The following is a 138,701-nucleotide window of genomic DNA, read 5'->3' on the forward strand; positions in this document are numbered from 1 at the left end:
TCAAAATTTTCTGAGTTTATGTATGATATTAATATGCTTTTATACATTCTAATCATCTTATTTTTATTTATAATCTTAAATGTCATAAATATGCACAATCAATAGACACATTCAAATAATCAAAAATAGATACTTTATTAATATCAATATTCATTACATACATATTGTGATTTCTCATGCCTTTCACTTATACATCACCCTTATTTATAACAAAAGTTTCAGACTTAAACTCAAATATGTATCCTTTTTGATCTATTATGGGCACTGATACTAAATTTCTATGAATACTAGGTACATATAATACTTTTTTTTTAATAGAAAGAGGATGGCACCTCAAAAAAAGCACCATTCACTTTAAAATTGAGTTAGCTGATTCAGTCGGTTCAAACCAAGTCTAGGAGAAGAAATCAATGGTCAGGGGCTCGGTCAACGACTTGTTCCTTCTCTCCACTTGCGGCTTGGCTCAAGGCACGGCTTGCAGCTGCAGATGATGGGTCAGCTCGTGGGTTGGTGACTTGGTCTTGAGCTTAAGTCCAGCTCTTTATGAGCCAACGGGCTTCAACAAAATGGGTTGGAGGCTTGGCCCTAATTTGTGCCTTTTGAAGTAAGCCTGCTTTAGATTAAACAGCGTCGTTCGGTTTGGCCAAAACGACGTTGTGTTCATTGCACATAAATGGTCCCTATTTATAGATCATGAGATACTAGTTAGCAAGAACATAACTATTGGTAAGTGACACAACCTTTTAACTAAATCAAAAGGTTGGTTCTCTTAACGCTTCCTCAACCATCACCCCCCATGGGAAACATTATCATGGAGAGTGTGTCATTCCAAGAGGTACACCATTTGGCAATCATATCCCTTAGAATTACATTCTGCTCTAAGGACTACGATAACTAATGCCGGATAAAAGTTAGCTTTCCAAGGGCAAACAAATACAAGAAATCATGCAACAAGCTGATATTTTACAATCATACACCTGTCTAGATTGATATTTACTTACTGTTAAAATAATCGAATTTCAAGTAACTATGACAAACATATTTAGTGTTAAAAAGGAAAGAACAACAAATCAAAGCATTAAACTTTCTTTCCAAATTCCCCCTTCCAAAAAAAGAAAAGAAAAAGAAGAAGAATAAGGCTACCTAATGCAAAAACTTCTCCCTTTAAACTGGAGAAGGTGCTTAATAAGAAAAGCCCAGACCAAGTACTCAGTTACTCTGTGCATCTTCTTTTCCTTTTGACTCTGTATCTGAAACTTGGCTAATTATAGGGACCTGTAGAGGCTCCAAGGAGTCCACTATATCTCGCATTAGAGGCCTTGCCTTTGGATTCTTGTTTAAGCAATGGTAAGCTAGCATGGCTGCCTTGTGAACTCCTTTAATGGGATAATCTCCTTCTAGTCTTGGATCTATGATATTCAGAAATTTTTTCTTCTCTTTAAGCAACGGGAGAGCCCAATCTGTTAGGTTCTGCTCTCGGGCTGGCCGTAACTTGTCTAAGGATTTTCTTCCCGTAAGAAGTTCAAGAAGAACAACACCGAAGCTATAAACATCACTACTAGAACTTAGATGGCCTGCACAAGAGAAAAGATGTTTATGATGTGATCAGTTTTCAGCATTAACTTAAAAGGAATAATGCTTAAACTTTCAAGTGTTAACCAAAAACCTTTTCCATTTCACATGCCGTGTTGAACAACATAAACAAACTCCTAGTGTTCTCCAAAAACCTCCCATGCAGAATGATGCTTACTTTGATGTTGACAAGGAATTCTAGTCAGAACATAGCTTACCTGTCATAATATACTCGGGTGCAGCATACCCATATGTTCCCATTATGCGAGTAGAAACATGAGACTTGTCTCCCTCTGGCCCATCTTTTGCAAGACCAAAATCAGAGAGCTTTGCATTATAGTCCTATTTGTGAAGCATGTATATAAAAACCCAAGTAGTAAGTTAAAAGCTGGTGATTTGATTATAATTTGACATAATAGTACTTTGATTGCACTAGATTAGAATAGATTTGTCTCCATAATATATGTGAGTTTCAAGGAATTTGCAGTGAATTCTTTATCCAAAAAATAAGGTCTAACAGGGTAAAGCGCTGAACTACTTAAAAAATGTTTCACATGGATTCATGTATTCTCCTAATCCAATTGGTAAACTTTTGAGGCGGTATAGTAGGAATTCCCCTTTCCCCTTACCAAATTCCAACTGCAGCCTCATTTTATAGTTAATGCATTTGTATTAAAAGAACAGAGTGATATCATTATAATCTATAATGACACCTCATCTAAGAAATTGAATGGTGTCTTTTTCTATGATACAAAACAAAGGGAAGCCAAATAATTACTTGATTTTATTTCTTTAACAATTATTCAGTTTGTATACTAACCAAGTCTAACAAAATGTTAGACGTCTTAAAATCACGATAGATGACAGGCTTCTCAGCTTCATGGAGAAAGGCAAGTCCTTTCGCAGCTCCAAATGCAATTTTCATTCTAGTGGACCAAGACATAGGTAGCAATACTCCTACAAATACAAAAGACAAATTACGTTATCACTATTGAAACTAAACTATAGCCATGCCCAACTGCCAAGAACAACAGATTCAGAAATTACACAATCTGTCTAAAAACAACTTCCTAATCAATGTTTTTCCTCCAACACTAAGTAAGATGAATAAGAAGACATGGGTGGGTCTTCAAACACCTTAGAGAAAGTTAAACAACAGGCATGCCACACCAATAAGAAAATCTTTAGACAAGTTAGTTATATATATCTAATAACAAGTTTAGGCCCCATAGGTATTTTTTTGTTTTTCAAATAAGCTCCCGCCCTTGTGGTTTTTCCACTCTAGTACACACGAGAAATCTGAATTACGTCCTTTATTAGCTCTCCAACAGTCACTAGGGGCAAATTTTTTCTGCAGGTCACCTCGAAATATGCATAGATATCAACTCTTTAAATTTTAACACCTCCTTTCCTGCAGACAACAGCTGATACAAGGCTGCTAAAGTCATTGTAGCGCCTTTATTAAGTTACTATTCCTCTAATTTCCTTAGATAAAGGTGCATCCCTAACACATGCTAAAACAAACATCATAAGATGGTAATCAGAATCTAAAATCTCGTTACACCAACACTGTCATCTTATAGCTTCAACTTTCAGGAAAGAATGTTGAAAACGAAAAGGTATTGTAAAGGAAGGTGAGAGGCAAGAGGAAATGCATACTTGAAAACAGATTATTTTCCACACTACCCCGCTCCATATACTCATATATAAGTACCCTCTGCTCATCTTCACAGCAATATCCAATCAATTTTACCAAATTTGGATGAGAAAGCTGCCCCAAAAATATGACTTCAGCCTAGAAATCCATAAGGAACTTATTCAATCTGGTATTAAGTTACAGAGTTCTAAAAGAAAAGAATAGGAGATACATATAGCACCATAAGTTTGAAAGTACGGAACAATTAAAGAATGTCAAAGATTACCAGCCATTCTCTGTGACCTTGATAGCTGTTATCACCATCATGAACCTTAACAGCTACAGGAAGTGAAGGAAGCCCTTCCCTTAGATCCTCAGAAATAAACCCTTTATAAACACTTCCAAACCCTCCTCCCCCCAGCACTCGATCTGGCCTAAAATTTCCAGTGATTATCTTCAGCTCATTGAAGGTGAAGGCAATCAATGGATTCGCTGCTGAATCACGCCGCAAATCTTCTACTTCTTTGGGGTTCGATGGTAATTTACTATCATCATTCCTTTGTTTCACCAGTTGGCCCTGGGCTGTTGGAGACTCCAAACGGCAAGAAGAAAGCATTATATCGCATTTCCAGGTTACGAAATCCATTGTTATTCTCTTTTCATGACAAAACCATACCAATATAAAGAAGAAAACATCGAATAACTAAATAAGAGAAGTTGTCACTTCACCATAACAGTATTCTGGGTGAGGTATTTGCAGGTAATTTAAGTTTTTAGGAACTATATTTAATATCCTACATTCAAGGAGATATAACATCAGAACCCGGAGTGAAGAACCCAAAAAACATTTTAGGAAATTAGGACTGATAAAAAAAAACATTTTAGGAGACACTTTCTTCGATAAAATAATTGTAACTCATTAGAATTATAGTGATAATACAAACATTAGAGTAGGTGAGTTACAGTAAATGTATACACTTTTTTTCTTTGGGGTAAGAGAATGTATCCACTTACTACACAAGAAAACTAAAATATATACCTTTTGTTAGGTGGGGAAAACTAGAAGGGAAAAAGTATATCATCATCATCATTTATTTTGTGGCCTTCATTTTAATTGCCAATAGATCACATATATTGATTACTAAATTCCAAAGAACTTACTAACCATGGCACAAGGAAAAAGAGATGACAAACAGAAGCGAAAAGGCGAAAACAGAGCATGAGCAGAAGGTTGTTAGCTATTTTGCCGAAACATAAAACCCTTTAATATATAACCTTCAATCCCAAATTTCAAGAGAGAATACAGATCAGGAAAATAAAAATATACATATATCATTAACCACCGAAAATACTCGGAGACAGAGAACATGAACAAACAGAGGAAACCTCTCTCTAGAGACAACTAGTTTCATTGTATCAAAGAGAAAAACAAAACAAATGAATCCAACCAGTAAAAAGCATAGCTTTGTCGAAAGCCAACCTGACTTCACATTGGCTGAGACCCTGTAAATTGAGGGTTTCCACCTACACCAGCAATTCCCCATCACACACCAAACAGAGAAAGCTCCAGACTCACTTCCTCACCAGCCACCCATCACCAAAAGCGAAGTTATTTCACTTTTCTAGAGAGAAGAATCAGACCGAAACAAGAAAAAAAACACAAAGAAAACAAGTTGAGGAGGCAATGTTTTACGAGGTGGGTTTTCCGCAATTGAGAAACGTTGTAGGTTAGAGTTGTTTGTGGGTACAATTGTTGAAAAAAACTGGAAAGTGCAAAAGAGGAATTCTTGAAGGTAATGATTGTGAGAGTGTCGAGGTGGGGGTTGGTTCTTGGCTATGGCGGAATGGGCCCACAGAGTCGTGTTGTGTTGTAGATTCATAATATGCCTTGGTCCGCTTTCTTCTTAGTGCGCACACAAGGTGTATTCAAATCCCTACAAATCTTTTTCCATCACTCTCCAACATACTCTCCATCTTCTCCTTAGCCTGCGCCCACCTTTATTCTTTGTTTCCATCTTCCTTTTCTTCTTTTATGATCTTCCATTTGCGGGAAACTATGCAACTACTTTACCTACCGATTGGTGTTATTTTTTTAGGGAAAAAAAAATGTGTAAATAGCCACATCTACCATCTGGCTTATAATAGTAGATAATTTTAAACTTTTCTTACTGATTAAACCTTGATATATCAGCAATAGGAAAAAGGTGTCCTCCTTATAAATTTGCAAATATAATTCTTATTTTTATATATTTTCCAACAAACAATATATGTATACATACACACACACACACAACTACTTCTACTTGGCAATAAGAAATGAGTGTATGTGATATTGCCCTCGACAATAGCAAGGCCATTGCGTGGCTGCATTGTAGCACGGTAATTTCTAATTGACTTACTAGTTTGACACATGCATTATGCATAGCATGTAGCATGGGCTTGTTTACTCATATTTTATCGTTCTTTCCTTTCAGTAAATACTGATTAATATCAAAGTATGCTGGGTGGAGGTTGTTGCCGGAAGGTTTGATCCATCTGTAGTTGAAACCGAGGGGCTGCGCATCGCATGCGTGCATGCACTGAATGGTTTAGATCTGGCGGCCGGCTGAGCATTTGTGGCCTCCAAATTATCATCCATGTGCAAGAAATTGTCGAATTAAATATATATGCTTGCTTTAGTGATCAGTGCACTTTCTTGAGTACGATATCATGCCGTCATTTGTTAGTATCCTCATCCAAATCTGTTCTGTTGGAGGTGAAGGTAATTAAGGCTACTGTTTAATTTATTACATATGCTTAATTACAACTTAATTCTTACATTTGGTCTTGCACAGTTGTTGTCCGAAGCATGAGAAAATTGACTAAGCGAGCTAACAGCTTGTAACACCCCGCTCTCCTCGATTAAAAATAAAGCCACTTATAAAAATTTTCGGGACCGGAGTGTTATTATTGAACTTGACCTAAACTATTTCTTCTTAAATAAGCGCTAGATACAAAGATTCCCAAAACTTAAATCATCTTTATTAAAAATACTGAAATCATAAAACAGAGTGCAATGAAGGATTTATTAAAATTTCTCAAAACTTGTGCTATAAAAATCATAATTTAAAATCTTTGTACATGATCTAGATCACTGTCACGTCTCCCTGGATTAAGTCTTGATATGTAGCTCTAACTTCATTAATGTTCTGACCTGTTATGGTTTAAAAACATAAAAAAAATAAAAATCAATGACTCAATAAGACACCTATCATAATATAAACATACTTAATATAAGATTTTTCATAAAATATTTCATGCTGAAAACTTAAAATCATAATCATTCATATGTATGCTCATGTTATGCATGACTTGTTTTTAAATTATTTGACATATCATGCTTATCTTACTAGTCTCCACACTTAACTCTGTATGCAAGGTTGTGCACTGACCCTATATCCTGCGGCTACAAGGAGAGCCGCTAATAGTATTCTAACAAACTATGGTGGATCATGCTTAGATCCATGGCTTGCACGTTCACCATAAATCTCATTAGTATCATGCATCTGAATGATCATTTGATTAATTGTTATGATATTATCTTGCACTTAAACTTAAGATAGCTTACATGTCTTATGCAACATGAGATACATAATACATAGGTAACTATAATATGCATAATGAAAATGATGAATGGCAGGCTTGCAAATATCATAACATACGTGTACATAAACACTGGCTTCCAAATAACTAATTTTAATAATATAATATATAACTAGATAACATATGCTAATTCTAATTTATGATAAAGTTACTTAATGTGTAGTGTTGCTTCCTAAAATTTTCGACATGAAATCGATCATATGAATTAGAATGAGAGAGAAAATGTGAGTGATGTTGTGAGACTAATGAGGTAGTCGGTTATTGCCATGAGACACGATATTGGACTGGGTATCTTGAGTTCAATTGTAGCACTTATCGAGACCTATGGTTTTTTTTTCAAATAATATATGCAAATGAGATATTTATAGAGAGATTTGGGTGAGAGTGCCGATGAGTTTGAGTTGGGCTTGGTTAATACATGTAGTGACACTAATCTACTAAACACTCAATTCTAATCATCTAAGAAGAGAGTTTGAATTTAAAAATATGATCTAGTAGTTCATTCGATATAGGATTGACAGTGATTGAGACTGCGTAAGAGACTTAATATGTGATGATTTTAAACTGAAATAAATTTCTAATAGTCGATTTTTAAATTTTAAAATGAGTCTAACTCCTTCAGTCTAATTATTGAGCCTAATTAAAACTTCTAATCAATTTCAATAATTTATCGCATGTAGGCTAATCTAATATAGCCGATTAAATATAATTTAGGGCCAACAAAATTATCAATATTCCGACTTTAGAATTATTGATCCAGTTTGTTATACAGCTAGCTCCAAGGGTTCATTGCCTTGTGTCAAGTCTTATATATGATATTTAACAATAATTACCCTCCGCACCAAATAAATTGGGGAAGAAAATGAAGAACAAAGAAGGGTACGGCACTAGTTAAACTGATCATTCCACACATTTTAATTTGTAAGATTTTTTTTTATTTTTTATTTACATGTAAACATGTGATTTGTTTTCAAGGGTGGTCATTTCTTAAAATTGGTCAAGTCGAATACAAGCATATGCTTGGACTCTTTTCACATGCTTCGCTACAATCCCGAGAAGATGGGAAGGATCTGGTATTTTTCACAGCTTTTTATAACCGGCAACAAATTAGTATTGTTGTGAAAAAACAATGACACTATAAGTAAAATTAAACAAGAAATAATCAAGTAACCAATCACACGATATAAATTTATGTGATTTAACAATATGCATATATCTAAAAAACTGCAGATAATTTTATTATGTTAAGAATCACAATATATATTTTTTAAATAATTTTTCGCTGTTTAAAACATTCATACCATACAAAATAATTATGTTTATAGGATCATATGACGAAAACTTTAATTTTCACTTTTCTGCAACATTTGCTCTAGCGGTATGTCGAGTGTGTATCGAGCGAACTCTCTTTCTGGTCTTTGCTCGAGTCTACTGTCGAGCGAATTCTTTCCGTAGCCTTTACTCGAGCCCACTGTCAAGCGAGACTTAAGTAAACTCTCTGTCTAATCTTCGCTCAAGTTAGAATTCGAGCGACTATCGAACAAACTTTCTATTTCGGTGCTTCTCCAATAATGATTCATTGTAATTGTAAATGGATTACGTATATTATTAGAATATAATTTTTATTTTAAGATTTGAAAAAATTGAATTATCTTTTGTTATTTATTTGTAATTTTGAAAAAATTATAATAATTAAATGAAAAAATTGAAAAGTTAAAATTGATAAGTATTTGTATTCTAATAGTATTTAAATGTTGAGATGAGATAATCTATAAAACTAAACAAAATCATAACAAAGCATCGTAGAATCGAATCATCAACTCAGGTTGCCGCAACGATAACATGCTATAAAAACCCAACAAGAATCATGTTGCTTTACCCAATCAATCCCATTTTTTTGGGCATACCCAATCGGATATTTCAGACGGATCCGATCCGGAGCCTTTTGCATATGCCTACAAGTATGTTTTGTTAAACTTGAAACTTATGTCAGCAATCGGATCATCTGCAACAAATAAGAAGGGAAATGTTTATCACCTAGAGAGACTCAAAGTCACAGCCTTAATTAATGAGTTATCGGTACTTCCACTATCAGTGAAAACAATGGCCAGGGACACATGGTTCAGTGATGGACGACAATATATAGCATTTCTGACAGTACTACAAAAATGTTACGAATTCAAGATTTTTCTTTTTGATCAAAGCATGCCTTAGCTTGCTAGCCAGAGTAAGGACTATATACATATATATGTTGGTCCACATGTCAGTGACTTGCGTATATGGCTCATATGTACACAAAAGACTAAATTGGAAACATATATAATGGAAAGATTAGCTATTTGTCCCACCTTATGGCCGGGCTCGAGATTGTCATTCTTCTAAAAGGCATGACCAGAGCAAGCCGGGATATATTATTCTAACTTGTAAAGAGAATGGAAATGTTTTAGTGATGAATGGTCCGGTGGGTCCAAACTCAAAGGATATATCGTATATTCTCTCCGCCTTATCTTTGTTTTGACTTTTGAGTACAAAACCCTGGAGGTCATGATCGTGAGCACGTACAGATGAAATGGATGGAAGAAAGCTAGCTGGCCGGCCACATCCACCGTCATGTTAATTTTTTTTTGACAGTAATGACTAATAATTTTTATAAGAGTAATATTATATACAGTCATTTTTATATATTTTATTAATGTAATTAATTGTATTAATTTTTTTTAATATTCAACCAATCATATTAATAGAATACATAAAAAAAATATAAAAAACTAACTGTACATACAATTTTTGTTTCTATAAATACATGATATACCATGCTAGCTATCTAGCTTACATGATGACGTTGGCCAGACCCCGTACATATATATCCTAAAAATTAAGGAAGTTCGTGTAGGATCGATATAATATGTAGAAAGGTAATTGGATGATGTCAAGTTGTGCTTCAACTTGGAATTAGGTAAAGATCACGTGCCTCCCTCCATCTGCAGACAGACTTTAGTCCTTAATTATAAACCTCTCAACAACAAAGATTTGACTCATAACTTGTAGGTTTGCAGCTCATGAGCTGATGATCAGTGTCTTGCCTTTTATGTTGTCCCATTTTCTAACAAATCAACCCATTCATCTTCATTTATTTCAGATTTTTCATAGGTTCAAAATTAACACCATCACCAACTACATTCTTATCTCTAATTTTTTAGCTAGCTCTTTATTAATTTCTAGATTCCCAATCCAGTTTCTTGATTTTTGTTTTTTTTAGAATATATATGTCTTGTTTGCATGTACCATGCAGTGGCATCATCCTTTAGCGAAGAAGATTCTAATGGAAATGACAAAATCGATCCCTTATGCCACAGTCAGTAGCATCTCCGATCTACTACTTTTTAGAATCATAACAGATCGATCTGTGTTGGGAAAGTTTCTGTTCTCCTGCATTTTAATCACAACATTCTGATTTCTTTAATTATCATGTCATAAATGAGTAGTCATTTCAGTAATCTTCCTAACAACCTACGTACGGATTTGTTTTCCTTCAGATACATTTACAAACAAAATATTGTGAACATATTTGCTTCTTCCTTCCTATCTTCTACTACACTCCCCTTTCCTTTGACTTGCACAAGTAGTGCTTCATTACCCAAATGTACCTCAGATCTCGAAGATCATTACAAGGGAGGAGCTAAAGAGTACTGGAGACCAAAGAAGATGGATAAAAATGGTTCAAAGTAAGAAGGTAGAAAACAAAACTGAGAAAGGTACTATTTCTAACGACTTGGAATGCTTCGATGTGTGAATTTGGCGAGGGAGGCAACACCGACGCATGATGAGGGCATGTCATTGACAATATTTCCTACTAAAAATTCCACCTCACACGATGCCCACCCCTAGAATCAAAAGTGGCAGTGTATCATGATGTGTTAGTGAATTGTATGCACCAGTTCCTACAGCTAAGAGCAGATGATGAGTTAGCTTCCTCTTCCATTGTCGCCACTGCCCCTACTCATAATTCAAGCATCTCCAACATATATCAGATAATGGATTTGAAGTTTAAACACTCTAGTAATTGTATACATCAGTTTTAAAAAATTTAAATTTTATATTTTGAACTCTATCATCTTTCCATAATCTTATCATTATATGGGCATCAATGATCAAGGCTGGCATCTACTCATTCCCAAATTTGTTAAACGCTTTCGTGGTACCAACTTCACTATTCTATTAACTAGCAACTACCCACTCTGTGCCATGCAAGCTGCCACGGCTATGCCTTTCCACTACCCTCTTTTAACCAAGCTATAAAGTTTCCTGAATGGTCAGTTGCCGTGGCTGAGGAATTCAAAGCATTGCAAAAGGTTGGTCCTTTTGTCCTCGATCTATGGACATACATGTGATAAAAAAAAAAAAAAAAAAAAAGTGGGATAAAATTCAAATTGCTTCATCGAAAGGTTCAAGGTTAGACTAGTAGCAAAGGGTTTTCAGCAGGAGTACAGCTTGGATTACATAGACACACTCAGTCCAGTCATAAAGTCAACCACAATCTGAGTTATTCTTGCTATAGCAGTCCACTTTGACGTCTCTGGCCAAATGTATTTTTGTGAGGACATCTGAATGAAGAAATGTATATGGATCGGCCAGATGGGTTCATTGATCCTAAATAAGGCCCTCTATGTCCCCAAGCAGACATCCCGGGCATGGTTTCACAGAGATTTGTGATTCACAAGCTTTGGTTCACTTTGAGATTTAACATTCAAGCCTGATTTCTTTGAGTTTCCCATCGATATATATATGAATGAATGAATGTTTACTAAATTTTGTAACAATATTTTGAATGTAGAACATAAAAGCCAGAAGCTTGTCAATTTTAAATGAACCATTGCCAAAAGTTTTAATGTACCCAAATTAAAAAAAGAAGAAAAGAAAATAGGTTGCAAGTTAAAACACTATAATTTTAATAAACCCCTCTAATTCCGTCTTCCGGATGCAAATTCACCTGTTCCGACCGATCTCAAAGCAGAAATCCTCTTTTAAACCCTCCACTGCCATAAACCATTCCCTCATTAACCCCAAATCTTAACCAATCTAGCGAAGATTGGAGACAACTCCTCAACCGGCGTCCAACACCATTAAGCTTCGCGTCACCAACGTCGTCAGTCTCCTCCTACACAAATATGAGAGTTATTAATTCTCCTCATCATCCTTGCATCACACACACTATATATATATAGTAACGAGATAATTTGTGAATAATAATAAAATTATTTAAATAGAAATATTTTATAAAATTTTGAAAAAAGAGAAAAAAAAGTTAATAAAAATATTATGAAGTTAAAATATTGTTAGAATATAATTTTTTAATATTATTTTTATTTTTATATTTGAAAAAATTGAATTTTTTGTTGTGTTTTGTTTGTAAGTTTGGAAAATTGTAATGATTAGGTAATAATTATATAAAAAATTTAAAAAGTTAAAATTGAAAAATATTTATATTTAAATGGTGTTTTGATATTGAGATGAAATAATCTGTAAAACCAAACAAAACCTAAAATACTCTTCAACTTTTTTGACATTGCGATGAAACGATGATCAAGGCAGTCCATAGTAATTTGGTGGTTTATGCTATAATAGAGATAGAAAAGAGTACCGTTATTTGATGATCTTTATACCACAAATTATTCACGTAATATAATTTAATTTGTAAAATTCAAATTTTAATAATGAAAATCTGAAGAAAAGTATCAAGGTAAGTGTTTTAAGTATCGTATCGTATCTACCGGTATATACCGTACCAGCCACTGGTTCAAAATAGGTATTATACTTGTTTCGTATCGGTCTAAATACCAGCTAATATCTAAGCCTGTACTAGCCAATATTTCGGAATTTACTTTTTTTTTTCATTTCTTCAAACTACAAGCTCATTTTTTGACTCTCAATTCAGACCAGACTATTTATAATTTATATATATGTATTTATGTATCATTTATTCATATATAAACTATTATTTTAGAATATAATTTATATATATAATTTATTCATATATCGACTATCTCAAAACAGTACACAAAATTATCCTGATATCGAATATTTCATTTCAGTACTATGACCGTTACGGCATTCAATATAGGATTCAAACCATTGATCAAGGCTGCTATATAATATAAAGGACTTTTAAATACAACTATTTTCACAATTATATTTTAAAGTAAATATTATTTTTTAAGATGATAATAATTTATTTAAAACGATTTTGGGTTTATCAAAAATATTTTGAAATAATAGTAAACTGGATGAGAACAGGTCCCTGCAATTAGGTTTTCAATTTTTCATTTAAGGTTCCAAGGAAAATTAGGTTTTCCAACCTGTGCTCAAAGGGCACGACTCTAGATTGGCAATAAGACTTGAGAAGCGCCCCCCTTGACTTGCACCAAACCATCTAACCGACCAATGAATTTCACTTCCACCGAAAATCAGAAGAACCCTTAGTATATACTCCCAATAAATTCCCGCCACGTGTAAGCCCGGTCGATTGGGAGACAAACTATGATCTCAGAAGCTCACCCGCGGGTAATGCAAGATCTGTGTGAAAAGGGAGCCGTGGTGCTATTTGAATCACCGCTTTTGGATGAACAAAACCCTTTCTCCCAAAACCCAAACCCTTGGCGGCTGTGTGTGAGCGTGTGCAAGACCCGCCCCGTCTCTCTCTCTCTCTACGAGGGTTCCTCCATCTGTCTTCGTTCTCTAAAACCCCCCTAAATACTATTGGGTTTTAGGGTTTTACCCGTCTGAAGAAGATCTATCCACTAATTCCGGTCATGGCTACCGTTGCTCCTCCTGCGGATCGTATCCTTAATCGCTTTCTTTGTCTGGGTCTGCTTTGGTTTCTTGGTTTTCCTTGATCTGCTTATACCTGACTTGAGTTTCGATCCCACGGAGTCTTTGTTGCTGATTTTATTGGTTTCTGTTCGAGCTATATGAATATAGATCCGTGGGAGATGTGTGTTTTTGGCGTTCTATTAGGATCTAGTTTTTATGGTTTTGGTTAGTTTCCATTAGGGTTTTTATTTTATGTGATGTTTTGTCTAGTACGGATATCGAGTGAAGATCTTTGTTTTTTGTGATTTGAGTTTGCGTATTTATAGGTGAAGCTTTCTTTCAATCTGTGCTCAGATTGCCCTTTAGTGATTTATTGGGGTTTGTTGCTTTCTAAGTTTTTGAAAATTGTGTATTTCAATTTGTTGATGTTCTTGCTGAATTGTTGATTGAATCGAAAGTTCCTGAGACGGGTCTGTAGTTTTGGTTATTATGTTGATGAAGGACGTGCATCTTAGATATATGTACTTTGTTTCAATTTATCTGCAAAGATTTGGATTTTCTCAATTCAAATTTGGTTGTTTGGTATGCAATTCTACTTTGAATAGTTTGAGCAAAGATTTGAGATTTCTTACGAAATTATGTGATTGAACGTATGCCATCTGCCATGCTGCGATCATTGATGAACATAAATTAGACTCGTGCCACAGAAACAATTATTTCCGTATGCTTCGTTGATTTGGAATTTTGAAAGATGGATTATATACTGATATTTCATTCAACATTTGTATTTAGTCTCCAGAAATATGCGTTTCCTTCACTTATTTTTTTAACAGAAGCTACAGATTTACTACAGAAATTGTCGCTAGATCCTCAAACCAAGGCCTTGGAAATTCCTGAGCCCACCAAGAAGGTAACTTGCTGTCTGATCTTTGATTGGCTGGTTAAGTGCATCCTATATTCTATTGGTTTGTGCCGATTGGATTGAGTTCCTCATTCTTCTGATAGAAATTAGGCAACCTACTCGTTCAGGAACTACTAAAGAAAATGAAGTATTATGATTTTCAAATGCAAAAATATTTATTGTCTATGAATAACTGAAAATGGGATAGAATCTGTCAAACAACACGGCGAAACATCTATTTTGATTGATTGAGTTTCAATTAAAAATCATTACTAGGTAAATTCCTCTGGTTTTACTGCTATTTGTGTGGCTTAAAATTGATTATTCTTTTATGCAGCCTTCATCCAATCAATATGGGTCTGTTGATTCTGCCAATGCTACAAACGGTCAGATCCCATCATTTGAGCGGTCCGTGACTCCATTACTACCTGATTTCATGGATCCATCCGTGTGTTATGTACCTAATGGTTATCCACCTGCTGCCTATTTCTATGGAAGTAAGTTGATACGGGAACTTGGGATTTTATCTGTTGGAAGATTAAACTTTTTCTGTTTTTCCCCCATTCAAACATTATTGTCTGGATGACATGTCGTCTGCTGCTGGATTTCTTTCCTTAATGTTGGAAGGTTAAAGTCTTGTGTTTACCTGAATTTATTTTTTAGGCTATGATGGGACGGGTAATGAGTGGGATGACTACTCAAGATATCTGAATCCTGATGGAGTTGAGATGACTTCTGTAAGTTTGTGCTTTCACAGCGATGATATTATTTTCTCTCTATAACCTTGGTATTAAGTGAAATTTTTATTTTGTTATTATAAATTCTTGATATGTTTGCATATGCTTTTTAGTCATGTACACAAATGATTCTGATACATTATAAGCTTATGTAATGATGTAACTGTTTCTTTTTTCAGGGAGTTTATGGGGATAACGGGTCTCTGATGTATCACCACGGTTATGGATATGCACCATATGGTCCATATTCACCTGCAGGTTCCCCAGTTCCAACTATGGGTAATGATGGTCAGTTATATGGGCCTCAGCCTCAACACTACCAGTATCCATTCTTCCAGCCACTGAATCCAACCAGTGGGCCTTACACTCCAAGTGCAGCTGCCCCTCAAAATGACATTTCTACCTCTGCAGCTGCTGATCAAAAGCCTTTGCCTGTGGATGCAGCTAATGGGAATTCTAATGGGGTTGTAAATGGCGGTGCTGTCAAGGGAAATTATGTTTCCACTCCCTTAAAGCCAGCTCATCAGAATTCATTTGTTTCTGGTCGTTCATACGGATCTGGTGCTCTTTCAGGTCCTAACTCCAATTATCAGGATGGAAGATTTAGTTTTGATGTGTTAAGGTCTCCCTTCCCATGGTTAGATGGTCCACTACTTTCAGATGGGCATCATCGGCCTGTGACTAGCACTACGATCTCTTCTCCAATTTCAAATGGCAATAATCTTCCATCTTCGAGGAATCAGAACTTTCGTCCAAATAGTAATTATATTGTATGCATGACTCACACATTATTTCATTTGATGCTTAAAGGTTTATATTTTAATTAAACAGGCGTTGTATGGTTTTTTAAAAGACTGGCTGAGACATCAACTAGGTTTCTTGCTGGTTGGTTGAAGCTATGGTCATAGTTGAGACAAAGTATACACTAATAGGATAAAGGAAAATATCTTGTTGGAATTCTTTTGTTGGTTGAGCAGCTCAGCCTTTCGGTTCATTCCAAGCTCCAGCTCTGTTGAAAGTTGAATGAAATAATTGATTAAATAGCGTTTAACTGACTTGTTGAATTTAGTGCTGCTTTTAAAAGGGGTGTCCTACGGTTTTTTATTTTTTTGTAGCTTCCTGTTTGCACCTCATTGAACTTTCTATTGAAGCATTATTTCTTCTGATTCAACAGGGTTTGCACCATCCAAGACCGATGACTGGCATGAATGCAGCTCCTGGGTTTATGGGTAGGGCGTACACGCCAAAGTTATATGGCCAGTATGGAAATCCTGTCAGATCTGGCATGGGATTTGGTACTCATGGATATGATACACGAGCAAATGGACGGCCATGGTTGATGTTTGACGGTAAGCAGAAACCCAGAGGACGTTTTGGTTACGGTAATGAGAACTCTGATGGTTTGAATGAATTGAACAAAGGGCCTAGATTTAAGGTTTCAAAAAACCACAAGACTTTTGCACCCAATGCCTTGGCAACTAAGGTGCTGAATGACCCAATAAATGCTACAATTGATGAGGAGAAGGATAAGATGATTGTAGTTCCAGACCGTGAACAATACAACAGACCAGATTTCCCTGAGGAGTATACTGAGGCAAAATTTTTTGTTATAAAGTCATACAGTGAGGATGATGTCCATAAGAGCATCAAGTATAGTGTTTGGGCCAGCACACAAAATGGCAACAAGAAGCTTCATGCAGCATACCAGGAAGCTCAGGATAAATCTGGTGTTTGCCCTGTTTTTCTTTTCTTCTCGGTGAGAATCTAGCCGCAAGAATTTGCAGATCTAAAATTTATTTTCATGTATTACTTGCTCCTAAATGTTTTTTTTTTTTCTCTATTCTTGTCTAGGTAAATACCAGTGGCCAGTTTGTTGGCCTTGCGGAGATGGTAGGAGCTGTTGATTTTGAGAAGAGCGTGGAGTACTGGCAACAAGACAAGTGGAATGGCTGCTTCCCTGTTAAGTGGCACATTGTGAAGGATGTTCCTAACAGTTTGTTGAAGCACATCACCCTCGAGAACAACGAGAACAAACCTGTCACTAATAGTAGGGACACTCAGGAGGTAATTGTACTTTTGGCTTTTGTATTTTCCTGGTGTTCTTTGTTTTCCCTTTCTTAATTGCTAACACCTGATTTACTTGTCAAAAAAAAAAAATTCTAACACTTGGTTGTGTGTAGGTTAAGTTAGAGCCAGGGCTGAAAATGATTAAAGTATTCAAGGAGCATTCCAGCAAAACATGTATTTTAGATGATTTTGCATTTTATGAGGCCCGCCAGAAGACAATTCAAGAGAAGAAGGCTAAGCAACCGCATTTTCCAAAACAGGCAAGACTGAGCCCTTGCCCCCCATCTTTTTTGCCATATGCTCATTTGTAGGCCTTTTGTAGCATGGATGAATTTCTTTTTCTTACCTTTTATATCAGTTCTCAAATTATTCTTCACAAGATTTTGTAAACTATATATTTGCCATGTGAGCTTAAATATTTTTGTGTACCGTTGATCTTTGTGAATTTCAGGTTTGGGAAGGAAAGCACTCTGATGAGAGGATAGAAAGGGCGAATGGTGAGCTGAATACCCAGAACTTGCTGGAGGCTGCCTCAGATTTGATCAAGGAGCCTATCCTTTCTGATGAGACTAAAGAAGAGGATCCAAAACTGTTGGGGAACGGTTCAGCTGTGGAGACAGGAGATATGACTAACGGTGCTAAGCAGGGTATGGTGCCAGAGAATAGAATTCTAGCAAATGGTGTTGCAAATGGTTGCTAGCCTCTGCCTTGCAGAACGGTGGTCCATGTGCACTGGGATTTCTAACAAGGAATTTTGCCGGAGGTTGTTGATTTTATGTGATGTTGAACTAGCTACTGGCTAATTCTACCTATTTGTTGGACCGCCGTGTTGGATGCTTCTTGCTCGTGCCTGAAAGAGTATCTTCTGTTGAGGGATGGAATGTTATCTTTAGATTTTTCAAGCATGGCAAAGGCAGGGTAGGTTTAATTTAATCGTTGTGAACCCTGGTCTTTCTTTGGGTCTATTCTAAAAGTGGCTAGCTCCTAACAGGTTCTGATTCTCTAGGATTTTGGGCTTAGGGTTTCTTGTTTCAGTGGCTTTTATATCCATATTTTGGTGTTTTATTTTATTTTATTTTTGTGTTTTCTTTTTTTCTTCTTGGGTATTTCCTGTCTTGTAAAATCTAGAGCTACTTGCTGCAGAGCAACTTTGCATTTGCATTTGTAAGAGAGCTAGAATCAAGTGGGAAAATATTACAATATAGTTGGGAGTTCAAGAAGTATTTTCGCTTTTGTTTTTAACTTCCAAAGTTTAGTTGTTGTTGTTGTTGCTCTCTCTCTCTCTCTTTTAAGGAAAAGTCATATTCATCATTTTCACGAACTACGTAATTTTTATTTATTTTTTTCTTATTAAATGTGTAGTATATAGATGATGAATATAAGAATTTTATTAATTTAATACAAATAAAATAAAAAATGATTAAAATAAAAAAAAAATGATATGTAATGTATGGAGATAATGAACAGCAAAACCCTTCTACTCTCTTCTGGACTCTTCGCATAAGGAAAATAATATCTATACTAGTCTGCATAGACTTCAATTAAGGGTATTTTCTTGTTTCCGAAACCCTAAACTAGAAACTAGAAATTCATTATTCATAACTGGTGTACGGTAAACTACAAAGACTTGGGCTTTATATTTAACTATTTTTTCAATAAACAATCTGACGTGGACATATTATCCAGCTAAAAAAATTATTGGGCATTAAAAACTAAACAACCAACCTGGTTGTGTGAATATCTTTTTAGGCCAAATTTAGATTCACTTCAATTTAATTTTAAGTTAAATTTAATATTTAAATACTTGATTTTTAAATTATTATATTTATTTTAATTCAAAACTTTATTATGTATGAGATTTATAATTTTTTTCAACTTAACATATTTTTAAATGTGAGACTCATAATTTTTTTAAACTTCTCATAAATATATTTAAATTCGTCTTAATATCAAAACACATATTAAGTTAACCTTACAAAATTTATATCGCCATTAGAACTCATAACAATTCATAGAAAAAAATCCAAACTTGTTCTAATGTTTCATAATTTTGACTTTTTAAAACATTATTTCACGTCTTTTAAGATGGATGGTGATGCAATGCAACCACCACAAAAGTATACCTACACTTTGTTAATGGTGTTAAATCATTTTTTTTTAATATTTATAAATACAGAAAAATAAAAAATACAACTAAAAAGTAAATAAACATAAATATTAAAATCAAAACAATCAATATAAATGATAGGGACATTTTATGGATGTCCCTGTTAATATTTTAAATTTGAGAAATATTACAAATTTTATGGTATATTAGATTTATTTTATATTAAATATAAATTTATAATCTAACGATGAGTTTATTTTTATAAGATATTTTTATAGTTAAAATATTTTTCTTTTAAATTTTAGATAAAGATTAACACCATCTATCTCTATCATCAACACTAACATTTTAAAGAGTATATGATTGTTTTTAAGATGACATCTTTGTTAGAGGTAATCGGCAAATGCAGTTGGCATGTAGTCAGCTGTACAGAATAAATAAAAAAAATTATAAAAATATTTTTTTTTTCATAGTTGTACAGAATGGATAAAAAAAAATTATAAAAATAATTTTTTTTTTCCATATAAATTTCATATTAATTCATTTTTTTTAAAGCGACTGCACGTCGACTGTATTTACCGATTGCACAAATCATTTCTACATTAACACCATCCCTGCATCTCTATCATTTGAAAAATTTAAGAGTAGAAACAAAGGGGCCTAATTTCCACATTAATCTCTCCGAAGAAATCGGATATTCGCTTTTTCACGTAAACGGAGATAGCTCTCCTGCTCTTTAGACATGGCAGCCACCTTTCTCAGCAGATTTGGAAGGTCCCTTGCTTGTACTTCAAGAAGGGGCTTTTCGACTGCTTGCGATGACAAGCTTCTCCTGCCAACCGGTAAATCCATGAACCTCTACTCTGCGATCAACCAAGCGCTTCACACCGCCTTGGAAACCGATCCTCGGTGAGCTCTCTCTTTCTTTTTCTGGTTTCTTAGGATTCAACTGTCGGTTACGATGAATCTCCGCTTTATTTTTAGCCTGTCAAGGAAGGCAAAAAAAAAAAAAAGATATCTTGTTTCTTATTAAACCTATAGCTGTTGCCGGTATATTATTTTTTTAAGAAAAAGGCTAGGCGATAAATTCACAAAATTCCCAAATTTAAAGTTTGTGTCATCATTCATGCGTTTAGTAACCGAAAACTGAGAGGTTTATTAGCATCCAACGAATCGCAGCAGTGCGGAAGATGGCTCCCTTTTGCCTATTGTGGTGCACTTGTTAGTAAATGAATGTTCGGAATTGTGAAGATGTAGAAGGGACAATGGATGAACTTACTCGCCTCTTCTTAGTACTTTGTTCCTCTGGACACTAGCTATAGGTTCCAATGGACTAAGCTTGTATGATTTTCTTGTATCTACTTCTATTTCTTTTACTCGGATACTTTGGGCTACGCCTAATCTTTATACATACATATATATATATATATATAGAATGAGTTCCTTTCTGCCAATGTCTATAGTATGGTGTTGAAATTCTTAATACTTCACAATTTTTAAGATGTACAGAACGCTATTATTATTCATGAGGAGTAGCTTTAGTTATTGATTAGGGCATGAAGTTTATTAATTACGGGCAATGTCCTAGTAACAACTTCAAAACTATAGCATTTAATTATTTAGCCTAAATGGCATTTTTTTTTTCTTTTATATTATTGTTAGCTAATAATATCTATAAGATCGCCCTATGGTTTCAAAATATTTGTTTACTTCTGTGATCTTCACATCTCAATTCTTATTTCGAAATGATTGAATTAACTTTTCAGTTTTCTTAACTCCACAAACTTCTGTATATTGTCTTTTTGTCTAGTGGCTATTCTACAGAGTGGTAATGTATGAGGAATTGAGTTCTAACTGAACTATCTTTGATGACTTTCCTTCTTCTTGTCACTAGTTGGTGTCAATTTTAATTACTCATTCATGTTAAGGAGGAGATATAAAAGTTTATGGTGGCAATCTGCTAGGCTTGCTTTAGTGGAGGATTTTGACTTTGAAATATTAGTTCATGCTATCTTAAAGTATCTTTACTCAAAGAAATTCTTCCATTTTGAATTGGATTAATTCATTAGCTCTGAAGAACATGGCAGACATTGCTCACTTCTGTGGTTGTCTGAAATCATTTGTTGTAGCTCACTACATTATTTCTTTATGCGAAGATATAAATTCTTTCTGATCATATCTAATTAATGGTTGTTTTTCTTTTTACTAATATAACTTACCTCATTGTGCTTATGTTTTTAAATATAATCATGCATATTTCCCCTCATTAGTTGCATTTCTTTTTAGTGCATTTGTATTTGGAGAAGATGTGAGCTTTGGTGGTGTCTTCCGTTGCACAACAGGTTTAGCTGATCGATTTGGTAAAAGTAGGGTTTTCAATACCCCTCTGTGTGAACAGGTAGTTTTGTTTTCTGACTTTTACTACACTGCCCTTGTTATTCTATCTATACACCTGATGGTGGCATGTGAACAAGAGTTTGTCTTCTTGAGATGAAATTACTGCTTTTTTATATCAAGGCCCTAACAAAATTAGTATTATAGAAAGCTGTACCCGACCATTTGATGATGCATGATACATTTTTTTCATGTTTTTATTCCACTTCTATATTAGGTTCTATTTCTTTTCTTTGTTTAATATATAATTAATATGTTTGAATTAAGGTGCATTTGATGTTGTTATTCTAACACTGCCTTATAATCAGGGCATCGTTGGGTTTGCTATTGGCCTAGCTGTGATGGTAAGTTTGAATTTAGGGTATTTGTTGCTGAGATTAAAAATCAAAACCTCATTACAATTTGCTTTTATTTGGTTGCATCCTCGAGCGGTAACTTTTTGTTTCATCCAACATGATAGGGCAATCGGGCCATAGCAGAAATCCAATTTGCAGACTATATTTTTCCTGCCTTTGATCAGGCATGCCTCCTGCCCACTGAAGTGTTTAATAATTGACTCGCAATTGACTCTTGTGTAACTTAAAGTTTCTTGTAGATTGTCAATGAAGCTGCAAAGTTCAGATACCGGAGTGGGAATCAGTTCAATTGTGGAGGTAATTTCTCGCTATCATTTTCTTTTTCTTCTTCTATTTTTTTTTTTTTTTCCACATATTGAACTTCAGCATTTCTGCCTAGGTTTAACAATAAGAGCCCCTTATGGAGCGGTGGGCCATGGTGGACATTATCACTCGCAGTCCCCTGAAGCTTTCTTCTGTCATATTCCTGGTATCAAAGTATGTTTTTAATTCTTCTTAGCCATCTGGTCTATTTTCAAGGATTTCTTCTTATTTTTCAATTAGCCCTTTTCTAAAAGGATCAGTGGCAGACTTACTAACTGTATGGGATTATTCTGAAGAAACACTTCCATTGTAAGGCTGTCCAATCTGTTAAGAATCGTATGAAATATCCCCCCTGCATGGTATGTACATTTCAGTGATGTGGTCTTTGTGAAAAGGGAGCTCCATTGGTAGACCATATCTAAAGCGAATGTCAACCACACCAACAGTGAAAACTTGTTGATAAAGTGCTTTTATTTTGAAATTTTGTTTCCACTTTTGTCTTTTTCAGTGGAAAAATGAGAAACCATTTATATCCACAGCCATCACATCAGACAATTATGATATTAATGGTAACTTATAGGACTCTTCTATTCAAATTTGGATTGTTGAATATCAAGACATGCATCTTTGTGCTGATGTCCAATGCTCACTTTGAGACTCAGAGCTGTCCTGAATTTAAGTGATGTTCTGTTTTCTGTCAAATAACTAAAAAAATAACCTTTAGAAGTGTTTTACCATCTGTATATTAGCTTGCAAATTTTTAAAGCTTAAACGTTTATTTGTTTACTTATAACAAATATATATTAGCTTGCAAATTAATGCTTAAAACTTGTGCATGTGTGTCTATCTATCATTATAATTACAAAAACAGTTATACATCACCTGCAAGGTCGTTGCTACTACACTGCAAGGTAGCAAGGACCTTATGCAATGATTTCTTTGATAGTGGGTTTGGAATGGGTGATGCCTAGAAGGTTGGTTGACATTCTAGCTAGCTTGAGGAGCTTACAAGACAATCTATAAATTGCTGCATTATGGAAAATGGCTCCCATTTGCCTATTGCGGTGCATTTGGAGGGTAACAAATGGTAGAAATGTTGCAAGATCGGTGTTGCTCTTGTATATGTCCCGTTTACTTGGCTTCGCCTGTATTAATAAATTCTTATTTACTGATAAAAAAAAAAATTTATGATCATGAGCGGGCAATGGACGAACTTAGAGCCTTCGTTTTTAGTATTTTGTTCCTTTGGGAAATTGCAATAGATTTTAATGGACCAAGTGTTCATGATTTTCTTGTATCAGTGATTAATCATGCTTTATTGTGGCTTCTCTATATGTACTGTGTACATGGGCTATGCCTAATGCTTTTATTAATAAAGTTCTTGATTACTTATAAAAAAAAGTATATCGCCTGGTATTGCAGTATTTTTGCTAATTGGTTTCTCTGAAGTCCATTGTCCACTTCAAAATGCACCATTCATATCCAAAATGTGCACATAAAAGAAATGTCTATAGTGTTGCCTCATGGATTGTGAAGCTCCAACGAGATATTTTGTGGATTGGGCTAGGCAAGGAGTTAAAGTTTCATTTAGTTGATTGGCATGACGTGTTTTAATGCCCCAATAGAAGGCCCAAGCCACATGGCTATACTCCAAAAGGACTAGTCAATGATACAATTGGAGCTCAATTGAAACCTTATAAAGAGCAAGAATTTCTCATTCCCAAGCAATGTGGGATCCCATACACCACCTACCATTATCCTTATCATATGTGGTATCACAATCTCCCCCCTTAAATTCCAAAGATCCACATTGGGCTAGTCCATCGTAGGTATCGTAGGAGGTACAGCTCAAGTCCCACATTTCTCATTGGGATGAGCTCTGACACCATTTGTAATACCCAATGGAAGGCTCAAGCCACATAGCCTATACTCTAAAAGGACTAGTCAATGATACAATTGGAGTCCCATTGAAACCTTATAAAGAGTAAGAACTTCTCTTTTCTAAACAGTTTGAGATCCCATACACCCCCTACCTTTATTCTTATCATATAGGGCATCACACATGTACTTTGCAATGAGGGGTGGTGGGTTGAGGGTTCGCAATTTGAGGGTCTTCAACAAGGCTCTCTTAGGGAAATGGATGTGGAGATATAATTATGAGGATGAAGCTTTATGGAAGGTGGTGATCAATACCAAGTATGGGAGTACTAGGGGTGGTTGGTGTTCTAACGAAGTTAGGGGGGGCATATGGAGTGGGGTTACGGAAAAATATCCAGAAAAGTTAGGGGTCCTTCTCTAGACACACTAGACTGATGATGGCAGATGGTAATAGAATTAGTTTTTGGCATGATGTTTGGGTTGGAGAGACAGCTCTTAAGGATGCTTATCCCTCTATTTTCAGAATTGCATGGGAAGAGGATGCTTTGGTGGCTGATTTGAGGGAAATTACTAATGGCTCACAACAGTGGAATGTCAGCTTTAGTTGTTGTCTTTTGCTGAATTTTTTAACTTGCTGGTATTGGTGATACAGTGGTGGATAAGTTTGTTTGGACTCCTAGTAAAGGAAACTTTTCTGAACATTCTTTCTATGAGGTCCTTACTACTCAAGCTAGTAATCACTTTCCTTGGAAGAGTATTTGGAGGAGTAAAGCGCCTCTTAAAGGCTGTTTTTTTTTTTTTTTGTTTGGACTGCATCCTTAAGGAAGATCCTGACCATTGATAACCTAAGGAAACGTGGTTTATCCTTATTGGCTGGTGTTGTATGTGTGCAAAAGTAGTAGCGAAACAGTGGATCATTTACTTCTACATTGTGAGTTTGCTAGGGCCTCATGGAATTACTTTTTCATCAAAGTGGGATTAGCATGGGTTATGCCTGGGAGGGTGTTTGATCTACTAGCTAGTTGGAGGGGGATTCAAGGGATACCCTAGATTGCAACTTTGTGGAAGATGGTTCCCTTTGTCTACTTTGGTTCATTTGGAGGGAAAGGAATGACCCTAATTATGAGGATCGGGAGTCCTCTTTGGAAGAATCTAAGAGTTTTTCCCTGAAGACTTTATTTATGTGGGCCATTGTTATAAATTTTAATCGTCTCAACTTTCATGATTTCCTTGTATCCATTTGTAATTCCCAACTAGGTGTAATCTCTTGTATACTTCCTGTGCACTTGGGCTAATGCCTATTTCAAAATCAATAAAATATCTTCTCTCTTGTGAAAAAAAAAAAAAAAAAAATATTACATTTCTCACAAAGCAAGCTCTTATAAAGGTGGTCATCCCTCGAAGCCCACGGCAAGCAAAAGGGTTGTTGCTGTCCTGCATACGTGATCCAAACCCTGTTGTGTTTTTTGAACCAAAGGTATTGCATATTTCTGGTAACTTAGTTGTATTATTAGACCATCATTATTTACATTTCAATTTTACATTATTCACTGTAAATGTCTTGTGTTTCAGTGGCTTTACCGTTTGGCAGTAGAAGAGGTTCCTGAGCATGATTTTATGTTGCCTCTATCAGAGGCAGAGGTATGTTGCTTCTTAATTCAACATTTCTGAATAATTCTAACATAATACTCAGTATTAATGTATTTTGGGAACTTTGATGGTAAAGAAATTTGAAAATGTGATGCTAAGGTGATTCGAGAAGGCAGTGATATTACGCTTGTTGGGTGGGGATCTCAGTTATCTGTAATGGAACAGGCCTGTCTTGACGCTGAAAAGGCAAGTGATTCTTATTTGTGGAAAACTATTCATCAATGTTTCAAGAAAAAAAGTTCCCTTCACTGTTGAAAAAATAAATTACGTTAAAATATTTACAGAATGACTGGTGCTATTCTCACAAAGGCATTGCTTTTCCATAACTTAAAAGTAAACTTTTCAGGAAATCAATTTTTTTCTAGTCCAGAGATATTCTGAAGTTTAAATGTTTCCTGATTTAGATAAGTACAAAATTGCTAGTATGTAACTAAGTTTGACTTGTTTGTTATAACCTATGGGGTTGTATCGTGAAACATAAACGATTCTGATTATCATCCACCTTACTTTCATAAACTCCATTCAAACCATGCGGCTTTGCAGGAAGGAATTTCTTGTGAACTGATAGATCTGAAAACTCTAATACCTTGGGATAAGGAAACGGTAGAATCCTCTGTCAGAAAAACTGGAAGGCTTCTTGTAAGCATAATTTCTCCATACAAAATATGCTTTATGAGATCTAGTTGGTACCATTATAGATGACCAGTAAAATTTCCTGTGTAGATTAGTCATGAAGCTCCAGTGACAGGAGGCTTTGGGGCTGAAATTTCCGCTTCTATTGTTGAACGTTGTTTCTTAAGGGTAAGCGTATTTTCTCTGTCATCAAATGACTCAAGTTACTGAAAAAAGAAAAATCTCTACTTGTAAGAAGCTTCCGATGGCCCATATTTTTTTTTTTTTTCATTACTTGTGAAGTTTTTACTTGGATTCTTTGTGATAATAATGGGATCCTGAATTGAGTCAAGCTGAAATTACATTAAGTTACAGGGAAAATCATAACTTGACTTAAAAAATATTTTCTTTGATTATATAAAGCATCTGAAATATAGTCATGTGCTTGCTTCCTCAGTCAGCTTGTATCATTGTGGACTTCAGCTGATACCTAGAACTGAGTCGCTGATTAGTTTTCGTCTTTTGCAGTTAGAAGCCCCTGTAGCCAGGGTATGCGGTCTGGACACCCCCTTCCCTCTTGTTTTTGAACCTTTCTACATGCCTACAAAGAGCAAGGTAATTAAGTTGTGTGGATCTTTTTCCTGCATATGACCCTTGTTATAATATTTGGGCATACATCTTGTTGTTGATATGGTATCTGCTCTGCCTTGTTATATGCAGATGTTGGATGCAATCAAGTCAACTGTAAATTACTAGCATTAGCAGCTGTGCTGCTCTATGCTACAGATACATTATTGTGTCATCTTTGTCTTTATCATCATCATCATGCATGTCAATAAGGTAATTCATGCCTCTAGGTTCTCCAATGATGATGATTAGTCTTCATGGTCTCCAATGACGACGAGGACAGCAATAAGAAATTCGAAGGGAGCTCCTCTATCAATGTATTTTATTGTGCAAAACAGATTGATAGTTTGAGTTTTATACTCAGTCATCCTAACCTTGAATAGATGGAAATTTTACAATCCCACATCGACTAAGTATGGGATTGGTTGATGGTTTATAAGCCCCTAGGTACCATTCCCTCATAAGCCGGTTTCAAGGGTGAGTTCTACCTTGTAGGTTTATAACAAACGGTATCAGAGACACCCCACAGTTCCAAGGCCATGTTGCGATGGTTGCAGTCGTGCAGCACAGGGGGTGATGTCGGCATGGTAGTGTGCACCCTTCCCTTATAAGCTGGTTTTCAAGGGTGAGTTCTACCTAGTGAGTTTGTTCTACCTAGTGGGTTTATAACAAATGGTATCAAAGCCACCCCACGGTTCTAAGTCATGTTGCGACAGTTGCAATCATGCAGTATGGGGGGTGATGCCGGCATGGCAGTGTTCGTCTGGAGCTAGGAAAGACCTAGCACACAGCCAGCCCATGTGAGCATGGAGATTGCTGGGGACGTCGGCTGCAGAGCTTAGTGGTTGTTATGATCCCACATTGACTAAGTATATGATTGGTTGGTAGTTTATAAGCCCCTAAGCACCCTTCCCTTGTAAGTCGGTTTTCAAGGGTGAGTTCTATCTAGTGGTTTCATAACAGGAAATGAATGTATGAGGTGATACATTTGGGTGCCCAAATTTGTCCATACCTCAAAGTGATGGTTGGGTTTATCTAAAGGGTGAAGCTCCTAGCTGGTTGGATGTGTAGTGTTTTTTCACACCCGCCAATCAAGAGCTGCCACGTAGATGTCTCAGCAAAATGCATTTTGCACCCTCATGTAGATGATCTCTCTCTCACCCTCTCCCTCCCCCCACCCACGTTTTGCTCCCTCGTCTATCCCCCATCTCTCTCTCTCTCTCTCTCTCTCTCTCTCTCTCTCTCTCTCTCTCTCTCTCTCTCTCTCTCTCTCTCTCTAATGTTGGGCTGTAAAATACACTCTCTACAAGGTTTTCGAGAGATCTATTGCCATTGGCGAGGTACTGTTGTTCTTTCTTCTTCATTCATTTGTTGTACGTGTATGGTGCTGCGAAAATGTGGGAGGGATTTCTTTTTTGCATATAATCATGTCAATTAACTTCCTTTTTTGGTCTCCAACTCTCATTTCTCAAACTTCTGCTACCATTAGACTTCACATTTCATTTCATGGCAAATATAGCATTTGGATCTTGATTGGAGGTGGTCTAGATCATTTAGAAAATTTTACTTTTGCTTATGCTCGGTACAGCTAATGGTCATCAATTTGAATAAAGAATTTTGGTGATACATGTGGGCGAGGGAGGGAGAAGGGAATTGCTTTCGTCGTTTTTCTATGAAGGGAGGGGGAAGAAGAGGAATGCATGGGAGAGAGGGAGGGAGAAGAGGAACTCTGCATACAGGTGTAGATGTTTAGTTCCTACACCTCCTATGTGGCCAACTTGTATTGGTGGGTGTAAAAATAATGACCTCACCCAACCGGCCTTGAGTTTTTCTCTTATCTAAATTATCATTACCTAAAGTTCCCCCATTGTAACAATAGTGAGTGTAAAAGAATCGAAGAGGCCTTGCACCTTCGATTTTGTTTATTTATTGCATTGAGTGGCTATGGTTATGTGGCCACTGCAAAGTCAAAATATATAAATGGGATTGAAAAACTAGACAGACAAAAATATTTGCGGTAGAGAGCAAATATAAAGATGGCTAGAATGAAATCCGTATTGGTTTTCAACTTCAAACTCAGAAGGGTTTGAACATGTCGAGAGTGTTTATACAAGTTCCCAATAGTCTGAATCGAACCATATTTATCTTTGCTTTCTACGACTTCCTAAGCAATCTCTCGAGAAAAACTTGCCAATCTCAATCGAGCCATCTTTGGTTATGTTTGAATATGAAAAATATCTCAGATTATCTATAAATAATAATAAAATAATTTATAAATAATAGGAAAATTGTTAATAAATAGTAGTTAGTTAGTTTGTAAACAGTTATGTTTCAAGCAAAATTTCCTTCTGAGACGTCCATTTAGCCATAATTTCAAATCACTATAGTGGCTATCTTTTGAGTTGCATTCACTGGTAGCATAATTGATTATCCGTAATATGTGCTTATCAATTGCGTACATTCATTAAAATCACCGATTTTACCTTTTGCTTATAGAGACAGAATGAAACAGCTTTTTCATTTGATTTGTCCGAAAGTGCTGCATTTTTATACATAAACAAATGAGTTTAAATTTGGTATGCATGCCCCAAAAGTCAAAAACCGAAAGTCCAACAAAAAGTTGGAAGATTCCCTTTTTTTTTTTTCCCCCCCTCCTTTTTTGCCTTTTTTCACGTTAACTCTGTAAATATAAAAGTTCTCCACTAAATATAAAATGCAGACGTTAAACATATTTTTTTAACTTAACCATTTGAGAACCCAATGCACAATTTGCTTCCATATTTACAACTCAATACAAGCTCGGCAGTTATGGTGCCAGGTTTTCCACCTTAGAAACTTCCCACAGGCTTCTCCGATAAAATCTGCATCGAATCCAATACAACGGAGATGTTCACCTTGTTATCATAACACAAGAAAACATACATGCCAACAATATTCAAAGGCATTGACCTAATCCTGTTGTATTGAGAGAGAGAGAGAGAGAGAGAGAGAGAGAGAGAGAGAGAGAGAGCAGGTTGTTAGAAATGATATGTACTTTTTAAACCCATCACACCAAACAGAGCCTGATAGGAACCTCAACTTGTTTTAGTAAAAAAGTTGAAAATCTGACAGGACCAAAACTATAAAGCAATCCAACCTGCTCCATTTGATAGCCCAGAAATTCGTGGGACAAGAAAAATACTTTTTCTATGAAAGTCATGATGACAACCCCAACCAAACATAATATTCCAAACTTTACTTCATTGCCTTTTTCCTGGCCATCAAACAGCAGACTGAAAAAACAACTCTAACGCCTAACCTATAGGAGCAACAAAAGACCCAGGCAGAAGCCAAGGAATATCAAGAACACTTCATGGTGCATTAAATTGGGGACTCAATCCCATCACCAAAACACTTATAAGGCCAGGCCTTTCCAAACAAACCTAACAAATCCGATTTTAGAAGGTCTTATCGATATAAAATACACTTTGTTGAAAGATTCAGAATCAACTCCATAATAATAATCAAATATGAACAAAAGCAATTATAATCAAGTGTCATACCATTGCTGGTTTTTCCTGAACTCTGTAAGGACAGGATATATGTTCTCAAAGGCTGTATAGGTCTCGTCCCTCACCTGAATGATTGAAAATGAAATAGTGCTCATCAGATCACAAGCCAGAATGGAATACAAAATCTGGAAGGGCAGAACAAAACAAGTCTAGCGATCTCACCTTAGCTCCTGTAAGAACAATCTTTCCTGACACAAAAATAAGCAGCACAATTTTCGGTTGTTTCATCCGATAGATCAACCCTGGGAACAGCTCTGGTTCATACTGACCATTAGAATGAAAAGACAAGTCAATAGGGGCTCACCATACTCTAAATTTTGCATGCTCCAAATGACATTGAAATTTTACCAAAGAAAAATGATACCTACACAAACTCGTTTAGGGATCATTTATTCAATATCAACTGGCCTTTTTTAACTCTTAAGATAATAATTTTCTGAACAGTTTAATTTACATACTATCCATTTTGTCAAGTCAACACGTGAGAAATATCAATTTACATATAAACATATACACACTTGTGTGTATGCTTGTGCATATGTATATTTGTATGAATGCATACATGTTCATATTTATTGACTGCATGTATACACATACAAGATAACAAAATAATTCAAAGAAAGCATTCAATTTCAAAATGGCTTTATAGGACAACCTCGTCTCCAATCACAGACAAGTAACAAAACAAAAATACCAAATAATGGACACGGATGAACATACTCTCATCACTTACACTTGAAAAGGCACCATGGGAATATGCAAGGCCTTCAAGCCTGATGGGGAATTTAACATCACAAGAACCGACAATGTTCTGAATCTTGAAATCCTGCAATAGTGAAAACCATGTGTCAGACAAACAATAAACCTTTGTAGTGTAACAAGCTGCATATGCAAGAATCTCTATTTTTATGTACATAAATATTTATGAGAGAGAGAGAGAGAGAGAGAGAGAGAGAGAGTTGCACCAAAATAAATACCTTGAACTTAGCTGGAAAACCAAGCTTCTGAATAATACGAGCATACTGAAAAGCAGAGATATCATGTAAGAATTGATAAAAAGGCACTTCAATATTATAACAACAGTATTAGCTCCTTCTCAAGCCATAGACTATTTGCATTTTATGGACACAAAATGATGGATGGGCAATTATTATTATTTCTCCTCTCCTAATAAAAGATGGAACTGTAGTCCGGATAAGGTTATGGGATTGCATGGTTCAACATTTATTCCTGTTAAAATTTCAAGTTTTGGATGCTAGTTTAAAGATCTTAGCCATTTGCAAAGGAAACCAGAACTACAAATTTTGAAACAGCTTGCCAGTCATCTACATCTCCTATATCTAAATCCTTATATATACAGCCGGATATAATTTGCAAGGCATCATTACCTTCCGTGCAGCTAACTTTGACTGTTGTTCACTCTTAGCTCCAGTACAAACCTAAACATCATGAAGCATGTCAGTACTCAGTGTAACTATTAAAAATGAAAAAGAAATTAACGAAATAAATGATGTATAAGTTATAAGAAAACAACATGGTAAGGTTTAAAAAAAAAAACCCTGAATTCGCAATTCCAAACGAAGAACAGCTAAAGCAGCAGATTCATTTCACTACAGCAGCAAATCCTCACCCTTCCATTCAATTCTGTGACTAGAATTTTACCTCATTACAAATTTCTATCTGATAAGTAAAGAAATTTTATTAAGGTGCAAAGCGGCAAACCCAATGTAATCAGACATATATCATAGATAATTGGAAAAGCTAGGACTACTAATAAACTCACATCTAGGCATAGTGCTTTTAGCATAATGGCTCTTAGCTCTAGCATCTTCTACTCACAACCCTAAAAGGATCAAGAATTGAGTTCCTTCCAATTACACCACATTAAGGACAAAAGAACTGCCCACCAAGCTTCTGTGCTACACTGGCCAACATTTTTTACCTCTCCAAGAAGTCAAATCTATCACCCACTGTAACATGACCCATGCTACAACAAAAGATGGAAAACCAGGACCCACACATAGAGGTCCATTGGTATGGTATGCGCAAGAAATCTCCCTTTCACAGATTATCCAAAGTTAGATTCTCTCAAACTGCTGCTGTCCGAACGTAGAAAGACACCCTCAAAGAAGATCCTCGTTTCCCCAAATGCCTTTCCAAGAGAAGGGAGGGCAAGAGGGAACTCAAGGTAAGATAGAAGGTTCTCACCTCAAAATTTATTTTGTTGAAAGGGATCCACCAGGTCCTCCCCACACCCCTACCGACAAACCTGAAAGTGTACAAGAGCTGAAAGAATGATGAAATCAACTCCACTTCCCACCACTACACTGATCTTGTAAAGACAATATTTCATTCTCTAGAACCATGAGAAAGCACTTAATTAAAATCTAATAACGCTAGGTGATGTTCTTCCCCCCCCCCCCCCCCCCCCCCCCCCCCCCCAAAAAAAAAAACCACAGTAGCCACGTCCAGCCCTTTACGTCACCCACTGCACAGCAGTGCCATGAGAAGATTGTTGCCATAGGACCACTACAAGGCTCCGCCAGAAGCAACCGAATCGACCAGCTTCAAGCCACTCCCATGGAAACACGCACATGGACAGAGGGAACAACAACCGACATCCTCTGTTTCCACAACAAAAGCAGAGCAGTCTTGAGACTACCTACCTCCCCTTCCAACCGAGGGCCACCGTGTAAGGTCACATCCCACCTCAGCCAACCCCTAGCCATGCACGGGCACCCACTATAGCACCCACTATAGCTTCACCGGCGTACCATGTTGCGGCCACCACAAGCCGCTACAAACCCAAGCGAAGAGCTACTCAGCCAGCTCTAGCCCATGTACGTAGCCACCATTGAAGCGCCCATGGTTGCATCACCATGAACAACCTTCACCCAGCTTTGCTCTCTCTCATGTGTTCTCCCTCTAGCTCACCGATATCCCTCTCTCACAAGCCCATAATTACCATTTGTTAGATAGATATTGAGGGTGGTGTCACGTGTTAGGACATACTTGAGTGTAAACTTGTTCGTTATGGCTTATATGAATTTGTGAGAGATTGGCCCATGAAAGATTGAATTATTTTTGGAAAATGACGAAATGTCAGGAAATTGAAGTTGGGTTACAAACATTAGGTTTTTAAAGTGGATATTGCGAGAAAAACCATTTTAGGGTTTATTATTTTATCGTGCCATGTTTGATGATGAAAATTGAGAGAAATTAGATGTTGTGCTCAGTAGTATTTTTAGAGTTTAATCATATAATTATTAGCAGAAAACATGTGAAAATCAAAGTATTTTGGGGGGAGTTGATATTTTAGGGTCATGAGGATTTTTAGATATTAAGAAAATATAGACTTTTATATCTCAAATTTTAACTACGAAGTATGGGTTCAATTGAAAATTTACACAAGTTGCATGACTATTTTATAGGTGATGATTGATGTTCCCTTAGCACTATTGTGAGGAAATTTAGAGATTAAAAAATCCAAGTAAGCGGGGTTTCTATGCTAGACTTTGCATAAAAAGAAATAGACTAGGGTTGATTTATGAAAAATATGCAATTTTTTATATGAAAGGAAAATTGGAAAGAATCTCGGTCATTTTTTCCTACATCACTCACTGTATTTGAATAAGAAAAGAGATTTTTGGCATGACTAGTATAGACATGAGCAAAATTTTGGCGTTCCATTTTTGAATTGTGCAAAAAGAGCAAATATGAAATCTAAAAATTTGTGCATGTTCTGTGAAGATACTCTGAATATGTTTTGATTATGTGAAAATGATATGAATCTATTCATACTCTATTTTGATATGATGTAGCATCTGAAAAACCTTTGGCATGAGATTCTGATTCTATATCTGATTTTGTTTTTGGTTTTGATCCGATGATTCCGATTCTGTTTCTGTTCTATTATGACCTTACCATGGGTGTAAAATCGTGGCCTCTGTTATATGGCTGGTACCAACATTTCTGTTTTTAAGTGCACTCACTTTTGAAACAAAGTGATCTTTCTACATGGTCTTTCTTGTGTGCACACTCGGGGCTTTGATAATGAATAAGGGGAAGATTCACATTCTGATCCTGCCTAATTTGGCCACCAGGGATAACACAACCCTACTACGGGGGTTAAACATGGTCTATGTTCAGATATAATACTTTGATATGATATGATAAGATGATAATGTTCAGTTATGCTATACCAAAGGATTTTTGAATATGAATATTTTGAATTATCACTCTGATATTCTGATAACATGTTTTTGGATCTGCATTCTGAAGTTAAAATGTTTTATTTTGCTTTCTAACTCTGTGAAAATGCTCATTTTACATACTAGTACATGTTCTCTGCTTACTGAATTGTTAATAACTCACCCTTTACCTCCACAATATTTTCAAATATTTTAGATGTTTCAACTGAGGATCAAGAATAGAAAGCATGGGTATGACTATGTGACTATAGTGGATTAATTGCAAAGATGATACTTTGATTAGTGGAGAACTATATTTAGTAGATTTGTTTGGTTCGGTTGACTTGGGTTATTGGGAGGTTTTGAGACTTTGTGATGTCTTAGATTAATTATACTAGAGTAGATGATGTGAAACAATGAGTATATGTTTGATAGAAAATTGGAGTATATATACTATGTGGTTGGAAGATGATTTTAAGTGACAGGAGCTAACTCCCTAGACCTCCGGGTATGGGATGTACTTCAATTATTGGAGAGTTTATTCAGTAGTTTTACTTTGCTATGTTATCTTGGTATTTTGAAAGGTTGAAATTTATTTTGAGACTTTGTCGTGTTCCTAATTAATTATTTTGGAGTAGTTGGTTTAAAACAAGAAGATCTACGTGTAATTAAGACATTTGAGTTTATTTTATTTATACTGTGAGATATGATTTTAGATGACAGTTAATAACTTTCCGATACATTTGAGACCAGGGCATCACACAAACTTTGGTTATAAAGTTAATTTTTGACCTCGAAACAACTTCAAAGCATAAAAAAAAGTATCACAAATGACAGAACTGATACAAATTAGCCTCACAGAAAATTATGGTATCATCCATAAAGAAAAATGGGACAAAACCAAATCAAAGCTTCTTTGGCATGCTGATAAAAACCCACTCTCTACAGCATTAGCCAGCTATCAAACCTCCATGAGAACAACAAAGAATAACAGCAATGCTAGGTCTATAAAGAGAATAATGAAAGGAAAGCTTACAAACTAACATGACCCGATGGGATATACCATAATTTCTTTACAATAAAAAAAGCAGTATAATCTAGCATTAACCCTATTGGTTAGAAAAATAGTTTTTGCAATTCTTTTTGTGGACAGAATTTCTTAAAAATAAAGGTGATAAAGGGTCCTCCAAACCAAGCCTCAAGAGCTGCTAAAAAAGTCCAATGGTGTACCTTTAATTCAAACAATCAAATCCACTAAAGAGATAACAAATTATCCACCCACGCCATTTCTCCCAAAGCCACATCTTCACACCAAATACAAGAAGAAGCCCCAAGTGACATGATCACACACCTCTAGATGAAATTTGTAGAGCACACATGTAACTCCCAAAGTCTACTATCAAGGCATTCCTTGGCTATAAGCACTATGTCTAGTATGTCTTCCCTTGATGAAAGTATTATGAGTTCTAGCTAATCATTCTCAATTTCTCATCCTGTTAACCAAAACTTTGGATATGATCTTGTACATGCTTCCACCTAAATTAATAGGACGAAAGTCCTCAATCTCCACAATCCCCACTTTCAATGGAATGAGTACAATAAAGGTAGCATTGGAACTCCTTTCAAACTTTCCCAGAGTATAAAACCCATGAAACACATTCATTAAATATACTGTGATAACCTCCTCGCAAGACTAAAAGAATGCCAATGAGAAAACATTGGGGCTCTAAGCCTCATCACCATTTCAATATTTCAGCCTAATTGAGCTCATTGTCCACAAACTCCTTTCCATCCATGTGGCCTCCTAATTACCGATAGCATGTGCAAAAAGTGTGGGGAGTCTGTCAATCACCTTCACTGTGAGATTGCCATGACCCCATGGAACGAATTTTTTGCAAGGGTGGGGAACACCTTGGGTGATGCCAAGAAAGGTGATGGATCTCTTAGCATCCTGGAGAGGCCTACAGGGTAACTCACAGATTGTAGCAATCTGGAAGGGGTTCCATCATGCCTATGGTGGTTTCTTTGGCAAGAGAGGAACAAAAGAAGCTTTGAAGACTGTGAGCAATCAATGCCAGAGCTAGGAACTTTCTTTTTAATACTTTACTCCATTGGTCGATAGTAATTGATTTTAATAGCAAGAACTTTCATGAATTTCTTGAATCATTAGATCATCATGCGTAGGTGATGCTAGTATATGTCTCATGTACTTAGGCTCTTGCCTATTCTGAATATCAATAAAAAAAACTTTGTTTACTGATAAAAAAAAAATAACCAATAAAATCAAAGGTGAGACCATCCAACTTAGCACCAACTAAATTGTTAAGAGAAATGATGCCATTACAATAGCACAACATCCTCTCTAATGTGGGATCTAAATAAACAAAATAATTATCCATTGATTCAATGGTTGTCTTCAATTTGATTTAGCCACTTAGATGCGGTTTCGATAGTGAGATGAGATGAAATAAATTTAGATAGAAGTTGAAAGTTGAATAAAATATTGTTAGAATATTATTTTTTAATATTATTATTATTTTGAGATTTGAAAAGGTTAAATTATTTATTATATTTTATGTGGAAATTTGAAAAAGCTATAATGATGAGATGAGATGAAACACTTTTACTATCCAAATGAGGCCTTAGTGGCAAAACTTGGGATTCCTACCCCTTAGGCAAACAAAGTGCCATTGACTCTTGTCTCCAACTCCCCTTTTCTAAAAGATTGATTAGGCGAACTTTCATAACTATAGGACTAACAAAGCCTCCTCTGAGAAACACATGCAGGCTGAGCTTCCCACACATTAAGAAATGAGAAATCTAAAAGGCCCTATTCAATGATAAAATTCAAAAGCCTTTGAAATAGCAAAGGAAATTGAGTTTCTTGTTCATTCAGAAACTAAATAATATTAAAAATTAAATCTCCCCCGATGTACCATAGTATAGTCCACTTGCTAAACACTCCAACCAATTCATCCAACAACTACCTTCTATCACCATCTAAGTTTGGTTCAAACTCTAGCAAAAGCGCATTGGAAGTTTTCATAAACATTTCTAAAGGTACAAGCCACAGTATAATCCCTCGCTCTCCAATTTTTCTACCACCATATATCCCACATTAATAATACAACATCAATAACCCCTACCATGTTCGAATAGCACCAATCCACATGTTAAAAAGACCATTATTAACTGCGCACACTAGCCCTTGACAGCATCTCAATTTTTTAGTTTCTCGAAGGCAAACAATCTCAGCCTTCTAGTCTAACCCTGATCCATTTATTACACTCATTCAACCCTTTTACATTTCACCAGTAACCTAGGCTTCATCACAAACAAATTAAACCTTTTATTCTTCGAAGTGACCCTTATGCTTAGGGGTGAGCATCGGCCGGTCCGGACCGGCAAAAGCGACCGGACCGGCACTGTTTGGACCGGACCGAATTGGGTCCGGTCCGGTCCGATCCCATTTTTAAGGGACCGAAAAGATTCGGTCCGGTCCGGACCGGACCGGACCGAATAGAAATAAAAATAAATAAATATTATTTATATATATTATTTATATAATAGTATTAGCATATTACTAATATATATAATAGTATACTATATGTATATATATTAAATATATTACAATATAATTACATAAATATTAAAAAAAATGTCATTAAATATTAGCATATTATATAAATATATAGTTATCACTATTACTATTATTACATATAGTTATTAGTTATAGTATAGTTATTATTACATATATTTATTAGTCATAGTATTATTACTAATAGACTAATAGTATTAGCATATTACTAATATATATATAATACTATATGTATATATATTAAATATATTACAATATAATTACATAAATATTAAAAAAAATGTCATTAGATAAAAAAAAAAAAAAAAAAAAGTCAACCTTGGACCGAATGGACCGGTCCTGATGGAGTTCGGTCCGGTCCAGGGTGGGAAAACCCTGGACCGAATAGGTCCGGTCCGGTCCACAAAACCTCCCCGGACCGGACCGGACCGGACCGAACTCACCCCTACTTATGCTGATGACTGAACCTCCCCTTTAGTCTTCTTGAGGAGTCTTTTTTTGGGCATTTCAGCACAAAGTGACTGTAAAACATCGACCATCTTGCAAAGCATACTGCTAAAACCAACACCTCTTTGCCTTCACTTATGACTATGAAGCCTCTCTGACCACCTCCTCGATACTCTATAAGAGCCAAGAATCTACAATGACCATATCTTTGGGCCACATATGCTCCATTTCCAACTACGGGACTTCTCACAAATGCCATCACCCCCACCACCTGCTTAACAATAGCCAACAAACAACCAAAACTAACTTCCCCAATGAGACCAATCGACTAACCCCTCACTTCTTTTAGTATTCCATTAAACCAAGACCCCTTCCTCTACCAAGAACTCAAAACATTTGCTATCTATGTCACCATGAAACATTTTTATTTAAGTAAAAAAGAAAAAATGTGTGAATCTTGGCTGGAGTATATAGCGTCCATCTCTCTTACAAGCTTGGCTGGAGAGATTAGGGTTTCATTTTTTTAATTTGAATCAAAGAATCTTTTTGTGATCAAGCAAATGACATACAAGTTTCATTTACAAGTATCACTCAAGTACAAATCGAGGAACCATACTTGTCAATTTTCATGATAGAGAAAGAGGATAAACAATTGATCATGCCAGCAGTAACAACTAAAGCAAACCAAGATGGCATTCTAAAGCTATAAAAATCAGCATATTTTCAATTAAAAAGCTACCAGATGCTTTGGCAAAACTTACCATCTTTCCAGAAGCAAAAATTAAGGCTGTGGTTTTTGGTTCCCTTATCCTCATAATTACGGCAGCAAACCGCTGCAAGAACAAAACAGAAGCAAATTTAAAAGTTACATATTGCATGAAGCAAGAAACGTGATTGTATATAAAAACTCAACAAGCTTAACCATCTTCATCAAATCATGTCAAATTTCATCGAGAAAAAAGACGGTACAGTGGAAAACGGGTAATCAAGTACATATAAAATCAATGGCTTAAACTGAGCTTTCTAGAGGAGGCAAATTCATTGCATCATTCAGCATATTTACTAAACTGCAAATCAATATGGAACACTAAGCATTGTGATTATTAATTAACCCCCCAAAAAAGAAGGAAAAACTGTATGAAAGATCACAATTTTAGTCAATAACTACTCAATCATTGTATTAACGGATAAGAGAGACAAAGATCCCCACAATCACATACCTTGGGATTGTATTCTGCATTACGAGCTTGAAGTGCAATGGCCTTAAGATCCAACTTGCAATCCAAATTGACTGTTGACACAATATTCCTAAAAAGCAAACCATACCTTGTTAGCTTTTTTTCTTTCTTTTTTTTATTGGCACCGAGTGTCCGAGAACAGTGTCCAGACTAATTCTGGGAGTGCACAAGCTCTTGGCAAGGAATTTCCCGCAAATGCACCTCGAGTAATTCAAGGGAAAAATCTCCCAATCCGATGGCCCCTAGAGATTGTTTGCACCCAGTGGAATTTGAACCTTGAACTTTAGAGGGAGCATACCACCAAGACCAAAACCTTTACCACTTGACTCGCATATCCCTAGTTAGCGACAAATGCTACAAGAACTACCCTAGCAACACATAACTCAAGATCACAACACCACAATGACTCTTGATAAAAACATTTGCGTATGAGCATAGGAAAATCATGGTACCCTGATTATCATGAAAGTGTGACATAGACATGTACTAAAACCAAGAAATGTGGATAACACATCCCGAGTTGTGAGATTCTCATTTTGACACTTACTTCAATTTTTAAGTTCACAACCTAAATATATCAATTAATATGCTCAACTCAGAACCCACTATGCAAAGATGATTCAACCCAACCATGAGAAAATTTAAAAAAAAAAAAAATTAAAAAAAAAGTTCTATTATTAAGAAACAGTCCAAAATCGTATAATGCAAATGATTTATAAGGTAAATGTTTGCCTCTAGTCCAGTGAATCGACGTATTCTTAAAACAAGTTAAACAATAAGGTTATTTCCCACTAACCTAAAACAGCTATTCACAATGAATGCAGGAAAGCTTCCTTTTGTTATAGTAGGTTTCACAAATTATGGTAAGTGATAGCAAGCCAAGGAAACCAATGAAAAAAAATGATCAAGCCAATTAACACACTTAATATGGCAAACTAGGAAGAATAACAGACCCACCTGTGTGCTTTGGAGTGCAGCCTATGCACCTTTTAATGAAATTTTATTACTTAAAAAAATATTATACAGAAAACATTGCACAAAATACTATAACAGGGACATGGCACATAAGACGTCAAACTGTCAACGCAAAGCTCTAGCATATCAAAACCTCAATACAGCTACTGTGAGTTTGTGCAGATGTCTCAGGATCATGATAAAGATATGCTCATCGCACCATTCTCACTGGATGCAAGACGTGATGCTCGAGTTCAGCAGATTGTAAAAGTTTTGCATTGAAATGTCTTAAATGTCACATTGGGAGTGTAATAGTTAGAATAAAGTATATAAGCAATTACAGGAGCCATAATCATGTCAGAGAAACACGTTCTCTCTTTTCGAGGTCCAAAAGTGGAGAATGTAAAACATTTCTCTGCGCAAATAGGATCGAATGTAAAGCAGCAGCTTCTTGGCAGAATTTTGGGCGGCAAGATACTTAAGTAGCTAGTCTTTTTTTATATGTAGACTTTAGTAACTAGTCCTTTTAGATAAATGTAGTTTACGTGTCCCCCGTCGGTTCAAAAGATGTCAATCACAAGAAAATATATCTTCAGACTATACATGGCTGTAAAAAAAAGGTGGCCCACATTAGGACGACATAGCATTTCATCATTCAATACCCTACCAATTACATCACTCAAACGTCCATACATCCACCTGACAAGGTACACTAGCCCATTGTAACATCCTCAAACTCATAGTTCACATCATCGTAAAGACAGCATCATCCTCTTCGGCATCTTACAACAATTGGCGCGAATCTGGATTTTATGTTTTCTTGATTTAACGCTAAGGCTAGCTAAACTAGAAGAGCGGTAGGTATAATTAAAGAGTACAAAGAAAATAGGGACTCACTGGAGGGTAGGGACGATCCCAGAAGGATGCTTCTTAAGATCTACGGGTTGGCTTCCTTCCAAGCCTCCTTGATCCGCCATTCCTTACAGGTTCTTTTGCTCTGTAAAACCAGCAAGAGGAAGAAAACGAAATGAAAATTATTTAGCACTAAAGCCCGTTTCTACCAACACCCAGATAGAGTTAATACATATAATGAATAGGATAGTTACGAAAACCTTATAATCATCCCTAACTAAAATTATATCAGAAAGAATTGAACTTCTATGTCCTCAGATCCGCTTAGACAATACTAAAACACAGACTCTGTATTAATTAACAGAAAAGTTCACAAAAAAGATTTAGAAAGGAAAAAAAAAATAAGTTTCGAGCGTTAATAAATAAAAAATAAAAAATAAACTTAAAAAGTATAGAGGTGAAAGACCCAGTAAGATAAGAAAAAGAAAAAGACAACCTTGCAGGGTCGGGGAACAAAGGAGTCAAGGAAATCTGGTTCAGCTGGGTTTTTCGTTCTTAAAAAAATAATAAAATAAAATAAAATCTTTCGTGGGGAGTGTAATAATGGACTAATCAGGTTTTAAGAGCTAAAAAATAAAGTAAACGGATGAAGTTTGGAAAGGATCTGAGGATCGGCAGCAAAGAGAAGGAGGGAACAAGAAATCGGACCTTTTTCTTGTATTGGTAGGATTAGGGATTCGCGATTTTCAAGAAATGGACTTGAGAATCGGAGATGGATATAGAAAACTGGACGAGGGAGCGGGAAGAATTCGAAAAGAGGGTGATTTTATAGGTTTTTGTTTTCAAGGGGTGGCTTTTATAAGAGATTTTAAGATCTGAGAGAGTCGAAGGGAGAGGTGTTTGTTCTGTTCTGAGAGAGGGGGGCGAGAGGATTTTGAGAGAGGATGTGATGCTGCTGTGGAAGGATCTCGGGGAGCTTCTTGGTATGAAGGGCCAAGATCGCGTTGCGGGTTTATCTTAGCCCCTTATTTCTTACTTCCCTAAATTAGCCTTGTCTCTATTCCCATGGTCTATCGTCATGGTGGGGGTATTCCCGGACTATTAAGAGGAATTGATAGCCTCCAATGCTTGTGGGTTTCAATATATCAAAGCCCAATGGCAGACCGCCACGTTCTTATTCTCCACTAAAGGACGAAATGCAACTGTTTTTCATTTTGAAAAATGCTTGTCTCCTCTCTTCGTGTCTCCTCAGTGATCACTGATCACAAAATTTCTTTTTTTTAATTTTTTTATTTAATAATTAAAAAAGTAATTTTAAATATACTAATATTTTTTATATTTTTTAAAAATATTTAAATATATTAAAAAAATCCAAAAAAAAAAAAAAAGTACGCATACTGTCAAAATGAGCGGTGCACTCACTTTCATTTTTTGAAGCCAAATATCTGCCCACTAGTTACGATAAAATTCTGACTCTGGGCTTATAAATAGCGTTTTGTTTGATGGATTAAATTATTGTTTTGCCCTGATATTTAAGTTCGGGGTGTCGTAGTGTGTTGTCATGTCCAGTTTTGATTATTGGGTGTGCTTATTAGTATAAATTGTATATTTTTATTTTTTTTTATTTTTTTAAATATCTTTAATATTTTTTTAAAAATAAAAAATATTAATATACTAAAAGTCACTTTTTTAACTATTAAATAAAAAAATTAAAATTAAAATATAGAAGCCTACAAAATGAGGGGACAAACTTATAGGATATATTATCATTTTCCTTCAGTCCAATTTGTATGGTAGGTTTTTTTGATCTTGTTTACTTTTACAAAATTTTCATCTCATCTCATTTTAATTATTACAATTTTTTCAAATCCACATACAAAATAAAATAAATAATTCAATTTTTTCAAATTCCAATACAACTTTTTCAAATTCCAATATAAAAATAATGTATTTTAATAATATTTTATTCAACTTATCTCATCTCATCTTATATTTAAAAATAAACGAGCACTATTTTAACCTTGATTATCGTTATCATATAATTCTATGACTTTGTTATAATTACCATTATTTCATAGAGGATTATTGCATTTTATCAATATTTTTCATGTTAGCTTTTCATTTTTTTGTTATCCCATTTTTCCATTTCCTCATCACGTCACTCTCTCCTTGAAAGCTCTCCATTCTCTAAATCTCTCTCTCATTGATCCCTTTCTCTATCTCTCTCTCATCAAGCTCTCTCTCTTCTCGTATTTTCTCTCTCCTCGAGCTCTATCTCACCTAGCCCTCTCTCTCTCTCCTCAAGATTCAAGTCGGACGAGGGGTTGATTGTTCATTGAGAGAGAAGCACGAGCAGAGGAAGGTTGGCATGCAAACCGTGATATGGTGTGGTGTGCGATATAGAAAAACTGGACCAGCTGCTGAATATAATTTCTTTATCTTATGGTATGTACAGACTGTTTCAAAGATTATCCTTTTTTTATTTCTAATTTGAATCTTACATCATATTATTGCATCATTGTCTGACATTTGAACAGCAACTAAGGACATTTTTTGTTTTTTTATGCTTTGAGGAAGAAAAGATTTATTTTCCTAAATTGATTAACAATTTTAATGTGACACCCATCTTTTTGGTGAGATTTTAGAGTGAGTTTTAGGAAAGTTGAGCCAAAGTTGAAGGTCAGAGATGAGGGCTCGCACCCCTTCCGTCAAATGTGGGCATTGGGGCATCTACCTGTATCTTTTAGCCTATCAGGGACAGGGTCAGGCTGGGCCCAAGCCCACTAAAATAATCCCCCGTTCGTCTACTAATATAAATATATATATATATATATATATATATATTTACAATGAAACGACGCATTTTTGGGATTATCCAAAACAATGTCATTTCATTAAGATTAATGTTTTCCCCCCAGTCTCGAGTTTTTCTTCTTTTTGCAATGAATTGGAATATGAAGGATGAGATTGTTCATTGGATTTAAAGGATGAAATTGTGTTTTGTGTGTTGTGAAAGATTGAATTGTGTATGTTGATTTAAATCGTTGATTGGATTTGTGATTGATTACGGTTTTAATTTGAAAACCTAATTTAAGTTAGGGTTTTTTTATTGAAACCCTAAATTAGGTTAGGGGTTTCTATTGAAACCCCTAACCTAATTTTATATGGAGTTTCAATTTTGAAACCTTAAGTAATTTTGGGGTTTCAATTCTTAAACCCAAACTATTTCAGTGTTTTAGAACTGAAAATAATTTTGATTTGTATGATTTTAATTGTTATGTGATTTTTGGATCATGAAAGACATTTGTGAGTTTTTTACTTCATTGATAGTGGGTCAAGTCTGAATACTAGCATTAGTGCTAGCTCCCCTACCCCTACCCCTACTGCTACCCTTATCCCTACATCCATGGGCCCACCAAAGAAGAAACCTACTTCTATTGTGTGGAATCACTTTACCAAGTTAGAAGGCAATGGCCTCAATGACCCACAAGTCAAGTGTAACCATTGTAGTAAGGTGTAATATGGAAGTCACTACAAAAGACATGGCACATCTCAATTAAAATTTCACTTAGATGAACAGTGCAAGAAGAACCTAATTAGATATTCTTTACAAGAAAGTAGTCAATCGAAATTATATATTGGACTTAAAAAAATAGCAGATGGGAGTAGTGGGGGAACGTTGAAAGGGTATACCAAGTATGATCTGAATGGGTGTAGGAGTCACTTAACTCGTATAGTTATAATAGATGAGCTACCTTTTTGGTTTGTAGAGGGTAAAGGGTTTCAAGCATATTCTAAGTTCTTGGAACATAGGTTTTTAATATTCATTTTTACCCCACGATAGTGAAGGATATTATTAAATTATACGATGTGCAGAATAACTTGTTGAGAAACCAATTGAGGGGTTAAAGAGTTTGTCTCATCATTGATACATAAATATCAGTACAAACCTAGAACTATATATGTCTTTGACTTCCCATTTTGTAAATTCTGATTAGCAATTAAACAAAAAAAAATTCCAAGTTTTGTTTAATGCCATTCACAAAGGTCCATTGGAAGGCTTTAGAGGCTACAATAAAGAAGTAAAGTTTGGAGTTAGTTGTTACAGTAACGGTTGACAATGTCTCATTTAACGATATTACACTTGAGTATCTTAAGAATAAGTTTAGAAATGACATAAGGTCAATCATGGGTAGTGAGTATTTGCATGTTTAATGTGCTGCACATGTCCTCAATCTTATTATGCAAACAATTTGAAAAATGTTTATGAGTCAGTTACAAGAGTGCAGTGATGTTTGTGAGATATTCACTAGTTAGACTTGAGAAAATCAAGGTGTTTGTTCGTGTTATGGGTATTGAATACAAGAATGGGTTATGTTTTGATGTTCCTACAAGAATGAACTAAACCTTCTTAATGTTGAAGATGTTCCAATAGTATAGAAAGGCATTTGAGCTCATGAGTGACAAGGATATATAATATGTTAACCACTTTAAAGAAGACGGGAGATTGAAGCAGCCCACCAATGATGAGTGGGATAATGTGCGAGTTTTTGTAGAATTTTTTTATACTTTTTTATGATATGACATGCACTATTTGCAAGTCTTTGTATGTTGCATCCAATAATATTGTCAACAAATTTGTCAAGTGAAAAAATAATTATATTAAATTTGCAAGAGTGTTGATCCTACTTTACGAAATATGGCTAGAAGCATGAGTCTTAAGCATGATAAGTATCAGAAAGATTTGAGTAGAATTAACATTTTCCTATATGTGGCTATGTTATTGACCTATAATACAAAAATTAATGGCATGATGTATGGCTTGGAAAGCACTAACGAAAAGACATGAGTGCATCAAGGGTCAAGAAAACCCTCAGTAGATTTATGATGAGTTTTTTGCATTTAGTGGTGTTAATATTCTAGCACTTATACCTACTGCATCACCTCTTTCCGAAGTCAAGATGGCGAAGAAGCATAGGTGGGTTGAGAGGCATGAGCATGTTTCCAAGCTTTGGAAGACTTCAGATAACCAATCGGAGTTGAATAAATACTTGGCAGCTAAGATGCACCTATTTACGTGATAGTTTGATATCTTAGTTTGGTGGAAGATTAATACTATCAAGTATCTCATACTTGAAGATAGAGTCCACAGTATTTTGGTTATCCCTATTACTATAGTAATCTAAGAGTTTGCCTTTAGTACTAGGGGGTGGGATAGGGGCACACCCCATCTGGGTTGTTTTCTTTAAAACTTCAGTTTTGCTCTTATTTATGCACTAGGTATAAAAGACTCCTTAAATAAAGTCAAAACAAACTTTGAAGATTAAATGAGAGCTTTTGCAGCGACATTCATTAGAAACTAAATTATAAAGTTATATACAAATTAAAAAATGGTGGGCTTCTGTCACTTTTCCTTCGATCATGTTCATCTTATATCTTCGTCTTCACATTATTTTTGTGAGGGATTACGTCATGTGTGTTAAGATTAGCTTTCCTTGTAATCTCAATTTCGCTTGTGGCCATAGATTGGAAATACATTCTATGGGATGACATCACCAAGTACACTACCAATGAGCTTATCCTAGCATTGCAATATGCCCATTTATTGGTACCATAACATTTATCATTCATTCGGCCTACGTGGTGCCTCTACCCCCGCTTGGGATTTGGAGAATAACTATGGTGTCAAGAATGTGTTTCGCAAGGGGCACACCTCTCGCCCTTTTGATGTTGGTGTCTGCTCGTATGCTTGGCATATGGGTGTGAAAGAATACACAACAAAAAGGTTTTTGGTATAATACAAATTGAAACTACTTAATAATAGAGACATTAATAGAGTCATCAAATCATAATCATAAATACCCATAAGTCACAAAGTCTCAAAATTAACCAAAGTCATTACACCTCATCGTGATTTCGTCAAAAGTTTCTTAAAACAAAACAACAAATATATTTACATAATCTTGTCCAAATGAGGACAGTCCACACCTCATTTTGCATGCTGTGAAGGGTCTCCCTACTAATGATCACCTTTGTTGTTTAGATTTGTATCAAAATCTACAGTTTCGAGGAACATAACCATCGTGGGACTATCACAATGAGATTTCATGAAATCTCAATAAGTAAGAACCATACTGATAATTATAAAATGTGAGATGACAATAAATACGCTGAAAGTGATACACAAAGAGCTCCTGAGCAATGAAACCTACCTATCGAGGAAAGGAAACCAAGCAATTAATACTCACATGAGCAATAGGAATAAAAAATAAAAAAAAAATACTTTATGCATACCTATAGGTATAAACATGACGAAGAAATCAAGCAATACTATTCATAACTTTAAAAAATTTAGGAAATCGGAAAATAAAATATTGTATTTAGTCCAATCATAAAAATCCAAGACAATCACAATAATACCACTTTAACTCAATAAATGTCTTCCTAGCATTCCATGCTTAACATAAACCCAAAACTTGTGCATCCAAGAACCTTAGGTTCTCCATTAACTATAAGTTCAATTGAGGATCACAGGCTCTCTCTTATAAACCAAATCACCCGAGGCCCCATATCCTTCATTACCCATCTCTAAAACGTTCATTTTTAACTTATGCACTACTAAAACCCTTGTAATGACCATGTACACACAGTGACTCCCTTTGTCACATCGCGGGTAATGAATACAGTATCTGTCCTTCATTACAAGCAGCGCCTAGCTTTGCATACCCGTCCTTGACCACAATGCTCTAGCCTCCACCGATAAAGAGGTAACGACTACAATACAAGAGTATTACCATTCCGTTCGAGCCTGTGGACGTCCAGCATCAACCTTGGAGATGTCAATCCATCATTATGTGAGCATAAGTGACTAAGGGAGTTCCATTGAGATATGGCCCCATTTCGGTTTAAGGTTGTGAGACACACACACACAAAGTAAAACAGTCAATCATCCCTTTTGTAAAACTAGCCTTAACCCAAGAGATGTCAACCCATCATTATGTGCTCTCAAGTGGCCAGAGAACTCTACTGAGATAATGTTCTATCTCGGCTTGGGGTCATTAGACACACACTCACACACTCCCCCAATGACATAGTTAATCACCTCTTTAATAGAAATTCAAGATATGACACCTTAATATTTTGAGGAAATCTAAGTAAAAAAAACTCTTTCATATACAATAAATAGAATAGATAATGAAAAAAAGTTTGAATACCTTTGCATAAACAATGCATGAGCTAGATAGCAAGCAAAACAGAGGAATGGCATAAGGAAATGCTAGATAATGAGGACTGTTCTTTATAGGTATATAAAACATGCATACTTCATTGTCACTCACTTATGGTAAGATATGCATAAAACACACATACTTCACAACCGCTCTGGACGAGCCATTGGCCCTTCCAATGTTCATGCAACTTTAACCAATTCCATACCTCCAACTTCCACTTTCCCATTCTTCTTTGTAAAATGCTAAACATAACCAGCTAGAGGTAAATGCTGCTCTCGTGGCATAAAGCAAACAATGTTGTTTAGAAAAACTTCATTTCCCCGAAAATCCCCCTTCCCCAAGCACAACATTTCGAAATCTCCTTTTCCTCGTTCTTCATTTGTCTTCCCCCGAAGTCCCCTTTTCCCCATTTCCTTTGATTATGCAATTTTCTCATTTTTCACGTTCGAAACAAAATGTTCCCCCCTCAAATTTGTGTTCGAAGCTGAAGAAGACCTCTGCCTCCCTTTGAAACCCTTTTCTTCAACAGTTTTTTTGTTACTTGAAAAATGGATAGTGGCAATAATTGATCCACAGTCCTATGCTAGAGCTCATAAGATTATGAGATTGCTAATAGTCACCAAGAATAGAGGCCGTGGGCATAGTGAGTGGAAAAGAAACAAAATGCATCAAATTCCAAAGTTTATAGCTTCTCTCTCACACACACAATCTCTCTCTTTTAATGCTGGCATCAGTCGATTACATGGCGGTTGATTTTGCTGGTTGTATCTAGCAAAATTCTATAACATAGTCCATTTACTTAACATATCCAAGAATATAGTAAACACTTAAGACCATGTGTTGGATAATGTGATGAGATGAAAATTATGTAAATAATAATGAAATAATTTGTGAATAATAGTAAAATACTTTGAATTAAGATATTTTATTATTTCTTACAAAATAAAAAAAATATATATTCTAAATTTAAAAAATAATTTGAATATAAATTTTTAATATTATTTTTTAAAAAATTTGAAAACATTATATTATCTTTTATGCTTTTGAAAGTGTGAAAAAATTATATTATGTTTTATGTTTAAAGTAATGATTAGATGAAAAATTTTAAAATTTGAAATAAAAAAATATTTTACATTTGAGTAATATTCTATGAATCAAACAACATTTGAGAGTTACTGTCCAAGACTCCAGACTAGCCCTCAATCATCCTTCGTAACACCTACCTTTCAATTTATTGCAACATATGCCATACGTCCACACCCAACTTTCAATTTATAGCAAATATATGTCATACGTCTACCCTTATCATCAAAGCATACCATTCAAGTTTAATTCTTGTTTAATTACGCCGATGAAATAATATGAAAATAAAATAAAATAAAATATTGTTCATATATAATTTTTTAATATAATATTTGTTTTGATATTTTAAAATATTAAATTATTTCTTAAATAATTTTGTGTGAGTTTTAGAAAATTATAATAATTAATATGAGTTAAAATGATCTGTGTAATGAGACTTGACACTTCAAGCATACATGCCTCAAGGTATTTACTTGTAATAAGAGCGCTAATATTAATTTCTATATATATGCATATTTAAAATTATATCTTTTAAATATTCATTTTACATATTAAGAAAAACTCTTATATTGAATTATATATCTTTAAACAAAATAATAAAAACATATTACTATTTTTTATTTTTTTATATATTGTTCAAAAATACCATATTACTAATTTCATATATCAAAATATCAATTTTATCAATAAATATTAATATGTATTCTACTTAATATAAATTTCATATATCCAAATCATCTTAATACAAATTACACAGTTGCCACCCCATCCATATATTTCCATGATCACAGATTCACATCGCTAACACAACTTGCTTTGTTCAAGGAAAATATAGGGCTTCCCAAGAGAATAGGTAGTCCAATGCTTCTTTGATTTCTACTATGATCTTCCCATTCCTAAATGATAGACTAGAAGCTCAAACAACAAAAACAAAAACCAAAAAAAAAAAAATCAAATCTAAAAGGATCAAAACATCACACTAAATAAGAGAGTTCGAGAGAAAGAGGAGAAGGAAGAAGGCCTCAGAGATCTTGGTGGATAGGAATCATCAGATAAGAGGATTATTTATGTCCCCTATCAAGAGTAGCAAATATCGTTTCTCACATCAACGGCCTCCTACTCAAATCTCTATCCATCACTCGTAACCCTTAAAATGTATTCCAATTTATAAAACTGAAACTCGATTTCTATTTTCATCTAAAAAGAACTGAAGGAACGGAAAATCATATATATGAAGATGTTGTCAGAAGTAGCTGGTTGTGAAATCATATACCAAATATCAGTGGGAATCCGTCTGATTCTTCTCATCATTCAACATCATTCATATTCACACCTTGACCATCCAAATCATCTTTTAAAAAAAACAACACTAAAATAAATAAATGAAATTAAAAAATAAGTTTCAATCGTTAATTAAAAAAATAAACTCAAAAATATAAAGGTGAAAAACCCATTGAGATAAGAAAAAGAAAAAGAACAAAAATATTGCAGGGTGTGGGAACAATGGAGTCGAGGAAATCAGGTTCAGCTGAGTTTTTCATTATTTAAATAATAATATAATAAAATAAAATCGTTTATTAGGAGTATAATAATGGAATAATCGGGTTGGAAGAGCTAAAAATAAAAAGTAAAGAGATGAAGTTTGAGAGAGGTTGTGCTGTGGAAGGACCTCGGGGAGATTCTTGGTATGTAGGGCCAAGATCGCGTTGCGGGTGCATCCCTTCACTCCCTATTTCTTTCCATCCCCATCTGGGAGGCCAGCCGCTTACCTTTATCCATAGAGATCCAGATTTTAAAAAACACAAAAAGCGAAAAGAAAAGATGAAAACACAGCCTTTGACTGAATGCATGGCCGGCCGGCGCGGGATGGGATGGGTGGGAGATCTCAAAACCAACCAAACGCCATTCATTCATCAAAGCACGCCGAACCAGCTTATAGAGACTAGTTTTTATGCTCCTTTTATAGAAGAAAAGAATGAGAAACCCTAGACTACAAATTACAAAGGAACGAGTAACCCTAGCAACATAAGTAGAGGGCTGGCGGCGGCGTGGGGTAACTTTAAAGTTGTGACTACTGGTATGGGTTGTATTTGGGCTTTCTAGACCGAACCGGTTCTGAAAAAGCCTTTTGCCCTATAATTTGATTACTAGTTTAGGTTACAGTTGGGCCTGCCAGGCCCATTTGGATTGATTAGACGATTTACATCTGAAACAACATTTGCAAATTTTTTTTTTTCTTTTGTCAAATGTTTGGTATATAGATAATGAGTAGAAGAATTAAATAAATTAAAAAAATATAAATCTAATTTTTTTAAAAAAAAGAAGAAAAAAAGTGTAGTGTGTAAAATTATGTGTAGCAAAGCCTTAGTGCATTTTTACACTCTTTTTCTATGAATTTATTAGGGAAACTTGGAATTGTCATAGGTTATGCGAGAACCAAATACTTCCTTTTGAAAAAAAGTAAAGTTTATCATTAAAAAATTAATTTTTTTATATGAATTCAATATTTACTCACATTTTTTAAAAGAAATGTGCAACGCTTGTATACTTTATAAATGCAAATATCATTTCTTATTAAAAAACAGATGGGACAGATACCGCTTGTTTTTGTTTAATAGAGATACGAAAAAAATGCAGAGACAAATTGGAAAAAAATACACGAGCATCTATATCCATATATCAAAAATGTATTTTCATGAAAGATCTGAAATCATCTTATACCTTACAAGTTCAATGCTCATACATGATCCTGCCACTCCCTCCCACTCATTCACAACACCCTTAAGCCTCTAAATTTAGAATGTAGTAATAGAATTGAAGAGACAAAACTTACTTTTCCCTTGAGGTTTATAAGCATCTATACAATATAAATCCTGAATGACATTCTTCCCTCCACTATTAATGGTGGCTGTGGCAGTCTTGACACTGCTAAACCACATAGCAGTAATTGAAACTGCTAAAATTCATACATTAACTGATCACCTTCTGTTTATCTTCCAAGGCCTGAGCTAAACCGGTTGCTTCTTCATCCTTCAAAAAGGTCCTCAGACACCCATTGATGATACGTGGTGCCGCTCCATCACAGAACCTTTTAGCAAGATCGACAGCCTTCACAAATACTCATATATGATTCGGCATACACATAGAAATTGGCAGGAAAGTACATCAAAGCAAAGGCAGAGCTCAAAAGGAAATCAAATTGACTATATTACCTCATTAATGACAATCTGGTGCCGTGTCCCTATTACTGTAATTTCGGACATTGCCAAATGAAGGATACACAGCTCCAAAATTCTGCCCGCTGGCTCACTCTGCAGCATATAAGTAAATAAGATGAACAACATTTCTCAGTAAAGTTTAAGAGAAAAAAAAAAAAAGAAAAAGAAAAAAAGGACAACCCTGTAATTTATTTCTTCCCCAGCCAAATTAAAGACAAAAAGAAATATGGGGGGAGAACTCTGTACTCTTATTGAAATGTCAAAACTTAGAAGAACTAAAAGGGAAACCATTAAGGAAATTGCCAACATTTCCAAAATAAAAAATAAAAGTTTATGAAAATGGTCTTAACAAGAAACTAAAAAGTAATTATCTCTTGGGCTCAGCTAGGTCTCTCTCTCTCTCTCTCTCTCTCTCTCTCTCTCACACACACACACACGCACGCACGCACGCACGCACGCACGCACGCACCCAGCTGGCTCTGTGGCTATTATTGCTGCTACCTGCCAGTTCTTTTAGTGATTTTCTTTTTTTGATCAGTGGTTCTTTTAGCTATCCCTTCCAAAGAAAGAATATAACCAGCCTATGCCCCCGCACAAGTACCATAAAAAGTAAAGCGTAAAAAATAAAAATAAAAGGTAAAACTGGCATGAAGAAAAGGCTATGCATGTATCAAAATTTACGTAAGAACCTCAATGCTTTTTTTTATTTTTTCTAAAAAAGAAGTAATTTATAGACAGACATCTTTACCCGGTCCAAGTCATAGAGTTGAACAAAATGCTAAATAAGCACGTGTTCACCTCAGTGATTTGAAAGTGGCCCCAAGAAGTGCATAAAAATTTAGCATGTTAAGGTCAGGAAACAATAGAACTGGAAAATCAACAAAAATTACAAATGATGGTTGGCAAATAATTTTAGGTATGAATTTTACCTAACAAGAAACAACGCCTACAATTGTTAACAAAGAGGACTGCATTAGCAGGAAATTGGAAACCAAGAATATATAACACTAACTGTTTCAACCTTCCAATTAGGAGGGGCAACTTTATCAATAACAAGCACATGACTGTCCCATCTATCCACGACTGCTACCAAAATTTTCCTTGTAAATCTGCAACATATCATGAAGGCATGGTAAGCTCTCTCTCCTCTCTCTCTCTCACACACACACACAAACATATATGCATGCACACATGAAATATTTCAAAAAGACATGCTCCACTTGCTGTAGATAAAAAATGTAGTTCAGAGGGCTTACCGCAAAATCAATTTGCTGTATACCAACTTTGGAGGAGCTGCAAGGACTTCTGCTTCTAAAATACAAAAAAAAAAAAAAAAAAAAGTCATGCCTAAAAGGAAAATGACAAAGGAAAATAGAATCATGAGCAGATATAATAAAACTAAATCTAAATGCTAAGAACAATTGCAAATTCAAAGCCATCGCTTACTCAACATGCACAAAACTATTGAAGTAGATTTGCCTTTCTAGTACCAAAAAAGGTCATTCCAGCACAGAAATAGAGCAACATAGAGGTGTCTTATAACTTCATGAGACATGAGAAGTGATAACTTTTATGTGCAAGCCCTGATAACTTAAAACAAATACAAAATTCTTCAATAACAGCAGTGGAAAATGCATACATTCCAAACCTCCAGAGCTCCCACACACTTTGACTGAAAACCATCACTACACAAGCTTAAGATCAATTCTAATTACAATGGGAATTCGAATTATAGTCTTTGGAACATGGGGATATTTAGCTACAGTCAGTAATGTCTACTTAGAAAGCTTGTATGATGAGCGCATGACTGTACATGTAACTTAACTTGCGTGCAAAGTTACTTGTTGTTTCCAACTTGAATAGAAAGACTTTTGGTAATTTAGAAGCCATCGTACCAGTCCCGAGGACATATGGCCTCTAATTCCAATCTAGAATGATAATGGAACCAACACATCTGAACAATTCAAACTTACACAAAGATACATAACATTATGGGGTGTTTTTGTTTTTTTTTTGTTTTTTTGTTTTGGGGGGGAGGGGGAATTCTCGCTATCTCCAGAACCTCCATCAATTAATCTGGAAGCAAATTAGCCGAGCAGACTCAGAGATACAAACAGTTCTAAAATTCAACAGCAGTCTGAAAGGGAACTCTAAAATTTACGCCTCGGGCCCAAGACGAAGAGATTGCATGGTTTTTTAAACCTTTTAAGCTAGATAGCATGAGAGAAAGACGTACAAATACAGTTGATTCAGTAAATTAGCACTCAAATCCAATATTTTTTCTAGCAAAAATTTAAGCATCAACCAAGGTCGTGAAAAATTAAATTTGTGACATGCTTACCGATTGCAGATTCTTTATCATTGTTGCGTAGAAGTTCGTCTGCTTCTTCAATTGTTTGTACCGTGACGGGTGGGCCTCCAAAGCTCATGTGGTTGTATGCCAACAAGGAAGCGTTGTCGAATTCATATCCGGGTTCTGAGAAAACCATAGAAGATTTTGAAAAGACAAAAAAAACGCTTCTTTTGTATGGGAAAGATTGCTAACATAGTTGGTACCTCGCCGGGCATTCATTCGCTTCTCAAAAAGCCGAACGGGATCTGATCCTTCTAAACATGCTGCATAAACTATTGACCTGAGATTCATTCAACCCCACCAAAATAATATTAAATTTGACTTCATCAATAGAGTTTGGAAATGGAGTAATATCACAAGCATTCTCCCCTGCCGTTCTTATTTTACCGAGAAACAAACACGCGATGACGATAAAAGGGAAGAGGAAATTCAGAAAGGACTTAACAGAGCGAGCTCTCTGGCGGCTCTTGGACTGCAAAACCTGCCACTCTTGTCAATCTTTGGTAACATATCTCTGGAATAAGAAGACGTTGTTGAGGTTGAGAAAGGATCGTTGGGTTTCTCCGGTGCTTCTTGTTCGACGGCGAAAGCAGCTGAATTTCGGAGGATAGAGATTCTTCGGGGGCACGGAAAAACTAGAGCCGTGTTCTTGGCCCACAAATTACATTTGAGAATGGAGGTGAGCAAGGGGTACTTTCCTACAGAAGGAGAAGAAAGCTGGGAACTGAGCCCAAATTGGGGTTTTAGAATTGGATGAAGAGGAGAAGAAGAACAAGAATGGCTAAGAAGAAGGGAGCTTCCTTCCATGGCTGCTTCGGCTAAAATGCCTCTCGTTGGTCGTGGTGTTATTTTTCCAGAGAGCGCTGTGGAGAAGAAATGAAGATAAAACTCTTTTCTCTGGTGTACATTCGTCGCATGTCAGGGTCTTTAAGAGGGTTTTAGGGATATTTTCAGTCTACGCACGTCGTCGTTTCGACCCGATGTCTTTAGGCTGTGTTTGGGTGTTCTCAACACTTTTCAACATTCTCCATTATTATTGATTACTTTATTATTATTTTCTACCTACTTTTTAATACTATTTAATATTTTATTATTACTTTTTACTTATTTTTTTACTATTATTAACAACATATCTCAACAATTTTCAACATTCAAATTCAACTTTAAACGAGATAAACTGCAACAGAAAGACAAAAACATACTAAAAAAGTGGTTATTTAGTACAATTTATAATTCTTTTCCCCCTATTAGAAAGTTATACATGGTAGTGAGAGCGTAGGCATCGAATTTTATATATAGTTGCGTTCTATTGATTGGGCTTGATGTTTAAATCGAAGGAAGTAGAGTGTAAGGTGATAATGCTTGAGTTCTGTTTGTCTGATCGTTTTTGCATCTTTGAGTCCATGCCAGATTGATCGAATGCTCATAGTCTTTGAAGTGGGATTTTACATCGTGGGAGATCATATGTAGAAAGTTTGCAGATGAAAATAGTAATAGAGATGAAAAGGTTGCGGCTCAATATGGAAAAATAAATATCATAGAAGATGCAACAATCAGTATTGATCACTTCTAGGCACAAAATTCTCATATCTCGTTTTAAAACCAAAAACCCTATGCCCCATAACCCTCGCTACAACACACACACCCTAAGCAGGAAGATCAAAATTCAATCCACTTTAGCCAACTCGTGTACTCCAACCCAACCTTTGGATCAAGCTCTTCCTTTAGGTAACTCCCTGATCTCTCCCTTTCTCTTTTATTATAGGTATGTTAACCAAATATGATGAGATCATATGAAGTTAGTAAAACTTGATTTCATAAAGGGCTAGGAAATACACATGCTAGAATTAGGTTTTATGGCATTAGTATGCATGTATATATACACATGGGATTGGCCAAGATCTAGAATACATATTGGATGATTATTTCAAATAAATCATGCATATTTGAGGACTTAGGCCCACAATTTTGATGGTTTAAACATAGGCGGGACAAATTCTACAAAGAAAAATCATGAGCAATTCAAGTGACATGTAGTGTAGGCTTGTACATGGATGGATGCATTAAGGTTTGGATAATATGAATTCACATGACTAAGTCATGTTAATAGCATGCATTTTAACATGACTTAGTCATAGACTTACTATACAAAATTAGTTTGAAGATCTTAAGAGTACATAGGCGTATGAATTGTGATGAAGTATGATGGACTAAGATTAATAAAGTGACATACCAAAAGTTAAGGACTAATTGAATATTTAGGACCTTAATAGGTATTTAGGTACTCCAACTAGAGACATTTTTTTAGTTTTTAAAGTGGTATATACCAGATTATAAATTGATGTGGTTATATATTTATTGAATATCATGTGATCGCAATGCGCTAATTGATGTCTAGAGCTGCAAGGTAAGAAATATATATGATCATGCCCTTTTATTGTCATGCATATTTTTCAAATTATGCTAGTAATATGATCACATCTTTCATTATTACGAATGTTTTCTAAAGTATGTAAGTAATATAACCATACATTTTCTAAATTATGTAAGTAATATAACCATACCCTTACACGTACATATGGTAAACGACATGTTTATTATAAAAGTATTATGTATGCACAACCCATTCATTAGAAGTCTCCTTATACGTACTTAAGTCATGACGGAAGTGATTTTTTACTACTATGATGGATTTATGAATGCCATGATTTTATGCATAAGCTTTATGTTAATTTGCATTGCAAGGCATCACGATATTTATGAAAATTCAAGATTTAATGTTGTTCCCATGCATTGCAATATATTATGAAAAGTCATGATTTTATATGAGGTAATATGCGTCACAAAATTTTATGAAATATTATAATTTCATGTGAAGTCCATGATATGACAAGATATGCAAAACAAAAAGTATGCATGCATGTTTATGATGAGATATGACAATCAAGATACGTAATGACCTATTATATTATGACAATGAAAATGGTACCATGAGATTAAGAGGCATATTACATTGTCATGATGGACACACTAGTAGTGCACCTAGTGTTATTATTCTTATTCCCAACTCATGGACACGGGTGGAATGAGAATTTTCAAGATTCACTTACCCTAACTCATGGGGTCAATGGTGGGTACTAGTGAATACGGAAAAGTGAAATACAAGTTAAGTCATTATGCATAGTTTATGTGCATGTTTAATAATGTATTTATGAGCATGCACGTTTTTCAAATGAATCCTATATTTGTAATGTTTTTACTACATGATGTATTGCTTATTGAGTATTTAGTTCATATTTATATCTTAAATATTTTAACCTCGCCAAGTCATGATCAATGTGAGAATGATGCTGTATGACGGGACTTGATTAAGGGCGACGAAATAGAGACCTAAGTAGTTTGAGATATTTAATTTTATGTTTCAATCATTAAGTTTATTTTATTAAGCACGTGAGACTTAAAATACTTTCAATAAGTGCTTATAAAAACTCTCTTTTAAATTTTAATGAAGTATTATTTTAGATTTTGGAATCTTTTATACTAGGTGCTTCATTTAGAACGAATCTTTTAAGTAGATGCGAGGTCAAGGGCATTTTGGGTCCCCTAGAATATTAAACTTTGCATTAATATTGTATAAATAGACCTATACGCAAAAGAAACGAGAAGCGAAATAAAAATAGAAAAAGAAAAGAAAGCCAATGCTGCATGGCTGGTACGAAGAGAAGAAAAACTAGGAATATTTTATCTCCAGTTTTGCAGCTATATTTACATGTTGGGTATTGTAATTTTTATTTATTTATTTAGTTTCTTTCAAAAACTATTTGATGTTTATTTATGCTCCACATTAATTGAGAGAGACAGAATTCTTGATATCAGTTTAATTATATTTTTATCACGATTTAGAATAACTTTAATAAGCTGAAAACCTAATTCATAATTTTGTTAAAAATAAAATCTTATCTTATATCTTATATCTTATATCTTTTGTAATTTATTTTAACAAATACAAGTGATGATTTGATTTTATATTTTTGAGCGAAGAAGAACATACTTTACACATTTTCTAAACACAAAAGAAGTTTTAACGATGATATTTTTCATGATAATAAGATTGATTTATAGGTTATCATGTAAATTTTCGAGAAGAATTAATTATCATAAATAGATTATTGTGAATTAATGAGGTGAATTCTAAAACCTTAGTTCATTTTCCATTAGTAGTTTATTAATTGTTTAGATTAATTTGCATCTTTATAAATTATATATTTTAGTTCTTTTATTGTGATTAGTTCATTAAATTAATTATTTTTTGCTTTGATTAATTGGTTGTTTAGTTCTTAGTTTCACACTTCATTTTATAACTCATCTTTTTGAATTATATTAGAATTTATTTAGTTTATCTTTTGGTTTCTTACGTTTTTACAAGTCCTTGTAGGTTCGATCTCGTTCTTGCTAAAGTATATTTAAGTATAATTCATGCACATGCGAGTATAATTAAAATTTCACAACAGATATCATTCAAAAACACATCTCTCTAAAATGAAATATGCTGAAACCAACTATTATTGGCCTAATTGATTAGAGACAAGTCCTTAAGCTTCAGTCAGCACTGCACATTTTGAAGGGAGCTATTCAAGAACTTCAACTAGTCTAGAGATTTATTAGGGCTGAGCAGAAATTTGAAAATCCGACCCCGACTCCGTTTCGATTCCGACAAGTCGGAGTTGGAGTCAGAGTTTTTTTCCCAAGGAAAGTCGGAGTCGGAGTTAGAGGTGGAGGTGAACTGACTCCGATCCGCTCCGACTCCGACTCCGATGCCTAGCTCTGACTTCACTCCAATATTGTACATATTTAATAAAAATATATGTAATTTTCTATATATTAATCATATAAATATAATAACATGTAATAATAATGTATAAATACCGATATGCATAATAACATGTAATACCAATGGATAAACACTAATATATAAATAATAAATTTATAATAACATGTAATACTAATATATAATAACTAAAGTATTGATTATGTAGATTTTATATAACTATATCTTATATAGTTAGTTAAACTCAATAATATATATACTAGCATGAGTTAATTATTATTATAAAAATATCTATATTTTTTATACATTAATCATATATATTTTATATAACTATAACTTATATAGTGAGTTAAATACTAGTATGAACAAATGTACCTAAAATAATACACTTTTACTATAATAATATGTAACACTAATGTACCTAATATACCATGTAGTAGTAATGTATAGACTATAGTAATCAATCTATGATTCTATAATAACTTATTGGAATGAAATTTGTTGCAATTTGTATTGGTTTTCCGTTCTTTTGTCGTATGTTGTAACTTGTTGATGGAATTAGAACTTGATGGATGATAAGCCATGAGTTGGTTGGATAATTTGGGAGAATAGATGATGATGGATAATTAGTTTGTAATTTTGGTTATGTATTTTTAATGTGTGTATTATAGTTGGAAAATTTCTTCTTACAAGTTTGAATTTTGTTTTATTTTATAGTGTCCAAGATTTTAATGTCTGTATCAAGTTCTAAGGATCTAAGGATGAATAATCCTTGTATGAATGATTTCTTTTTACAACTTAGAAATTAAAAATTAGAAATTATATTAAAAAAAATTGATATGGAAGCCCAAATCCGATTAGAGTCCAAAATTGTAAAATTAAAATATCAAATAGATTAAAGAAAAAAGTCTAATAAAAAAGCCTAACTTCGACTCCGTTCTGACTCCTCTCCGACAAGTCGGAGTTGGAGTCGGAGCAGAGCCTATAGAAGTCAGAGTCGAAGTCGGAGGTCGGATTTGACCTCCGACAAAGTCAAAGTCGGAGTCGGAGTCAGAAGACGACAATACCGACTCCGAAAAGTCGGTGCTCAGCCCTAAGATTTATCTCCAAATGAGGAATCTCCAATTACACCGGCTTGGATGAAATTCCCCTTTATTGCTGATAAACTATAAACTTTTGGCTGCTAACATGCAGAAAGATCATTAATTGCTTGATACACACGCATTTATATATATATATATATATATTAAAGAGTCTGTTAAGAAAAGGGGAAATGTATAACAAGAATTATTGAGTGGTTCCTATGACCAAAACACCAATCATCGCCATGGTACCAAAAATTGACTATCCAATTGTTGTGTTTGATTTTAGGTTGAAAAGTTTGTGCCAATCATCCTATAAAAAAATATTGGCATTAATGCCTAGAATGGTTTGATTGCAACAAGGTACTTTCACTTAAAGAGAGTATACGTTTAGCACAAAAGCTTACTCATAGTTTAGAAATGAAATATTAAGGGGGGTAGTGTCATGTTGAAGGTGGATATGGCCAGAACTTTTGAGGTTGAAGAATCTATTGAAGTGGTGTGTATTGGTGTCGTGGCCTCAAGTTGATTATGCCTTATATATGCCCATTGATTAGGCCTCGAGTTTTACAGGTGTGTGGCATATAGGAAAACTCAACACAAACGACTTTAAAAGCCTTTGGAGGGGAGGGGGAAGGAGCTGGAACTACTATCTTCCCTTAAATCGACACCTTATGCGGTGGGTTTAGAAAATAGAAAGAAAAGGAACAGATCAATTAATTGCTAAAAAAAAAAAAAAAAGTATAGAAAGAGACCAAATACTTGATTTGAGATAATCGGGCCGAACTCGTATCAATCAGCTATTGGGTTTAGTTGTTAGAAGCAGCCTCTCGTTAAAAGTTACTGGGCGGGCCTGTTTCTGGTCGTTCCCTGCTGTCAGCAGCGTTCGTCTTCAACTCCCCTCAGTCTCTCGCTCTAAAGTGACGAGCAAAGAAAATCGAAGTTCGACGCGGAGTGATATCGGTGCATTGGGTAAAAGATGAAGCCGAACTTCTCTGTTCTCCGTTCTCTTGTGCCCTACCTGTGCCTGTTATTTATGGTCTCTCCGATCGTGATTAGATCAGTGTCGGCAGCTCCTCTCGAAGACCCCTTTCTTGGAATTGCTCCCGAAGGTCCACCCCCTTTTCTTCTTTTATTACTAATCTAGCTATTCCTTCTTTGCTTTTCTCCATTTTCAATTCAAGTACCCTGACTTTGTTGTAATTATATTGATATATCCATCCCGCAGATGAGAAATATTACAAAACCTCGGCGGATTTAATATACTGTAAAGATGGATCCAAGAAATTCACCAAATCTCAACTCAACGATGACTTCTGCGATTGCCCTGATGGCACTGACGAGCCTGGTTCCTCTCTATTCTTTCCTTGCCCATATTTCACACTCAGTCACACTCTATCAATGACTCTCTTAATTTTAACTAAGTGAATATATTTTGACTCGTCTATTTCATTGAAGGGTTTTTTTTTTTTCCTCGAAAAATATTGTAACATTTGAGAAGGTGGTTCATTTTTGCGGTGTTTTTTGATCATAAGTCAGCAAGAAAAAGATCTTTGGTTATCATCATATAACCAAAACAAGGTGGAGACTCCTCTTTTATTTTTTATTTTTTTTAGGGGTATTACATTACCATATCTCTCTGTGTGGGGTTTGCTCGATCGCTTGTTTGTTTATTTGTACCGTACGAACGGTCTGTCGTCATCCTAGATGGAATTAGAGTTCCTCGATAATTTCTTTGATCATTGCACTTGGAATAGGAATCCTTATAGTTTCTTTCAATAGATGATATCTATCTTTTATTTCTGTTAAAATTCTCTTTTGTGGTTTCTAGGTACATCTGCATGCCCTGCTGGAAAATTCTATTGTCGCAATGCAGGACATGTTTCACTTTTCTTATTTTCTTCTAGAGTGAATGATGGTATCTGTGGTGAGTACTTCTCTCTCTCTCTCTCTCCCTCTCTCTCTCTCACTCTCTCTCACACACACACACACACACACACACAATTCATGGCATGCTGCTTCACTTTTTCGGTTTTTACTTCATGGGCTTGCATTTTTTACTTTGATTAGTCTCGAAAACATGGCGCTTTTTTTATTACTAAGTAAAGAAACCTGGATATTATTTTCCCTATTTCCCAAGGCAACACTAGAAGGATGTGATGTATCATAATAAAGGGATAACAGCCGGGACAATTTAGGAGACCAGTAGATACGGAGAATGCACGGTCCTACTTGAAACTAAAATAAATAATCTTGCATTTCAAGGATAATGCTCCCTGCATTATAAAAAGAGAACTAGTTTCCTGTGCTGGTGTTCTACCTCCAATTCTAGGGGCTGCTAACCTAGATTGTTTAAATCTTGCATCAAATGCTGTTTGATGCTAGATCTCTGTGGTACTTTCTCCTGTTTACTTAATTCTCTGTGATCTGAGTTTAATTGTCACCAATCTGTAGATTGTTGCGATGGGAGTGATGAATATGATGGTAAGGTAAAGTGCCCAAATACATGCTGGGAGGCTGGCAAAGTGGCCAGAGATAAGCTGAAGAAAAAAATTGCTACATATCAAGAAGGGGCTGCTTTACGGGAGCATGAAATTGAACAAGCAAAACTAGCTCTGACTAAAGATGAGGCAGAGCTGACAAAGTTGAAGGATGAGGAGAAAATACTGAAAGGGCTTGTTCAACAGCTTAAAGGTATGGTTCTAGCCATGTGATTAGTTGAACCTTCCCCTATCCATGAGCAAGAAATTACTACTGGAAGATGTTCTACTTATCATGCAACTTCAGTAGAGTTACCATATGGAGTGATGCAGTGATGTTACATTCAAGAATAACCATTCCAATTTGGAATGGAGAGGACTAAAAATGAAAATAATGAGCCATGTGATGTTCATCTTGCAATAACATAAAATTTATCCCATTCTCTATGTACCTTGGTCCTCTTTCCCAGTCATGGGTATAGGTACGACACTTATGGTGTACTCTAGGAGGTTGTTTAGTTATAAGAAGTTTACCATCAAATAAGTGTTTTGTGGTTTGACTTATTTGCAGAGCGTAAAGAAGAAATTGAAAAGGCCGAGGAGAAAGAACGTTTACAGAAAGAAAAAGAAGAGAAGGAAAGAAAGGAAGCCGAAGAGAAGCTTAATAAAAAGGAAAACAAAGCTGAGCAGGAAGCTGATCAGGAGATCAGAGAAGATGAGGATAAAACTTACAGTGAAGAGAAACCAACCGAAAGTTTACATTATAATGGAGTTGGACCTTTGGAGGATTCTTCTTTAGTTCAGGTTATTTATGCATGCTTGGCAATCCGTGGTAGAGCTTATTTATAATTTCATTCCGAACCTGGTAACCACAAGCTCAACATGTGGTTGTCAGATCCTATAACCAATGGGCACCTCTTTTGTAGTTCTTGGGTTTTATACCCCATATTTCACAACCACCTATGATGCCATTTCCCTAAATTTCACAAGACCCGCTCACCATTTACTAAAGGGTACATTACTTCTAAAAATGACCTGGGTTATGAAACAATGCCAGCATTCCAAGATTTTATTCTCAAGAACGTTCAAGATTTTAACTAGTTAAGCTGAAAGACAAATAGAGAATGCGTAATACATTTGGAAACTTGCATTTACGAGGATCACTCTTCCATCAACAGCTACATTCAAGATGTCTTCCTTCACTTATTAAACTTTGTCAAATTTGGCATAAACATGGTGTATGTACCTGTTGGTGCCTGTTCCTGCATCCGAGAACAAACAAATGCATATAATATAGTGTATGTATAGCTGAGATTTACCTATGATTGGCCTGTGATCATTGTCATTAATCCCCAATATTGCAAAAAATAAGTTTGTTTCTACTAGCTTCTCATTCACAGCCTTTTAATAGGATGTGGTAGAGGACAATGATGAGTCAGCAGCTGAAGTTGAGAATGGTGATTCTTCAGAGAATGAAGGATCTATGGTTAATGGAGTAGAACAGGTAAATCAAGATTCCTTGCTGTTGTATTTCTTTCCCGAAATGGATAGAAGTAAGGGTAGCTCTTCAAGACTTCATCAAACCTCCATTCTCAGTAATGGACTTAAATTCTTCCTTAGCCAACTCCAATCTCTAATCTATTATGTCCTGATGTTTTTATCTCAAAATAGAATGCAGCGGAAGGAAAGAAAGAGTCTGCAGTTATACCTGATTCTGGAAGCAAGGTGCCTCCTCTTGAAGCCACTATATACTTTAAATTCATTTCTGTGTTTAAATTCAATTATGCTAAATAGGGCTGAGCAAAAATCTGAAAATCTGACTCCGACTCCGACTCCGCTCCGGCTCTGCTCCGACTCCGCTCCGGCTCTGCTCCGACTCCGCTCCGGCTCTGCTCCGACTCCGCTCCGGCTCGGCTCCGACAAGTCGGAGTCGGAGTCGGAGGATTTTTCCGGTGGGAAGTCGGAGTCGGAGTCGGAGTCGGAGTCCAGGCGGATCCGACTCCGACTCCGCTCCGATCCGACTCCGATACTCCGACTCCGACTCTGCTAATTTATATATTTTATAAATAATATATGTGTTTTTCTATATATTAATCATATAAATATAAATATAATAACAAGTAATATTAATGTATAAATACTAAAATGCTTAATAACATGTAACATTATAATACTAATGTATAATATAACATATAACACTAATATATAAGTAATAAATTTATAATAGCATTTAATACTAATGTATAAAAATTAAAATTGATTATATAGATTTTATATAACTATATCTTATATATTAACATCATTAGTTAAATTCAATAATATACTAGTAATTCACACTAGTTATTAGTTATAAACTTATAGTAAATAAGTTAATAAATATTAATAATTTACTATATACTAATAGACTAATAGTATTAGACTATTAGTATATAGTAAATTACTAATATATATAATAGTATACTATTAGTTATATATATATATTAAATTAATATCTTTAAGTTATTATCTGTTAGTACTAGACTACTAGTGTAACTAGTGTTATCACATATTATTAGTTACTAGTTACTAGACTATAGTAAATAAGTTAATAATTATTACTAATTTACTATATATTAATAGACTAATAGTATTAGTATTAGTATTAGTGTATTACTAATATATATTATATATATATAATAGTATAGTATTAGTTAATATATATAAATTATAATAGTATACTATTAGTTAATATATATTAAATTAATATCATTAAGTTATTATCTATTAGTACTAGTGTAACTAGTGTTATTACATATTATTAGTTACTAGTTAGTAGTTATTATATCTAGGCTATCTAGTTATTAGACTATAGTAAATAAGTTAATAAATATTACTAATTTACTAATTTAATAGTATTAGCATTAGTGTATTACTAATATATAATATATATAAAAATTATAATAGTACAGTATTATTTAATATATATTAAATTAATATCTTTAAGTTATTATCTATTAGAACTAGTGTAACTAGTGTTATTACATATTATTAGTTACTAGTTATTACATCTAGTTATTATTAGTTATAGACTATAGTAAATAAGTTAATAAATATTACTATATATTAATAGACTAATAGTATTAGTATTAGTATATTACTAATATAATATATATAATAGTATACTATTAGTTAATATATATTAAATTAATATCACAATATAATTACATAATTATTAAATATATTCCCTTGGATATAAAAACAATAAAAATTTTTTTTCAAATTTCTAATATATAACTAACTCTCTAAGTTAGTAATAATTAATAAAATAATAATTAACTAGTGATTTTTTTAGTGAGTTAATTAAATAACACACATTAAATTGTTACTTAATTTTATTTTCTAATGTATTAATTTTGGTTAGATAAATTAGAAATCTCAAATTATATTTAAAAAAAAATTGATATGGAAGCTCAAATCCGATTAAAGTTGCAAATTGTAAAATTGAAATGTTAATTGGGTCAAAGAAAAAAGTCTAAAAAAAAGCCCAATAAAAAAGCCCAACAAAAAGCCCAACTCCGACTCCGCTCCGACAAGTCGAAGTCGGAGTCGGAGCGGAGTGGGGTCTAAACGGAGTCGGAGGTCGGATTCGGCCTTCGACAAAGTCGGAGTCGGAGTCGGAGGAGGCCAAATCCGACTCTGACTTTGTCGGTGCTCAGCCCTAATGCTAAATATAGTTTTGTTCTTTCCTGCCCTCTCTCCATATCTTACTTACTATGCTTGGTTTGCATTGGTTGCTTGTTTGTTAATAACCAACTGTTGTCTACATTGTTATTTTGTTTCGAACTTAGTAGTGGGTAAAATTGGATATAAATAAACGAAATATTTGAGGACAAGGAAATTTGAAGAAGTGCACCTTGATAAGTGTGGTGATGGATACTTTGGATGAATTTTTTTATAGGTAAAATGCAAATTTTAAACTTTGGTATTACTTATAAAAAAAAAAAAAAAAATTAAACTTTGGATGAAACTTTAAAGAAGGTTCCACATGAGACTTCAGCTAGCAATTAAGGGTATGTTTTGTATATGAGATGAGAAATTTTCAAAACTTCTCACAATTTCCTTCTAAAACATTACTCAAACACAAAACACTTTTCAATTTCAAATCTTCAACTTTTTCATTTAATCATTAAGATTTTTACAAACTTTAAAACAAAACACAAAAATCAATACAACTTTTTCAAACTTCAAAACAAAATAAAATTAAAAAATATTATTCAAAACAATTTTTTTTAACTTTATAATATTTTTATTCAACCTTTTATCTCGATTTTCCCCCAGCCCAATAAAACATCTTAACTCAAACTATTTCACTACTATTCACATAATTATGAGATACTCCAAGTGTCCAAAGGAGCCCTAAAACTATTTTCTGATGGAACATGAATATATTGCATATAAATTTTGTTTATTTATTTGTTCTAACTAATACTCAGCAAATTGATTTTCTTGCATACATACTATATATACACACACATATATTGATAGGTTAGATGAAATTTTTATCAATATGAAAGAAGAGTGTTACCTCAGTACATAGAAAGTATAATAGAGATCCGCTTAGTTTGGAGAAGGGAAATTTGCAAGTAAATCTTGAAAAGGGTACACTTTTTTGGACCACTATCCAATGAAAGAATATTAAGGAATGATGACTTGAGTTCTGGCACTGTCTTAAACATTCCTCAAAATTTTTTTGATAAGTAAAACATTCCTCAAAGTTATGCTCATTTCTTTCATTCCAAACACTCCACAATTATCAAGAATGGAATATTCCGCAATACAGCACATTGATGGATGCCATTTCCAGCATGGTGGAAGATCCACCACTTGAGCAGGCATAACCCACTCAATCCCACATAGGCCAAAAACCATATTCTATAAGGGTTTTTATTTTATTTTTTTATAGGTATAACATAAGGCATTGGTGACCTCACAATGCAATAGAAGATGATCCATAGGTTCCTTGTAGGGGTGGGCAACAGGGCCCCGCACCCTGCTACCCCGCCCCCGTTCGCCCCGCCCCCGCACGACGGGGCGGGGTACACCGCCCCGCATGGGCCGGGGCGGGGGCCCCCGCCCCGCATCTAGTCCCCCTAGCGGGGGCAGGGGGCGGGGAGAGCCCAACCCCGCCCCGCATTTCCCCCGCCCCGCCCTCACCTATATATATATATTATATATATAAACATAAATATTTATATTTACAAAAACATAAATATATGTTTATATATATAAATATATATTTATATTTTACAAATTGTGTATATATAAATATATATATTATAATTTGTTAGACTTGTTCACAAATTATGCATTAGCAAATTTAAAAACTATATAGTTTAAAAACTACTAAACTACAACTTACACAAAATATGCATTAGTAAATTTAAAAATAACATAATTTTTAAATTATAGTCATATTTACAAAATTTAAATTTACAATTTAGATCTAAACATATATTTTTTATCACTTTTAGATCTAGAAATAATTTTTTAAAATAATAAAATATAGTTAATATTTGAAGTGAAAATAAAGCGGGGCGGATTGGGTATCCGCCCCGCACCCCGCCTAGCGGGGTGGGGTACCCCGCCCCGGGGATGCGGGGGCGGGTGGCGGGGAGGAAAACCCCACCCCCGCATGGTGCTGGGCAGGGTGCGGGGAGGGGGCTACCCCGCACCGTATGGTGCGGGTAGCACCCCTAGTTCCTTGTTATTGTGCAGACAGCATTTGTCAATTACAATGATGCCTTGCTTCCTCATGTTGTATAGGGTGAGAATCATTCCTAAAGCCACAGGCCAAGTGAAGAAAATCACTTTAAGGGGCCTTATTCCTCCAAATAAGGTTCCACAAAAAAGTGCCCCTAGCATGGGCACACAATACATTGTAAAATGACTTGACCTTGAAGACTCATTTTGTGGATGGGCCAAACCATCTTTTATCTTCACCGTAGCTTTCCATCCTCCTCGGAATACAACTGGTCAAAGAAAGTTGAAAAGAGATCCACCTTGTCATTAGCCTTCTCGACAAAACCAACACACCACCAAAAAGATTCAGATGATAGTTGATAATGCACCACATAAGCATCCTTAGAGCAAGCAATTCGGAATAACTCCGGGAAAGCATCTTTCAAAGATTGGTCACCACACCAAACTCTCACATGTGTGCGTGTGTAACCATCTCTGAATTAAGGGATGTTATGTCACCACACAAGTTTTCTTTCTTCTGTTGGTTGCCTGGGGGCAGTCGCAAGGCTGAAACTGATACGTAAAACTTCACGTTTGTATTTCCCTCATTCCTGGGTCCTTTGAATTTGAGTTTATTGATGTTTGCCTTTGTGTGGTATACTTAGGGGATTGAAAATACTGAGGGATTATCAAAGGAAGAGTTGGGTCGCCTTGTTGCTTCTCGCTGGACAGGAGAGAATACTGCAAAGCAAGCCGAACAAGTTGATGCTGCAAAAGGTGATGATCATGAAGAGCATGAAGAGATGCCCAGGGGCACACATGATGAGGAAGATGATGGCTATGCTTCAGAAACTGATAATGACAACCAAAAATATGACGATGACAATGATGATATGGAAGACGAAGTAGATGAAGATTTTAGAGTGGATCATGATGACTCTAGTTCTTCGTACAAATCTGACTCAGACACTGAATTAGACTTGTCAGGTTTGCAACAGTTTGTTCTCTGTGAATAAGTTGTTTATCTTTTCTTTTTCCCTTGAATATAAGTTGTTTCAAAACACTCCTTGTTTTAATAACTTAACTGCATTCTAGATATAACAACCCCGAGTAACCCATCTTGGTTGGAGAAGATTCAAAACACAGTACATAACATTCTACGTGCTGTCAATTTATTTCAAACTCCGGTGAACCAGTCAGGTACAAACTGAAGTTTTATGTTATGTAGTGCTTCACAATGGCAATAAATGCAATGAAATGACTTTTATCTGTTCCCTTTTAAATTCTTTAGAGGCTGCTCAGGTGCGCAAGGAATTTGATGAGTCCAGTGCCAAATTGTCCAAAATTCAGTCAAGAATATCAAGTTTGTCGCAGAAGCTGAAACATGATTTTGGTTGGTACATAATGGGCTGTATCATTTTAACACTTTACTGATGTAGTCATTGTGTTGAAGTTGGCTGTTTGCTTGGCTACTGTAAGCTGAACTCAAGTTTTGACATTACAGGGCCTGAGAAGGAGTTCTATTCATTCTATGGTCGCTGCTTTGAGAGCAAGCAGAACAAGTTACAAATTTTACTTTAAACTATTATTGTCTGCATATGATGTTTTGGGGTTTCAAGGAAATTGCAATCACATTCATTTTCATTTTCTTACCTTTTGGTCAATCAAAATCTTGGTTCAGGTATATTTACAAAGTCTGCCCATACAAACAAGCTTCCCAGGAGGAGGGCCATTCTACAACGCGTTTAGGGTACGTGTATATCTGCGATCTTTGGTCCTTTACATCTACTTTCCCATTGAGTTGCATATTCTGAGGTATAATTGTCGGAGACCTTTTTCCAGAGATGTTGCACTTAAGTATCTTAGTTGTCCAACCAATGAACTTGTTTCTAGATTGATGTCCTGGTATCAAGACAAATACTACATTGAATAATGAAATTGAAACAATTGTGCCATCTCTCCAATGGTTAGATCTCCTGGTATGGACTACAAAAAATAATGTTATCACCGTATGCATATGCATCACCTTATCCTGTTGGTTGACCCTCAGTAGAGTCATGGTCAGTTCCTGTAGGTATTCTGATATTCCTTCTTGCAATTTGTTCTGCTCCTCTGGATATATCAAAGGAAGTCTCATTTTTACACAGACACACAATATGGTTTTCCTTGCTTTGAAATTTTTGTCAGAGATTTACATATTTCCTTATGTTCAATCAGCTCATATGGTATTTGCGTACTCCATTTTCCTTCTGGTACACAGGCAATGGGACAAATTTGAGGATTCATACAGACTCATGATGTTTTCAAATGGTGACAAATGTTGGAATGGGCCTGATAGAAGTTTGAAGGTAGTTATTGCCATGCTAATAAGTAGGATCGTGATATTTGTTTTCTTTTAACAAGGATGATGCTCTGTGTCTTTTTTTTTTCCTTTTTGCAAATGATTGAGGCTGCTTGGCAGAGATGGTTTAATTGGTCGCATTTAAATATGCACAAGATTTAAATTATGCACATGAATGGGCCATTTATAAGACTATTTTTTTTAATGCCCCATGGGATAAGGATCTACGATAATAATAATAATAATAATAATAATAATAATAATAATAATAATAATAATAATAATAATAATAATAATAATAATAATAATAATAAATATTTTATTTGAAGGAGTATTTGGTATAAAGGTCATTTTTTGAAAAGGTAGGGCCAAGTCATGAGTTGAGTAGCTGCAGAAGAAGGCAGCCATACTCACTAGAAAAAAGGTTGTTACTAGAAACGACTCACTAGAAAAAGGTTGTTACTAGAAACGACTTAGTAAAAAACTAATTGAGAGTTTAAGGGTATGCTTGGGGAATGAGATAGGATGAGAAATATTTGAATTGTAGTGAAATGGTTTGAATTAAGATGTTCTATTGGGCTTTGGGAAAGGAGAGAGAAAAAATTAAATAAAAATATTATAAAGTTAAAATAGTATTAGAATATAATTTTTTAATATTATTTTTGTTTTGAGATTTTGAATTATTTTTGGTGTTTTGTTTGAAAGTTTGGGAAAGTTGTAATGATTAGGTAATTATTAGATAAAAAAAGTTGAAGATTTTAAATTGAAAAATGTTTGTGTCTGAGTGATGTTTGGTAAGAAAATGAGATAAGAAATTTTGAGATGAAACCATTTCTACTCCCAAACAACCCCGAAAACTAATCGTGATGCTCTATTTGGTACCTTCTACAACTTGCTGTTGTTTGTTTTACAGGTCAAGTTAAGATGTGGGTTGAAAAATGAGGTTGCGGACATAGATGAACCAAGTCGTTGCGAGTAAGAATTGCTTTCTTCTTTTTCCCACCAGCCCTTCTCACTCACTATAGGTCGCTTACTGTTATTTTTTCTCGTGGCAGATACATGGCATTGTTATCTACCCCAGCTCTTTGCCTTGACGAAAAGCTTAAGGTACTTTTATTGGTCCCAAGTAATTTGAAGTTCTGATCGCTTGTATTATGCACTGAATCCTAATGGAAGTGTGAATTGTGATAGGAACTACAACATAAACTAGAATTGATGAATAAAGAACAACCACAGAGTCATGATGAACTTTGAACCGTCTGATTGGCTTTGGCTGCCACTGCTCTTTTGTAAGCTGACTGGTTGAAGTGATCCCTTCTGTTGATGGGAGACTAATCTGCTCAAACTTGATGATAACAGGGATGCATAACGGGGCTTTTGATTGATAGTTTGAAGGAACTAGAAGCAACACCTGAAGTGGTGCCCTGGACTCACCTCTCTCTCTTTCTTTTTTTTCTTTTTTTTTTTTTTTTTTTTAAATTCCTTCCACAATCAAACCCCCACCCCCTCCCCCCCAAGCGGCCACGGCGGGGTTTGGAGCACACTTAAATCTGACGTTTTTTTTTTTTTTTTTTTTTTGGGGGGGGGGGGAGAATACGGACTGAGGCTTGGGAGTCCACATCACACCTTCACCTTTGGCTCATCTAAACTGATTTTGATATTCATCCTCTAAAACATTCTGTTCTCAGAGCAGCGGTTCTCATTCCTACATCTGCGACTGTCAGTTTGCATATATCCCAATAGCATGTCTTTGAAAGCCCTTTCCTTAAAAACTGCTTTGCTTGCCAAAAAATATATATTTAACATTTGCCCGACTGCCAAATGTGGTTTTAATATAGAAAATAACCGGACTATGGACCTTTTTTTTAAAATTTTTTTTATAACAATCTTTCTACGTACAGTCGGGATGTGTAATTGCGGGGAAGCAGGTAGGCTACATCAGTCAAGTAAAAAAAAAATAAACTAGATGAAATAAGAAAGAAAATTGAAATCAGAAGAGGAAAGAAGAAAGCAACATTCGTGGGTGTTGAGCTTCTTCGTTTGTATCTTCCATAGCTCAAAAGAAAATAGAAATCAGAATTGACTGAAAGAGAAAAGAAATGCAGCGGCACATTTGGTAACTTTTTCGTCTTCATCTTCCATAGCTGAAAATAAAGAGAAATGGGTGTCGTGCACACGGGTGTTGCTGAGGGTGAGTTACTTCGTCTTCATCTGTCTTTGTGTATTCATCTTCGTTTGGTTCATCATCAATACCATCCTTGCTTAGATAGTCCTCCATGGCATCAATACCAACCGGTTGCATTCATCATTTTTCTTCTACTTTACTCCCTTATAGATGCGTCTAAAGCACTCCGTCCTTGCTTAGATAGTCCTCCACGGTTCAAGTGTAAAGCTAGTCCGACTCTGCATCAATAACTCCGGAAGTTGATTCAACAAAGGTATGAGTCACTTGCTCTTCTTTAAAAATATAATCTTGGGACCCGTTTTCTTATCCTTCCTCTATGCTTTCTTATCCTTCGTCTCGGGGGAATCTCATCCAATTCCAAGCAAACCCGTTTGTGTTTCACTTGTTTCGCCTATTTCTTTGGTCCCCGCAAGTCAATTAAGAGTTCTCCAAATTTGTGTTATGTAATTTTCAAGATTGGTTCGAGCAATGGTTAGTCAATCCCAGAGCAACTCGCTCCACGACTTAACCGTCAAGGTTAGTTTGTCGGGACATGTTTTCCTTTGTCAATTTCGGGTATGCTTTTCTTGTTTCTTTTAGTTTTCCTTTCGGTGGATTTTAATATGGCCTATGATATTTTGTCGCATGGAACCTGGCAATGTCACATGGAACCAGATCTTGTGAAGATCAGAGGAGAGGAGAAAGAGAAGATAAGAGGAGGGGGTAAGGAGAAGGGTTGAGGCGAAGTGGAGAAGGAGAAGGAGTAGGGGAGAAGAAAACCAGACAAAGGAGAAGGGAAAATGAAAGAATCGTGGGAGAAGAGAAGGGGAACAGTCAAAGGGGAGGGGAGCTGGAGATGTGCAAAACTCACCGCTTCATGCTAAATGAAACATATCGTTTTATTAAGCCACATAGGACACGATTACGCACCGATTCTCCCAACCGGTTGCATTTTTCTTTTTTTAAAGGGAGGTAGTTGGGACATTTTTATCAATCCAAGGCAAAGCCAAAGGTTTACTTGAGTGTATTGGAAAAGCTTTTGTTTTTCTTTTTTAAAAATGGTCAAAATAAGATTTCTTTATTAAGGAACATATACATAAGGGGGTGACAGTCCCAACAAGCACTCAAAAACAATAGATATAGTGAAAAAACTTAAGAGAAAATCTTCAAGGAGGATGTGATGTTAAATTCCAAATAATACTCTCCAATAGGAAGGTAATACATCGTCCTCCCATTTGTCTAAAGAATGGACTGCACAAGGCTTCATACACTCTCCCAAAATTTAACCTCTTCCTGTTGTGATCCTCTCTCCCAAGACCCTTGAAGCCGATGAAATCTCCGTTATCTTGACTCTCTAAGCCGGTCAACACAAGTGTAACCTTTAAACATAACAATGGAAAGGGGACAAGTTCAGGACAAAAAGGTAGACTGATGACATCACTCACCCACTCTCTCTCTCTCTCTCTCTCCTCAAGCTTGGAGCTTTCTCTCCCCTTCAGCTACTAGTAAACTTGAAAAATAAAAAACTACACATAGGAAGCCCAGCCAGAACATGGAATTGAAAAAGACAGCTCCAAGGACAACAGAGACAATGCCTATGGAAGCAATCAATTATACAAAGATGAGATTTACCAATAGCTGCTTTTGGCATTCTTGTCAAGGAGAGATGCATATGGGTGACAGAGATAAATTTGGGTTAGAAAATAGGAATGAGGATCTTGTGAACTATGCTTGGAAAATACCTCCATCGGAATGGTGCCCACGAGAAATCTAATGGCCGTCAACAAAGGAGACCTTATTGGATCTTCTTCTTGTTTATCTACTTCAATGGTGCACTGGTTTGGCCCAATCCTTTGGGAACACAACACCAATTCAAAAAACTTGACAATTTGTGAAATTAGTGTCTGGAAAAGCCAAACCTATTCATAGACAGGGGAGGAGGGAGACGGGAAGACACTATTGTCTGTTGCGATGTTATTACTTGTGATGAGCTCCCAATAATAACTTATGGAATGCTGACATGGGCTCTTTCGATTGGAGGTGTTAAACCCCATTTCACACCACATCCATTCCAAAGCGGAAATGAAAACTTAATTGGGAAACGATACCAAAAAATTGGTTCGATGTTATGGTTGGTTGCCATAAAGATGGTTTTTGGAGCAATTTATTGATTAGATTAACATCGCTTGTCGGAACATTCCATGATGGGCATGAGTGAACTGAATCTATATGTTTTGAAGTGACAGTTGAAGATATCTACTATGATTTTTATTTTTATTTTTTGGCATTCTCAGTTAATGTAGGTGAACAAGAACCACTTTGAATAAAAAAAGAACTTTCTAGCTTTTGAAAAAAAGAAATAACTTCAAACCGGTGCATCCTGTAAGTGTAGACCAATGGAGACCAATGGAGTAGTGCCACGTAGGGAATACATGTTTTGGGTAGTGGGGTGCGTTGCAGAGGAACTGGTCTGAGTTCGAGACCAAACCCCCTCTTCCCACCCTCTCTCTCTCTCTCTCTCTCTCTCTCTCTCTCTCTCTCTCTCTCTCCTTCACTAAGATGTTCGGCTCAAAAGAGACACATATATGTTCATTAACAGAAAATCAGCTACAACACGAAGATGCAACAGCTCGCTTAGCTTTTGATTATACAATATAAGTAAGCACAAAACCCATAAAGAAGATAACCATGGACCGAAGGGGTTCTCAGTGCCACAATTACAAAGAGGTGGTGGGTCACCTTTGAATGTTCAGTAGATGCCTGAAGAGAAGCTTCTCCAAGTGAAACCTCTAGATCAAAGGTTTCCTGTAGCTTTTCCCATTGAGAAATATCTAAAAAATTATTTTTAACAAAAAAAGATGGTTTTTTTGTTGTTGTTTTCTTTCTTTAATCTTCTGTAATCTTTGATGAATGCCAATGTTTTTTGAAGGTTGTATAAGGGGGAAATGTGGTTGGGTGTTTTGGTAGGGTGGGTTCAGGCAAATGGGTTAACTGTCAAGATTCATCCATACTGATTCCTTCATTTGTACATATTTTATTCCCATTTCCAGAAGAAAACTCAGAGGAAGCAATTTCAAAAGGATTTCATGTGAAAAGAGATATCAAAGATCTTGTTGAGAATAAAGGTGCAGACGTTAGGGGTGTTACCTACACCATACGGTGCGGTGTAGCCCCCTCCCCTCACTCTGCAATCCACCCCGCCTCATTTCCACTTCAAATATAGACTAAATTTCACTATGTTTAAAAATTATTTCTAGATCTAAAAGTGATCAAAAATATATTTTTAGATCCAAATTGTAAATTTAAATTTTGTAAATATGACTATAATTTAAAAATTATATAGTTTTTAAATTTACTAGTGCATATTTTGTGAACAAGTCTAACAAATTGTAATAGATATATATTTATATATACACAATTTGTAAAATATAAATATTTATGTTTTTATATAGATAATATATATATATATATATTGGCAGGGGCGGGGCGGGGTTGGGCAGGGCGAACGTGGGTGGGGTAGCAGGGTGTGGGGCCCCGCTGCCCACCCCTAGCAGAGGTGATCGTTGCACTAGTCTGGAGCTCGTGTATCGATATGAAGTCCATATGGTGTGCAGCAATGTGGGTGGATGCAAAGGAAATCCGTTCGTACGTTTTGGGTATTCTGTGGTGTTTCGGTGTAGTCAGCTTTAATAGTGTTTTATGTACTCAGCTGATGTGTCCTCTTCTAAGTGGTCTATGATAAAGTGGGTTTAGAGGATGCACCGGTTAGAAGCATTTCTCTTTGAAAAATGGACAAGGTGCATGTTCCCCATGTGTTGGTTGGTAAAGGTAGCAAAATAGGTGGTTGGGGGTGGCAACAAGGAGGGGAGAAGAGCTTGCAAGCGTGCAGGGAGGGTTGAGGCTTGGAGGGTTTTGTATCTTTTAAGGCTAGTGCATGAGACCAGTGCATGACGCGTGGCTCATGCACACACTAGAAGTCCAGAGTTGAGGTTGTTGAGAAGGTGGAGAAGATGAAACATTCTCAATTATGCGGTATAAGAAGGTGTAGATTTAAGTTGAATGGATATAAAGTGCCAAAAGGAGGCTAACTGACCATATATTGAGACATTTGGCGATGAGAGGGAAGAACAAAGGAGCTAGAGCTCCTACCTTCTCTCTGGAGGTGAGGTGTTGTAATGGGCTTTGTGTCCTGGCTAAACAGTGTGGAAGAAGGGGTTTGTGATCTTGGAGTAGAAGATTGGTCGTCGACCTAGTGGCGGAACCAGCAATTTTTTTTAGGGGGAGCCAACTTTTCTATCGTCTAACACATTTATGTAAAATAAGAATTAAAGGGATTAAAATTAAAAAAAAAATAACAATATATAAAATTAGATCTCGATAATTTACTACATAAATGTAAAAATGAAATTCTAAAAACATAACTTAATAAATTTATTATTTATCCTAAGCTTAGTTTAAATTAATTTTAGTGATACCACATCATTGAAAATAGAAAATATATAAAGATAATACAAAAATTTGGGACTACAGGAAAAATATTAGAGAGAGGCATTTCTAGGTATATTGAAATTTTAGAGAACATATGAGGATTATAAATTTGTTGGAGGGGGGTGGGGGTCATTCTCTATATTTATAGAATTATAAATAAAATTTAGGGATATTTTGAAATTTTAAATTTTTTTTAAAGCCAACGTGGGTCCATCACTGCGTCGACCACTATATAGTTATTCATAATAGTTCTTCTATATACAGTCCTGTCCACCTAGCCCTGCGCATTAATCACTTCAATGATGGGAATGCCCATGCTCCAGCCAATGATGAAAATGCCCATGAATGAATCAATTACAAAAATGCCCCTGACCTCAATAAAGTTATGTTGCAAAATTCATTTCTGCCCAGTAGCCTGCGCTCCTCTTTGCCATTTCTGTGTGCATTTCCGTCCATCGGCATCGACCTGCGCAACTCCACCACCATCGGCCTGTGCAGCTCCACCACTATTGACGTGTTCCAAAGCAAAGATTTGCAACAAATGAGTTCCACCCAGCCCACACCACCCACCAACTAGGTAACACCACCATTGCTCTGCTCTCATTTGTAGATGGTGATTACATGTAGTATTATCAAAAGATTTGTCTTCCAAGATATGCGCATTATCATTGATATGATAAAAAAAAAAAAAAAAAAAATTACTTTTTTCGATGTACGTGTGCATTTCCTTCTAGTAGTAATGTCATATATTTCTCAAGATGTTTGTCAAGATATTTCTCAAAAAATAACCTTTTGATATATGCATTATCCTTAAGTAGTAATGTTATATATTTCTCAAAGTATTTGTCAAGATATTTCTCAGAAAATAACCTTAGAGGAGTAGCATGCATGCATATTGGAGGTAAACTCCATATATCACCACAGTAGCATATATCACTGCAGTAGCATTAGAATTATATATCTTTACCTCCATATATCAACAAGTAGCATATATCACTGCAGTAGCATTAGAATTATATATCTTGACCTTACCACCATTTATTTCGAATTAAATATTAGAATTAAACTCCATATACCATCATTTATTTAGAATTAAATATTAGAATTAAATTCCATATACCACCACTTATTTATAGCTTCATTTAAAATTAAATTCCATATATCACTACAATAGCATGCATGCACGATGGAGCTAAACTTAGTGGCACGATTTTGCTATTTCTATGAGTTCAAGCATCCATGTAACTGTAGATTAGTGATTAATATCTCCATGTATACTTGAAAATGACTCATATGTTAAGCTGACCACTTCAAGAGGGATATATAATATATATATTGTAAACGTAATGTCAATACATTTATTTATTTGTTATCTGACCCTCTGTGTTGTGACTTGTGAATGGTGGACATGTGGCTGATATTGGGACCTTGAAGCATTATTTGCTGGGCTGGTTAATCACGTGATTTACATGTGACTCATAAGCTGCAACAGAAAGACTTCACGCTTGAGTTGCAGGATCTTGACACGTGGTGGCATCTGACTTCTCATATATATGTTGTTATCCGATGCCTTGTAACCCTAATCTTCATTTTGTGCATTCGGGCTGAGGGGAGCTTTGAGCGAGAGTGAGAATAGAGAGGGGAAATCTAGGATTTGCATTAGGGTGCTCACTTGAGGGGAAAATCTCTGCGATTTTCTGGTGTGAGATGAGGGCTTTGTAAATGAAAGGATTTTTGAGGCTTATCTGTGATGGATTTTGATTATCAATAAAGCTCTGAGGCCATTCCTGCTGTGGACGTAGACCATTAGGGTCGAACCACGTATATCCTATGTTGATTCTTTATGTTCTTTTATCTTGTTATTTCTTTCATTATTATTCTTGTTATTGATTCTGTTTTTACTATTTCTTGTTATGTTTTACGATTGGTATTATTCTAATTCTGTTGGATTTGTTTGGTTCGGTCAGCATTTATTTCAATATCATTTCTATGTTACTAAGTTCTGTATATATAGAAGGATTCTCTTGAATAAATCTTTACAAGTGAGTCTTGCATTCTTTTCTGGAACTTGGATAAATTTTTGAGTCTTGTACATTAGAGGGACTCGTGCATATATATATATATATATATATATATAAATGAAAGGAGACAAAATGATGATAGTAAACAGGAAGTGCAAGAGACGGATAATGAAGTAGTAATAAAGGGTAGAAATAATAATGAGTAAAGTAATAACCAACAGGAAGTATAAGAGACGAGAAGTACAAGAGACGTACGTGTAATGAAGTAAAAATAAAGATCATGTAATGTTGGCAAGAAGACGAATGGTTATATAATTATGACCTTTTACATTATACTCATACAATATACTTTATTTGAAAAAATGGTGTGACTTAATAGGAGAATAGAAAATTATATAGTACGTAATAGCTAGTCTTATTATTGTACTTTGATCAATGGGCGATGCACGAGGTGGAATAACTAAAGTGCTATTAGTATTTTAGTCCATCATTAACATGTATATTCCTGCATGGATTAGAACAGTCAATTGCACGTATTCGAGAAGATATTGCAAGTTGAAGGCTATGTGGCTTAAGTGCAACTAAGTACTCAAGGAATTGAAATGACCTGAAAACTGTAATCTCTTTAATTAGTCTTAACATGAATCTCACATTCACCAAATCTTATTTTTAACCTAACCATGGAGTCATCATCCATAATCCATTAGACACCTCTAATAAATTTCCTCGCTTATACTTCACCTATTTCTAAGAAAACAGCTAACGGCTGATTGACATGTAAACATTATTCCCAACATGTTGGCAGTACTTTTTATTGGAATCCATTGAAGTTTCACAGAAAAACAATAAGCTAGTAGGAAATAATCCCAAATTTCATGGTGCTAGAATTCAAACTCATCATGACCTTAAAATTAAAGTGTACGTCTCAGTGTTTTATGAAAAAAAAATGCCACCATGCACGAAACGAGTTAGTGACACCTCCCGTGTATCCTATGAAATTGTTGTTTAATTAATTAATTAATTGCTAAATAACTTGGAAAACATCTGAAGCATTGTCAAAATACTAGCATACCCTCGGCATTAGTCCTTTTTTTTTTTTTTTTAATACTTTACACCTAAACTACTATTACTAACACATTCCACTCATCACAAACTATCAAAATGTTACAATGCATCTTCTTCTAAAATTTTACGTTTAATATTGTATAATAGAACTATAATGTACGCTAGTTGTCACCTTTTGGTAACCGAAAAGTGCAATATCTTAAAATATTAGTAATTCGACAAACGAGTGTAAAACGATTTGAATGGTAACAATTATATTATTGCTTTTCATCACTTGTGACGTTAAATTTTCAGATTTCTCATAGAAGTTACCCATAAAGGATGTTGTAATTGCTTTTGCTCAGACAGCAGTAGACATACTTCTACAGGTGCATGGCATAGCGACTCCAGATCTTTGCTCCCGGAAGTTGCGCTCGTTATTATTTTTGCCTTTTTGAAACATTGGCAGTAGGAAAAGTGGGGATTTGAACGCAATTTGAGAGTGACTTGATTTCCATGATTCTATTTATGTTTTTTACCATTTAATATCACGTTAATATGGCCAAAAATATATATAAAAAACACCATTAGATGCTTACAGTCATCCACTGCATTGCCAGCTTACAGTTCATGATGAATCATGACATTTTATCGGGCTATCAAACCCACCAAAATAAATATATAAATAAATACAATTTAGAAAAAGAGCCACTAGTATCTAAAATGGTTCTCGAATCTGGCCCGGGGAACAAAATGCAATCAACAGGAATTTCAGACTACGGTGATGTTTGCAATGTTAACCTAGACCCACCATGGAACACTGGAGTTCATTGCAAGACAAACTGCACTCTCCAGATGCAGCCGACATAATTATACGATAAATAAGCATGTCTAGGAAAGAAAAGTGAATCCACATGCGTATTTCTCAGAACCAGACCCAAACCCTTAAAGACCTAGCCAGGATGGCTTCCACGGGGTAAAGTCATGGTATGAATCCAAATTCCGCCCTCAAAATCGGAAAACCATTGACATTGTCACACCATTCAGAAAAATAGAGGACACCTGTTCTCCCATTAACATTGATCTGCAGCGCTTTTACCCTGGGAAAAATTGGCTAAAAATTGCAACTGTTTAACACCCACTCCCATAAGCAGTCTGGCCTCGTTGAATAACCAATAGAAACCTCAGAACAATAATTCTGATGAGTGAATGCCTGAGGATTTTTTTTTACAAATAGTCTAGCTCAAACTGTTTGTGGCTCATCCTGCAAGGAATATATCAAGTTAAAATACAGGTAGCAAATTGACTTTCTATGTGAAGAAAAGGAAATTATAAGGGCAGTAATCCAATTGAAAGCAGTGAAATAGCATAACATCGTCTGGATTTTATTAAATATCTTATTGAAAATTGAAACAAGGAATTCAAGCCTGAAAAAAACCGCAATCCCGTACAAAACGCAACTCTTTCTTTTATACTAACTCAACCCAACTCAACTGCAATCACATAATTGACATTAAACATAGAATGCTAAAATGCTGGAATAAATCCTGTAATGAACCATATAACAGATCAGAAGGTTCCCAAGCAGATCATAAAGCAAAACAGACTTGAAGGGATAGTAAAGAGCAGAAAAACAACCACAAAACAACTATCACTGCAGTCATAAAAATTCGAGAAAGAGCAGATAAGGACAAAAGTTGAAAATGAAAAGGTCATTGTTCACCCACTTAGGCACTGGTGGTTATGTGGGTGAACAACGTTTAAGAAAGATGGAAAAAAGTGGGAAAAAAAACCAAAATATAACAACCGATCCAATGTTATTAGGGATTCAATAAGGATAATTTTGAACCTAAATTATGTCTAATGGATCATTAAAAAATAACCCACGAGTAGGGGTGAAACAATTTTTGTCCAAACCAGACCAATGTGTGGGACCGAAGGAGTACGGTGCGGTCCTAGGGTCTATAAGTTTTGAACTGGACAGAATAGAAACCGACTGATTGAAATATTTATTTTTTAAAAATAATTTTTAATAATATAATATATTACTTTTATATAATAATTATATAAGGTAATTATGTAATTTTCATCTAATCTATTATTATTGACTATATAAAATGGTAAATAATATATACTATCAATTAATAATATTGTATCATAAATCATATGATAATATATGTAAATACATATCACATTCATACATACTCTATTATTTACACTTAATTAAAGTGATTAGGAATTTTTTTTTTATAACTAAGTTGCAAGCAAGCATGAATAATCTATGTATAATGAAATTATTTGATATTGATTAACCATATATAAATGTAAGACATTATTAATAATTTTTTTTTGATAGGTAGACATTATTAATAATTATGCATACTAAAGAGTAAATTCTACGTTAGTAAATAGTAACTATCAATATCATAAATATAATTATAGTTAAATATTTTTTTTAATGAGTTAATTACATAATCCACATTAATAATTCACTTAATTTTAATTTTAGTAATTTGAAGAATTTTTTTTATTAATTTATTTGAAAAAAAAAAGATGAAACAAAATAAATAAAATAACTAGGCCAGACCGATTGGATTAATAGCTAACGATCTAGTCCAGTCCACTAGGGGTGATCAATTCGATCTGGTCTGGAAAAATGACGAACATCATCCCCCCCGGACCAGGCCGATTTACACCCCTACCCACGAGCTATTAATTTGTTGAGGTCGGTTAAGAATTTTAATTAGCCCCACAGGCCTAAAAGTTATTTTAAGCCTATTAAGGTTTAGAGGATGATTTTGGATGGTATTAATAGGCCAATATTTTTGGGAAGCCCAATTGAGATTTATCGGGTCAAGCCACAAAAATTGGCCCAACCTGTATTCATATATATATATATATACACCCATCAAACCAGTGTATAAAACCATGCATATACACTCATCATCTCCACCTCCTTCATCACAAAATTAGGGTTGCCGCAAGCCTGCAAGTCCTTCCTTTCCCTTCCACCCAGCTGTTGTCACCAACCATGTTGCAAGGGTACATTGTACTTCCTCCACTGTCGGTTTGTATGTGCTAGCTCCTCCCAAACAGCAACAACCAGGTGTCTCAAGCTTCTACCAGCCATGTCCAACCACAAAGCTCCTAGTCTGCCAACTGTCGACATCACCACCAGCTTCGCCTTGAGTAGCCACAGAAACAGTAGGTGAGCCCTTGTGGTTGTTGAGCTATACATGCATAAAAGAATGAAAAACAAGCCCCTGTTTTTCCACACCCAAAATAGAGCAATGTCGCCCAAATTGAGAGCAAGCCGCACATCTCCTCCCTCTGTCACCATGCATCATCGAGCGACACCGCCATGGACAATCTCCTTTAACCACCATTGAAAGCAACACCAGCCCTTCCTTTTAGAAAGCTGAAACTGAGTGACTTTTCTTGCCCCTCCATCTTGCACCACCTTACACCACCCAGCCACAATAGAAACCACTGCACTTGGTGTCCCCATGAGCTTAGCCCCTCCCATGTCGACAGAAGACATTTACACTACGATAAGAGCCCCGGTGATGTCAAACAGATGAACTACTCAGCCGTAAGCGCACCAACTACCACAAACCACCTCCCTCCACCATCTTCGACACCACCAAGCTCCACCCATGGTCATGGCCAGCCCCTTCTTTCTCTCAGTAAAGCTCTCTCTCTCTCTCCCCCCCCCCCCCCCCCCCCCCTTGGTAAGCCTCTTGTAATCGTCTCCCCCCCTCACGTCAGTTCTTCCTATCTCATGCACAAACGTAGCTCACTTCTCAAGTTCACTAGGCCAGTACATTTGTAGTTTGCCATATGTTATAATGTTATATCTAAGCTTACTGACTATGCATGCATCATGGAAGTAAGGTTGAAGGGCTTAATGGGCCAAGTATGGGTTTGGACATCTGTGCAGGTCATGCAAGTTACACTTCAAATTGACGTTGAAGGACTTCTTCAGAAGTTGACATAAATTACAATGTTTAACACGATTTTAGGGTTTAATGAAGCTTGGATGGATCATTGGGGCAATAAAATTATGGGGATTTTAGGTTTTGAGGAAATATAAGTTATTTAAGTATTTTGAGTTTTTTTTTTTGATAAGTAATAAGAGAATTTTATTCATACGAATGAAGTAAGCATAACCCGTGTACACAGGAAGTATACAAAAGAAACACCAAATTACATTCTAGCTAAAGAAAGAAAATCATGGACATTGTTTCCATCAAGTACAATGGTTGAAAACCACAACATTAAAGTGTGCATAAATAAATTCTGAAGCTCCTCCATTGTACGTTCCCTATCTTCAAAGCATCTCTCATTCCTCTCCGACCATGTACACCACATGATACACAACGGGATCATCTTTCACACTGCCGCCACTTGAGGACAGCCTTGAAGCTCCTTCCAATAGGCCAATAAATCCACCACCCATTAAGACATTACCCAAGCAATATCCATTCTTCTAAAGATCTCATTCCATAGCCCCCTTGTGACCTCACAATGCAATAGTAAGTGATCTACAGATTCTCCCTGTTTTTTACACAGGTAGCACCAATCCATTACTATGATTCCCCTCTTCCTCAGATTATCCGTAGTCAAGATCTTCCTAAAAGCAGCAATCCATACAAAAAAGGCAACCTTAGTAGGCACCCGTGATCTCCAAATCCTCTTCCATGGAAATGAAATATGGCCATAGATTGACAAAATCTTGTAGTAGGTCCTGACTGTACATTTTTTACTACCATTGGCCTTCCATTGCAACCTATCTTCTTGAGCCGTATTATTTCCCATGGAATAGAGCAACCTGAGGAAATCAAACCCAGCCTGCAGTTCCCAATCGTGAATATTTCTATTAAAAAGAATGTTCCACTGATAAGATCCATGGGAGAATACCCACATATCTGCAACAGAGGCCTCTCTGTTAGCTGCAATACTATAGAGTGCTGGAAATGCCCTGTACAGTGCGCACTCTCCACACCAAACATCATGCCAGACCTGATTCTGGAACCATCTCCCACCACGAATCGTAAGTGACTTTCAAAAGCCTGCCAACCCCTCCTAATAAATTTCCATAGGCCCACACCATGTCTCCCCCTTACTTCCTTGGAGCACCAGCCTCCCCACTCGCTCCCATATCTAGAATCAACAATCTCCTTCCATAGCGTGTTCCCCTCTATGTGGTACCTCCATAACCATTTACCCAATAAAGCTTTATTGAACGTTCGCAAATTGCATATCCCCAAGCCTCCATTTGGAATAGGAGAACAAATCTTGTTCCAGTTAACTAGGTGGAATTTTGTTTCCTCCCTCATTCCCCCCCACAAAAAAGCCCGGAATAGTCTCTCAATTCTAGTCGTCACCCCTGCATGCAAAGGAAAGAGTGAAAGGAAAAAAGTGGGAAGATTGGTTAAGGAACTCTTAATTAAAGTAAGTCGCCCCCCTTTCGATAGATACATCTGTTTCCACCCAACAAGCTTCCTCTCAACTTTATCCACCACCCCATCTCAACTGGCTTGAGCCTTAAAGTTAGCGCCCAATGGGAGACCCAAATATTTCATAGGCAAAGAAGACACCTTGCAATCCAATAGCTGCGCCAAGCTGTTAATATTAGGCACCACACCCACCGCAACCATCTCAGATTTGCTAACATTAACCTTGAGCCCCGACACTGCTTCAAAGCATAACAAGAGAGCTCGCAGAGATTGAATCTGACCAGAATCCGCATCACAAAATAAGAGGGTATCATATGCAAATAAGAGATGAAAGAGTGAAGTAGGCCCATTTGTGCCATTACCGACTGAGAAACCAGATACGTAACCTCCGTCAACAGCAGCCTTCACCAACCGACCAAGTGCCTCCATAACAATGACAAACAGGAGAGGTGACAAGGAATCCCCTTGCCTCAGACCACGTGTGCTATTAAAGAACCCAGCAGGAGTGCCATTAACTGACATTGAAAAACGGACGGTAGAAATACAATAGCAGATCCATGAGATCCACCTATCACCAAAACCACACCTACCGAGCAAGTAAAGGAGGAAATCCCAATTCACATGGTCATAAGCCTTTTCCATATCAAGCTTGCAAAGAATACCTGGAACGCCTTCCTGCAACCTATGATCCAAGCACTCATTGGCAATAAGCACCGAATCTAGAATTTGTCTCCCCCTAATGAAGGCATTTTGGGGCTTAGAAATAATATGTTCCATCACTGAGCTAAGCCTATTTGCCAGAACCTTGGAAATTATTTTGTAGACTCCAGTCACAAGGCTTATAGGGCGAAAATCTTCAACTACCTTAGTCCTATGTTTCTTTGGAATAAGAGTAATGAACATCGCATTGAGGCTTTTCTCAAATTTATGGAAAGAGTGGAATTCTGCAAAGACTCGCATGATATCACCTTTCACTACATCCCAACAAACCTGGAAGAATCCCATTGAGAATCCATCGCCCGGTGCCTTGTCCTTTGCCATGCTACGAATAACCTTGAACACCTCATGTTCCTCAAACGCCCTTTCCAAACCATTTGCACTTTGTGAATCAATAGACTCGAAAGACAAGCCATCAAGTTTTGGCCTCAAGCGTACCGGTTCCTAAAGGAGGTTTTCAAAATGCTGCACAATGTGATTTTCCAACTCATCAAAGGATGAAAGCACTTGAGTACCTGAGTGGAGTGTCTCAATAGTGTTACTGCGTCGATGTGAATTCGCCACTTTATGGAATAACTTTGTACATTTATCACCCTCTTTTAGCCAAAGGGCCCTGGATTTTTGTCGCCACGAAATCTCTTCCATCAATAACACCTTCTCTAGCTCAATTACAACCACCATTTTTCTAGCAAGGGCCTCCTCCGAGAGGTCTCCTGTCAATTCCCTAGCCTCAAAATCTTGTAATTCCTCCATAAGGGTATTCTTTTGATTATCAATGCTACCAAACGCTTCCAAATTCCACTTCTTGAGATCTTGCTTCAAAGCTTTGAGCTTGCAAGCTAGAATGAAACTGGGATTGCCTGTAAACATATAAGAGGACCACCAAGAACGTACCTTATCTACAAAACCCTCCGCCACTAACCACATATTTTCAAACTTGAAAGGTCTACGTCTACCAATAATACCTCCACAATCTAACACAATAGGGAAATGGTTGGAACACACATGGGGCAACCGTTTCTGAGAAAGTTCAGGAAAATACGCCTCCCATGATGGGAAGACAAGGAACCGATCCAATTTTGACCATCCCTGACCATTAGACCATGTGAACTCACCACCGAGGAGAGGGATGTCCATAAGATCTAAATCAACTACAAACTCCAAGAACTCCTCCATGGGGAAGCGAACAATATTAAAATCTACCCCCAAGCACCACGGCACCTCCCATAAATAAATAAGACTTGCCAACTCCTCCCGTAGTCGCCTCCTCTCATTATCCAAATTTGGACTATAAGTACCCACAAAGGCCCATTTTGAGTTTTAATTATGAAGTACGTGTTTAATTGGAAATTTTCTAAGATTAGACATTGACACAAGTTATGTGCCCATTTTATTGGTGATCGATTACGTGCCAGAAATATTGGATTAGCACTATGAGGTAAGTAACATGATCATACCCTTCCACATATATACGGTAGACATGTCTTTTATAAAAGAATTATGTATGTATGCCCTATATTGGAAGCCCCTATTTAAGCATCAAGTTATGGTGAAAGTGATTTTTGAATGTCATGTTAATGTGTTACACGCATCATGATGTGTTTTTATTTATAATTTATTACTTATAAAAAAAATGTTTTCATTTATGATTACAATAAGCTATGTCATTATGTGTTCTACATGCATCCTGGTAAGAAAGATAAACAAAGGTTATGAAAGAAGATTTTGGAATGGTTTGGATAGTGAGTTGAAAAAAATATTGCTAGAATATTATTTTTATTTTGGGATTTGAAAAAATTGAATTGTATATTGTATTTTGTTTGAAAATTTGGGAAAGTTAGAATGATTAGATGAGATCAAATCAGATGAGTTGATCTCAACTCATTATTCAAACAAGGCCTTAAGAATGACAATAAGAACTGCATGATACCAATGCAATTGTGGGTGGATGTACAAGCCACGAACTTAAGTGTGGTCCACTATAGTATGTTATGATAAGTAAGTGGTTCCCCTTGTGGCCACAAGCAATTGAAATGGTGCACAACCCTACATAAAGGTTAAGATGTGCAGGCCATTAAAGAAAGGAAAACCCAAGTTTAATGAGTTATGCTCAATAAATGTTATGTTGGTATAGGTATAAAGTACGCCTTTCAAGAAAACCCTATTTTTATTATGTTTACTATATGATGTACTACTTATTGAGTATTTGACTATTTTTTTATGTTTTAACCACCCTAGGTGAGGATATTTATGAGGATAGAGCTGCAGGACGAGACTTGGCCCAAGGAGGCGATGCAGAGGCCTAGATCATTTACATAGCTTTTATGTTATATTTTTAAGTACAAAGGTTAAGCAATTTTAATAAGAGCTTCCGCATACTCTCTTTTATATTAAGAATGACTATTTCTTATATGAAATTTTTTATACTTGGTGCTTCCTTAAGAAAAAAAAAAAAAAATTAAAGGAAAGGTTAGTAGCACACCAATTCCTCTATTTCATAAAAATGATTTTATAGGGGAATGAGGTGTTACACAAAAAGACAAAGAAATATGTGAAATTCAAATTAATATAAAAAATAACAGAAAGACAATCAATTTTTCCAAATTTCTTCATGTTTCTGTTTAGGAACATTTGCTGCCAAAATTGACAACCATTCATGCATAATCAAATCCAGGGAGTCGAAATTACATTACCTATGAGAGGCTACCGATACAGCAAATGGGAACAGACATGCAAAGTTATTTATTTTGGATATCTATTACCTCGCGAATGCGATCTTCTGCTCATTTCTAAATCAAACTACTATATTTTTCACTTTTTAATTGCTTTTCATTTACTTGAAATTGGGAATAAAAATGAAAAGAAATCTGTGACTGTTCTTGGACCTAAAAATTTATGGGTTTCTGGCTAAATGAGTAACAACCAAAAAAATAATAATAATAAGTAAATAAAACTCCTTCCAAACACAAATGAATTATTTTCACTTTGAATTCTTATTGACAAAAAATCCAATCAAATGTACAAAAAAAATTCATAACTAAATTAAAAGAAGGATAACAACAAAACAAAACAAAGACACTTCATAATCCAGCAAATCCAGCAAAAAAAATCCTACGGATTAATTTACCAAGTCAATTATTTTTTTATAATTAAGAGGATATTATTAATGAGTGAATGTTAAGAACACGAGGTTTAATGGTGTATACATTCTGCTTCTGAAAGATCAAACAGAGCTCTATTAGTTCCTGCTAGATAATAGACAAAACCTAATATTTTGTCATGCCACTGTATATATCATCTGAATACTTCTTTAGTTGAATGCAACGAATGCAGATGCTAATAACTCTCAACATTCAAGCCAAACCAGACATAGTCTAGCCCCAAACTCTAAGCACGCCTTGAACTGCCAAATAGAGATGCAAAAAGGGGGAAAAAGAGAGATGCATTTAACAAGTTCAAGTAAAAGGGCTCTCTCTCTCTCTCACACACACACACAAAATACAATAAACACATTGAACGAGTCAAAAATAGGAACGAGACAAAATTAGTTTAAAAAAGTTCATTCCACCTCCACACAGTGATGAAACACTCCCACTAAAGATATATGACGAGGAAAAATCTGAATGAAGCACACTTCTATGGGTTGATGATGTCATTGTAGCTAATAGAAAATGAGAAAAACATATTAATAAATACTTACATCTCCAGCCTGAAATGATCTATCCACAGATAGCTTCAACTGAGAAGCTTCAGCAGCAGAAGCAGGCTCACTGTCACCAATACCATGATTTTGGCCCTAAAATAAATACCAAAAAGAGTGGAAGAATGATAAAAAATTATGAATACCTTCATAGATATATGAAATGGATCGTAGAGATAGAAGCAACTGAACATATTAAACATCACAATTCAACTCAACTCATTGAATCATTAATCCCGATTGATAGGAATCAGTTTATAAACATATGAAACAACACAAAACTCCAAAACACGGAAGTAGTTAAATTATTTCCATCATAGCAAAAGACAGCACAATATAAAAGATTTTAATCTATAACAAAACAGAGAGTCCAGAAGGCTTTCCCGGATAGGATGGTGACAGCATTCCTCCAAAATTCAACTAGGGTGAAAAAAAAAAAAAAAAAAACTGATTAGCCAAAACCTGCTTAAGTTTATTTCAAGGATATTGTCCAGTTAGTACAATAATTTTCTCATTTTTCCAGATTAGTATCTCATATTTTTTTTCCTGTCAAATCAGGACCTGAGTTTTAGCCCTTTGCCAAATTAATTCCCCTGTCAACATTAACGGCAGAAGTGCCCATGTGTGAAACTTTAAACGTCAAGCCAACAACGCAGCGCCATGTGTCCTAAAAATATAAATGAAAAAATAAAAAAATCCCAAGAAAAAACCCTCAAATGGAGGGGAGCCCTCACCACAATCCCCCTCTCCACTACATGGTGAGGTGGGGGAGACTACCTCCCCCTCTCCCCTTAACCCCACCGATGGTGAGATGGAGGAGACTTCCTCCCCCTCTACCAACAGTGTGGGATCTCTCTCCTCTCTCCATCACGTGGCAACGAGTGATTGTCTCAAGTTACTCAAAACAGGTTTTGGAGTGAAATCTTATAATTCGTATACGTTTTTGAGTCACTCAAACAAGAAAGCAATAAACTCATATGCCAATTACCCCATAACGGATCAATTACAAATTCAAAATGCCAGTACTGTGTCTTTCAAATCTATAAAGAAACTCCCATTCCACATCAATACCCACGTAATGAAGAAATAAAATTTCCACCAAAAAGTTAGAAACAAACAAACAAAATTCATCCTAGAAAATTCAAATAGGACCTTACATAACAAAAAGGAAGAAGAAAACTCAAATTTCTATTGCACGCATGTTAAGAATAATATACCCCATATGAACATCTATTGTCTTGACCATCAAAGAGAGATGAGTAATAAGCAGGGTCATAGATTGAGCCTCCTAAAATGTCATCAGAATCTGAGGATTGTCTCACCACGGCAGCGGGGGTTGCAGGATTCAGAAAACTATTTCTTAAATCAAAATCTGCTTCCCGAGGAACTCTAGTGTCAACATATGAGACCCCCAACCTGTAAATCTGAATCCACAAAAACGAGGAAGACAACCTGACAGTACACCCAATGATCTGCATTGCCAGAGTGAGTTTCACGGAAAATATAACGTGTCTCCCATAATTGTCAGAAGAAATGTCCCTGCATACGGAAAAAGTTTCTGTCAAGCGAGATATTAGAATAGCCAACACAATCACTAGTTCAAAACATATCAAGCACAAAAGCACGCCCAGTGCATGTAAACCCACAATAGTCAGAGGATCAAATATAGTATGACCAAGGAGAATAAAAATTCATATTAAAAAAATGTTTTCCAACCAGATTTCAAGTCAAGATGGGAAGATTTGTGTTAGAAGTTTCCTTGTAAAGGGCAGAAGGTAGAAGACTTTTATCCAAAACAAAAATACGTTATGGGAATAAATTAAGATGAAAGGTGGTCGAACCAAATCTCATGAGTGAAAAGGATGAACCAAAAGATATCGAGCAAGATGGCGCAGAAGAGCAGAACCGCATAGGTACGCCCAAGGCTCTGACTGCTACTCTCTATGGCCACCAGTGCGAACAAGGCTATGGTCAGATTAATCAGCAGCACGCCGTTGTACAATGCCCCCAATGATCCAATCAATGCGCAACCAATCTATAACGTGGTTTTGTTAAATTTGAAAAAAAAAAAAAAAAATAGAAACCCTAGTTAATTAGAGATTGTAAAAGGAGTCAAATTTAATTTAGAAAATGAAAATGTATAAGATTGAGGGAGAATGATCAATGAAGAGTAACCTGAATGTAGATGAGGATGACGGCGACAGATTGAAGGCGGTCGTAATCGCGAAGCCAAGGTCGTATTCGATCCCTCAGTGTTGAACAAAGCATCATAAGCATGAGCCCCCCCCACCCTCACCTTCCTCTCTCCCCCCCTTTTTTTTTCCCCCAAATCCCTATTCTCTTTGTTGGTTTTTTATGTTGGGCCCAGATTAAATGAATCCCAAAGCCGAAGTGTTCATTTTTGGCGGGACAACAAGGAAGATGAAGATGATGGATGATGGAGAAGATGCAGTCTGTAATACTTGCGTATACGTAGATATATATAGTCTTCCTCCTTTAGGCTAATAATAAAAAGAAAAAGAAGCTCTACACTGCCATGCTGGCATTACAGATTACCGTAAATGGTACCTTTGTTTTAGGGAAAATACCAATTTACCGGTTTGCGTACATACTACATAGCCAATCACAACCATAATCAACAAAGCGAACTAACTTTCATTTTCTTTTCTTTAATTTTTGAACTCTTTAGATTGCACAATCTCCGAGTTTGTTCACAATTTTTTTTTTTTTTCATCGTCCTTACGTTACACATTAATTTTTATTTTTTATTTTTTTCTCAATAAATATATGGTATAAAAATAATAAGCAGGAAAACTTATATTATTATATTAATTGTGAAGCATGACATGATACGAGATTTTGTTAGTCACCTCCTATTATAAATAAAACTTATATTATCAAAATTATTTACATAATTGTCAATTGTTAATTACACGGAAATCATCTTCTTAATCTAAAATTATCAAATAATACTCCAACATTATTCATACCAATGGGAAGGAAACGTGTACTTTAGGTTAATAAAATTGTTGGGAATTAAGACAAGAAAAAAAGAGGAAGCTAAAGAGAAGATACAGAGAGAAAACTGTAATGCAAGAGGCGATGTTTACATTGACCATTAGGTGTAGCACAGCAGGTGCCTTTTCTTCTCTCCCTTCCCCAAAAAAATTAGGTTGAAGAGAGCATAACCCTGTGTGTTGTTTCGGTTGGGTAGAAGTACATACTCCCCCTAGATCTCCCTCTTATTGTAGCACCACTTTGTGCACTAGCAGGTCTTGCGCATGCATGCAAACAACATCTAAGTTAATTGCTACAAGTCCTACAACCTTGATTCCTTCATCCCATACATTCTTAATTTTGACAAATATATAAACTATCCAAACTACCAATGTCATTCAGTTTACACCCTATGTCCTAAAGGTTGAGTATAGCCCTTATCTCTATTCCAATGTCAAATCTTTTTTTTTATTATTATGTTACAAGTATTTTTTGTGTAAAAAAGAAAAAAGGTCCGCAGCCCGCACCCAGCCTCCCTAAGTTGACACACTGTATTCTTGCTCATTTTCCCTATAATAAAAATGAAGCAAATCTAAAAAAAATGAGTGAAGCCCAAAACGGGATTGTAAGGTATAAAGATGAATAAAAAAACAAAAAATCCAAATTGCAAAATATATAAATAAACCGAGTCAAAATCAAACAAAATCTCCAAATCAAGTAATCTATAAGCTCTTTTTAAATTCAAGTGTAGAGATTTTTTCCACAACCTCCATTTTCATTAGAAAAAATAAAGAAAGAAGAAACAACAAAGGCCAAAGAAGAAGAACAAACGAAGAAAATAAGGAAAAATATAAAAGGTCGGAGAAGAATAAGAAAAAGAAATGAAGAAGAAATGAGACAAAAAAGAGAGGAAAGATTAAATGAATTTTAGAGTTGTATAATAGAAAATTGTTATTTATATTATCCTCTCAATCTCCATCTTGATTCCTCACATTATATTATGTCTTCCAAGTCCTTCATTGTAAGTTAACTCGATGTTTTCTCACTGCTACTTCTCCTAGGGCTACCTTTCTTCACCATAAATACATGAGAAATGCCCCTCTCATTTGACACTATCATAGCTAAGCCTTATCATTCTAGCTCTTGAAAAATTACATGTTGCCATCTCTCTATCATTCATCTAGAAAATCAAGGAATGTGCCTTTAAGTTTTTGGTATGACAACTAGAGTAGGACCGGTTCCTTAGCCTAGAAAGGCTTCCATATCAACAACCCCATCTTCTTCTTAGAGATGTTTGTTCCTCCATTGGTTGGAATTCTCCTATGCTCTCTACTTTTGGTGACCTCTCTTTGATTCAAAAAGTTAACCACTACAATGTCTCTCCAGCTTGGGTGTGATATTAGAGTTTGGAAACATTCTAATGATGGTAAATTAGAAAATTTCTTGGAACCTTTTGCGTGAACACCTCTCAATCAACACGGCCATGAATTTTGTTTGGAATCATACCCTCCCCATCAAGATTTTGGTTTTTGTTTGAAAGCTTTGGCATAATAAAATCTCTTTTGATGATAAAGTCTAACAATGTGGGAATCTTATGGCTTATAAGTGCTTTTATAGTTGCGAGAGTTATATTGAAAATGCAAATCATATTTTTTGGGACTACACACCAGCGAAGAACATTTGGCATTACTTCTCTTATATTGTTGGTCACACACTTTTGAATTCTAGCTATTGGGAAAATAAGGTTATTCATTGGTGGTATTCTTTTAAGGGGATCAATTTACCTTGCTTGCCCGCTTTCTACCATCTCTCATTTTTTGGGAGTTATGGCTAGCTTGTAATAAAATAAGATTTGAGGGTTTTAGATAGTACTGTCATTACTATTATTGGTAAGATTATTAAGAAATAGATGCGTGATCTTATTCCCCTTTTGAAGTCTAAAGTTCCTTTGTCTAATATCAACAATGATATGCTCAACTCTACATATCTCTAAATTCATTGTTCCGACTAAAAAGCCTATTCTTGTTAAATGGTTTCTGCCTCCCTCAGGTACTCTCAAGCTTAATATTGACGGTGCTTCAAAAGATAATCCCAAATTAACTGGTTGTGGTGGTGTTCTACGTCCCAATAATTGTTCCATTATTGATAATTTTTCTTGCCTTTTGAGTATGGAAACTAGCACGGTTGCACAATTATCAACTTTTGAAAGTTGGTTTAACTTTGTGCTATCAACTTAGTATATTTAATCTTATTGTTGAAACTTATTCTCTCATTGCTGTTAATTTAATTAATAATAATTCTCTTTCCCTGGCCTTACTCTGACATTTGGGATGATATTTTGCATTTCAAGAATTGTTATCTTTTTAATATCAATCATGTTTACAGAGAAGGTAATGCATTAGTTGACAATTTAGCCAACTATGGTGCCAAGAGATATACGAAAAGTTTTTCGACTCTCCTTCAACTCTTTAAATATATGATTGCTCTTTTTTCCATGGATTGTGCATGTCTTTATTCTATTCGGCACTAATATATCTACGTTAATTATTAGAATTGTTGTATTATGTTTTTATATATAATCTTTAGTTATTTTATAGGAACTTGGTTTTGAGACTTTCTTTTTCTATCCATGTAATCCCCAAGTTTCCTCTCTTTGTATAAGGTATTTATCTGCCATAAGTGAGGATAATCAATAATTTTTTTTTTGAAGCATAAAGATGATCATAATATTAATCACATAGTTGTCTTTCAGCCATTACAAGTGACTTAACACAGTCAGCCACACAATCTAGGTCTATGTGTTCTTGGCCTAAGAGCAATGCTATCCTTGCTAGTTTGTGAGCTACACAATTTAAATCTCTATTTATGTGCTTAATCATCCAAGAGTAGCTACCAAGGAGACATCTGTTATCTGAACATAAGCCATTGAGCTTCCCTTCTACATCCTCCAAAGATGACACAACTTGACTAGAGTCCTATTCATAAATTAGATAATTTAGATCAATATTTTTACAAAACATAATAGCATCAATAAGCCTCTAGCTTCAGCTATTGTTGGATCAATACAATAGAACATAGGTCTCATCAAACTTGCAAGAACATAACCATCACAGTCTCTTATTACCACTCCAATACCAATTTTGTTGTTGTCACATTTATAGCCACATCCCAGTTCAACTTGATCCAGTTTGGTGAAGGAGCTTTCCAATGTAAGATCATAGATTCTGAAGTGGTGTGATGCACATGTTGATTCTGCATGGCTTCTTTGTAATCCTCAACTGCTTGGATAGCTTGTTGATAGACAGTAGTGGGACTTTGAAAACAACCTTCATGTATAAAAGAGTTTTGCCTGAAACATATACAATGACTTAAGACAAAAAATAACTCCAGTTGCTCTTACTTCAATGTCTCATGCATCTATTCAAAAACTGCCTAAAAATCCATTGTAGTTATTGCAGCTTTTTGGAGTGCTTGTGAGCTTATATGCCATACATCCCTTGCTGAAGAGCATGACCATAATATGTGACCTAGGGTCTCCTCTTCAATTTGACAGATAGGGCAAAGAGGGTCACTAACCACACGTCTGTTGAACAAGTTTACTTTGGTAGGCAAAGCATCATTAAATGCACGCCAGAAAAACATCCTGATAGATGAAGTTGTTTTCAAGGACCAGAGTTTTTGCCATAGCCTACCATTGTGCTCCTGCTTGGAAGACTCACTAGTAGATAAACTTGCCATTTTTCTATGTAAATGGTAGGCATTACTTACTAAAAAAGTACCACTGGAAGTTTCCTCCATACCAATTTGTCAGCTGAAGGCAATATTCTAATAGGTAGCTGCAAAATTATTTTCCAGTCAGCTTCATGGAAAAGAGATTTTAGTAAGGCCATATTCGACCATCTAGTATGTAGGTCAATGAGTTCAAAAACTGTAGCATTCTCAGGGAGGCCACAGACAGGAGATTGTACTTGATATGAAAAAGCTCTTGACAGCCACTTATCTCCCCATACTTTTATTTGAGTGCCATCTCCCACTGTCCATATGAGACATTTATTTAAGAGAGGAATGGCTTGGAAAATACTTCTCCATAAGTAAAATGGTTTAGAACCCAACCTTGCATATAAAATGTTAGAATTTGGGAAATATTTGGCCTTAAAAATCTTACTTGGAAGGGAATTAGGATCCAAAAGAGTAAGATTAAATCATGCAAGTCTCGAAAACCCAATCCACCATAGGACTTGCCAACACTTAAAAACTCTCAATTCTTCCAATGGATTTTACTTTGATATTCCTGATGGTCCCACTAGAATTTGGCAAAAAGAGAATTTAGTTGTCTACATAAAGACTTGGGCAGTAGGAACACACCCATGCAGCGTGTTAAAATGGCTTGTAACACTACTTTAATAAGAATATGTTTTCCAGCCTGTGATGGAAACTTATTCCTTCAATTTTTAAGTCTTAAAGTCACATTCTCTATAATACCTTTGAAAGAACTAAGATAAGATCTGCCAATAAATGAAGGAAGGCCTAATACTTGTCAAGATTAGAATAGGCTTTCAAACCTTCAACCTCCATAATGTATTGCTTGGTTTCGGGTTTGGTATTGTTATTGAAAATAATGAAGTCTTATCTCTGTTAAGCTGCTAGCCTGATGCTTCTTCATAAACACCAAGAATTTGGGTTAATTTGGCCCATTCTTGTATATTCGCTCAATAAAAAAGGAGGTTATCATTTGTAAAAAAACAGATGATTCATTCTAATCTGTCCTTTAGCAATTCGAACACCTGTGAGAAGATTGTTCTGTTTAACAGCACCAAGTTTGAGCTGAATGCTTCAGCACAAAGAATAAAGAAGTAATGTGATAAAGGACATCATAGCCTCAATCCTCTTTGAGGTTTAAATCTATATTAAGGAACACCATTTATCATAACAGAAAATGATAGAGTATTAACATTGTCTGGGACCAAATCAATCCACTGGGGTACAAAACCTAATTTAAATATCACAGCTCTTAGAAAATCACATCTGACCCTGTCATATTCTTTGCTTATATCTAATTTTAGGGCTATATATCCCTTATTACTATGAAGCTGTGTGTGCATGGTATGCAAAGTTTCATAGAAAACCATAATATTGTCTATAATTAATCTTCTAGGGACAAAAGCACACTGATTTGGTGAAATGAGTGCATGCAAAATCCTTTTGAGTCTGTTTGTTATTATCTTTGTAAAGATTTTATATAAAACATTACAAAAACTGATTGGTCTGTAGTCAGATAATAGCTTTGGTTTTTGGGATCAGCACCAAATATGTAAAGTTGATGGCCTCAATATTTGCTTTGGAGTTTATGAAAGAAAGAATAGCTTCACAAACTTTACTACCAATCACAGACCAATGATCCTGATATAAACATGCACTAACTCCATAAGGTCCTGGAGCTTTGTGGGATCCTGTTTGAAAAATAGTAGCCTTAACTTCTTTCTTAGTGAAATCTAGCAATAAAATCTCATTCATTTATGTCGATACTTGTGGTGTTAGAGAGTGTAAGCAAGTGTCAAACTAAGAAGTATGAGAGAAAGAGAACAACGATTGATAGAACTCCATGAAAAAAATTGTCAATTTCAATAGGATTTGTGTGTGTGACCCCATGCTCATTAACCACCTGCAAGATCTTATTCCTCTTTTCTCTTTGGCTGGCACAAAGATGGTAAAACTTTGAGTATCTATCGCCATGTTAAAGCCAATGCATTTTGGCACGTTGTTTCCATTTTAGATTTAACCTTCCTTGAATCCAACTTATGTCCTTTTGAATCTGTTTTACTTCATTCATAGTTGAGGTTGTCAAATTGTTCTGCAAAGCTTCTATCTCTATGATTTTATCTTTTAGTGTTTGGTCAGTAACAGATTCTTTTGTACGACTTTTTTTTTTCTTCTTTAGAGATTGCATACAATATCCAAGCTTTGTTGAAAGAGTGGATGGACAACCAGAAGACCTACCCACCTTTTGCCACCCATTTTGAATAGCATATGTACAATCCTCATAAGTGGACCAAATGGCTTCATATCTTCATGCTTTAAAGTTAGAAGTAGAAGAATACAAGCTGTATTCCATTGTCAATAAAATAGGAGAATGATCAAAGGTAATTGAAGGAAGCACTATAATCTCCCCATCCCTATACTTTGCACACTAGTCCTTAAAGGTAGCTGCTCTGTCAAGTTTCTTTTTTGTAAAGCTAGCATCAATCTTATTATTTGACCAAGTACACTTTCTTTTGGAAAACCTTAAATCATGAAGTCGACAATCCTACCAAGCATTTATAAACAATGCAATTTGTCTATCACTTCTTCTTGCCCCACCAAATTTTTCACTGTGACTTAAAATTTCATTAAAATTTCCAATACAAAGCCACATCTTGGGTTGTAAGGAATGCAGGTGAAGTAAAATGTTATAACCTTCCTCTCTTTTCTTAGTGATTGGATGCCCATAGAAACATGTTAACATCCATGAAGTTTTGGAGGATGTAGATGTAACCCAACAGTTGATATGTCTCTATGAAAAAATTTGTATCTCAAGTTGAATATCTTCTTTCCACCATAGTGCTAACCCACCACCTTTGCCCACACCATCAACATTAAATAAACATTGAAAGCCCAATAAACTCTTCATTTTTTCAAACTTTGATCTGTGCATATTTGTTTTCATTAAAAATAAAATACTAGGCATTTTATCCTTAGCCATAAGGTTAAGGTCGTGAACTGTCTGAGGGTTGCCAAGCCCTCGATAGTTCCAACTTAAAAGCCTCATGTCTCCCGGTGGGGCTGATTTTCGGCCTTCGCTGATCTTGTCACTAATGAACAAAGTAAACTTTGTTGTTTCTAACTCTCAACTTATTACCCTTGATAGGGTCCTAATAGGTAAAACCTTCCTCTCAAGCGCTCTGGTTTTTTGAGGAGGAATACGTTTTGGCTTTACCATTGAGTGGAAGGTGAAAATCTTGACTTTGGCAATACGGTTTCTTGAAACTATTACCTTCCATTGTTTAAGTTTCAGTTTGTGTTGGATTGGATTAATGGCTGAAGAAATAACAAAACTATGGAAAAACCTCTACCTCACTGACTCAGAAAAAGAGGATGTTGTAATAGTTGAGAATGATGTTGAACAGACTATGTCTAAAGGGCTCTTTTGTCTGGTGGGGAAGATCTTAACTGAGAAGAAATTTAACAGAGAAGCTTTTAAATAAACCATGTGCAAAATATGGAAATTTGTATCCAAAGTTACCATTATTGAAGTTGGAAATAATGTGTTTATCTTTGAATTCTGTTCTGATTTAGATCTCCAGAGTGTATGAGAATGGCAACCTTGGTTATTTTACCAACTTTTGATTTGCTTGCAATTCTTTGATGGCCTCACTCCACCCAATGAGTTGGTGTTTAAACATTCTCCCTTTTGGGTACAACTCCATAACTTTCCATTTGGGTGTATGAATTCCATTGTTGGGACCCGAATTGGTCATCTCATTGTGAACACTATTCATGTGGCTATGGATGACACTGGCAAGGGATGATGTAAATATTTACGGGTTCTAGTTGATGTTGATATGATGAAACCACTGGCACGTGAAACTATGCTATCTCTCAAGGATCATTAGGTTTTTGTGGCATTTCAATACGAAAGATTGCCATATTTTTGTTTCAATTATGGAATCATTTTGCATGGTGCTTCTAGGTGTCATGTTAAGTCAGGACCTTCCTCTACTTCTACTTCAAATCAACAGTATAGATCCTAGTTGAGGACTGCTGCTTCATTCACCAAAGGTGGTGTGGGTAAACATCTTGGTGGTTGATTAGAACAATCATCCAATATCTTCTCAGGCGAGCAATTGGTGTCACCCACTACTTTTGATAACTGTCTTGATAGTTATGCTATGGTCCCATTGGTTCCTGCTAATGAAAAGGACACGTGTCATGATGAGTCCTCTCCCAGACAAGACTTGATTGGTTGCTCCTCAAACATGGTAACTACTCCAACTGTTCATTCTTACTCGAGTTTGCATATTGGTGATTCATCTATGAAGGAAGATCATTTGGCCTTTGGTGCAAAATCTATCACTAATGTTGATCTCGATACTGACAAGTTGGAACATTTAGCATATCAAAAGGTCTCATTACCAATTACTTCCTTGCAAAAGTTAAAATCCAAGGTTAGAAATTCTATTGTTCCTTTTGATTTACCTCACGCATCATGTCTTCTCACACGTAACAGGACAATCAATAAAATCGGAGTATCATACTCTTCTTTAAAAAGGATATTTCTCTTTCTAATATATTTAAACCTTTTGTTTATATTTTATTTTTCTTTATACAAATATACAAATGGTCAAATATGTTACATATGTACCAATCCAAACCTTCTTATCCACAATATTCTTGGAAAAAGGTCAACACTTGGACTTGGGATAATAAACAGAAAATCAACACATTAACCTTAAAAATTTCAAAAATCTTCTCTCCATCAGTGAGAGCATAGATGAAAGATGAAGATATTATGAAAATGAAAATATGACTCAAATGGCAAAAGGCATAACGGTGCTATATAAACAAGAAAGATTCATATGGTGCATGATTATTCTTTTAAAAACTTTGATCATTTGTTGTCATAACCATTTGTCACGTCTGGACGTTTGAACATATGAACCTATAAAAAAAAAACCATTTCTCTCTCTCTCTAGCCCCATAGAGTCTCCCTCTCCAACCACCAATGCCCTTCAATAGAGACCACCTTTGGGGTGGAGGCAAGAGCTCCAGCTCCTCCTTTCTCCTCCACACCAAAATCCTCACATTTTGCACATTTTGGTCAAGCTTCTTTTCCTTATGCATTTTTGGGCTAGTTTTTTACTTTTGTAGAATTGAACTTGGAGTCTTGATCTACTGCTCTACACTCCACACTGACTACCACACATCAACTCTCCGCTTTCCTCTCATCATCCTTGTTTCAGAAGATCAGTCCTTGCACCAAACCAATGATCTCATGATTCACATAAGTCATCTTCAGCTCTCATAGATCTCAAGCACGATCACCACCTTTTTCACAAACATCCCAAACTGCCACCCATTACCATGAATTACCTACCTAGGGTTGTTCATTTGACCCAAAAATCAATATTCTGACCTAACCTGATTTAGATGCATTTCGATAAGTCGGTTGCCTAACCCGAAAATAATTTTAGAAGAATCGAGTATTCCGACCTGACCCATTTTATTTATTTAAGATGAGTATACTAGATTTTTTTTTATTACCATTCTATACCAAAAAAAAAAAAATCCTTCTAACCAATTCTCGTTAATTTCTTAATGGCACAAAGTGGACTTGAAGTGCACTAGTGGACCCATCAAAATGCATAGTATTTCTATTCTTGGACTTTTTAAATCTTGAATAAGATGCCACGTGACGACTTCTAGTTTGTCTACATACTCATTAATTTTGTCTCTCTCTCTCTCTCTCTCTCTCTCTCTCTCTCTCTCTCTCTCTCTCTCTCTCTCTCCTCTTCATGAAGTCCACCTTCTTTAACACAAATGAAGACCTTTCATTTCTCTCAACTTTTCCTCTTTCCAATATATTGTTCATTGTATTCACGTTCTTTTGAATTAAGTATCAAACAGAGTTTTTTTTTTTGGGGGGGGGGGGGGGTAGAGGCAGAAATAGTTTTTCTTCCATGAAAAATTTTCGCATGTTACTCCCTTTTGAAACCAGAGTGTCATGGTAAAGAAGAAAATACCACATGATTTGGCTTTGCTAATTTCCTGGGAACAAAAAAAGTCACGCCTGAATTCTAGCAACCACCAATAAAGATATATAATGGATAAAACTTATTTGTTAATGATTCTTAAGATAGTGACCCAGTCCTTCTTTTCATTCAAACGAAGTTTGTGAGGTTTTTAACAAATGAGAGTAAGGGGATAAAAGGCCCCAAAATCACCACCCACTAAACCAACCATGACTTCGTCAAACTACAACACATTCTAACAAACAAATCTACTTCTCCCTCTTTGTCTCTACTCTTTACTCTTCCCTTCACATGCCAAAGATTCTGCCTTCACTTGTTCTTCATCTGCTTGTGCAAGAAAAATTGAAAAAATGTGTGCATATATGCACATGTATATGTGAGTGATTTGTGGGGTCCTCTAGGAAGAATAAGATTCATAGAGACAAGTATAGATTTCTTTTGGCATAGTGAAGACTCTATTTCAATTCTTGATTTACATCCAATCTCCCGTTTTACTTAACTTCAATATTCGGTTATGATTCAACAGCTAATTTTTTGAAATCCAAAATCTGGAATATTTTTAAAGAAGTTAGTGATCCGAATTCAATAGCTCGGTTTAATCGTATTTCTTTGGCATCAGAGTCAACATCAAGTGCAGGTGAGGCTTCTGTCAGCATAGATGAGTGCAGATGGGAGCTGGAGAGGGAGAGAAATGAGAGGGCTAGGGAAAAATGGGATACACAAATGGGGGAGGGAGAGGAGGAGGAGGAGAAGAGCGTCTTCTACATGCGAGTGCAATTAAGCTCCTCAAAAATAGCCTACATGGCTATTTTCTATTGGCCGATATAAAATAATAAAAAAGTTAAGAAACGGAAGTTATAATAATAATAATAATTAGAATACATTTTTTCTAAGGGAAAAGCATCTATATCCCTTATGTTTGACTGCTTGTTAGTTTTATTTTTATTTTTATTTTTTATTTAATAATTAAAAAAGTGATTTAAAATATGTTGATTGTTATAGACCAACTTGTATTGTATGACCACATTTAGCCGTCATAATTGACTAGGTCTTATTCGTCAATTAAGACTTTTGTATCCCTATATATATGAGGATCAATAATGAGAAAATCACTCTCTCATTCTCTCTTTTTGAATTTCCTTCTCTCTTTTCATTGATTCACAACACGTTATCAGCACGATGTGATTTTTCCCACCGCCTATCAGGCCAACTCCACCTACTTTTTTCTTTACTTGTTGGTCAAGAAGTTTGCTAACTCTGTTTGGTTGCTTTCTGAATTTGCAGATCCTCGCCGTCCGATCACCTGGACCTTGAGACCGTGCTTTTTTCCATTTTGAGGAGCTTGATGTAATCTCCCCAGTTGTACGCGCCTGTTTGTTGCCAGATCGACTTGATAATGCTCTCGGACTTGCCGATCTCGGATCTTCAGTTTGGAGCTGCTGTGGGTACAAGACGGTGGCTATGCTGCCTCTTGACAAGACCTCTGGCTCCGGTTTCAAGTTGAAGAAGCAATACTTAGTAGATGTGGATGTTCTCGTCAGAGTTTCCTCCTACCAGCGTTTCCTCTAGCTTGAAGATTTCCCCAAGAACAACCACCACCAATTAGAAACTAGAGTAGGTGCCCGTCGTCGATCCATGAGCACGTCGTCGATATGATGTTGTCCATGAGTGCCTAGATCTAAGATAACCTTCATAAAGACAGAGGGGCTGCTATGTATGGATCAAAACTAGTTGTGTTTCCGAAAGCCTTTGTTGGTGGCCATCCACATGGAGTTTGTTGAGAAAGTAGAAGAGCTCAAATCAAAGGGCGTTGGAGATTTTCTCTTGATTAGCGATCTCTAGAATCGTTGGGGTTGATTTTTTTTTGACTCGACACAAACAAATCTCCCTTCACGGGCCTAGTCATAAGATTCTTCTCCTTGGCTTTTGCTGATCTTGACTGGATGGCCTTGCAGATCTGAATTTCTTTATGGGTTGAAACCCTGACACAAATCAAAGACACTAGCTAGCATGTAGAGCCTCATTACTGATATTTTGAGGTTTGAAAAGTCTTTGGAAGGAGGTGTACATTCTTGTAAAAAAAAAAAAAAAGTGAAAGGTGTCAGGATAAGTTTTGCATGAAGAGTTGTTGTGTAAGGCCGTGGGAACCCCTTTTGGAATTTACTCATTATTTCTCCATCAAGATGACGCTGGACAAGTCAAGTAAGTTTATTGATTTCCCCATCAAAGATGATGCTGGACAAGTTAAGTAAGTTTATTGAAATTTACTCACTATTGATTCAGAAGTTAGTGGTTTTTTATTTTAAGTAAATTTTTCGATATATTATTTGCAATATTCAAGGTGAGTATTAAAGATTATATTCCTTATTATTACTTGATAAAATTTTATATTTATTCACATAGTTTACATATCAGTTATATCTATGGTGAATTAAAATTTTCATAATTTATATTTTAATTATAACTGTGGTAAATTTTTATTCACGTAAGTTTATATACAAGTTCTATTTACTTTTTATACTTGTTGTGAATTATTGATGATAAGATTCATCATAGAATAAAAATTGAGCATTCCTGAAGGATCGTTCTAAAGTAATAATTTTATTGAGTATCTCATAATTTAAATGAGTGATACGTGTACCAAAAACTCATTATGATTAATGTACCTAAAGTTGCATAATTGAAATTGTGGAGAGAAAAGCCACTAAAGAATATATGTTTACATGAGTGCCTCGAATGTGCTTCTGAAGTAGCAATATCAAGTACAAAAGTTCAAAATATATTCTAAAATTATATCTGGTCTTCTAGTGGCTAAGCAAAATAATGAGTTTTTGATAAGAAATCATTAGTCATGTCCTAATAGTTTCATATAATTTCCTAAAGTGAATGATGTTGGATTTATATAATTTTAGTCCCTGAAGTGAAAATAATGATGCAGATGATATTGGATTTATATCATTTTTTTCCCTGAAGTGAAAAGAATGATGCATTTTATTCAAAGAAACTAAGAAATTAGACGTGGTAATTAATATATTTATAATACTTTTATGATTTCGGGCCAGAAGCTCGTATTAGAAAAACTATCAGCTTTCTCTTTGAGATGATATTATACAACTATTGAATCAAATATTATGATACATCAAAAGTGATATGATTCAAAATATTTGTATGTTTTTCATGATTATTTTGATCATCCGAAATCAATTATGATAAGTTGAATAAATTTTCATATGGATGTCTATAAAATAACCAGAAGATTCTTTTACTATAAAGTTTTACCACCAGGAGTGAAAAGAAAAATTTGTAGAAGCAAATAAAATGAAATAATTCGACATTATCTTGATTATCATAGGCGAACTGGAAGTTCAGATGATAATTAAATTATGGATGCAATAAGATAAAAATATCTCATATTCTAGCTGCTAAAATCCTAGTGAGGATTGAAGTCTATGTAGGACAATTAAGAAATTTAGTAGTCTAATGAACATAAGACATGTCTAAAAGTATGTGAGACCTATTGATACAAAAGATAAAACATCTCGAAAGAGAAAAGCAAAAATAATTTGGTGCTCCTGAAGAGGCCGTACCCACAAAACAAGCAATAAGATCCATCCAAATTTTCTATATAAAATTCTCCTATATAAACTCTTGAAGAGTATAAATCTCCTGAAGAATGCCTCCTAAAGAGGTTTTTCATGAAATGGTTTTCCTTGAAATGGGACAGGTACATGAAAATAATGAGATCTCGATACATTTCATGAATATTGGAGAAATTCTGGATAGAAATAAAACCGTTGTCAATAACGTATTTTCATATAAGATGGCAATTGACATTACCAGAAATAATGAATAAAGTGAATCAAGAACCATCGAAAAATACAGACGTAAAAATATTGGCCAAATTTGAAAGAAACAATTCATGCAGAATTGATATCACTAGTAAAATATGATGCATATGGACTTGTAGCCCAAACACCTAAAGATATGATACTTGTTGAATATCAGTGGGTATTTATATAAAGAAAATGAAAATATGATATATAAATCACAAGTTGGTTTCTCACAGAAATAAGTAAAATGTGATACATATGGACTCGTAGTCCAAATACCTAAATATGTGATGCTTGTTGAATATCAGTAGATATTTATATAAATGATATAAAATGTCTGAAACTTCTAATATGAAAATGTGATACATAAATCATAAGTCGGTTTCTCGCAGAAACAATATTGATATGTTTTTGAAGTAGATGAAATTATATTGAGGTTTTTATTAGCTTGAAAGTTATCGAGAGTTTGAATATGCATGATTAACTGCATATTTATATGGATCATTAGATCATGACATATATATGAAAATCCCTGAAGGATAGAAAATGCCTGAAGCTTCTAATCTGAATACATCTAGAAATATGTATTCTATCAAGTTTCAAAAATCCTTATATGATCTAAAACAATCCAAACGCACGTAGAACAAGTTATTATTGCAGTTTATATAGATGATTTAAATGTCATTGAGACTCCAGCAGAGCTCATGAAAACTGCACATATTTGAAATATAAATCTAAAACCCTTGCGGTTTCAAGGGGAGATGAATGAAATTATTAGTTTTGAAATACTATCTCTTAAATACAATTAGTATTTCAGATTCATATTACGGTTTTGTAAGAAGTGTGCATTATTAAAAGAGAAATAAAATAGAACACACAAAACATCTACCAGAAGATAGAAACACAAATATGAATATTTGTGAAATATTATTTTATTATCTCGAAATAAGATTACAGAAATTTAAAGATCTTCGCCTCATTCTTTAAACGCTCTTATTCTTCAAGAATTTGCATGGTATCCTTATCTAAAGGAGTAGGCAATCGAAAAGAAAATTTAAGTAAGGATTTTAAATTCCTATTCTCTTACTTTATTGCTCCTATCTTCATGTTGGACTCTAAAAGAAATCGCTAAAGGATAGAAATATTCTCGTAGAGTTTGTCAACCCCACAAGTTTTGGATTGTAATCGTTGAGAAAATGCGACAATGGATGATGGGTATCAGGTAGCGAGACTCACAAGCTCATAGATAACTTCATTATTTGACTTATTAGTCAGATCATTATTGTACTACATAATAGCACCTAGTGTAGAAGTAGAAACAATTGGTGAACGAGGTGCAGAATACATCATATATTGGTCATGAGGAGATTGCTGAGCCATTTCAGAATAAGAATGCAGAAAGAGATTGCAGAGTAAGAATGCAGAAAGAGATTGCAAAGGAAGAATGCAGAATAATTATAGAAAAGTGAAGAAAATGATATGCGAATGAAGATGAGCTGAATATCTCTTTTATAGAGAAAATTATGACAAAGCATTTCTATTGCTTCACAGCTTTTCTCGTGAAGCATCTCTCTACAACAGACAAGAGATGTAACATCATAACTCTGCGGCGCTTGACAACTACAGAAGAGTTGAAAAATCCTGCGGTGCTTGTATGGTCTAAAAAGCTGGCCATCGTTTTTGTTGAAAAAGAAGGTTATAGGCTTAATTTTGATGACTTCTCCACTAACTATGTTATTTACAAGAACTCCAGAAGAGTACAAATCTAGAAGAGTAGTGAATTTAATGATCTTGAGTTAATATGGTGAATTTTTTTACCAAAACATTATCAACTACATCATTTAAAGAGTTAGTACATAATATTGAGATGCATCAACATAAAGGCCTTTCAGTACATAATATTGAAATGCATCAACGCAAATGCCTTTCATTATAAAGTCTTGAAGTACTATTATATGGACAAAGCTCATCCCTGAGTACTCCAATGATTGCTTAATCATTTGATGAGCAGAAAGATCCATTTCGTCCTTGTGAAGACGATGAAGAAATTCTTGGTACTGAAGTACTTTATCTCCAGTTCAATAGAAACCTTGAATATGTGATTATTTTATTAACATGGATCAAGTCCACAATTAGTTGGATATACGAATGCAGATTATCTTTCATATGCACATCAAAAGATCATTGCAATTCATGAGAAGAAATGTGAAATTGATGTCAAGAAGATACGGTCAAGTAATAATCTGTCAGATTTATTCATTAAAGCATTACCAACTGCAACATTTAAGAAGATCGTGCAGAACATTGGAATGCAGAGACTTGAAAACATATTATCATGCACTTTTCGGGGAAAGTAATGTCTTGAAGACGTATGCTGATTGTACTATTTTTCTTTCGCTAAGGTTTTTATCCCATTGGATTTTCCTTTGCAAAGTTTTAATGATGTAATCCTAAAACATTTGGCGGTACACATGAATACTATATTTTTTTTCCTTCGCCATTAGTTTTTTTCCACAGAGTTTTTTTTGACAAGATTTTAACAAGACATATTTTTTAAACATGGTCATTCAAGGAGAAATATTATAAACCACATTGTATTATATGACCACATTTAGCCGTCATAATTGACAAAGTCTTAGTCGTTAATTAAAACTTTTATACCCTTATATATACGAGGATTAATAATAAGAAAATCACTCTCATTCTCTCTTTTTGAATTTCCTTCTCTCTTTTCATTGGCTCACAACATTGATATAATTTTTTTATTTTTAAAAATATTTAAATATATTAAAAGCTGAAAAAAAAAAATAAAGAATAAAAAAAAAAATTTACCTGGACGGCACGGCTAGCGGCAAACGCTGGTGGCACACTAACCTGTCCATACGAAAAGAAGAAAGAAAGAGAGCAAAAGAAACCGGAAATGGCAGAGACGGCGTCGTCGGAGCAGCCAAAGAAACAAGAACAGCAAGCATCATCAATACCATCAATTGCAGAGGATGTGCGTCGTACTGTCTCGGAATTCGGCCTTTCCGTCCGGGATTTGGTTTTCCAGTACAGAAGCTACGAAGATGCTTTCTTCCAAAAGATTAATGGTCACACAAAATACGCATAAATCTAGATGTTTTCTTCTTTTTATTAGTGTTCATTTCTAGTCTTATCGTTATAACCCCTAATAAAGTAGATGCCTCTATCATATATTCAGATAAGTTGATAAGGGTGAGGGAACATCCGGCTGCGGCTGTTGGGTTTGCCCTATCCGCCGCTTTCCTTCTCGTTCCAGGTACTGCGTAATCCCAAGCTACCACTCTACTCAATTTTTCTCTTCTTTACTTATAATACTTCTCTTTCCATCTTCCATGACTAGTTTGATTCTCATACATCATGAATTGCATTTCGTTTTAGTGTAAACTTCCAATCTTTTCATGAGTAATCGAATTGTATCCCTTCCGCATTAAACATTTTTTCTGCTGCAACACTTCCGTGGAATTTGTATTTGTTTTCCGTGCGGGAGGCTGCTTACGTAGAAGTTAAAGAACTTAAAAATGCGAATGTGCATGTTCCTATCTGTGCCAACTTTTGGGAACAGGGCAAAAATTTTGGAAATTGCTTTCCAATGGGTGGTTACTGCGCAACTGGCACACTCATGCGCTCATGATCTATCATGTGTGCGACACTGCTATGAACTTTGTTTCTGGTTGGAGGATGGCAATAGCCCATATGATATTTTCCAGATCAAAGGATAGTGAAGACCCTAGTGCCAATCTGTTTGCCTTAGTTTATTTGTTTATTTCTTAATTTATTTCGTACTATTTCTGTACTTTTTTTAATACCATCTCTTTGTTAAAATAAGTTTTTTTTTTGTTTGTTGTCCCCATTAGTTGAATCAAAAAGTTTTCTGGATAGCCAATGTCGTTTGGACCAGATGGCATAAGGTCTGGTCTCCAAATGAGAGAACCAGGTTTGAACCTCCCACCCCTTGTATAAAAAGAAGGTTCTCTAGATAGAATCAATCAAAAAGATTTCATAATTTCTCTTCTAAGGTCATTTTTTTTTTTAAATACTTTGCCCATTATGTCTTAGAGCATCTTCATTGGATTAGGCAAAGGCAAAGTCAAATTTTAGATAATATCATGTTTTGCTTTTTGCCCATTTGATTCAAAACATATTCCCACATTGGATTATCCATCTACTCTCTATATAATAATAAAATATTATTAATTTAATATTTATTATTATTATTATTAATTTTATCTAATTTATTTGTCATATTTTGAAGTTCTACCGATCATGCGTTAATAATCATATTATAATTAAATTATTATTTAAGCAATTATATTTTCAATGGCTAAACATAATGAGTTAAAGAATGAAAGTGAAAAGGCTACACTGCAACCATCCAATTATGAACATGAATATAGCTTTGCACTACAAGATAAAACTCCCTCAGTTAATTCAGTTAAGATCATAATTCGTGGTGCACAGATAGAAATCATTCAAACCTTCTGCCTCCCACTTGAATTCATTCCATGCTGTCTATTCCCATCTGCAAACATCTTGTCTGCATATCCTGCGATTCTTCTGTCCATCAGCAGGTTGTAGAGGTGATGAACACTGTTGTTTCGCACATATTAAATCCTTGCTCCCCATTTTCACTCCAACTATAATATGTGTGCCATACTTCTCAACAAACCTGGAATTATCCAAACACAGCATAAGCTTGATACGTTCTTTCACTTAATACAGTAGGATTATTTCATACACTTTATTAGAAAAAAAACTGGTTATTAAGAACTGCTAAGAAACATTACGTATAAACAAATTTGCATAAAAATGAAAAACAATCTATCAATGTGTAAATAGACCTAATTCAATATGTAATTCAATGGGTAGCCCAAGTGGTAAGGGTGAACTTGTGTGCATGAGCCCCATATCACAGGTTTGGTTCTCCTGGGGATTAAACTACAATTTAAGTGGGAGGTGATGGCGGTGGGTTTCTGTGCTAGTCTCCCCTGGGGTTTAGGTTCCATGGGTGAGTCCTAAGGACTCTGCCGTGGGGTGGTTCCCCCGTCATCCAAAAAAAAAAAAAAAAAGTAAATGAAGGAAATTCCAAGGCATTTAGTGTTGGCAGCATCTTTCTGCCAGCCTCCTGTGAATTCAAATGCAGGAATTGGCCCGAGGGGATTCTATCGGAAAGAGAGAGTTCCTTGTTAACTACTCTGAAATCTAGAAGCATAAAACATTTTATTAAAGCATATAGAGGTTAAGGTGACAAGCGGAAACAGAGGACAACAGAACAAGACATAATGATTGAGAAGAGAGATAGCTGATCTTTTTTTTTTTTTTTTGATAAGAAGATAGTTTATTGATATTGAAATAGGCATAGCCCAAGTACATAGGAAGTATACATGTGATTACACCTAGTTAGTAACTAGAAACGGATACATGGAAATCATTTTTTTTTTGATAGGTAAATACAAGGAAATCTTGAAAGTTGAGACCATTAAAGTCTATAACAATGGCCCACATAAATAAAGTTTTCCCGAAAAAACTCTTAACTCTTCCAAAGAGTGCTCTTGATTCTCAAAATTTCGGTCATACATTTTCCTCCAAATGCACCAAAGTAGACAAATGGGAGGCATCTTCCACACAACTGCAATCTGGGGTATTCCCTTGATCCCTCTCCAACTAGCTAGTAGGTCAACCACCCTCCCTGGCATAACCCATGCTAATCCCATTTTGTTGAAAAAGTAATTCCATGTGGCCCTTGTAAACTCACAATGTTGAAGTAAATGATCCACTGTTTTGCCACTATTTTTGCACATGCAGTACCAATCAATAAGGATAAACCCACGTTTCCTTTGGTTGTCAATAGTTAGGATCTTCCCTAAGGTGCAGCCTAAACAACAAAAGCAGCCTTGAGAGGTGCTTTACTCCTCCAATTGCTCTTCCAAGGAAATTGATTACTAGCTTGAGCAGTGGGAACCTCATAGAAAGAGCATTTAGAAAATTTTCCTTTCCTAAAGGGAAACCAAGCAAGCTTATCCACCACTGTATCATTAGTTCCAATGGTGTATAACAAGTTAAAGAATTCAACAAAGACACCAACCTCCCAATCATGTGCCTCTCTGATGAAACTGACATTCCACTTCTGTGAGCTATTAGTAATTTCCCTCAAATCTGCCACCAAAGCATCCTGTTCCTGTGCAATTCTGAAAATAGAAGGATAAGCATTCTTAAGAGCCATATCTTCAACCCAAGCATCATGCCAAAAACTGATTCTATTGTCATCCCCCATACTCAGCCTAGCTTGGCTAGAGAAGGGCCCCCAACCTTTCTGGATATGTTTGCATAACCACACTCCATATGCCTCCCTACCTTCATTAGAGCACCAACCCCCCCTTACTCCCATACTTAGTATTAATTAAGTATTAATTATCACCTTCCTTAATGCTTCCTTCTCATAATCATATCTCCACAACCATTTTCCTAAATGAGCCTTTGTTGAAGACCCTCAAATTGCGAGCCCCCAATTTGCCACCCCCCATTGGAGAGCACACCTTGTCCCAACCAACTAAATGAAACTTAAACTCCTCGCCAAGTCCACTCCACAAAAAATCTCGTTGAAGTTTCTCAATCCGTAAGTCAACATTAGCTGGGAGAGGAAATAATGATAAGAAATATGTGGGAAGATTTGAAAGTATGCTCTTTATTAAGGTAATTTGACCCCCTTTAGCCAAATACAATATTTTCCACCTAGCTGGCCTTCGCTCTATCTTCTCTAGCACCTCGTCCCAAATAATCTTGGCTTTGAATGATGTTCCCAGTGGGAGGCCAAGATACTTCATAGGCAGTGAAGAAATCACACAACCCAATAGGTTGGCCAAACCCCTTACGTTGCGAATGTTACACACAACAACCAACTCAGATTTAGAAAGATTTACTTTTTAAGTCGGAGGCTGCTTGAAAGCAAAGCACTCAAAGATTGATAAGACCTTGGTTTTCCTCACAAATAACAGCGTGTCATATACAAACAAAAGATGCGAAATAATGGTAAAGCCATGGTTAGTATCCCCCGCGGAGTAACCTGAGAAAAAAACCTCCCGCAAATGAAGCCAACAACATTCTTCTAAGAGCCTCCATGACTATAACAAATAAGGGGTGATAATCGATCGTCTTGTTGCAACCCCTGCGAACTGTTGAAGAATCTCATGGGGTTACCATTCACCAAAACCGAGAATCGAATTGTGGACATACAATGCCTCATTCACAACCTCCATCTCTCCCCAAAACTACATCTCCTGAGCAAATAAAATAGGAATTCCTAATTAACATGATCATAAGCCTTCTCCATGTCTAATTTACACAAAATACCTGGAACTCTTGACTTAATCTTGCTGCCCAAGCATTCATTAGTGATAAGGACTGAATCTGATATTTGTCTTTCCTTTACAAATGCATTTTGAGACTTAGAAATGATTCTATCCATGACTAAGCTCATCTTATTAGCAAGAAATTTTGAAATTATCTTGTACATACTGCTCATAAGACTAAGAGGACGGAAATCCTTCACCTCCATTGCACCAGCCTATTTGGGAGCAAGTTTTTTTTTTTTTTTTTTTGATTGGCACCGGGTGTCCGAGAACAGTGTCCTGACCAATCTCGGGGGTGCACAGGCCCTCGGTAAGGAGTTTTTTGCAAGTGCACTTCGGGTAATTCAAGGGGGGGAACAAGTGCAATGAATGTAGAATTTAAACTCTTCTTGAACTTTCCAGAAATGAAAAATTCATGAAAAACCTTCATGACATCCTCTTTCACCACCTCCCAACAAGTCTGAAAAAATGCCATGGTAAAACCATTAGGGGCCAAAGCTTTGTCTCTATTAATTTTTCTAACTACTTGTTGTAACACTTCCTCTTCAAAAGGTCTCTCAAGCCAAACCATACTTGTCTGATCAATTGCCTCAAAAGATAGACCATCTAATCTAGGCCTCCAATGAAATGGTTCAGAAAGCAACTCTTCGAAATGTCCAGCAATGTGATCCTTGGTCACTGATTAGTCTGAGGAAATAAGGCCATCTATGGTCAGGGTCTCGATAGCATTGTTTCTCCTCCTATGTGAATTGGCTACTCGATGAAAAAACTTTGTACATTTATCCCCCTCCCTTAGCCACAAGGCCCTTGACTTTTGCCTCCAAGAAATCTCCTCCATTAGAGTCACCCTTTCTAGATTTGAGATGGCTTGGCTTTTGGGGGCGTTCTCCCTCAAATGCATACTCTCTACTTCTACACCCTCCAAACCTTGTAACTCTTGTAATAGTGTCTTCTTTTGGAATTCCACATTGCCAAATACCTGTTCATTCCAGGACTTCAAGTCCTTCTTTAGAGCCTGCCAAAATAAGGCTCGGAGTGCCTTGTATTTGGTATGAACTCCACCATTATCTAATCAACTCTACAAACCCATCAGCTTTTAACCACATGTTCTCAAATTTAAAGTACCTTTGTCCCCCTTGGATGCCTCTGCAATCTAACAATATAGAAAAGTGATTTGAACATTTCCGTGGTCATCTTTTTTGGCATGCATCTAGAGAATGCATCTCCCAAGAGCGGGGCTATAAGAAATCTATCTAATCTAGACCAAGCATGATTGTTAGACCATGTAAAGGAACCCCCAACAAAAGGAATATCCATAAGATTTTCCCATCTAAGCTAGCTGGAATTTAAACAACTTATTTCTCCATCAAAGCATCTTCCTTAATTTTCCCAGACCACAAGCACATACATTGTGATTCTAATGATTAGCAGGTATCTGCTCTTATAAGTGAAAGCTCAAAGCATTACAAACATAAATTAAATGCTGGAAACATGTGAATGGCATTTGATGTTTTGCTTCATGTATGCCCCTAATTCCTTCACACTTGTACAAACATGCATAAACGGATGTCTGTTGGATGCTTAAATCACTCATCCATGGTATTTCATATGCATGCTGTATACTTAAATCAATAAAGATTAAAAAATAGCATTCTCATTCTCATTCTCAATCTTACTATAGTAAATCTCTTATATCTATATTCTTAAAAAAACTTCATTCAGACCATCCACGAAGCTAAAATACTGTACCCATCACACTCAGATCGATTTTATACAAACTAAATTTCACAATAAGAAGTCGATGGTAGCCATTAAATTCCAAGCAATGAAAGAAAATTTCTAATCAAACATTTATTAGAAAGCCACAACAATGCGATGTCAATAAACCAATCCAAAGTCTAAAACCAAAACAGTGAGCCTCAGATCCATAGCAACAAAAGCAACGATCATACGCAGATCTAATCAAACTAACCTGGGAAAAAGATATTCGAAGACTTGTGAAGCCAAAAAAAAGGTGGAAGACAAAGGAAGAAACCGATACAAGAAAACTCAAAAGAAAAAATGGAGAGATCCGAATGCTCTTTTCTGAGGGGTTGGCCCAAGTGGTGAAGGACTTGGTCTTGGGATATCACTCCTTTCAAGGTCTAAGGCTCAACACCTCATGGACAAACAACCTTTTGGGGCCACACCTGCTGGTAAAAAGGTAGCGATTTAACCAGTTTCGTGTAGGCAAACTTCTGAGGGTGTGGTGCATTGGACCGGGATTTACTTTGCAGGGGTGGGTCCAAAGGGGCTCTCTGCCTTGGAGACGTTCCCTGACATAAAAAAAAAGCCCATTTTTGGATTTATAACAAAAAGGAAATAAGGATTCTATATGAAAACATATAATAAATCGAAAATCCAGCCTCCTAACAAACAGAGATAGTTGTAGAAACAAAAAAACCCACAGATTTTCCACACACAAACACAAGTTAAAACTGACAAATCCGGTCAGTGCAAAAACAAGCTAAAATCAGAGTTAAAATTCCCCCAAAGGCCGAGCCAATACACACAAAGTACACCTTGGAATGGTACACCCCAAGGCTGAGCCAATACATGTACCCATTAATCAGCTTTAGATCTCCAGACGGCGGGAACTAAGGGGCATCGGGAAATGGAAGAGAGAAATGAAGAGAAACGGAGAGAAAAGACAAATGCCCCTTTTGGATAGTGAAAGTGTTTCATCTCATTTTATTTCATCATTACAACTTTCTTAAGTTCTCATACAAAATATAATAAATAATTCAACTTTCTCAAATCCCAAAACAGTAATAATATTAAAAAATAATATTATAATAATATTTTATTCAACTTTCAACTTTCATCTCAACTCATTATCCAAATGGCATCAAAGTCTCTTTGGGAAGGGAAGGGGGAAGGAGAAAAACTATAGGGAAGAGACTTCTGACTGCTGTAGTGCGAAATAAAAGGATAAAAAAAACATATGGCCGAGCTACTGTTGCAGGTCCTTATAGGGTTGAGCATCGACAATGTTGGGACTCCGATTCCGACTTTGTCGGAGGTAGAATCCAATCTTTGATTTCAACTCCGATTCCCGCAGCCTCCGATCTGACTCCGATTTGTTGGAGTTGAGTCAGATTTGGGCTTTTTTTCTTAGCCCATTTGAAATTTCAATTTGAAAATTTTGGGCTCTCACTAATTGGATTTGGGTTCTAGATTTCAATTTTTTTAAAAAATATTTTTTCAAATTTCAATTTTATTAAAACATAACCAAAATTGAAAAAATAAATCATTGTATAAATTAATGTTATATATTAGTATTATATGTTATTATATATTAATGTTTATATATTAGTATTACATATTATTATATATTGATAATTATATTTTTTTTTGCTAAGTAATATTAAATATTATTGATGTAAAGAAGGCGTAAGCTAGGTACACTAGAAAATATACTGCTTTAAGAGCTAGAAATTATTACAAGGAAATCATGGAAATTGAGACCATTGAACTCTAAAGCCATGGCCCACAAAAACAAAGTCTTCCATAAAAAACCCCTAAATTCTTCTATAGATCTTTCCAGCTCCTCAAAGTGTCTATTATTTCTTTCACTCCAGATGCACCATAAGATACAGATGGGGGCCATTTTCCATAGTGCTGCAATCTGTGCTGTCCCTGAGATCCCTCTCCAACTTGCCAATAACTCAACTACCCTTCCCGGCATTGTCCATGCTAACCTCATTCTGCTAAAAAAAAAGATTCCAAGTATCCCTAGCAAAATCACAATGTAGGAGTAAATGATCCACCGTTTCCCCACTCTTTTTACACATACAACACCAATCCATCATTATAAGACCATGCCTTCTTAAATTATTAATGGTTAGGATCTTCTCGAGGGCTGCTGTCCAGACAAAGAATGCCGCCTTAGGAGGTGCTTTACTCCTCCATATGCTCTTCCACGGAAAGTTGGGCAAAAGTTGGGCTATAATAGTCTCATAATAAGAACCTACCGAGAATTTCCCTTTCTGAGATGGACGCCAAACCAACTTATCTTCAGTTAAAGCATCAAGGGAGATGTTATGAAGCAGGTTAAAAAACTCCACCAGCATACTCACTTCCAAGTCATGAGCCTCCCTAGTGAGATTTATGTTCCAAGCTTGGGCATCATGTGTAGTACCTCACAAATTAGCCACCTTCGCATCTTTTTCCCTTGCAATGATGAAAATAGCAGGGTAAGTTGCCTTAAGAGCTGTATCACCCACCCACACATCATGCCAAAAACTGATTCTCTGGCCATTCCCCATACACAGCCTGGTGTTGCTAGAAAATACCCCTCAACCTTTTCTTATATGCTTCCATAACCCCACACCATATGCCCCCATTCCCTCATTAGAGTACCAATCTCCCCTTGCACTCCCATACTTCGCATCAATCACCCCTTTACATAGGGCTTCCTTCTCGTAATTATAACGCCACAACCATTTTCCTCATAAGGCCTGATTAAAAAGCCTCACATTGTGAACCCCCAAATCACCCACACGCAAAGGTGTGCACACCTTGTCCCATCCAACTAAATGAAATTTAAACTCATCCCTTAGACCACTTTACAAAAAGTCACGTTATAAGTTTTCAATCTTAGAGGCAATGCTAGCTGGAAGGGGGAATAGAGACAAGAAATAAGTGGGAAGGTTAGATAGCGTGCTTTTAATAAGTGTGAGCCTCCCCCTTGGATAAATATAACCTTTTCCACCCAGCCAACCTGCGTTCTAATTTTTCTAGCACCCCCGCTCAAATCGTCTTAGCTTTAAAAGATGCCCCCAAAGAGAGGCCAAGATACTCTATTGGCAACGAGGAAACCCCACACCCCAAAATGTTGGCCAATCCCCGAATGTTACTTACATCCCCCACCGCCACCATTTCTATCTTCGCGAGATTTATCTTTAAACGGAAGCCGCTTCGAAACATCGTAAAATGGCCTTCAAAGATTGAATATGCCCTACATTATCATCAAAAAAACAGCAGCGTATCGTTTGCAAATAATAGATGGGAAATAATAATGGGCTTATGAAGATTCCCCATTGAGAATCCTGAAAAGAAACCACCTGCTATAGCGGCTGACACCATCCAACTTAGAGCCTCCATCACAATCACAAATAGTAGAGGGGATAGTGGATCACCTTGTCGTAACCCCCACGAGCTGTCAAAGAAACCCACAGGTTCACCATTTACCAAGACTGAAAACCGAGCTGTAGATATACAATGACTCATCCATCCCTTCCATTTTTCCCCAAAACCACACTGACCCAGTAAATAGAGCAAAAAGTTCCAATTGACATATCATAGGCCTTCTCCATATACCCGGGATCTTCGACTTAAGCTGGCTGTCCAAACATTCATTGGCTATAAGAACCTAATAAAGTATTTGCCTACCTTGTACAAATGCATTTTGGGACTTCGAAATAATCTTATCCAAGATCATGGTCATCCTGTTGGCCAAGACTTTTGCGAGAATCTTATACACACTGCCCACAAGACTAATAGGCTTGAAATCTTGAGCCTCTCTTGCACTTGGCTTTTTGGGGATGAGTGCAATGAAGGTAGTATTCAGACTCTTCTCAAATTTACCAAAAGTAAAGAATTCCTGGAAAACCAGCATAATATCCTCTCTTACCACCTCCCAACAAGTCTGAAAAATGCCATAGTAAAACCATCCAGCCCTGGAGCTTTGTCTTTGTTCATTTTTCTAATGACTTGGTGTACCTATACTTCTTCAATTGGTCTCTCCAACCAAGCCATACTATTTCAATCAATGGCCTCAAAAGCTAATCCATCTACTGTAGGCCTCCATGCATACGGTTCTTCCAATAAATGTTCAAAATGTCCAGCTACATAGTCTTTAATTTTTGCTTGATCTGAAACTAAAACAGCATCGATGTTCATGGACTCGATTGTGTTAAACCTCCTATTCTCTTGCCACTTGGTGAAAAAATTTTACAGATCTATCTCCCTCCCTAAGCCATAAGGCCCTTGACTTTTGCCTCCGTCAAATCTCTTCCATTAAGATCAACCTTTCTAATTCTGAAACTACTTGCCCTTTTCGACCTTCCTCATCTTCCCCACTCTCCAAAATTTGTAGCTCTTGAAACAAGGAGTCAAGGACTTCTTCTGTGTTTCTACGTTACCAAATACCTGTTCATTCAAAGTCTTCAAATCTCTCTTTAAGGCCTTCAACTTTTTCGCCAATACCTTGCTTGGAGTGCCCTGTATTTGATAAGAACTCTACCATTGCCTGACTAGCTCCACGAATCTCTCGGATTTTAACCACATATTCTCAAACTTAAAGGGCCGTCTGCCCCCCGGTATTCCCCCACAATCTAACATAATAGGAAAATGGTCCAAGCACAACTGAGAGAGCCTTTTCTGACAAGAGTCTGGATATTGTATCTCCCATGTAGAAGATATGAGGCATCTGTCTAGTCTTGACCAGGCGTGATTGTTAGACCAAGTATAACCACCTCCCAAGAGAGGTATGTCCATGAGTCCCAACTCTGAAATGAAATTTGAGAATTCCCCCATGGCATGGTTTTGCCAACCCTCTCCCGACCTTTCGCTTGGAAATCTTGTCACATTAAAGTGCCCCCCCTTTTCCCCTAATACACCATGGAATCTCCCTCCATGAACATAAACCGGCAAGCTCATCCCAAAGTAACTGCCGTTCACTCTCCAAATTAGGACCATATACCCCAGCAAAAGCCCACTCAAAGCCATCTTCATAATTTTTAAACGAGCAACCCACAGAATATTCTCCCACAAACTCATTAGTGTTCTCTACCACCCTTTTGTCCCACATAACCAGTATTCCCCTCGACGCCCCGCCCAAAGGTAAATATGCCCAACCTACATATTGGTAGCCCCAAATATTCCGAATAGTTCTTCTTGTGACTTGTTTCAATTTAGTTTCCTACAAACATATGATGTCTGCCTTCCATTGCCTAAGTAACAATCTTATTCGAAGGCGTTTATTGATGTCATTCAGCCCCCTTACGTTCCATGTCAGGATTTTAGGCAACATTAATCAGCTATTCTAGCCCTTCCTTTATGACGTCCCCGACTCACGCTCTCCTCTTTACCTTCATAATTAAGAGAGCAAGTTAGCCTCTTTAACTCCCTATTTCTCTTGATCCCTGTTCCTCCATTTTGATATCTTGTCTCAATGGTAATAAGGAGTGCCTTGAACTGTTCTTTGTATCCTTTACAGGATATCCCTATCCAATCTTGTAGCTCCTCCACTTTTTTTAAAATCCAATCCGGTGGGGTACAAGGAGGTATACTCCTTAAAGGAATGGGATCATCTTTTGGACACCCCTCTCCTTCTTCTGTTGCTCTGGGGGACTGACATAAGAACAAAGCTTATTCTCCTTCGAACTCCCCCTTTTCCTCCCCCTTCTCCTGCACACTACCTTCATCATAAGCTTCCACTTGTACCTCCACATTCTTCTCCTCAAACTCAACCCTCGGCACCATCTGACCTATCTCCCCCTCCTCTAACTCTGCCAACACTGTTTTGGAAGCCATTTCTCCATCGCTTTGGGCAGAGCTACTGCCGTTGCAAGGCCTGGGCTCTCCTCGTCAAAAACTACTAAAGCCACATTTGGAGGAGCATTGCTGGCAACCACTGTTGCTGTCTGTGGAAGTTGCATCCCCGTAGGGCCAACGCCAGCAGTGTTGCGGCATAAATCTTCCTTTTCCCTCTCTATGGTAACTGGTTTTTGCACCTGCACCGCCGGCGCCACATTTTCCTTCGCCGTCGAAGCCTGGGGCGTCCCCATCGCTGTCTGTGGAGGTTGCACCCCCGTTGGGCCAACGCCGGAAGAGTTTAGGCCTATTTTTACTTTATCCTTCCCAACGGTGGCTGAAAATTGGACCACCACCACCGGCGTAGCCTCTGTCTGGCTACGCTGCTTCCAGACGAGGCGTGGCTTACCTAGGCTTGGATTTCTTCTTGGCCTGTGGCCTTCACTTTAGGCCCATCGGTTTTGTTACTTAAGCCTAAACCGAGCAAGTCAAGCCCAATCTGTTTTCATTGAAGGCCCGATTCACGGTCCAAGCGCACTTGCATAACTGCTTTCCCCTTAATGCAGCGTTTAAGACCTTCTATTTCTTCCAATAATGCCCCCACCCTTTCCTTCATAAAATCCAACACTTTTAAGCGTTGATTCCTCATTTGCACCAAACCACGCTTTGCCATCTTCATCCCCCTTTTGAACATCCTCCGAAATGGAGCCTGGCACCTCTGCATGCTTCTTGGCTCGAGGCTGAACCCTCTGAGCTTGGGTCACCTCACTGTAGGTTCGTGAGCCGTCTACCATCGGACGTGAAGGGAAAGCCTGGGATGAGCCACCGTCTCCACCACCCAACACCACTCTGTTTCTCTCGTTCGAAAAAGGGGAAGGAGTGAGCTCCTTCAGAGTATCCCTAAAGTTTCTCCATCCCTCCCCCTTTCTTCCTTCCGGCACCATTAACAGACCTTTCCTCTTCTCATTGCCAAGCACTGAAATGGAGAAGAAGCTCCCTTTGAGGTTACGGCCCCTCTGCACTACTAACACCTGTTGTCCTTTTCTATGCGTTCTTAGGAACTTTGGTGATCCTTGTGAAGCCACGCAATCCCTCACCGTATAACCCAACCACCCCAAAGCTTCATGATCCACAGATATGTAGTTCATCATACGGCAGCTGCTTTCTGTTATACTCCACCACCATCCATCTTCCTTCTTAAACGTAAAATCCTTCTGGTCTATGCATACCTCTCTGCGCATCCCCATCACTGTTGCCCAACTCAACAGACTAAAACTAAAAACTAAAAAGACAGAAATGGGAAGAGATTCCTAACGATAACAAAAAAAAAAAAATTAAGGAAACTAAGAAGTTCCCGACGAGGAGCGTCGAGAAACACGAGGTTACTCACCCCCGACAAAAAACGACAGTGATGAGATTACAAATGACCATGAAGATGAGAGTTTGTACAGAAAGAGAGTTAAACCTCTTCAATAATCTTAGATCTCTTAACTCTTAAGATCTGCAAGATAGTTAATAAGGTAGCTTCCTTTGATAATTGATAATTATATTGATAATTATACATTACTAGTACATGTTATTATACATTAGTATTACGTGTTGTTATAAATTTATATATTTGTGTTTATACATAATACATTAGTATTAAATGTTATTATACATTAGTTATTATATAATTAGTATTACATGTTAATATATATTAGTGTTTATAAATTAGTTGTTATTATACATTAGTGTTACATGGTAGTAATAGTTAATAGAATGGTGTTTACATATACTAAACTATTATTAGTAAATTTATTCTATTTCTATTATACTATAAGAGTATTATTTTATATTAATTTGCTCATACTAGTATATTATTGAATTTAACTAACTATATAAATTATAGTTATATAATATATATATGATTAATATATAAAAAATAAATATATTTTTATAAAATATGTACATTATCAGAGTCAGAATCGGAGTTGGAATCATTGCTACCTCCGACTTTGACTCTTGACTTTTTTGGTGAAAAAAAAATCTGACTGCAACTGCGACTTATCGGAGGCGGAGCAGTCAGATTTTCGAATTTTCGCTCAGCCCTAGTCATATATGACTTGAGGAGCCGAATCACTGTAGCTCAAAGTCAAATTTATTTAGACTTGCCTAATTCGACGAAGGTTTTTTGATGCTCTAGTAGGCAAATTTTTTACTTTGAGCTAGGATGCCTAATCTAATGAGAGTGCTCTCAGGAATAACTCATACATAAATAGAAGTGATATATATTCTTTCCTCTTCTAATACGACTAATAAAAGAGGCCTTTACCCATTAGGGCACAGCCTAGTGGTCAAAGGATTGGGCTTGGAATGAGCTGTAGACACAGACATAATGGATTTGATTATGTCATAGGAGTTCCCCTGGATTACTTGATACATGGTTTTGGTGGGTAGGATTGGTTTTATGTCCCCGAGTGCATCCAAAGTGCTCCTACCTTAGTTATATTCCACTTTATCAAAACAAAAAATGAGGCCATTCACTGTATTGATGCAAGCACTGGTACAGTGGGAAATAAGATAATCTCTTATTCTTGTGTTGTGTTATGCAGATTTTTCCTCATATGTATAAAAGAGATAATTTCTTATTCCTTGTACCTTGTCTTCAATAATGAATATCTTGACTGATCTAGGTATATCTCTTGTGTACTTCAAATTCCCTACATCCACTAGTGTTGCCTCATAAATCCCACTTGAACTGATTCTTACATGGAGTTTTTTTGTTTGCAGGCCCGAGAAAGTTTTTGTTTCGTCATACATTGGGTCGTCTACAAAGTGAGGAGGTATCCTTCTGTTTATTTCCAGGGATGCCTCCTTGACCTATGAATATGATAGCAAAGTTGTTTCTGTATCTATCCAGTTTTATTGGCAATTGTGACTTGCTTTAGAACTGAAATTAGGGCTAGTTTGGGAACACAAGTGTTCTTAGCTATTCTAAAATATTTTCAGATATTTCGTTCCCAAACATCACTCAAACACAAAACACTTTTCAATTTCAAATCTTCAACTTTTTCATCTAATCATTTCCTAATCATTGCAACTTTTTCTAAACTCTCAAACAAAACACAAAAAACAATACAATTTTTTCAATTTTCAAAACAAAATAATATTAAAAAATAATATTCAAATGATTTTTTAACTTTATAATATTTTTATTCTACTTTTACTTTCTCATTTCCCAAAATCTAATAAAATATCTTAATTCAAATCATTTCACTACTATTTACAAACCATTTAACTACTATTCACAGATATTATGAGATATTCTGTCCAAACGAGCCCTAAGATACCAGTTCCCAAGTTTTATGTCGTTCAATATTCTGGATTGTACTTTTCTATCCTTTTGATATTTCCTTTTTCTTTTTCCTTAAAATATATATGTAGGCACGATTTGTTAGAGCTGAGAAGAACGTAAAGGAGTTAGGCCTTTCTGTTGATCTAATGAAGAAAGAGAGCAAAAAATTGCTTGAAAGGGCAGCACTTGCTGAAGAAGAAATGCTACGCGGCTATGCTGGCCTTAAGTAGAAGTTGTTTTCTGTTAAATAAGTCTGACTATTTTTTTTTCCTTGCGTCTGATTATTCCAAGTAATATCTGTAGGCATGCTGGAAGGCAAATCCAACATCGTGTGATGTCAGTTTGTGGGGTTGAGGCTCAAGCTGCAGGTTTGCATTGACTCTCTTCCTCCACACACCCATACCCACACCACCACCACCCCCCCCACCCTCCCTCCTCTTTCTCATTTGGTATGAGGTGGTATGACTATCAGATCCTTGCCTATTCTTTGGGCTTTCTTTATCTTGGCTGTAATTAGTGCTGTGGTGTAGTTTATAAAGGTGATCAGTATGATTTTGCTTATGTAGGTTGGAGCTATTATTGAGAGATTAGGTTTTATTGTGACCAATATTGTCTGGGTAATAAAAGGCTTTAGATTTTATGGTTTGTTGATTACAAGGCTAGTTATGGATTTTGCAAGTTTTGCAGTGGAAATAATGCAAAAGAAAAAAAAAAAAAATATCAAATTGGATGGTGCAGAGGTTGAGCAATGGGAAATACTTGCAAAATGTATGGGTCTAGTGTTTTTCAACGGTACAACAAAGGTCTGGAGTTTGGGGTTCAAAAAGAGTGGAAGCAGGTTTTAGGGGCTGTTTTGTTGGCTGTGAATGAAGAGTACCCCAGATCTAACAAGCTTGAAAGTTTTGGAGTTTTTTACTATAAAAAAAGAAGAAAGTTTTGGAGTTTTTGGTTTTCTGACTGATGCAATGTTGAGCGGGTTCTGAATTTTGTCGGTTAAGAGTTGAAATGGTTCTGTTTCAGCCTTCTTAAAACTGTGAAAAGAAGAGAGAGGAAGAAATAAAATAAATGAAGGGATAAGAAGAGCCATAGTATGACCCCTGCGCCATATTTGTTATATTTAAAAGTTTGTGAAAAATACAGACGTACTTTTGACATAAGAAAATGGAAGATTGTAAAGCAGGAGCTCGTAATACGATATAGAGTAGTGCATGGGTGATCCAAATTAGGTCCCATATTAATGTTAAACCTAATTTCAAAATTCTTCTCTCTTTTTCTTCACTGTTGAGCTTCTTCTATCCTGTGCACCGCTTCATTATTACTTTTTTCTCCTAGATTTGATGGATATGCTGCGAGAGATCCCTGGTAGGGAGGCTTTGAAACTTCGAGCAGAGGCAAGTTGAACATTGTGCTCATAATTCATCATATTTCTCAAAATGTTTTCAGACTTCTTGTTTGGTTAGATCATGATTGATTTCCTTAACGAAAGTTCCCCCTTATCTCTCTAGATTGCTTCAATGACTTCACTTCTGAAGCAGCAGAGAATTACACTGGACAAACGGATAATGAAGTTTTCTGAATTAGGGGTTCCCGAGAAATAATATAAATATCTTGAGGACATTCCTTGCTTCCCAGTTCTACTTTTGTAATGATCCCATATTTTGCACCAAAGGAAAGGAGATATTTAGTAAAGGATAATTTGATTGCTATTTGTCATTTTCCAACATTTGTAGTTCTGTAGAATTGATCTGGTCGATAATTTGCTTTTGGTTTTGGTTTCACTTGGCCTGGCTTGTAATCAGTTTTAAGATAAATTTATATCCGTAACGAGCATCAGCATAATTGATGTTGGAACTTTTTTGTTTAAAAGTTAAATTCATAGGATGTTGATTAAGGCAGAGGGTGATTACTTATTTGAGAGCAAGATGATGTCTAACTTAGGATACATGTACAAGTTGTAATGCAAGCTATATAAATTTTAAATCTTGACAGAAAAGAGGATGTTAAGCGAAGAAAAAACAAAAAGAATTGAAGTCTGTAATACACTAGTAATGCAATAGAAAAGTAACAGGGAATGGAAAGGAAATGGCTACTGTAATTGATCTGAGATTGATAATTGCTTTCTTTCTGAGGGGAGTTCCTCCACATGCATACAAGACAAGAATTAGGAATATTCTGGATGGTCCTCCCATTTCTCCCTTAGTGCGTATATAACCATCCACTACGGACTGAGAGTATTACCTTACAAACAAGCCTATGGGTCAACAGAAAAGGTACTAAAAGGAACTAGTAGTTAATTATAAAAAAATATAAATACAAGATAAAAGGCCTTAAGGGGGCCACGACCGACGTATGACTCAGTTGCCTCAGGACCGCAACAACACCTAGCGGCCCTTTGCATTCAGCCCACAACTTGTTAGTTTTTGAACTTCCTCATCCGTTGGGTCAGTACCTCATCCGGCTCAGGCTTCCGAACTCCTGAGTATCCACTGGTGGCAATGTTGTAATGGGGTTATGTGTTGGCCCAGTTTGCGTTTTAGCTGCGAGACATGGAAGACATGGATCTGGACTAAGTCTGGCAACTTCAAGTGGTATGCCACCTCATCGATATTTTGTTCCACTTGAAATGGGCGTAGAAGCAAGGAGAAAACTTGATACTTTTTATCTAACGAAGGGAGGACTGGTGATATGGATGGCGCCGTTAGTAGACCAATCTCCCACCTCGTGTTGTTGCTCCTTTCTCTTTTGATCAACATATCTTTTCATTCTCTTTTGAGTTCTATTGATATTTTCGTTTAACATGTGCCAATGGTCTCAATTATGCAAGGTAACTTCAACTTCCTCTACTCTAATAGTTCAGCCACATAATTTAATAGCCTTGGTGGTTTGAGGGTAATTTTAGTATATGCATGTTGATTAGAACTATAGCAATACTTGACTAGGGCAATCCATTGTGACCAATCCTTAGGCCTATCACCCACATAGCTTCTTAGGTAATTTTCCACTCATTTGTTCATTGTCTTTGTTTGGTCATCTGTTTGAGGGTGGTAGGTGGTGCTAAAGGCTAACTGAACCCTCTGTAGTGAAAATAATTCCTTCTAAAACTTACTGGTAAATGTGGGATCCTTATATGAAATAATGGAACTCGGCATCTCATGTAACTTGAACACATACTTTAGAAATAATTGAGCTACCACCTTAGTGTAGGGATGAGAAATTGTCACAAAATGAGCATACTTTGTAAGTTGATCAACTATGAGCCACAAAGTGTTAGACCCACTTGATGGAGGTAAGCCCTCAACAAAATCCATAGCTTGAGGGTACAGGTAAGAGTTGTTGTAGACCACTAGGGAGTGTGTCCTCCACATTTACTACCTAACATGTATCACAACCCTTAAGGAAAGCCTAACATCGGACTTTTGCTCTGGCCAGTAAAATCTCTCTAGCATGTAAATGGTTTTATCCAAAATTTTAGAGGGAGAGAGTCTACCTTCTCTCTAGAAAACACTAAAACACAACCTAGCCAGAGGGGGGGGGGGGGGTGGAGTTTCTACTCCTCCCTCCCTCCTCCCTCACTCATCCTTCCTTCCTTCCTCTTCTCTCTAGTCTTTTCCTTTTCTTTTTTCAGTTTTTTGTTTTTTCAAGCCAAAGTAGGGCGAAAGACCTATTTGTTGCTCTTCGACGCCCAGCGACCACCACACGCCACACTGGAGGATTCCCAAGACGTCGATCTTTCAGACGAGGAAAGAATTTCACCGAACGGAGCGTGAGCCACATGCGTGGTCTAAAGTTGGCATGTGAATGCCACGAGCCTTTGCAAAGGGAGTGTAGCTACTGCCACACACGGCTTCTCTAGGTCTAGGGCCACAAGTTTATTCAGACTTGACTATCCGCCATACTTTTAGGGTGGCGTGTGTCCCTCATGCGCCACGATAGACTCTGTGTTTTGTTATTTGTTTGTTTGTTATTTTTTCATGTATTTATATTTTCTGTTATTTACTTTGTTGTAAGTTGTAATATGGAAAAAAAAAAAAAAAAACGTTGTCACTAGGACCAAGAGTCCATAGAGTATGGCCTCCACTTTGTGGGAGTGTGGGGTTTGTTATTATCTTAGACAATGTTCTTAAACACTTCTAAGATAGAGTGCTGTCTCTCAGATGGTTTGTCTGGAGAGGTTTTACAACATTGGACAAGATCATGCCAGTTACAAAGAAATTTGTAGATTGAGAAGCTTGAAAAGTAGTAGTTGGCTTGTAATTCTCAAGTGAGTTATAATGTCCATTTTATAAATGAATGAACAATCTTTTACTATATAACAAAATAATAATAAGAGTTCATTTTTTATTGAGTAGTGATGGGGCAGCTAGATACCTTCCCCATAGGGCTTGTAATTTCTTATCTGAGGCATAAAGAGACGATCTCTATTATCTAATCCAAGTTAGGTAGTGAAATCATAGCTATTGTCAGCTTCCCCTCTTTGCCTTGACAAGGCATCTATTACTATATTCTCCCTTCCTTTTTTAAATTCCAACATAAAGTCATAGAACATCAACTTGGCTATCCATTTTTGTTGCATCATAGTCCCTACCCTTTGATCAAGAAAAAATTTGTGACTTTGGTGGTCAATTTTGACCATAAAAGACCGCCCTAGCAAATAGAGACACCATTTGTACAGTCGACACTAGTGCCCATAATTCATTTTCATAAGTTGATAACAACAAATCCCTTCCCTTCAAGGCTTGGTTGTAGAATGCTAAGGGCTTTCCTTCTTACATCAATACAGCTCCAATGGCCTCTCCCAAGGCATGACATTTAATAACAAATGGAGACTGGAAATTGGGTAAGGCTAAAACTAGTGGTTGAGTCATTGCTGTTTAAATCTCTCAAAGGCAGCCTGGGCCTCCTCATCCCTCTTAAAATTGTCCTTCCTCAGTAGGCTTGTCAACTAGGCAGCTATGACCCCATACCCCTTGATGAATCTTCTATAATATGTAGTTAGGCCCAAAAAGCCCCTTAAAGACTTAATTGACTTAGGTCTAGGTCATTCCAACATGAATTTATCTTATCTGGGTTGACCCTCACTCCTTGGGCAGAAATGAGGTGACCCAAGTAGGATATTTTTGCACAACCAAATTTGCATTTGCTTAGCTTAGCAAAAAACTAATTTTCCCTCAAAATGTCAAAAGTGACCCTCAAATGGTTAAATGTGCCTCTTCATCCTTGCTGTATATTAGAATATCATTAAAGAAAACAAGTATAAAATTTTGAAGGTAAGGTTTAAAGACCTGGTTCATAAGGCTTTGAAAGGTTAGGGTGCGTAGTTAAGCCAAATGACATAATTAGGAACTCGTAGTGTTCCTTATGTGTCTTGAACATAGTCTTTGAAATGTCCTCTATTATCACATGGATTTGGTGATACCTCGGCCTTAAGTCAAGTTTAGAAAATACCTTAGCGTTGTATAGTTCATCCATCAATTCTTCTATTACTGGGATAAGGTATTTATCCTTAACAGTGACACTACTAAGGACTTGGTAATCCATACATAATCTCCAAGTACAGTATGCCTTGCTCACCAATAACACCAGTGAGGAATAGGTGCTTTGGCTAGGTCAAATGACCCCTAAATCTAGTAGCTCTTTTACTATCCTTTCTATTTCATCATTTTAAAAATAGGGATAACGATAAGGTCTCACAAAAAGGGTTTAGTTCCTACTAGAGGATAATAGCATAGTCATGGGATCAGGTAGGGGGAGACCATTTAGGGAGGCAAATATATATGGGTATTGGCAGAGTAATTGTTGGATGGAATCTGGAGATTTTTGGGTTAGGTTTTATGTGGTTTCTTCAACAAATTGTTGCAGCATCCTCGTATTCTCCATTTTGTTGAGCTTATTGATAGCCCCTTCTTCGATCCAAGTATTTACACTTAACCCTTTTAACTTGACAGCATTCCGATTGTGTTCAAATTGCATAGTGAGCTTACTTGAATTCCATAAGATTGAGCCCAATCCTTGCAACCAGTGCACACCCAGTACCATGTCGCATCTTGCCAACACCAATACATACATATCCACACTAAAAATCTCACCCTTAATGTTCACATTCACCCCTAACACCTTTCATTCATTGTCAAATTGATCACCATTGGCTACATTCGCCTTTACCTTTTCATTTTCCACCATTGGCAAGGGAACTCGAGTGAGTATTGTAGCGTCAAGGAAGTTATGAGTATTGCCTGAGTTGATAAGTATTATCACCCACTAATTCCCAATTTTTCCCTTGACCCTCATAGTCTTGGGATTTAAGGAGCCTATAATTGCATGTAGGGATATTTATGGTTGCTTGCCTGAATTCAACAACCCCAAATAGTCATTTTGGCCCTCGAACTGATCAATATTCCCACTAATATCGTCTGTTTCCTCTTCCACCTCCTCAATTAAATACAACTTAGGACTTTAGCATTAGAGTCCTGGATTCTATTTGAAACCATAACTATAGCACAAACCCCTCTCTCTTTCTCTCTCTCATTTGATTTTGGTTGATTTTATGTACCGAAACTACTGCTTTACTATGGTTTTTGTGAGGTTCAGGATTATGGTGGATGGAGTTAAATTTTAGTGAGGTTGGTTCCGTGTGGTGTGGGTTTGGTGCTCGGTTGGATAATTTTTTGTGTAGGGTTACATTTTCTTCTAGGACTTTGGCAAGGCTATAAGCAGTGATGTGGTTACTGGGGTTAAACAGTCAAACCATAAGTCTTATTTCATCCAGTAAGCTACTTAGGAAACAACTCAATTTATATTGTTAAGATAAATCTTTTAGCCTACTTGACAAGGCTTCAAAATTAGCCTTTTACTCCTCCACTGTCCTATTTGCCTGAAATGAGTTAATTGTTCCATTGAATCATCATAGCTGCTAGGGCTGAATCTAATTAACAATGCCTTCCAAATTCTTCCCAACTAGTTAAGGCCCCGAACTCATCTAGATCTTGGAACCACACTAGGGCATTGCTCTCCATGTGACATGAAACTAGCATCATATGGTGTTGTGGAAAGTAAAGAATTGATTCACCTTGTACAACCCTTCGAGGGGATCCTTACTGTGAAAGGTAGGAAAACCCAAACACCCTACTCTAGGATGGATCTCTCCCATGTGAGGTATCATCTAATCATTTCTACTTGCATCCTCATTACTATTTGATCCATTTGACTGTTTGCTGTTCTTTCGCTGCAGATTCGACGCCACTGAAGATGATTGATGCATCACAACCTCCATCTATCTCCTCAAGGCTTGCATCTCAATAGTCTTAAACTAGGATTCCATGTTCTTCATATGAGATTCGGTAGTTTTTTTTTTTGAAGGAATTGAATCCTTCATGTAGTTGTGTGAGACGAGTGCCTTTAGCCATGGATTGTTGAATGGGGATTGGTGGCTCAGGATACCACTCATAATACACTAGTAATGCAATAGAAAAGTAACCAAGAATGGAAAGGAAATGGCTACTGTAATTGATCTGAAATTGAAAACTGCTCTCTTCGAGGGAAGCTCCTCCACATGTATACAAGACAAGAGTTGGGAATATTGATCCTCCCATTTATCTCTTAGTGCATATATAATCATCCACTGCAGACTCAGAGTATTACCTTACAAACATGCCAATAGAAAAGGTCCTAAAAGGAACTAGTAGCTAATTATAAGAAATGTAAATACAAGATAAAAGGCCTTAAGAGGTCCCACTGCCCACAAATGGCTTAGCTGCCTCATTATTGGAACAACACTTCTAGGCCCTTTACATTTAGCCCACAATTCCTTATAGCCCATGACCCATTTTGCATCTCATTCCAGTATTCTTCTAGGTTTCATTTTCCCAACCAACAGGCACTTCTCATCATATTTCCAAGCTTCATGTCTGCGTATCACAAATTCCAAGTAGAATGGGAGCTCTTTTAAGCGGTCTGCGGTCCAACTTCTGCATGAAGCCCCTCTTCTATTGCTTTCGAAGTAGGAGATCATGCTCTTAGCATGCTCCCCACTCCTACTAAATGCTACAGCTTTAAAGGATAAGTTTATATACCCACCCTTGTTGCGAGCATTCAATAGTAGGACTGTTCATCAATATTGAAACACAGAGAAAGCTAGTTGACACACTAGTCACCATGCTATATGGAAGGATTAAAGATGTAGTGAACTGAGATCACTCCACTACTATTCAATATTTTATCATTACTTTTCACCTATTTTACACTACTTTTTACTTTTATTCACTTCCATTCAATATTTTATTATTAAGTTTTCACTACTATTCATAGATCATTTGAGATCACTTCACTCCCTAAACATAGCCCAAAGAAAAAAAAATGGAAAGCCACATGGATTGATTAACAGTATCAAGGACTCTCGATATTGCTATAAAAGAAAGAATTAACTCGATTGTATTGCTAAAAATCTGTCTGTTTTGAGACAAGTAAACAACTGTCAAGCTTTACCTTCTTGTGATAGATCTTGGAACAAAAATAAAAAGTAATATGATCTTGCACATTTCACACGGCTTCATATATCACTACAAGCTGCATTGGTTCTATTATTTTAATATATATCTATAGAATGGAAGACTGTAAAGTTCTACTGAATAAATCTATTTGTACTTTTATTTTTTGACACAAACACACTGGTCATATAGAAGTCTGCCACATTAGCTTACATAAAAGAATATTAGTACGTAAATATTTTTTAATTAATATATATGGTGAGTCTTGCAGTATGTGATCTGTGACACACTAGATTCGTAAATATCATAACTCAATCTTATTATGTATACTGAAAAATTGTTGATAAAAAAGGAAAAAAAGCGAGAAATGGTAGCAAATGTTTTCCTTATCCTATTACATATTGAGAAAATGGCCATCATGAAAATAGTTGATTTTGCAGGTCCATAGCCATGAAAATTGTAGCGTCGAAGTCAAATATTTTTTTTATGGATCCTCCCATTTGATTAAAGATATTCGCTATTAACATCACATACACATCTCACTGGCCTTAAGGGAAAAAATCCATAAGTCTGTATGAATGTTTCATTCTTCTTCTGGCTCGTGCTCTACCTCAGCTCTTGCACTATTAGTTGAAATATCTCAGCGGTAGGGGCGACAATTTGTGTTCTTGAGTCATATTAGTGTCGTGTCAATTTATAAGTATTTGACTTATGGATCAATCTGAACCAGACCCATTTAATTAAACGAGTCAAATTCTAAAATCATAACACGACTTATAAAAATAATGGATGACACGATACGACTCGCATAATCCATTTAATAATCAAATGTTATTAGATTAATTTGAATGCGACCCGTTTGATATAAATGGTTGAGCTAACCCTATTATATATATATATATATATATATATATATATAAATATTTATACACAATTTAGCATCAAGGTAACCCAATTTAGTGATGGCTTAGTTGGTTGTGTTGTCGACATAGAAAGGGTCATTGGCATCAAGGAAATCTTCTAGGGATACTTTGGCATCGAGATCTTCTTCGGTGAGGGGGTTTCTAACGTCTTTATCAACTTCCTTGGCTACGAATAACAAATCTCTTGGTAAGGAGAAAAGAGAGGAGTTCGTTCCCTCTTTTCATCATCATAGCAGTGCTATGGTGGTCTAGGGTAATCAGTAAGGGAAGGTAGGTTTAGATTGTGATAGTAGTGAGGGGTTTGGGGGTGTATGCTCCTGGGTTTGCCAAAAAGGAGGTTTCTGGGGTTCTATGTACCCAGATTAGCAGCTCTTATCCACAGATGGTTCTCAATGGAATGGAAGGATCTGAGTTTGAAGAATCTGGCGAGAGGGTTGATTAAGGTGATGTCTCTCTTCCTGATCCTGTATATTCCATTCCTCCAAGTATTGAATGGACTAAGTTTTCCTCTAATTGGGTGCTAAGAAAGGTGGATGAAATTAAGAATTGTGTGAGGATCTCCTGCGTTGGCTTTGAGGAAATAATTCAGAGCTCTTTTTATAGCTATTAAGGTTGGTCAACATCTACTTCAAAGAGTGAGAGATAATTGAAGACATTATCATGTTCTACTAATTATAATGGTAGGGAAGGGAGCACATCTAGAGGTAAAGGCATGGATAGGGCTGCTAATTATTATTCATCCAACCAATGATTCTTTCTTGGAATGTTCAAGGGCTAAATGACTTTGGAAAATGTTTCCAGGTAAAGAATTTCATTCGTATGTGGAGCGGCGATGTATTTTGTTTTTAGGAAACCAAGTTGAAGTTTTGTAATCAAACTATTGTCAATAGTTTGTGGAGCTGTCTTTATGTGGTGTGGGTTGTGTTAGATTCAAATGGGGCTTCGAAAGGCATCATTGTTATGTAGGATAGAAGTGTTGTGGAATTGTTAGAACACTATATGGGAAAATATGTGGTGGCATGTCATGTTAAGAATATGGATGATGATTTAGAATGGACTTTTGATAGTGTTTATATCTCGAATTTGGATAGTAGTAGGAGTATTTTGTGGGAGGAGATGGCCGGTCTTTGTTGTTGGCGGGATCTTCCTTTTTGTTTTGGTGGGAATTTTAAGATTACTTGGTTTCCCAATGATCGAGTGGGGGAATCTCACATTCTCCAGTAAAGGCAGAATTTTTTCATATTTTATTTTTGAGCTAAATCTTATGATTTACCTATGGCGGGTGATTGTATTCTTTCGGATCATTTGGTTACTAAGGAACACATTGTGAATTTTTAAGAGAAGCTTTTTCGTGAGTACTCTTGGAGACCTAAGTTGGATGGGTTGGCTTTTGAGTACATTGACCAGTTTACTGTGGAGTGGCTGGAGAGAATTTTTTAAGGAAAGGAAGTACTTGATGTAGTTAGAGGAATTGAGAGGGATAAAGCTCTGGACTAGGACAATTTTTCTATCCTTTTTTTTTCAAGCTTGTTGGGATATCGTGCGAGAGGATGTTATGAAGGTTTTTCTTGAATTTTATTCATTTATAAAATTTGAGAAAAGTCTTAAAACTAAATTTTTTGCACTAATTCCTAAAAGGGCTGGGTAATGAAAATGAGGGATTTTTGGCCCATTAGTTTGGTTAATGGGGGAGTACAAGATCATTTCCAAGGTGCTAGCTAACCACACGAGTGTGGTGATGGAACATATTATTTTGAAACTCATAATGCATTTGTGAGGGAAGATGAACTCTATATTCGATTTTAATAGCTAATAAATATTTGGAAAGTAGAATCAAATTAGGTGATTCCGATTTTCTTGAAAATTGAACATGGAAAAGGCATATGATCATGTTAATTGGGAGTTTCACTTGTACTTACTTGGGAGATATGGTTTTAGTGAGAAATAGTGTTTATGGATCAAAGATTGTATTTCGACGGCCAGATTCTCCATTTTGGTGAGCGGCTCTCCAGTTGGTTTCTTTAACAGTTCTCATGGATTGAGATAAGGGAATACTTTGCCTCATTTTCTTTTTGTTCTTGTTATGGATGCTTTGATTAGAATGATTGAAGCAACAGTGGATGAGAGTTTCTTATCAGGTTTTTTGGTGGGTAATGGGTCTAGGGGCAGCATTAAAGTCTATGTAATATCCTTTTCCCTTAGGCTAGGGATGTCATGTATTTTCATGAAAATAGTCTGGCAAGAAATCTCATATTTTAAAAAAATAAACATTTATTTTGTAAAAAGAACTATTTAATAAAACATGTCTCCAATAATATTAAATAAAGACAATTGTGAACAACTGAATAAAA

The 138,701-nt window shown here is 36.0% G+C and overlaps 8 protein-coding genes, 2 long non-coding RNA genes and 2 other non-coding genes across 16 annotated transcripts; 5 read left to right on the top strand and 7 right to left on the bottom strand.

Moving 5' to 3' along the window:
• Positions 1-959: 959 nt before the first annotated feature.
• LOC122292557 (probable serine/threonine-protein kinase PBL16) lies at positions 960-5,274 on the bottom strand. The gene is made up of 6 exons (XM_043100966.1): positions 4,689-5,274; positions 3,495-3,790; positions 3,232-3,367; positions 2,393-2,529; positions 1,791-1,914; positions 960-1,574 (listed from the first exon to the last, which is right to left on the bottom strand). The coding sequence occupies exons 1-6, from the start codon at positions 4,750-4,752 to the stop codon at positions 1,210-1,212; spliced, it is 1,122 nt and encodes a 373-aa protein (XP_042956900.1). The 5' UTR covers positions 4,753-5,274; the 3' UTR covers positions 960-1,209.
• An 8,199-nt stretch (positions 5,275-13,473) lies between these two features.
• Positions 13,474-18,588, top strand: LOC122291709 (YTH domain-containing protein ECT4). The gene is made up of 9 exons (XM_043099600.1): positions 13,474-13,687; positions 14,494-14,570; positions 14,899-15,058; positions 15,225-15,298; positions 15,478-16,068; positions 16,473-17,054; positions 17,150-17,362; positions 17,479-17,625; positions 17,817-18,588. Exons 1-9 carry the CDS (start codon positions 13,660-13,662, stop codon positions 18,063-18,065), a joined length of 2,121 nt encoding a protein of 706 aa, XP_042955534.1. The 5' UTR covers positions 13,474-13,659; the 3' UTR covers positions 18,066-18,588.
• Positions 18,589-20,111: 1,523 nt separating this feature from the next.
• On the top strand, positions 20,112-27,693 carry LOC122291648 (2-oxoisovalerate dehydrogenase subunit beta 1, mitochondrial). Of its 2 annotated transcripts, XM_043099478.1 has the most exons (13): positions 20,114-20,381; positions 21,759-21,870; positions 22,175-22,210; positions 22,327-22,386; positions 22,462-22,519; positions 22,602-22,699; positions 25,791-25,880; positions 25,976-26,044; positions 26,153-26,239; positions 26,597-26,692; positions 26,777-26,854; positions 27,194-27,280; positions 27,386-27,693. In XM_043099478.1, exons 1-13 carry the CDS (start codon positions 20,215-20,217, stop codon positions 27,419-27,421), a joined length of 1,074 nt encoding a protein of 357 aa, XP_042955412.1. In that variant the 5' UTR covers positions 20,114-20,214; the 3' UTR covers positions 27,422-27,693. The 2 variants fall into 2 exon arrangements, 1 of the variants encoding a protein (XP_042955412.1); XR_006236720.1 differs by lacking the exon at positions 27,386-27,693 and having other exon boundaries at positions 20,112-20,381; positions 26,782-26,854; positions 27,194-27,264.
• Positions 27,694-29,785: 2,092 nt separating this feature from the next.
• LOC122291649 (TATA-box-binding protein) lies at positions 29,786-43,110 on the bottom strand. Of its 2 annotated transcripts, none has more exons than XM_043099479.1 (10): positions 42,831-43,110; positions 42,168-42,267; positions 40,299-40,386; positions 39,840-39,911; positions 32,232-32,282; positions 31,821-31,865; positions 31,577-31,669; positions 31,006-31,107; positions 30,835-30,908; positions 29,786-30,153 (listed from the first exon to the last, which is right to left on the bottom strand). In XM_043099479.1, coding segments are annotated over exons 2-10 (606 nt in total). In that variant the 5' UTR covers positions 42,248-42,267; positions 42,831-43,110; the 3' UTR covers positions 29,786-30,152. The 2 variants fall into 2 exon arrangements, with proteins under 2 accessions (XP_042955413.1, XP_042955414.1); XM_043099480.1 differs by lacking the exon at positions 42,831-43,110 and adding an exon at positions 42,619-42,813.
• A 4,847-nt stretch (positions 43,111-47,957) lies between these two features.
• Positions 47,958-52,619, bottom strand: LOC122291249. The gene is made up of 2 exons (XR_006236578.1): positions 52,104-52,619; positions 47,958-48,334 (listed from the first exon to the last, which is right to left on the bottom strand). It is a non-coding gene; the product is annotated as an uncharacterized LOC122291249 (long non-coding RNA).
• On the bottom strand, positions 51,453-51,548 carry LOC122293056. The gene has a single exon (XR_006237113.1). It is a non-coding gene; the product is annotated as a small nucleolar RNA SNORD24 (small nucleolar RNA).
• LOC122293072 lies at positions 51,673-51,751 on the bottom strand. Its single transcript, XR_006237129.1, has one exon. It is a non-coding gene; the product is annotated as a small nucleolar RNA R12 (small nucleolar RNA).
• Positions 52,620-53,078: 459 nt separating the features above from the next.
• Positions 53,079-56,923, bottom strand: LOC122292913. 2 transcript variants are annotated; one of them, XM_043101474.1, is made up of 7 exons: positions 56,451-56,923; positions 56,209-56,285; positions 55,994-56,128; positions 54,909-54,963; positions 54,674-54,761; positions 53,647-53,745; positions 53,079-53,542 (listed from the first exon to the last, which is right to left on the bottom strand). In XM_043101474.1, exons 1-7 carry the CDS (start codon positions 56,810-56,812, stop codon positions 53,405-53,407), a joined length of 954 nt encoding a protein of 317 aa, XP_042957408.1. In that variant the 5' UTR covers positions 56,813-56,923; the 3' UTR covers positions 53,079-53,404. The 2 variants fall into 2 exon arrangements, with proteins under 2 accessions (XP_042957408.1, XP_042957407.1); XM_043101473.1 differs by having other exon boundaries at positions 54,665-54,761.
• Positions 56,924-62,697: 5,774 nt separating this feature from the next.
• On the top strand, positions 62,698-74,321 carry LOC122292234 (glucosidase 2 subunit beta). The gene is made up of 16 exons (XM_043100471.1): positions 62,698-63,027; positions 63,144-63,263; positions 63,747-63,842; positions 64,370-64,609; positions 64,967-65,199; positions 65,807-65,899; positions 66,067-66,120; positions 70,779-71,100; positions 71,209-71,313; positions 71,405-71,506; positions 71,618-71,675; positions 71,795-71,863; positions 72,374-72,461; positions 73,368-73,429; positions 73,510-73,561; positions 73,646-74,321. The coding sequence occupies exons 1-16, from the start codon at positions 62,895-62,897 to the stop codon at positions 73,706-73,708; spliced, it is 1,890 nt and encodes a 629-aa protein (XP_042956405.1). The 5' UTR covers positions 62,698-62,894; the 3' UTR covers positions 73,709-74,321.
• A 3,842-nt stretch (positions 74,322-78,163) lies between these two features.
• LOC122292616 lies at positions 78,164-80,935 on the top strand. The gene is made up of 2 exons (XR_006236971.1): positions 78,164-79,683; positions 80,541-80,935. It is a non-coding gene; the product is annotated as an uncharacterized LOC122292616 (long non-coding RNA).
• A 1,823-nt stretch (positions 80,936-82,758) lies between these two features.
• Positions 82,759-94,553, bottom strand: LOC122292581. 2 transcript variants are annotated; one of them, XM_043101001.1, is made up of 5 exons: positions 94,223-94,553; positions 93,889-94,082; positions 93,370-93,586; positions 92,048-92,143; positions 82,759-83,435 (listed from the first exon to the last, which is right to left on the bottom strand). In XM_043101001.1, exons 1-5 carry the CDS (start codon positions 94,322-94,324, stop codon positions 83,415-83,417), a joined length of 630 nt encoding a protein of 209 aa, XP_042956935.1. In that variant the 5' UTR covers positions 94,325-94,553; the 3' UTR covers positions 82,759-83,414. The 2 variants fall into 2 exon arrangements, with proteins under 2 accessions (XP_042956935.1, XP_042956934.1); XM_043101000.1 differs by having other exon boundaries at positions 93,265-93,586; positions 94,223-94,546.
• Positions 94,554-111,494: 16,941 nt separating this feature from the next.
• LOC122292728 (RGS1-HXK1-interacting protein 1) lies at positions 111,495-128,795 on the top strand. Its single transcript, XM_043101211.1, has 7 exons — positions 111,495-111,751; positions 111,862-111,939; positions 126,380-126,432; positions 127,034-127,170; positions 127,248-127,312; positions 128,277-128,335; positions 128,450-128,795. Exons 1-7 carry the CDS (start codon positions 111,580-111,582, stop codon positions 128,540-128,542), a joined length of 657 nt encoding a protein of 218 aa, XP_042957145.1. The 5' UTR covers positions 111,495-111,579; the 3' UTR covers positions 128,543-128,795.
• The last annotated feature ends 9,906 nt before the right edge of the window (positions 128,796-138,701 follow it).

This window comes from Carya illinoinensis, chromosome 13 (genome assembly GCF_018687715.1).
Source record: "Carya illinoinensis cultivar Pawnee chromosome 13, C.illinoinensisPawnee_v1, whole genome shotgun sequence".
Lineage (NCBI taxonomy): Eukaryota > Viridiplantae > Streptophyta > Magnoliopsida > Fagales > Juglandaceae > Carya > Carya illinoinensis.

Excerpts from the sequence above, each read along its gene's own strand:
- LOC122292557 (XM_043100966.1), bottom strand. The coding sequence starts at position 4,752 with ATGGGGAATTGCTGGTGTAGGTGGAAACCCTCAATTTACAGGGTCTCA. Across the intron at positions 3,791-4,688 it reads CTCAGCCAATGTGAAGTCAG|CCCAGGGCCAACTGGTGAAA; the intron begins GTTGGCTTTCGA and ends AGTCTCCAACAG. Across the intron at positions 2,530-3,231 it reads GGAAAATAATCTGTTTTCAA|GAGTATTGCTACCTATGTCT; the intron begins GTATGCATTTCC and ends TTGTATTTGTAG.
- LOC122291709 (XM_043099600.1), top strand. The coding sequence starts at position 13,660 with ATGGCTACCGTTGCTCCTCCTGCGGATC. Across the intron at positions 13,688-14,493 it reads CGTTGCTCCTCCTGCGGATC|AAGCTACAGATTTACTACAG; the intron begins GTATCCTTAATC and ends TTTTTTTAACAG. Across the intron at positions 17,363-17,478 it reads ATAGTAGGGACACTCAGGAG|GTTAAGTTAGAGCCAGGGCT; the intron begins GTAATTGTACTT and ends GGTTGTGTGTAG.
- LOC122291648 (XM_043099478.1), top strand. The coding sequence starts at position 20,215 with ATGGCAGCCACCTTTCTCAGCAGATTTGGAAGGTCCCTTGCTTGTACT. Across the intron at positions 26,855-27,193 it reads TTGAACGTTGTTTCTTAAGG|TTAGAAGCCCCTGTAGCCAG; the intron begins GTAAGCGTATTT and ends CGTCTTTTGCAG. Across the intron at positions 27,281-27,385 it reads ACATGCCTACAAAGAGCAAG|ATGTTGGATGCAATCAAGTC; the intron begins GTAATTAAGTTG and ends TGTTATATGCAG.
- LOC122291649 (XM_043099479.1), bottom strand. The coding sequence starts at position 42,247 with ATGGCGGATCAAGGAGGCTTGGAAGGAAGCCAACCCGTAGATCTTAAG. Across the intron at positions 31,670-31,820 it reads GTTTTCCAGCTAAGTTCAAG|GATTTCAAGATTCAGAACAT; the intron begins GTATTTATTTTG and ends TCACTATTGCAG. Across the intron at positions 31,108-31,576 it reads CCCATGGTGCCTTTTCAAGT|TATGAACCAGAGCTGTTCCC; the intron begins GTAAGTGATGAG and ends TCTAATGGTCAG.
- LOC122292913 (XM_043101473.1), bottom strand. The coding sequence starts at position 56,812 with ATGGAAGGAAGCTCCCTTCTTCTTAGCCATTCTTGTTCTTCTTCTCCT. Across the intron at positions 54,964-55,993 it reads TGATAAAGAATCTGCAATCG|AAGCAGAAGTCCTTGCAGCT; the intron begins GTAAGCATGTCA and ends TTTGTATTTTAG. Across the intron at positions 54,762-54,908 it reads TACAGCAAATTGATTTTGCG|ATTTACAAGGAAAATTTTGG; the intron begins GTAAGCCCTCTG and ends GATATGTTGCAG.
- LOC122292234 (XM_043100471.1), top strand. The coding sequence starts at position 62,895 with ATGAAGCCGAACTTCTCTGTTCTCCGTTCTCTTGTGCCCTACCTGTGC. Across the intron at positions 64,610-64,966 it reads GCTTGTTCAACAGCTTAAAG|AGCGTAAAGAAGAAATTGAA; the intron begins GTATGGTTCTAG and ends ACTTATTTGCAG. Across the intron at positions 66,121-70,778 it reads TACCTGATTCTGGAAGCAAG|GGGATTGAAAATACTGAGGG; the intron begins GTGCCTCCTCTT and ends TGGTATACTTAG.
- LOC122292581 (XM_043101000.1), bottom strand. The coding sequence starts at position 94,324 with ATGCTTATGATGCTTTGTTCAACACTGAGGGATCGAATACGACCTTGG. Across the intron at positions 93,587-93,888 it reads CTTTTCACTCATGAGATTTG|GGACATTTCTTCTGACAATT; the intron begins GTTCGACCACCT and ends TTCCGTATGCAG. Across the intron at positions 83,436-92,047 it reads GATCATTTCAGGCTGGAGAT|GATGAGCCACAAACAGTTTG; the intron begins GTAAGTATTTAT and ends TATTCCTTGCAG.
- LOC122292728 (XM_043101211.1), top strand. The coding sequence starts at position 111,580 with ATGGCAGAGACGGCGTCGTCGGAGCAGCCAAAGAAACAAGAACAGCAA. Across the intron at positions 111,752-111,861 it reads TTTCTTCCAAAAGATTAATG|ATAAGTTGATAAGGGTGAGG; the intron begins GTCACACAAAAT and ends TCATATATTCAG. Across the intron at positions 127,313-128,276 it reads GGTTGAGGCTCAAGCTGCAG|ATTTGATGGATATGCTGCGA; the intron begins GTTTGCATTGAC and ends TTTTTCTCCTAG.